Consider the following 144,179-nt stretch of genomic DNA (forward strand, 5'->3'; position numbering starts at 1 on the left):
AAAGTTCTAAATTTTGCCCATAAGTCAGCAACCCTCCCCTGCCCTAACAAGACAGCTATCACCCAATGTTATCATTAGATCTGATTGCACAAGGTGGGTAACTTACGGCTTTGATTCTGGAGTATTATGTCACTCACCTCATGAGTTTGGTGAAACACTACAAGGGCAGTGCCACAAACACACTCAACCCTTCCTTTGATACTTACCCAGATTATTGCAGTGCATACGGGACAGTATGAGATGAGTCTTTCAAGTTGAGCCAGACCACTCAGCCACCCATCAGAAGTGCATCCCCCAGGAGAGGGATGTCCTCATCTTGAATGTTTGGTTTTTAAGCCATCTACAAACTCCCGGAAGATGAGGATGGGACGGTGCCCTTGTCCTTTTTTTTCCACTCGCAAAAGGTAGCTATAAAAGCAACTGGGGTGCAAAACAGTCCTCACTACAGCCCTGTTCATTCACATCTGCCACCTCCTCATGTACGAGAAGGCAATCCTTGCCTAAAAATACCAAAAGCTGCAGTCTCTTATCCCGCCTCAGTGTCTCATAAAATTCTATATGAAAAGCAGTTACTGACTTAAGTATCACCCGTTCAGAGCCATAAATTGTGCAGACTCTTGTGCTTCTTCCCTGCCATGCAATCCAAGACTGGAATAATCCCTCCATGATCCTTGTAAGGATGGTCAGCTGAGCACACCCCACCTCAACTGGCCTCAGAACAAACCTTTGGGTTGGGTGGAAATCTTGAAACGTGAGCCTTATCCATGCTATGAGAAAGGGCACCCTAAATAGATAGCCCTGGTGCAGCTTCCAAACAGGCAAGTCCCACCAACTCATGGTGTCCCTTAATTAAGAGGGGCCTCTCCTCTTTAAAAACATGGTGCAATCGCTGTATCTGTAAAACTAAAATGGCAGACTGGTCCACCCTAAGAGAATACAGGGGGACGAAAGCAACCAATTGTTTGAGAGATCTAGCTACACACCATGCCGTTCTTTAAAGTCAGGTTATCAGTGACTCCCAGAGAGAAGGAGCAAGATAAGGAAGACTAGAAACGCAAGAAAGAAGTTAAGAAACTGGAAGACTGCTCAGAATGTGTGTGCCTTGATTAATCAATATTGGAAGGAAGTAGGGCCTAATATCCAGGAAGTGAGGCTTGTGAATATATGTCCCATTTAATGGGAGGTTTATAAACTATACTTTGGCATTGTGCAGCGTACAGACCGTGTATCCAGGTTGGTATACTCCAGACTATCTTCAATAGGGCTGTCTTAAGATGGTACCCAGCAGGTTAGACTCCTTGGGGCAGATTTACAAGCCCCTTGTGCCACTTTTGCGTCACTTTTCCCATGTTAAATGTGACGCGAAAGTGGCGCAAGGAGCTTGTAAATCTGTCCCCTAATGTTTAAGTGATGTGTATATTCGAACTTGCAAGTTTTACGCTATCAACCCGGATATGGAGAACTATGTATAATGTTTTTCTCCCGGCTTACATCCTCAGATTGCTTTCTACAGCTTACATTGTTTGCTATCTTATAAAGCCATCTTCTGCTATACTCCTAAAACTCTGCTTGAAAAAACTGAAGTTGACTTCATTTCTCTTCATTCCTTTAGGCTTGATTTCTCTCCTTTCTTTGTTCAGAGTGCCCCTCTTCTTACCTTCCATCCTCTGTATACTTTCTATTTCAGAGTATAGCCTTCTCTGTCTCATGTCGGTCTGCCTTATTCTCTTATTGTAATTCTGCAAAAGGCCAATGATTTATTTCATAGAACACAACCTCTACTGCTTTAAAACCCTATCCCTGCAACTGTTATATGGCCGTTAGAGTCATTCTCAAATAGGTAAGTTAGCATGACTGCAGCCATGATGCTGCTTTTGCGCATATTACTACATGACTTTATTTTGCAAGACTCTGTTTGTGCCTTTCACATGAGAACTGTCTGCTTTCTGCCTTCTCTGATGTTCCTGGAGTTTAGTCTGAACACGATGTACAAGGTCGATAAACATGCCCCTTGTTAATCTGTTCAGTCCCTAGCACCTAGCCAAATGATGCTATACACAGCTGCACTGCTGGAGAGCTCGTGCTTTGATATTACAGGGATGCATGTTGCTCACACACACTTGGAGGGAAACCTTTATTTATTTATTTATTTGCGGGTTTGTAACGCGCTTGAATCACTCCTACCGGAGTATCTCTGCGCCCATAACACCAGAAAGCATGATCCGCGGTCAGTGGATAGCAAGTTACTTCTGAAAAAGGAAAGTTTTGAGCTTCTTTCTGAAGCTCAGATGTTCAGAACATTGCCTCAATCCAAGGGGAAGCTTATTCCATAAAACAGGGCCAACTACAGATAAGGCCTTACCACCCTGTCTGGCCTTTCTCACAGCAGGCACTCGCAGGAGAAGCTGGTTGCTGGACCTAAGGGACCGGACCGGGTTGTATGGAATAAATGTATCTCTCCAGTGCGATGGCCCCAGTCCATTTAGACTCTTATGTATTAAACAACAGGTCTTAAATTTTACCCTGTTATGGACTGAGAGCCAATGCAATTTATCCAAGAGAGGTTTAGACGGTGTTCTGGGGGGGGCGTTTAATACCAGCCTGGCGGCAGTATTTTGAATCATCTGGAGTTTAGCTAGTACTCCCTCATTGGCTGACAGCAAAAGGCCGTTACAATAGTAAAAACGACTAAGTATCAGAGCTTGCACCAAGGTTCTCCTGGTGAAGTCCGGTAGCAAGGGAAAGACCTTTCGCAACAGTCCGATAACATGAAAGCAGGAACCCACAGTGATGTTACAGTGCTGCTTAAAAGAGAGTTCACGATCCAGGCGTACTCCTAGATTCTTCACAACCAATTTAGGATCTGGGACCGAGCCACGGTCCTGCGGCCACCAGTACGGTGTCCACAAAATCTTCGCTTCCCCAAAAAGTACATCCTCCGTTTTACCTAAGTTGCACTGTAGGCAATTAGAAGTCATCCAATTTGCTACCGCCTTCATGCCATTGCAGAAAGAAGTTTTCACTTTGTCGGTAAAGATTTTAAAAGGAAACAGGAGCTGGGTATCATCCGCGTATGATACTGGGATGAAACAGAACTCTCTCAAGATTTTAGCCAGGGGGGCCACATAGATGTTGAAAAGAGTTGGGCTCAAACAAGAGCCCTGTGGCACCCCCTTGGTAATCTCAGTTTCCACCAAACGAAATGTACCCATACTAACCGATTGAGTCCGGTTAGATAGGAAACTTCTTAACCAGGCCAGTGCTGTACTCACAAGACCGATCTTAGCAAGTCGTTCGAGCAGAATCTTATGGGAAATAGTGTCGAACGCTGCCGACAGATCTAACAGCACCAGGACCACTGCATGACCCCTGTCCTGGTACATGTGTAGATCATCCGTTACGGACAGTAGTGCCGTCTCAGTATTATGATTCGGCCTAAAGCCAAATTGCGAATGATCTAAACTGCCGGCCTGTTCGATATAGCTCGAAAGATGCTTATTTACATGTCTTTCAGTGAGCTTTCCCAAGAATGGAAGCAGGGATATCGGTCTAAGATTAGACAAATCCGTCCAAGGGATTGTAGTATTCTTCCTGATAGGTCTTACCGATGCCTTTTTCCATGCCATGGGCACTCGGCCTTCAGTCAGTGATAGATTCACCAGGTGCTGAATCCCTGTGTCAAGTGTCTTAATCACCACCGGCATCATTTTAGCTGGAATAGAGTCCAAAGGGCTACCACTCTTGGTTTGACTCACCAGGCATTGCACCTCATGCAATGAAATAGGAGGGAATGCACTGAGAGTGGCTGAGCATATATCTTCATCAGCTAATGGGGATGATATTTCTTCCCTAGAAAGCCGGTGGGTATTGACGATGGTATCATAGATCTTATCTATTTTTGTAGTAAAAAATTGCGATATTTCATCGCATAGCTGTTGTGAGGAAAGTTCAACACTCTCACAAGCCACTGGTTTCACAAAGGATTGAAGAATTTGGTATAGTGCCCTGGGAGCATTTCCTGCGGCTGAAAGAAGGGACGCAATGTGATTCTTGCGAGCGATCCGAATAGCCTTATGATAAAAAGTAAGAGCTGACCAGTAATCTTTTCTGTCATCCACTCTATGTGATGTTCTCCAGACCTTTTCCAGCTTTCTGGCGGCCTTTTTTAAGGAGCGTAGATGTTCCGAAAACCACACTTCCTGCTTATGTGCAGGGCGTGGATGAAACACTCTCACAGGGGCAATGGTGTCTACTGCTGTGCGAATGGCGTGATCGTATTTAGCCAATGCCACTTCAATTCCCTCTGTAGGATTAAGAGAAGGCTCAACAAACTTTTCTTGAAAAGCTTCAGAGGTCACCTTGTGCCATTGTCTCCTTCTATTGGGCAATGCCACAGGTCGAGGGAGAACCTTACCTAGATTTAGTGTGTTAAATTCCACCATAAAATGGTCTGTCCATTTTACCTGGGTGGGAGTGAAGCAGTTGATATTTGAAGTATTCGAAAAAATAAGATCCAGGGTATGCCATGCCTGATGTGTTGGGCCAATGTTTTTCTGTGTAAGACCAAGTAGAGCAAGATCTGTCAATAATGACTCTGCATCACCACACTCCTTCGACTCACTATGGACATTGAAATCCCCAAGGAGTAGGAATTCACTTTCAGGATCTATGTGTGCAGCCAAAGTCTCCAACAGAGTAATGGAGAAATGTGCACAGGGACCAGGGGGGCGATAGACTAAAGCTCCCTTACGAACTGTTTTATTTGACATATTAATCTTAAAAATCATCAGTTCCAGATCAGAAGTGCTACATTCTTCTAGAATTGAGATAGAAAGGTGGCTTTTATAAACAATGGCTATACCTCCCCCCGTTTTAAGTGGGCGGTCCAATCTTAGTATCCTATAGCCATCCGGGATCCCTAGTGTAATTGCTGGGACAGAGTGTGGTTTTAACCAGGTTTCAGTAAGGAAACATAGGTCTGGCTTTCGTGAAGAAATTAGCTCCCAAACTTCAGAATAGTGTTTAGGTAGTGAACGAATGTTACACAATAAGTTCTTACATCCTAATCGCGTATTGGGTACCAAATTTCTAATGGACACATGCTGTAAATCATGGAGAAGAGCTATGCTGTTCCTATGATGTAAAGCTACCATCTAGGCTCTAAGGTATGGGGTCTGCTGACAAAGCCCAGTGATCTTCCTTTATTTTATAATAAACCTCAACTTACCTAGAGGAGTGTGGTTAGGCCTTATAGTCCTTTGTCCACTGTCTGTATATGATGACATCCCCCTTCATATTCTATGGTATTGTAACAATGCTAACTGTTCTAGGTTTATGCATTTTGCTGCCGGTAGTGGCTTGTATACTGCATTATAGAGCACGATAGTTAAAGTAAACATTTTGAAATATCCAGTGACTCTGACAATCCTTATTGTGGACTAGTACGAGTGAGTGAGCGAAAGGGTATGTCTTGCTACCGCGATTCCTGAGAGTCGGAGGGTTGTGTTCTGGGTTGTCTAATCATTTATAGCTTTGTGATTATATAGGAGAACGAATGAGACACTATAGCTAGTCGATTTTGGGATTTTGGATACTAAGGTGGTAGGAAGGGACAACCCCTATGCACAGATGTCCTGTTTTCCTGCACACAGTTCTGTGTATGTGCAGAATCCCCGTGACATGGCGCCGCCAATGTTTGGTCGGGTTCTTACCGGGCACCGCTCAAGGCTTATCTGACTCAATTTGGAGTACCTGATGCTGGTGTAGTGCTAATCTTTGTTGTTGAGGCGGATCCAGCATTTCGCTATGAGGTATTTTATTCTTGGGTCACCTTTCCGGCAGTCAATGGGACAATTTGTTTAACAAGTATACTGCGGGAATATAGATCTTATAGATCTCTTGAGGTTCCGCTAACAGCTTGGTGACACCAAATATAGTTTAATGGCGCCCTTCCACACCCTATAACACAGGTCCGTTTAGGCCCCTTATCAATTGATGAGACCACTTGACCAGTTTTGGCTGGGTACACCCCACACTCAACTTCTCTCACTGCTACAGTCCTTGAGCTTCGCTTATTACAAAAGTCTTTAATAAGTATACATAGAGCTGTTATTCATCCATCCATAGGGCACAAAATCAAACGCAAACTTAAATTCAACAAAAGGACCAGACTGATGAAGATGGGTGCCCATTCGTTCCTAAAAGGAACTGGAGAAATAAAAAACAGGGGGAGCAACAACAGAAGCAGGGTTTGCGTGCTGGTTCACCCATACCCGAGTCTTCTGAGCGTACTTATGACTTGCGCGGCCGGACAAAAATTAAGACTACTGATAGATTTCAACTCCCTGATCAGCGCACTCTTTGTTCTTTACAGAACACATCGGGCTCTCAAATCGGTGGTGGAGAACGCCAGGATTGTAGCAAAGGTCAGCCCACACAACAGGGACGAGAACAACCTCAAGAGATTGACGTTAAAGCCAAACAAGAGGATTTGCCTTCTTTTAGACCCACATATCAGAAGAAGAAAGTTGCAACTTTGACAGCGAAATATGCCTCAGACGGTGAGAACATGACTTCTAGACTGGACATGGGCGGTGACTCTACTCGACAGCGCAGCGGAGGTTACCATAGTGCGAGAGGCCCTGTGTCCCTGTCTGGAGGCAAAAGCAACGGATACATTAATTGCAGCGGAGACAGCAGATACACGAGTTTCCCCCCGATAGACTCTATGAAATAGTCTTCCAAATTGAAGGTGATATACAGCGTACAATCACAGCGGTTTTCTGGGAAAATCTAACCTCTTCATATGACATTTTGCTAGCAGAGGCAGATTGTCCACCTCCATTTGTGCAAGCCGATCCCAAGGGGAAGACGTGATACTTCCGAGTTTTTCGTGTAATGTCCCTGAGGAACATGCAAAGGCTTTTGCAGCTGAGTGGGCTTTGGCCCTTGTCCCATCGGTGTACCGATCAGGTGGCCTGGGATAGAGATTCCCCAGCACATGAGATCCCGTTACGGTCTATGCCACCACCACAGCCACAATAGCCAATCAAACAAGAAGCTAAGGCTCCAGTTTGTGATATTATACTCAGTTGGAGTATCAAGGAGTGATTGAATCCTGCGTATCACCGATGAATAATCCTCTTTTTCTGGTATCAAAACCTGACGGATCGTATCGCATAGTCTTAGATTATCGAAATTTGAATAGTCATTGTCGTACATTTGCGGTACAAAACACACAGCTCTGCGTTAGTGAACACACTAATTCGTAAAAAATACAAAACTACACTGGATATATCCAATGGTTTCTATAGTCACAACATGGCTCCTGAGAGCAGTGACTGGACAGTCTTCACTGCTGTCGGAAATCAGAAAAAATTTACACGTTTGCCTAGGGGGTATAAGAATAGCCCCGGGGCTTTTGCTGCACGTGTTGTGTCTCTGTTTAGCTAGACCCTGATGCGTTCTCGTACGTTGATGACATTTATTTGACGACGATGAAATGATGCCACATCTTGTCCTAGTCGACTGCATTATTTTATCGTTTGTCGACTATGGATACAAATCCAGTTTAGCAAAATCACACATCGCACATTTTGTGGTGCTCTTTTTGGGCTATGAGCTCAACAATGAAGGTAGGGGGTTAGCCCCCCACTTTCTGGAGAAATGTGCACAATTGCGACCTCCTGCTACACTGAAAAAGCTTCAGTCTCTGGTGGGATTGAATTTTTGGGGGGACATACATTCCTGATTATGCCCAGCGTATAAAACCACTATATGTGTTGATACAACCTACATTTTCTCCGGCCAGCTGGCTTCCGGAACAGACCTCAATTCTGCAATCTTTGCAATCAGATTTGCTCGCTACTAACTACTTGTTGACGCGTGACAATACCACAAACCTGGTGATACGTATAGTACCGGGGACGGTTGGTTTCACTTACTTGACGTTCAATGAGGGTGGCACAGTACCTATTGCTTACAAATCACATTTATACACATCGGCTGAAATACGGTTTTCCGATACTGAAAAAGTTTTGACAGTGGTCCAGATGGCAATTCTGAAAGAATGCTCTCTGGCGCAAGGTAAACACAATCTTATGGTCACGCCTCTCCCTGATTTAGAAGCAGTGACTAAGGCATTACATCCCTTTTGGATTCAATGGGCTGCATCTTTGACATCCGCTGATGTCACATTTATGTTTGATCCTGCTCTTCAGACACAGGAGTTCTTACAGTATGAATATGTTCATCATCCTCTTCTGTCCTAGCTACCTTTGGATGAATACAAATTTATCATCTATACCGATGGAATCGGCTCAACGAGCCATCGGTTCTAAACACGCTTATTCAGTGGCTTGCGCTATTGTGGCTGGTACAATTGATAATGGAGAATTTAAGTCTTCCATAGTGCATAGGCAGGCACTTGGGGACTGTACAGCACAATTTGTGGAGCTGCGTGCTCTTGTTCTTGCTCTTGAGTTTGCTGATCCTAATGTGAATACTCTTATTGTATGCTATTCTTACTACTGTGTTCAGTCTTTTAATGACAACGTACTCTTTTGGTCACAAAAGGATTATAGAGACTCCAAAGGCAGCCCAATTAAGCATAAACTGCTTTGGGTTCGATTGGCGGAACTTAAAAACGTCTCCTACTCACACAGGTTATTCATACTCTTGGCCTTCACCTTATGGGAGCACATGCTGTTGGTAATTCTTTGGCAATTGAAGCAGCCAATTCTGCGGTAGCCACGTGTTCCGTAGCAGCAATTACAAGGTCCATGACTAATTCCATTGTGAAGCGAATGAACCCTGACTTAAAGCATTCTTTGACAGCTAGAGACTTAGGTACTTGCAGGAACTGGCTGGCCCACTTGTATGGGGTTCAACGTGCACTTAATAATCTCCCTAGAAGATCTCTGGGTAGACGGACCCCATACGAAATGCCTTTTGGCATTAAAATGTTTGTGCCAGACCTTGTGGCAGCTGCCGCAAGCTTTGACGTAGATAATCATTCTACTATGTTACAGGACCTACAAAAGACCAGGGACAGCTATGCAACTGAACATTTACCATCTTCCAATGATGCAGCACTGCTGATTCTGGTAGCCGGCTGGCTTCCTAAAGTTGGAGATCTGGTACAAGAAAAGCTGGACAACAAAAAAGAATTTGGGGGCACATTACAAAGGAAGGCGAAATTAAATTATCGCCGTTTTTGCGGACGTTTTCGGCCGCAAAGCAGCGATAATTTCATCGCCCTATTAGCAAGCTGTCGCTAACATCAGTTAGCGACAGCTTTTAGGTGATAGCGAGCGGTTTGGGGTCCACTTTGCATGTCAGCGATATTTATCGCTAATGACATGCAAAGTGGGCGTACCCAACCCATTAGCGACTTAAAGCAGCCGCTAACATCGCTATCGCCTATTATCAACGTAGGCGTAGCGATTAAAAAATTCGCGCTAGGCGCGAATATCGCTGAAAACTAACTAATGCTCAGACCACTTCTTAACCTGTATATCCAATGGGAGTTGGATATTCAGGTTAAGACCCTATTGGCATTAATGCCTGAATAATTCACGCATTTCGCCGCTATCGCTGGATATTTTATCGTATTGGAGATAAACGTTGCTAATAGCACGTTATCTCTGCGATAAAATCCGTCGATGCACGGCGATAAAAAAAATGTTGCTAAGCCTATTTAGCAATAAATATCGCTAGTTGTTGATAATATGCCTCTTGGTCCCTCTTATCGTGCACCGGTTCCAGTACTTGGATTGAAGGGTACTCGTACAGTCATTTTGCCACCTTCACCTGGTTGTAAAGACAACAGATACATCTCAGTGGACAAGGTCAAGTTACACCGTCTGGCTGATTCTGAAAAGTGTCACGCCTGCTGTTTCTTGCAACGCCATTACATTGAATCTGCTGACTTCATCCTCTTCCACTGTTACCCATGTGGGTGAGGGAGTGATGGACACTGCTAATGACCTTTCACCAGTCCTGCCTCCATCTTCCAATGCAGACGTCGAATATACTTACCCTACAGATGAGTCTGTGAGGTGCCAATCAGTCTTCGACAACATCACGCTGACCCAGCACTACCACCTCTAATTAACAGAACTGCAAGCGGCTACTTTGGAGATCATGCCAGCTTCTCTTCTGACTCATCCTCTTCCAATCTGACACTTCCACCGACAAAATTGTGTATTTTTATCTCTTGGTTCAAAAAGATTTACATGGTCCAACCTGGACCTACATCTGGTTGGTGCTTATACTGATTTTCCTCTTCATGTCAATTGGATTTGTGATAAGTGTTTTTCTTAATGGTCATTATTTGCCAGAATGCTCTGCTGTGAACTTGGTCAACGGAGTTCTGGCGCCTCATACATCGTCCCATGTCATGAAATGTGATCAAGCTCTTGTTAACATTTCGGCTTTCCCAGTTGCAAATGGCATCGTATGGGACAAAGTAGATTTTGAAGTCCACGGCTAGACGGAGGTCCTTAAGATACTATACGTATTTAACGTCTCCTTAGGAGATGTGGTAACACAGGACATACATTCTGATGATTGGGATGTGCAAGCTGTACATTCAATGTTTTTTGATTTGAAATATTATGCTGCTTTTCATGCTGAAGATTTGTATTTAAATTCTGCCAATTATGCTGATTTATTCTGTTATCAACATTATGGGCATCACTACTTACACAAAACAAGCACATTACGACCTGTCTTTAATTACACTCAATGGTAACATTGTCCAACTCCCATCCAAGGGAGTTCTAAAACACTTCGGGATAAGTTTGCCTATTTTACCAATTATAACACGTCTAATCCAGAATCCTATCATCACAGCCCAAATGTATTCTTACCCATACTAAATTGATCTATTCCACTTCCATTAGAACTAAATTAGCAAAACAGATATGATCACTGGACGGATACAATTGATTTAAGATCAATTTGGGGCACTAAAGCTTGGCAGGTTCAGGGCACTAGAGCTCTGCAATGTGCCTGCCTGATTCCGACAAAAATTTTATTTTTAAATGTTACAGTACACCAGACCACTTGTTTTGGCATGGACGACTACTAAAAATTTGAACATCCCCTCCTTAGCGGAATATGACGATTGGTGAACACAAACTAATTATACGATCGATGTATCACAAGCTTTGTTTCGCAAAGACACTTTTAATGTTTCTGAAATTAACAAATCCAGTCTGGCCAACAAGTGCAAATGCATGCCAACTGCGTTTTTATAATCATACACTTTGTTTCACACAGACTAGACCAGATCCTAGTTTTCCAAATTCAAACACAGTCACCACATTCTCTGTGGGTAAATTGTGCCATCAATGGTTGGAACATTCCACTTTGTCGTCAGTAAAACAACATTTATCACTCTTGTTGAGCGACATTAATTTGGCTGATTTTGTCTTAGGTCCTAAAGCCCTTGGAAATAAGAGATTTCTGTAAGCAGCTTACAATGAAATTTGGAAACTTTCGCAGGCAGAAGCAGCTTTACGTCTGCGTCAAATAGATCAGGCAAATTTAGAAAAACTTCTTGCTTTGGTCGACAATAGCATCAGTACACTGTCTTCACACATTTACACCTTGGATAATATTGTTTCATCTGTTATTGATATTGTGCAGAATGATGTATCTCTGTTGTATCATGGTCAAAATCAATTAAGATCAGTAATGAAGTTTGCATGGACATTACAGACTCTCAAAATGGGAAAAGTCCTGTGGGATTATTTAAATGCTTCTGCTTTGTTTTCACATTTTAATTTGACTGATAAACAGAAATGTATATCCATGAAAGATGCTACATACCCACTATTACACATTGAACAGTTGGAGCCCTTGCCATTCTCTATGGCAGAGACAGACTCTGCTGTTTGGTTAATTCATGGGGTAATATCTCTCCCATTTTTGTTGTTTCAATTTAAACCATGTATGCAACATTTTCTGATAGGTCGCTTTGAGACCCTGGGTAGTTTGTTTCTCCATGAATTATGGCCCCTCCCTTTCACTTACAGATATCAACGGGACGATAAGGAAGTTTTCCTAACAGGGGAGGACTGCGATTCTACAGTAGGGCACTCCCTGGTTTGTAAACACATTAAGTTGCACAGCGCTAGTAATGAATCTGCGCCTAATCTTGCTTGTTTTTTTTAAAAGGAACTCCCGTCCCATCAATAATTCCCCTTTTACATTCCTTACAAACGGCAGTTATCTTTTTCTGAATAACCACAACTGCTATGGTTTACGGGCGGGGATCCAGTATTTAGTAACAGTGTCAGAACGTGTTACTTGTTGTAGTAATATGCTTTTTCCGCCCCCACATGAGAAAGTAGATAGTTCAATTTGGCCTTCCATTCCTACTTTGAAAACAGATTTCAACAAATTGAGCAGGCTCAAAGCGCTATTCTTTCAACAGGAAGTGGCCCTCACTTCAGCTCGAGAGACCTTCGAGTTGCAGGTGGCTAGGACATCTAGCGACATTCAGTTATTTCTGAACACTATTTATTTATTTATTTTAAAGGTTTTATATATAGCGGACAAGACCCTTGCGGGTATCAGAGCGCTTTAGAACAAATAAAGGAGATAGAGGAAGTCAAAATATACATACAAATATTCTTGGTTATAATAGTGAAACAATGGTAACTGTTCCAACATAACAAATATCTACAAGCCAGCATCTAATAAATCAAGTAAATTTGGCCAGGAGAATAGATATCACTTCATTTTTAAAGAGTGCCGCGTGAGGGTTCTGTCTTGTTTTTGGGGGTAAGGCATTCCATATCCATGGGGCCATTCCTGAGAAGAAGCGGTTATAAGTTTTCTTCTTGGTGAATCGTTGTGGTTTCAGTAGAAGGTTATAAGCACTCCCGTTGGTTCTGTTCCCACCAGATGGTATTAATTTCTCTGCAAGTAATTGTGGTGTTTTTTGATGCAAAACCTTGTGTGTCATACAGGCGATTTTGAAATGGATTCTGGCATCAAAGGGTAGCCAGTTATGGGTATGTAAGTCCTGGGAGATGTGAGAGTTTCTTTTGGAGCCTGTGATTAGTCTGGTGGCTGTGTTGATTGATGCTCTTAGTGGGGCTGTTGTTGATTTGGGAAGGCCGCAGAGAGCGACACTCCCATATTCCACTCTGGGGATTACCAGAGTTTGGACTGCCTGATTAAAGTAATTTGCTGGTATGAAGGGCTTCAGTCTTCTTAAGGTGTTCATTTGAAAGTTTGCCCCTTTAGTTGCTGCACTGATGTGCTTCTGCATATTTAGCTTATTATCCAGAGTTATGCCTAGTGATTTGGCAGAAACGATCATGAGCGGTTGGCCGCCGAGTGCTGTTAAGTGCTTCATCTATTCCATTATGGTGGTTGTTTGGCTGGGGGCGCTATTAGGAGGAGTGCTGTCTTTAAGGTGTTTAATTTTAAGGGGTTATTTGCCAGCCAAGACTGTGTTTTTTGGAGCGTTAAGGGTCTTGATGTCCTCAAGTGAGTGTACCTTAATGTAGAGTTGTGTGTCGTCTGCATACATGTGGTATTGGACCTTTGATGAGTTGAGAAGCTCAGTGAGTGGTTCCATAAACAAGTTGAAGAGTGACGGGTAGAGTGAAGATCCTTGGGGTACTCCTAGAGTTACTAGAGTCGGTTTGGATAAAGAAGGATTGGTCTTGAATCTTTGTGTTCTATTTTGAAGGAAGTAAACCAGTTGAGAACCGTTGCCGACAGTCCCATTCTAAGTTTCAGGAGGTCTAATAGATTGTCGTGTTTGACAAGTGTCGAAGGCGGAGGATAGGTCCAACAGGATTACTAGACAGGCTTTGTTTTGGTCCAGAATTTTTAATGCATAGTCAATTATGTGGGCCATGGCAGATTCGGTGCTGTGCCTTGATCGAAAGCCAGATTGGAATTTATCGAGCAGATTGAAGTGATGAATGTGGTCGGTAAGTTGCGTGTGAACACATTTTTTAAATAGTTTGGCCAGTGTAGGGATGTTTGCATATAGAGCGATAGTTATTTAGGTCTGCTGGGTCAGCCGATGGTTTCTTTAATATGGGGGAAACCTGACCAGCTTTGAGGATGTCTGGGATGGTTCCTTGTAGCAGAGAGGTGTTTATAATCCTGGTCCATAGAGGCACTAACTTCGGAATGAAGTCTTTTAGGAGGGATGCTGGGAATGTGTCAGAGAAGTGATTTGAGGGATTTAAGACCGTGAGTGTTTTTTTAATAGATTTCTCGCTGAAGCGGTTGAATGAGGACCATTCTGCGTTGTTTTTGAGGTCAAGCTTTGCAGAGCAACTTAACGGGTTCATGATGGGGGTCCTTGAGGTGATCATGTGAGGGTTGGTGAGGGCTGATAGGTTATTCCGTAGGTCTGTCTTTATGTTTTCAGTTTTTGTTGTGAAATAGGACGCGAATGCCTCGCAATTGGGGAGAGATTCTGGATTAACTTGAGGTGAGTGGGAGACACCCTTAGATTACGCTTTGATTATTTCAGAGTCTTTTGGGGCATTTCTTGGCTTGGTCCAATTGATTGCTAATGAAGTCGATTTTTGAACATCTGATTTTTCTGTAATAGGCATTTCTCGTACTTCTGCATAGTTTTAGGTGAATAGAGACGGTACTGCTCTCCATTGACGTTCAATTGTTCTTAGTGCTCTTCTGTCTTCATTTAGCCTAGCGTCATACCATTGGTTCGAGGCTTTATTGGAGGTACTTTACAATTGTAGCGAAGCTAAATTGTATAATAACACGTTCATAGATTGGAAGTAGTGATTAGTCAGATCGTGTACGTCCTGTAAACTGTCAGGTGGGGGCGTTAGGATAGGGCTAGCAGTTGCCAGTGAGATAGAATTGAGATTTTTTAGGTTTCTCTTCCAGATCTTTGTGCGCTTGGGTTGTACATAGGGTAGTTTAACTGATTCAAAGATATTGAAAGTGATGATGTGGTGGTCAGACCAGTCACATGGGAGGATCGATTCCAGTTGGGTGGAGTCTGCTTTGGAGATTACTAGATCTAGGGTTGAGCCTTTTTCATGAGTGGGGATGTCACAAATTTGGGATAGATTAAGGTCAGTCAAGAAAGCTTTGAGGCTATTGACCTCAGGGTCATCTGGGTCATTCCAGTGGGGGTTGAAGTCCCCTAGCAATATCTGCGAGTTTTGGTGTCCAGCATTTGTGGCTAGGATATCCATTAAGTGTTCAATAAAGGTAAGGTTGTTTCCTGGAAGATAGTCAAATGAGTGAAGTGAGCATATTGTGTTGTTATTATTAGAGATTTCTAGACATAAATATTCACAGGAGCAGAAAACCGGCGAGATGAGACATTTCACGGAGAGGTAGTTCCGATGTATGCGGGCAATACCACCTCCAAGTCTATCAATTCTATCTAGTCTTGTGATGTGATAGTTAGGGGGGACTAGTATGTCTAGGATGGGTGAGGATGAATCGTTAAGCCAAGTTTCTGTTAAGATTATTAGGTCAGGTTCGTTGGTTAGTATGAGGTCAGCTATATCAGCGGCATGACATGCGGCCGACCTACAATTTAGTAGGATATATTTTAGCCGGGTCTTGGTAGGAATAGTGTTGGGCTCTTGTAAGATGGGAACTCTCTTGTGGTTTTTTTCAATAATACCTCTGGTAATGTCTTGTGGCTCTATCAGGATTGGGAGGGATGGGTTGGATAGAGGACAGTGTCAGTGTGTTGTCTGTGAGCTCATAGAGGAAGTGGAGGTGGGTGCTCGTAGGAATGCAGTAGAGAGGTTAGTTCTTGCGGTGATAGGGTTTTTTTCTTCTGCGCTAGTGGGATAAGGCATTGGGGTCAGGTACTGTTTTCCAGCTAGGGAGTTTCTATCTCGTGGAGCTAGCGTGTGATTGTTGGAAGAATTTTGTGTGTGGTTTTGGTTGTCTCAGGATCAGGTCATGAAGAGTTTGGATGTCTACTTTGATTTGTTGTAGAGATAGTAATATCTTCTCGAGTCTAGGGTCAGGAGTCAAAGTAAACGTATTCATCCCCAGTCTGTGGGTAGGTGAGGGAGGGTTACTAATCTGGGTTTCAGTGGCGATACGTGAAGTGGTCCGTTGAATGGCTGCTTTTCAGTGTGGAGGTTCATTGAAAGGAGGGGGAAGAAGAGGGTGTGTGAAGGGGTAATGCTGTGCGCTGTAGGGGGAGAGGCGGTGAGGTTCGATGTGAGGGGGGAGGGGGACTGACCTCCCACTTCACTTTGGGGTGCTTATACACCAAATATTTAATGCGTATGACACCAAAGGCCTTTCTATTTTTTTAAGATGTGGGATCCGGCCTTGTGACTTCTTTTCAGATGATATTTGAAGTAATACCAGCTTTTATTCATTCTAGCATCTTCATAGGGTTTCCTTTGTTACTGGCGTTTGTAGTTGGAATACTGATCCTTCTGCTTCTACTACGCAATGGCTGCTCATCCTGTGGTAATGCACAGACCAGGCCAATTGCAACTGTACCGTGACCAAATGCAACAGCTTTTTGGATGCTTGCCATTAGCGATGTTTAGCGGGAGTTATGGATTGACTTTTCACTTTGCCTACTTCACTTGAGTGCAACCTGTGTTCTACTGTCAGCTGTGCCCTTTCTATTGGGCTTTGGATTTTTGCCATTCCAATACGACATGTACAGTCCCAGTTTTTCACCAGTTAATGGGTCCCTTAGAGGCCCATGAGCGGGCTTGTTCTGGGATGGCAACACGGCACGTGCTGCTGCACTTGGCATCTTGGCTGAACGGGATATCTGCGCGGCTGCGCAGAATTTCTTACAACGAAGTTTCATTGAATATCATGCAAGTTGCCCGGATATACTCTTGGAAGCTTCACAATACGAGAAGCATGTCTGTTCATTCGACAAGCTTAATTGCATGGCATCACTTTTTTAAAATAATGAAAGGGATGACCTATTGGAACGAATTGCATACTAAAGTTCACGTACTTTCATGGATTTTCTACCTCCTTCCTAATCTCGTTTAAATCTGAAGCGACAACATTTTAAACATCCAATAATTTTATTTTTTTTACAAAAAAAAATTTCCTCCTACAATTTGTTTTTTTCAAAGCATTTTTGGACTCTGCTTAACTTTGATCTGTTTTAGTCTTTACTCTATGGACTAGGACCGTACCAGGGGGAGGGCGTTAGATGGCGGTAAGGGTCATTCCGGTACAAAAGGGGGTGGTGATGGACGGAGCATCTGAACCAATCAAACACTCACACCCAGTCAAAAGATCTGGGTTTGATCCATCACCGTTCTTTAGCCCACTCTGCCACCCCAGTTCAGACATGGCTATATGCAAATCAGTCTGACCCTGTGCCTCATGGGAACAGTCCAGCCCGAACTGCCAAGCCATGCCTTCCCTGGTCCGGAAACAAGCTTCCGAGGACCGGTTTCTGGCATTCCAGCCGTCTTCAGCCCGGCTTGCTTGAATCCAGTTGCAAAGTGAGCAAGGGCCTCACGTCTGAGCATACCCTGCCACACTTATGGTGGCCAAAGCGGTACAAAAGGGGGTGGTGATGGACGGAGCATCTGAACCAATCAAACACTCACACCCAGTCAAAAGATCTGGGTTTGATCCATCACCATTTTTTAGCCCACTCTGCCACCCCAGTTCAGACATGGCTATATGCAAATCAGTCTGACCCTGTGCGTCATGGGAACAGTCCAGCCCGAACTGCCAAGCCATGGCCATGCCTTCCCTGGACCGGAAACAAGCTTCCGAGGACCGGTTTCTGGCATTCCAGCCGTCTTCAGCCCGGCTTGCTTGAATCCAGTGGCAAAGTGAGCAAGGGACTCACGTCTGAGCATAACCCTGCCACACTTATGGCGGCCAAAGCGGTACAAAAGGGGGTGGTGATGGTAAGGGTCATTCCGACATTGCTAAGTTAGCATAAGCTCTGCTGCCATGATGCAGCTTTTGTGCATGTTACTACATGACTTTATTTGCCAAGACTCTGTTTGTGCCTTTCACATGAGAACGGCCTGCTTTCTGCGTTCTCTGCTGTTCCTGGAGTTCAGTCTGAACACAATTTGCAAGGTTGATAAACATGCCCCTTGTTATTCTGTTCTGGTCAGATCCTAGCACCTAGACAAAACATGCTACACACAGCTGCACTGCTGGAGAGCTCGTGCTTTGATATTACAGGATGCATGTTGTTCACACACACTTGGAGGGAAACCTTTCCTTGGAGAAGAGCTATGCTGTTCCTATTATGTAAAGCTACCATCTAGGCTCTAAGGTATGGGGTCTGCTGACAAAGCCCAGAGAACTTCCTTTACATAATAAACATCAACTTACCAAGGGGAGGGTGGTTAGGCCTTATAGTCCTTTTTCCACTGTCTGTATATGATGACATGGTATTGTAACAATGTTAACTGTTCTAGGTTTATGCATTTTGCTGCTGGCAGTAGTTCGTATACTGCAATATAGAGCACAATAGTTAAAATAAACATTTTGAAACATACAGTGACCCTGACAATCCTTATTGTGGACAAGTACGAGTGAGTGAGCTAAAGGGTATGTCTTGCTACCGCGATTCCTGAGAGAGTCGGGAGTGTTGTGTTCTGGGTTGTCTAATCAGTAGTAGCTTTGTGATTATATAGGAGAACAAATGAGACACTATAGCTAGTCAGTTTGGGGTACTAAGGTGGTAGGAAGGTACAACCCCTATACACTGAGGTCCTGTTTTCCTGTGCATAGTTGTGTGTGTGTGCAGAATCCCCGCAACACAACCTAACATTACCTAATCAACCCCAGCCTATATATCTCACCAACCATTCACCTGAAACCACATAGCTCCCATTAATGAACACACCTAACTGGTGTTTTTATAATCTATAACAAAGTAACTGGAGTAAATTCATGCAATGTTTTTTCATGGGAGCACATAACTAATCGCAATAACCAATATTTAACCACTGGATTAACCACTATACTTGTGTTCCAGAGTAGCATGCTACTCGCAGTAAAGCGCTTCAGCGCTTCGTTAGGGCTAGTAAACTCTATATAAATGCAATAACACAGGAAAGGAGACTGCAGATTCACATTGCTTGGAGCCCAGCTAAGGAACTTGCTGCGAGAGGATATAAAGTTAAAGCCCAATTGGAAGATCTTCATGAAAGCAATTACCTCTAATTCACATGGATACTTCTTATTAGGGATGCTGCAACACTGTAGATATTTACATTTGTTTACTCTGCCAAATGGTGCAAATGCACAACAAAATTTGCAATGTGCACCATACAAATAAATACATGGAAAAGAAACAGCGAGCTTTAAAAACATGCCTGCAAAGTCCACACACATTTGGAAGCCTTTCCCTGACTTTCGCATATGAAGCAGCAAACATTGCCAGAAGTGTCAACTTCTTACCTAGGTTTCCATCTCATGGATAAAAGGATAAGCATATCAATGCAGCAAAAGGTTCTCTGTGCAGTTCCTTCACCCTAACTATCTCCACAATTTTTATGCCTAGTTTTTTCACCACAATGATGATCGCGCTGCTCAGTTCAGGACTCTCATAACTTTTATTTTGATGCTCTTGGTGGATATCGTATTGGAACGGCCTTCTTCCATGACCAAATGATGTATGGTATACGTCTTTACTTTTGCAGCTTATGTTTCTATCGTCTCCTTTCCTTGAAAACTGCAATACATACTGTTTAAAAGTGCCCTTAATAAAACAATGTTAAAGGAAGATAGCCTGCTCCCCAGAGTGTGTTCCTTTTCATCAGTGTGAACTGGCATTTGTGTGCCATCCAATCTGCCAAAATAACATAGTATGTGTACTTACAGAGTGCACGATTCACCCAGAGGGCATCCTATCGCTAATAAGATGGGGACTGCGCTAGCTGTGCCTGGGGCCTAGGCACAGAGCCATGTCTTCAGTTTTGTAGAATCTTAGCACTGTAGAGGCAGCCCTGATGTGCAGGGGAAGGTAGTTAAAGGCCTTAGGAGCGAGACAGGGAAAAGTGCGACCTCTAGCTTTGCGTATGCAAGGGATGTGTACAAGCCGGAGGCCTGCCCAGCGGAAGTTTCAGGTTGGGGTGTGGAAATTGATGTGGCTGTTGAGGTAGGACAGGCCTACACTGTGAAAGGTGCAAGTGAATGTTTGAGGAGGGCATGGATTTGAATAGGGATCCAGTGCAGTTATTTGAGGTGATGTGTGTTCAGGGTGGCAGCCCAAGTGAGATGTCTGGTTGCCACGTTTTATATAGTCAGTTGTCATCTGGCCAATTGGGTGGTGATGCAGACAGAGTGTCGTTGTAATCCAGTCTGCTGGTGATGAGGGCTTGATCTGGAGCCATTTGAAAATGTTTCTGAGGATCTGGGGATGTAGAAACAGAAGGAGGCAACTGTGTTCACTTGGTATGTCACTGCAAGTCGGCTGTCCACTGCTATTCCTAGGTTCTTGGCTTGATTGGCTAGGCAGTGTGTAGGCCCGAGATGTACTAGCCACAGACTCCATAGCGAGGTGTCCTTGCTGAACAGTACCACATCAGTTCTGTATGTGTTGAGTTTCAGACAGTTGGTCTTCATCTAGCTGCCAACTTCAGACAGGCAGGCGTTGAATGTGGTCCAGGTGATGGATCTTTCATCTAAAAGAATGAACTAGGTGTCATCAGCATAAGAGATGATGTTGATTCTGTGAGTTCGGGTGATGTTAGCTGGAGGTACAATGTAGGCATTGAACAGTACAGGACCGAAGGAAGATCACAGGGAGACTCTGCAGATAAGGGAGGCACTGGTCCAGGTATTGGGGGGAGGGGGGGGGGGGGGTAAACAGGCTAACTGATTGGTGCACCCAGTCAGGAAGGAGCAAATCCATCAGACAACTAGTCCTTGAATGGCAGCCTCATGGAGGTGTAGAATGAGGATTTGGTAGGAGATGTTGGCAAAAGCAGCAGATAATCAGAGTAAGGTAAGGGCATACATGGCATGGACACACACTGGTTTCTATATTAACTATTATTGTAGTTCTTATTTTCCGTTTGCTTGTAAGGAGGAAGATTGAGCCAATACATCAAATGCTGCACAAACTTAATATCTACGTCTGGCATGTGGAGTCTTAAATATTAAGCACACAGAAAAGTTCAGACACTTTTTTACAATGGTGTATTTCTTTATTTGAGGTATTTATTGCATTCCAAAAACTCTGAAGCTCAAGCAAGTCAGACAAGTTGCAAGTCTGTTCTGTTATAGCTACTGGCCAGGTCTATCACGTTCTCAAAACTATGTAGACAGAAGAAAACACCATTGATAAATAAGCAGTTACAGAAGGAATAGTTTCTGCTTCCCCATAATACAACGGATTCAGGTGTGTATAACAGGAAAAGGGATGATCGATTATCACACAAGTTTCTATTGCAATTTGCTGTTGAACCTAGTTATTAATTTCACATGGATAACTAAAATTAAAATGAAATAATAGAACCAGGGCGTTAAAAATTACATAAGGACAGCAAACACCCCTAAAGCTCCGCTCTTCTGTTGTCTAGGGAAAAACAACAATTGTTGTTTGATTCAAAATTAATTTATAGATCAAAAACGCTCTTCCAGAGCACAAGTTGCCATTGCACAGATCATAATTTCTTGGCAAAACACAGTGTGGCAGACTAGGTCATTCGGAGCGGAGTTTTCAATGATCCTCGAAACGCACAGGTGTTTGAACATGTACTCCTCATTGAGCCATTTATCTTGCAACCATTTATATAGTATATGAGCACAGAGAAAGGGCTCATCTATGATCCGCAGCCCCTTTTTTTCCATAGGGGATGAAGATCAACAGACATCTCTCCACTTCTGATGCACATTCCAGGCAGTCTTCAGCCACTGGATACCAGCAGCCAAAAGCCATAAACAATAAGGACCTGCTTTATTACCAATGTTCCTGTTTGCTCTACCACTAACACAAGCGTTCAGGATGTTATCGGAAGCAACGTGCTGCTGACTCTCGTGGCCACGGGTTACTCAGTTATACAAAAGGGCCATGAGGCATCTATATAGTAACTGCTACTGACAGGTCCATCACCTGCTGTAGAACTGCTCTTGCATGCCAGCACACAAGCGTATCTCAAATCCCTATCATCAGTCAGAAAATCGAATGTTGAAAAAAAAAAAGGTAGAATCATATTGGGAGATAACTGTGTATAATCTTGACACACAAAGAAATATCACTGCATGGTTTCCCAAGCATTTCCCGTGGTTGAAAAAATCCTCCAGTTTTCATAGATGCAAAACTTCAGCAAAGTTTCAGCACACTTGGAATAATGAACCACTCTCCAATGTAGCAAAAGGGTATGCCGTCGGGGAGGGTGGGAAAATCTACCCCATTTTACTTCAATAAATGTACAGAGTTGCACACTGCGCTACCAGTGTGGTCAGGAAGAGCTCTGAGGTTTTTCCTTGCTAGGGCCCATGAATTCCAGACCTTCAATTGGGATGTCCTTCTCCTTAATTGCTTTCTGGAACAAAGCAAAAGCATAAATAAGCATGGTCAACATGGATTATTTCCTGAAAACAATGCACAGAAGCAAAATGCAGAAAGTGGGCCCAGCTTTGTATACCTCAGGCAAAATAGCAACCCCCAAATACACACCTTTTCAAACCTCAGGCTATAAATATTAAAATCATCTCTCCAATGTTGCAATTTCCACTTTCGCATCCGGGTTCTCCGGCATTAAATGCCCCCAATACTCCAAATCAAGATATCAGAAGTCAAACACTTGTCAAATGTTGAAGTAATACAAAAAAGGCTGGTCTAGTTTATGGGGCAAACCACATTTTCTAGACATTAAAGGCAAACAAATAACATTTTGTCAGAAAGTCAATAGCCAAGAACCTGTAGCCCTAACTGAAAATCACAGGGTCTCATTGTGTCTCAAATTTACCTATACCATTAGAAAATAATATTTTTTTTGTAAGTTAAATCAGATCATTGTATTACGTACTGAAGTTATCCAATATAAGGGTGGCCATCAGTCTACCCTAAATTAGCACAAATATGAACGAGCAGAACTTTCCTGATTAAGTAAATATATCAGTTCTGCCCAAGGCCTCTGTTGCTCTGTCCACTTCCAGCCTTACTGTTTATATGCACCGGAGTGGTGTCGGGGAACTAGGGAAACTGTGCAAGCTTAAAAAAGAAGAGCAATGTCAGAGCAGAACAAGTCCTCTCATGGAGTGCTAAATCACAAATGGTAGAACAAAAAATAAAAAAGAGAAAACGAGTTCCTTGATATTAGCAGTGGACGGATGCAACTTCACAAATCAAATCCAGAAATGATCCACGGGCAGAAGAAACTCAAGAAAAAAATCCATTGAAAAACTGGCCTGATGGCTAAGGTGAAAATGAGTGACTGAAATAAATTACAATGTATATTATAACAGGCAGAGAAGAAGGGGAAAATTAGAGTGATGGGCGTCTATTTTGGAGAAAACGGTGTCTAATGGAGAAATGTTTGTGATCTGGAAGGGGAAGTGTTTACTAGCATGCACATACAATGAAAATGTGTCACATTTAGCTTAGAGTGCATATTATTTATTGATAGCCTGGCATGTACTTTTAAACTCAGAGAGTCATGAGGAACTGTGTACTTTCTTAAAAGTCTGACAAGCTTCAGCACGGGAGACTGTGAATATCTCAGTATTGCTTACGAAACAGACGTCATGGACACAACCAGTCCGGTGGAGGTAGGATGGGACTGTTGCATGTAGGCGGAATTGGGGTTTGTGGATGTAGTTAACAACCTCAGTGCAAACACTAATGAAGGAGCTGAATTTTCACCTTTTCGTATTAGGACAGTGCCTTATTCGAAACTAACTTCATAGAGTAAGCAGAAGGAACATCAGCAGTAAACAGTAGAATTGGGAAAATAAATTCAAGTGGGTTATAAACATTTTCATTATGTGAAAGTTGGTGAACTTTGGATTAAAGTAAGCATTAAGAGGAATGAAGGCTTCCAAAGCAAATTCATTGATTTCAGTACCAAGGATGGTTGTGAAGGTGCAGAACTAAGTAATATTGGAAAAACGTGTCATCTTGAACAAGTTATTTTGTGCAAGGTGTTTTGGGGTAACGAGGTGCAATGGTACCAAGTCAGAGAAGTGGGGAGAGTAGGGTAGACAAGAATTCACAAGGTGGAAAGTCAGTTGGTGATATTGGTGGAAAGAATGAAGATATTTTACAGGGGAATGAAGAACAGATTGTATGTCAAAGTGGTGCTTCACTTTGTGTTGGTAGTGAGAGTAAAGGTGATGTAAGGGTTGTTGTGGGCAAGTTAAGGGAAGATGGGTACAATAAATAGATGATTGTGTAAAAAAGTCTAGAACGATGTCTTACAAGGAGAAATAATGGTGGAATTGGAGAGGTCTGCTAGCAAACAGAAAAAAAGAGTTGTCTGTTGCTTCGCTAGGCAGAGTGAATTAGTTTGAATTTCATGATTCCATTTTTTGTTTTAGCAAATGGAATGTGTGTAATGTTGTCTCTTACTTCATAAAGAAGGCAAACGTTGTAGGTGATGTACTGCAAACAATCATTTGTTCAGGTTTCCTTATGAACCATCTCTAGAGTATAATAGCTGTATCGGCCAACCCTGGATGTCCAGGGGCTGTACAATTAAAGCACTTTTTTAGGTCGAAGCCTATAGACCGCACAACTGTCTTGTTTGCTAAAGACATCTTGTGGACATTCAGAAAGCTTTCCTGGGAATGCATTTCACCTATTGCTTACCATTGGCTTTGTAGCTCACATTTTCTGGTTATTTGCTAGCTTTATTTGTTTTAGGCTGTCCAGAGTAAGTTTGTACCTCTCAAGGAGCAAACCATTTTTACACTACCTCTCCTTGTATTCTTCTGCGAGTACTCCTTTCTGTAAACAGGCCTGTAAATCTTGTTCTCATCTTGTCACAATTGCTGTGCATTCAAAGACAGAGGTCAAATGTCACTCAGTCTTCCGAGGTAGCTTTGAATTTACTTTTATTTCTCCGACTTCAAAGTGAGAGGATTTATGCGACAATCTTGCTAGATACTTGGGGTAGGTAAGGTTTTTTTCCTTGCACACAACATTTAAATAAACTGTGCAAGTATTGGTAAACTGAATAGTTTTATTATTAAAACTTTATGTTGTACAAATGTAATGCTTATTTCAATTGAAAATATGTTGTCTGTAATGACAGTGTGCTAAAACACCACACATACTCCAATCTACACCACTCCTCAGCACTGTACTCTGTACCACTCCAAGCCACTGCACTCTACTCCACTGCCCTCTACGACACTACTCTGCACTCTATGCCACTCAACTCTGCACTGCTGTATTGTGCCACTACTCTATGCCACTGTACTCTGCATAACTCCACTCATCTACGCCAAGGCACTCTGCCACTGTACTCTATGCCACTCTACACCACTGCATTCTACACTGCTGAATTTTATGCTCCAACACTCTACGCCACTGCACTCCAATCCAATCTATGCCACCACTACATTCTATAACACTGCATTATACGCCGCTGAATTCTATGTCGCTGCACCCTACGCCACTACACTCTGCAACACTCAATGCCAATGCACTGTATAACACTTCACTTCACTCTACTCTACATATTCACCACTCTATGCAGCACTACTCTATGCTACTCCACTCTAAGACACTCTCCACTAACTTTTAGCCATGCCGGTTTACTATATAGCTAAAATACATTGGCAAAGCAAATAGCTCTTGCGTAAGTGAGACCTATTAGCTTTGCCAGTGCCTGTTCAATTTGCTTTAGTGTCTGTAGTCAGAGCAAAAACTACAAAATACAAAGAAAAAGAGGTTATGTAAGCTACAAAAAACACCAGTGATCAGTTTTTAATTAGCAAGGGAAGTCCCTTGTGGCTGGGTGTCAGACCCAGTTTAGAATGCCACACAGCAGACAGGGGCTCTGGCTACTGGGCCCAACCGTAGTGGTTGATGAAGTTTGCCACTGGAGTCTGACCTCATAAGGCTTTGGAATCCAGTCCAGGTATCTCCTTTCCATATGTTACTTTCAGGGTAGTAAGGATAAGAAGGCATAGGCTTCACAGGGAGGCAGTGTGGGGGGCAAGATCTCAGAACTCAGTCAACCAACTGACAGAATTATGATGCCCTGACCCACTGCATATCTTTTAATTAAAACAAAAGTACTTTATTCTCACAGCAACACAAAATACTACACAGTTCAATAGAGGTTTCAAAGGATTCTAATCTCATCTATGATCCTCTGTGAGGTGCTACAACCTCACCAGTGGCATCTCCTGGCTATTGGGGGGTTCACTTATATCTACAGCCCCTACTAGCATGGATTTTGGCATTAATTAGCCACTGATACCGTTCATTTTGGATTCACCCATTGGCTAGATGTGTAAATCAAGTTAATGGCTTTCACCAAGTCGAGTTCAACTGTGCAAAAATCTCCAGTTTGTAGATCAGATTTCTTTGCGTCTTCAGTCTCTGGTTCCGTTCACAAAATTGTAATGCAATCTATCATGCAATCTATTTGGGCCTTTTTTCCAATGTTAACAAAGGGAGTACAGGTAGAAATTGCTACAAAATACTAGCAGTTTCCTCACTAAGGACGCCAAGTCACTAGTGTGGAGATACAAGAGAATTGCATCTGCTTCAGTGAATACATTCTAGCCATGGAACTAGAACATATGACATTTAACCCCAGCTTTCAAACTTAAATATGAAAGAAATAAACACCATTCTCTAAATGTGGGCAGGGCCTACAACACAGTGACATTTTCCTGGAAAAGGTAGTCTCTTGGCCTTGCCATTAGAACCAGAGCTGTGGTAGATTGTTATGATATATGTATTTGTAGAATGCTGCCAATATCCCAAAAAGCATGGTGCAGGAGCGGCGACAGGAGCGGTTTGTGCACACCACCTTTCATCACTGCTCTTTAATAGTTATAAAGGGAACTTAGCAGAGAGGTGCGGCTACTGCGATCCGACGTTGGTTCTTTGTCATTACAGGGTGGTAAGTAGTTTTACCAGCAAATCTTAAAATAGCAGCGGCCATATGGGTTAACCTAAGAGAACTCTTAAAGATCTGACTGTCCTAGGAGTTAGAAGTGGAGAGCCGGATTCAGAGAGTCAAATTCGAGAACTCACTCCAATTCCAGCTCCTCTAAAGTTAATGACCCTCTAAAGCCCCTGTGGGGATTTACTGCCATAAATCGAGTTTTAGATATGTGTATAGTCAGTCCAGAGGAATTGCAGAATGAATGGAACCTTATGTGGAGCGTCTTGATCCCCACTGGGGTTTTCAAAATCTATAGTGTGTCAACTGCATACAATATCGCTGGAATTTGAGTACCCAAAAGCACCGGGGAATCATTGTCAAAGCCCATGAGGAAATCGACACAGCTGTTGATAAAAAAAGAAGGAATAAAGTAGGGGCAAGGACGTAGACTTGTGTGACTCTGCTGCTGACTTCAAAAAGGTCAGTAGTTTCCCAGTTTGCTCCCCAGTGGATTTTTGAGAAGTTATCGCAATGGAGCAGAGTTTACTTTGGGTAATGGATGGGTTCACAGAAATGGGTAATAACCTGTGTATGACATCATGTCAAAGCAGAATGATCATACGATGGAAGCGGAAGAGGTGGCACAATTGTTAACCAGTATGGGGCTCAGTGAAGAGCCCTATGGAACACTACAGAAGAGAGCTGTAGATTTTGAGGTGAAAAGAGAGAGTGTTATAGATTATGTTCTCGAGGATAAGAAAGAACAGAGCCACCTTAGTACATCTTAGCAGGTACTGAGTTTTGAAAGGTTGGAAATGAGGACCAGTGGACTAGCTGAGGACTGGTACCATGAGAAATGCTTTTTATTTCGAGCCTGGGCAGTGCATGTGCTGCTCAGCGAGCCATGCTGTACTGGAGTGTGTGCTTAAAGCCCTGCCCACATTTGTCATTGGCTTGTGTCACTGTCCTTCAAAAATGCTAGCTTCTGACTCATTATTAGGCTGGTTAATCCCTCCTTAGTACCACCTTGTCTTCATTTGTAACCTCCCATGAGGACTGGCCCTTTTACTCTGGTTGTTACACGGTACGTCTTCTTTAGTCTGCAATTACTATTTTCTTTAATGAGTTTCTCTCACTAAAGGAGGGCAGGGTGTGTCTCCTGCGCAGTTGTGACCACCGACGTGTTTATTTAACTCGTAGCAAATGGGGAGCTCTTCAGGGGCCATGAAAGACAGAAGAGGGCAACTCAGCGATGCATTTCCGAGAGCTTTAGCTATTGCCATTGTAAATGACAATGCCTTTTATTTATGTTTTAAAAACCAAAACATAAATAAAAGGCATTGTCATTTAGAAGAACAATAGCTCAAAGTCGCGTAAATGCAAGACATATTGCATTGCAGATGCTTGTTTAATGTTAGTCTCCCTATCTGAACCTACAAAATAAGGTACAGTCTTTGGAGCGAGGTGTGTCTTGCAGTCTTAAATCAACTACTTTAACAAACTTGTCCTTGGGCAAATGTTATCACCTTGTGCCTCAGTCCACTGGTCTGACAACCCCTTGTATTGGACACACCCTTCCACCATGGTCATCCACTGCAGATTCCCAGTTTGCACAAGTACTGAGCAATTCGCTTACAGCAACTCCTGTATTTCTTCTTACCTAAAACTCCTACCCGCCCTTTCGAAATCCTTCCTACATGTCCCCCACTTTCCCCGGAATCCTCACCTGCACGCACTCGCGGTAACCTCTGAAGAGCTCCCCGCACGGATCCGCTCCCCCTTCGCCCCGCAGAAACCTCTCAGAAAACCACCGATTGAAACACTGGTCGTACTCCCGCTTCATTTCCGTGCACTCTTCGCCCACACTGTTCATTGCCCCTTGTTTTTCAGGTCACCACGAATCTGACACCTCTGATTTTCGACACCGTAGAGAAAGCCTTTACTTCCGGTCAGCAGGAGACGTGAAGCATGGTTCCGGGTTCGGAACACCGACCGTGTGACAGCTACCAGAACAAGGTTAACGCGCATGCGTCACAGCGTCCCGCCACTTCCGGGAGCAGGATGCTGGCTCCAGGCCGCTGTCGCTGCGGGATCTCCGGGTCGCTTATCCAGTCATGGGCTCTCCGGGGCTCGCTGCTCTCGGCTCGCCCACCAAGGAGAAGCCTGAGGGTGTCGGCGAAGCAGCCAGAGAGTGGCATAGCTCGGGCCAGCAAGGTATGGATGATCATCGACATAGAAGGGAGACTAAAGCAAGCGAAAGAGAAAAAATACTGGAAGTAGCCTGGCCTTTTCTAGTAACATTTATTGCAGTATTGTGAAGTGGTCTGACACCTTCGGGTAAAGTCCGCGCTATATAAAAACGCATAAATAAAATAAAACATCTCCAAAGAATAAAAGAGAAGAATATTTTTTCTGCGGTGCTGCCCAAGTTAAGTTTTCAGTTCTCTCGTCTGATATTTCAATTTCTTCAGTGTGCTCTAGTATGCCTTTCGTGTAACACCTGAGTGACACTTTATCACGTAGTCAAAAAGAATGTGTAATGTAGTAACCTCAGAGCTGCAAATTTTTCAGTTAGCATAAGTGTGACATTTCCTATTTTCAGGGTGCTTATGTGAGACATTTCAATGTCTTACGAGTGACACATTGAGTAATGCGCCATCTCGAATAGGGAAAAAACATCTATTTACATATAATGAGCAATCTTACGGAAATTACCATTTTCTGCAATAAAATGATCTAGAAACTGCTATTACGTCCATTGGGTAAATGATGATTTATAAACTCCCTTTAAAATGCTCACAATGCGAAGTATGCATGACTGAAAAGCCAAGAAGTGCCAAAAGTGATATACAAAGTAGACACACAAGGCTGCTTCACCTCTATTTAAGGGGGGTGTAACTTGCCCTTGCCTCCCTCCTTATCCCCCCCCCCCTCAGTTGCACACCCAATCTCTCTCACATGGAAGAAATTGCAAATATTGTAATAGTGCTTTTTTTGACTGATGAATAAAAGGCAGAAAAGTCCCTACCAGATTTTGAACCTCCAGTTTATGAGCAAGGGATCAAATTTCTATGTTACCTCATAATAAACGAGGAAAAAAATTTGCTAGCATTCACACCAAGAATTTTCAATTTGATTAAAGGCACGGAGGCAGGGATTATTCTTTCGCCTTCTTTACTGACAATTTCTGCAGCCAATAAAAAACGTTCAACATATTAATAAACAACATTTCCCATGATGCCAAGGTATACATCCACCAATCACAGTCTCACGGCCCATATAACTAGTAACCATTACGAATTGCGAGCCTCTTTCTTTGCATCAAAAACGAGCCATTACACTAACATCTGTAACATTCCAGCGTCTACAGCTCTCCCGGCGACCATCTTCGACTTTAACAATAGTCCAAATGTGAACCAGGACATGAAGTGTAAACTTTGACCAGAAACTTCAAGTAGGATCACACCCTTTTTGTTCTGCACCTGAAATAAAAATGGACTAGTATTGTCAGTGGAAAACCCCCAGTATATAAGGGCGGTAACAAATCATAACTGTTATGACAATGACAGAATGGATGGGATAATCCTCGCCTCCGTGTCCTTAATAGAATTAAAATTCTTGGTGCGAATGCTAGCAATTTTTTTATTCTATTAAAGGATCAGAGGGTTAGGATTATGTTAGTTTAATGCTTATCAAAAACCACAGATGAGATGTCGCCCACAGGTTTGTAATAAAACTGTTTAAAAGTAGATTCAGAAGATCAGTCAGCTGATTTCATTATATCCTGAACATTTGAACCCAACATATATCATTTAGATCCCATTGCGCCTCTACCAGAATGAGTACCAAACAGTTGTGTGTCAATACCAGCCTCTGCCATGATGGATCTCAGCCATCTTGCAATTGTGGCAGATGTAACAGGCTTAAAAGGCTTTTGTAACGCAATTAACACTCTTGTACAACCCTCCGGACTTACTGGTGGAGTGGATTCTTCGTAGACATTGAACTACGCATAATTTCTCATTAGAAGGAAAAGATTATACTTAATGGAACATGAAAATGTTTTAGTTCTAGCAGAAATAGTAAATGAAACCCCTTTTGTGGAGAATACTCTACCCAACAATTCGAGAACTCTCGTCGACCAGCAGATAAGCACAAGAGCATAGCTAATTTGGCCAACAATTATTTTCTTGATAACTGTGAATTGTCTGGCCACTAATCAAACAAGGCCAACACCTTGGAAACATCCCATAACAAGCATTTACAATGCAATGGTTTCGCCTTTGGAAAAGTTAGAGCTATTGGCATTGTAAATGACAACATTTGTATTTATGTTTTGGTTTTGAAAACAGATAAATAAATGGCATTGTCATTTACATTGACATTAGCCTCTGCAGTCACTCTGCAGTCCCTAGCACTCCAACTCTGCACTCCCTAGCCCTCTATAGTCACTCTGCACTCCCTAGCACTCTGCACTCCCTAGTCACTCTGCACTCCCTAGTCACTCTGCACTCCCTAGTCACTCTGCACTCCCTCGTCACTCTGCACTCCCTCGCACTCCCTTGCACTCCTTAGCAGTCCCTAGCAGTCCCTAGTCACTCTGCACTTCCTTGCACTCTGCTCTCCCTAGCACTCCCTTGCACTCTGCACTCCCTAGTCACTCTGCACTCCCTAGCACTCCCTAGCATTCTGCAGTCACTCTTTGAACTATGCGCTTAAATCGCTCCTTGTGTATTTTTTAATGTCATGAATTCTTTCTAGTCCCCCCCTGGACAATAGTTATGACAACCCGCAGTTTTAAATGATGGTTAATAATTAATAAACATGTGCATGGTTTGTTTTACAGAAGAGGGCACGTTTCACAATGGGAAGTTATCGTTGACGCTTCCAAATTTTGCAGTGTTTTTAAATGGGCCAAAAATAATAGAACATTATTGCAATGTATGCCATCCCACATTCCAAGCGAAACAGCACCAATATTGAGGGGTACAGAAATGCTAAGCCCCTTGCCTCTCCTCACTCTGCACTGCGGCCTGTCTCGGTGCAGGAAGCATCACTCTGGAACCCTATTAACTCTTGTAGAAACAAGCGTTAGAACATTTTCTGAAATCCCAGATTGTGCATCCAACCTCTTCTGGTGGGTCCAATCGGCCAGAAAGCTTCGTCACTGTAAAAAAAGACACATGGGCGCCAATGTGGGGACCCCCACAGCGAGCGTTCTGGGATGGTGGACCCCTAGAGCTCCACATACAACTAAACCGAAGCATGCGTGCAATCGTCTCCGCGTTACAAAGTAGCCCTTAGCTGCTTCTGCGTCCGCCAGATTCCGTAGTGCCTTGTTTTCCATCTAGATGTTTTCGCCCGTATAGATAACTTTTTTCTTTTCCTGGCAAAAAGGAGGGCTGCATATCTCGCGTTGTGCAAGAAGGCAAGAGTTCTTGGGAGGGGGTGCCTTGAGGTGCAGGTTCTCCCAAGTCCGGAATGATGCAGCTCGGAAACTTCTGGACAACTAATGCAGGCCCGCCACACTCTGTCGACCCGAAGGACAGGCAGAGGCCTTGATTGTGAACAGCATTTCTAAAACTTTACCTTTAAATTCAAGTTTTCTTTTGCCTTGGGTGGAATCACGCATTGAAATCCAAGGAAACACATAAAACAGCAGATCCGAATACAGGTGGGCCGTGAGATAGTACTGTGCGTGTAGGTTCATGTCCCCGAAGCTGCCTGCAGTCAGGGGGGGTGTTCCCGAACCTCTAAGTTGAAGGGGCACTTCCATGCCCCTGACTCCGGCTTCTAACTCGATAACCGGCCGTGTCTTCACCCGGCCTTAACTTGCCCCCTTCTCACTCCTGTAAGTTCACAGAATACGAACACCCCTCACCTTTGCACAGACTGACCCTTAGGGGCTGCTACCAAAGATTCAAATTGCAGCACGCGGAGAAGCAGCGACTTTTACAAACATAAACAATCCGTTTGCCGCCTCCCCGCTCAGCAGTTTAAATGGCACTTCAAGGCACCGCAGCTGCGGCCCCACGCGAGTAAAACAAAACGAACCTGCACAAAAAGTACATCCACGAATAAGAACTCTCACCCCATGTTCAGCAAGCCTTACCCACTCAGGAAGAAAGTGCCATCCCCCAAAAGACAGTGTGCTCCGGACACGGGGAGGAAGCACAACGTGTGACACGGAAACACAATCCAGCTCTAAGCTCACAGAGCCAGCCTGCACCCCATCACTTCTCCGTGGCCGTGCAGGCTGCATCCCTCCCCGCCCCCATCTCCGGAGCAGCAGAGCTCTCCAGAGATGGATGGGGGGTGATCGGGGGCTCCCCCTCCTCCCGGCAGGGGGAGGACCCAGGCAGCAGCGGCAGGCTTCGCCCCAGCGCCTGCCTGCCTGCACAGCCCCACAGCCCAGCACACACAGAGGAAGGTGAAGAAGGGACCTACCTACCCATAAACCCTGGAGCTGCACAGTCCACTCAGGTGCCGGCTGCCCCCCCTCTCTGGCTTTGTCGGGATATTGCAGGGTGGGGGATAAGGGGTGAACCGTTCTTTGTCTGGGAACTCCGGGGCATGTGATCCCGCATGGGCTCTCTGGTGGGCAGCGGGAGGGAGGGGGCTCGCACACGCTGGCAGGCTGCCAGGGCTGTCTGGCTTGCACAGCCTGCACTTCTGCTCTCGTCCACCCCCTCTCATTTGGAGAGGGAGCTCTTTCGCTTTTGGCCTAGGGTAGGGAGGTTCCATAACTGTGCCCGTCTGTCAGCGAAACTCCCACCCTGATAACGAACCGGAGCGGCAGAGTGCCGGAGCCATACAACTTGAGGCACACGCACCTCAGCGGGGGCTGTGCCCCCCTCGACCCCCCCAAACACACGCAAAAAAGTGCTATTCACAAAAAATGGACATGATGCCACTATCAGCGCCCTGGGCCGCCCATTTTGGACTTGTCGGCGGGCCTCCTTGCCCAGAAATTCTCTGAAAAGTCGTATAATCGGAGATTGGGACAGGGGAGGTTGCACAGGTTTCTTTCCGATGTGAGCCATGGGGTGGGTTTAATTGGAGAGGCGTCCCGGCAGCACTTCTTCTTCCATGTGCAAGAGTCCAATGTAGCTTTGGGGCGCACATTACATTACTGCCAGCAGGGCACCCCAATCGCGGTGTTTATACAAGTCACTGCTCCACAGCCGAGAAGGTTGTGGAAAACGCGGCAATGCAAATCTAGCTATTTAGCTGTTATTGAGAACTTTACACCAAACATGGCTTCGGGGCGCTAGAGTTAGGATGCATTAATTCACCACACTGAACAGCCAGCTGAGCGGCTCACTGACGGGAAAGCGACTGGACGCAGCGCTAGTGGATGGAGTTTCCAAGCTGCAAGAAAGAGGAAAACCCACTAACACCAAAGAGAAGCACTCACACCTGGTTATGATGGAACATTAACATACTTTAAAAGGAAACAAGCACTCACCTGGACTTCCTCAGCCGCGGAATGGCCAAAACAAACCTGGACGCTAAAAAAAAATAAGCCCCGCCCACCGCCGCACTGACGTGACCAAAGGGGCCGGATGAGAAAAACATCCCAGGAACGCCCACGAGTCGCCTCGCAGGATGACGGACGCCTCTGTTTGCCAATGGCTAGCGTCCATTTATGGAGCTAGCCAATGGGAAACAGAGGCGGTGCCGAACATCCATACTGTTGACAAAAGTTTTCGCCCTGTGCGGAGCACTTCGTGCTCTCGCCAGGTCGAAACCTAAAAAGGAATACCTAGCCTTAGGAGGGTTCGCTATCTGAATCCCTACAAGCAGCTTGCATATCAATGGATGCATACCTACCGGTCTGGCCTCTACCTGGGCGTATCCTGCCGAAATGGCAGATCGAAAATTGTTTACCGACCTGTAGGTTTATCCTTCTGATAAGAGATTAGCCTGCCTCCATAGGATCCACATGACTTTCCAAGCACTAACCCATCCAGCCTCGCCATGCTAACGAGTGCCGCTTCCTGGTGGAAGGAGACCAGGCCTGTTGAATGAAGTCTGGAGCTCGTTTCCAAAATTCCTAGCAATGTTGGCTGAACGCCTTCAGGCCATCAGGGATAGTTGCCCCGACAGTACCAATGGATGCAACTCCCCCTGAGGGTCCTGGAGCATCGTTGGAGACCAAGGAAGAAGGAGAGGACAATCGCACGCCAACTCCAACAGCATGGGGAACCAAGGCAGTGCCTTCCAAAGAGGGATGACCTGTGCTTTGCTTTTCAAATAACAGTTTTTTTTTTACCCTGTCCCAGCGTACAAATTGTTATTGGACTATTGCACGTTTAATTAAAATCATTACAATTGAGGATCCCAGAACAGGGGAAAAATACACAGTTAAATAGGAAGTAAAAAATATGAAAACTCTTATAAAAGGCATAAAAACATTATAAATATTGGACTGCTCTTTCCTCTGCAGTCTAAAAGGCTTCCCTTTATCCCCCATCAGCAGCTGTTCGCAGTCCAGATGAGAGCCGGGTTGGTTGACAGGCTTACCCAACCCCAGCATATCAATCATTATAAGAGTGTACGATTCAGTGTGGAGGAGGTTCACGGGTCTGGGATAGCAAAAAGTGTGGTTGCAGATTTCATAAATTACATGGAACTGGCTTCTAGCTGGACTGAATCTCTTCTCAAACAGGCTTCTAAGGAGCCTTGACAGATCCTGGCATTTAAAAATGCACCATACCTGCTGAAGCCAGAACGTCCTTAACGGGAACAACTTGTCACAGATGCAAATTGCATGTGTCAATGATTCCTCTCCCTTTGCTCAAAGGCGAAATTATCATAGTCATCCAGGTTCCTTTGTCCGTACCAGTAGAATTTTAAAGGGATTAATCCAAATCACAAGCCCATTAGCTGACGTCTCATGCTCAAGCGAAAGGGCAGAATAAGATAGGATGGAAGGATTCCTGGCTCGTACAGTATTGAGACCATTCCTCCGTGTGCCAATTTCTTTACGGCTTGTATGTCATATTTAGGGCTCCCGGTTTTATGGTATTTATTTTTTTAACATTTCCGTCTGTATTTATCCATATTTATTTTTTGCCCATTTTATCTGTATTTATCCATCTTTATTTTGTGTTTTACGTAAAAATTAAGTTGTAAAACTGCACATTTGCATATTTATTTAACTGTTGTGCGTGCACTCATACTTCGATGTCTGCCATGTTTTCACTATTTAAGCTACCAAATATTACATACTAATACAATTACTGGTAAATATTAGCATTATACCACAAATGCTTGTTGACAAATGCCATTATTTAAAGAAATGCAGGGCTCGACAAATCTAAAAAATCTTACTTGACCTGCAGGTCGAGTAAGTAGACTTTTCTACTCGACCTAACAGTAATGCACTCGACCCACAAACTGATCGCATATGAATTTTTTTCAAAACATTTGCAGCACCAACAACCCAAGAAAACTTTGGCCAACTAAATTAACAGCAAATGTTATTAATTTATCACCCAGTTACCTCCCTATGTGTGTATGTTATGTTATGTTATGTTATATTTACTTTTGTATAGCGCACGGCTACTCAAAAAGAGTGTCCCGGCGCTTTGAGTAAGGAGGACTACAGTACAATAACATAACACAGTTAAAAAAGAAGGAGACAGCGATATAGAAGGCAAACCAAATATATGCAGCCTACTGGGTAAACAACCAGGTTTTGAGACCTTTTCTAAAAGCAAGTAGGCTGGTGGCTCCCCGAAGTGTGAGCGGCAGAGAGTTCCACAACTGTGGAGCCAGTAGTCCAGAGGAGCGACCTCCCAGGCGAGCTCTCTTCACTCGCGGGACCACCGCCAAGAACAGAAATTCCGATCTCAAAGAACGAGCAGGGTGGTAGAATGCAAGTCTCTTTTGGAGGTACTTTGCTCCAACCGCATGGAGGGCCTTATAGGCCAAGGTCAAAGCCTTGAAGGCGATCCGCTTGCGGATTGGAAGCCAGTGCAAAGTCTGCAGCAAGCCGGCTGCACTGGCACGTCTATTCAAGCCAAAGATAGCTCTCGCAGCAGCGTTTTGCACCACTTGGAGCCGCTGTAGCAAATACTCTGGCAGGCCCAAGTAGAGCGCGTTCGAATAATCTAGCCTAGAGCCGATCAGGGCCTGCACAGTCAGCTTCCTGTGCTCCTCAGACAAAAGAGGAAGAAACCTCTGCAGCATCCTAAGGAGGCCAAAGCACATCCCTGACACCCCGAGGATCTGGGATTTCAACGTAAGCCCCTTATCCATCTTGACCCCCAAGTTCTTCGCAATCTGGGATGAACAAGACGGAGGGAACATATTGATGGGCCACCAAGCCTGCCAGTCTGGCTCCGTGTCGCACCCAAAGAAGAGTACCTCGGACTTATCGGAATTGCACTTGAGGCTGTTCAGTTGGAACCATTTAAAAACAGCCCCAAGGCAATCCCGGATACTCTCCCCATCAAAGTCTCCTCCTCTCTTACACGAGAAGAGGAGCTGGGTGTCGTCTGCGTAGGATACGATCTGGGCCCCGAACGACTCCGCCAACGCCGCCAAAGGGGTCATGAAGATGTTAAAAAGGGTCGGGCTCAAAATAGAGCCCTGAGGGACCCCGACTCCCAAAGGCGGCATCACGGCGGAATCTGGCGAGGCCCAGACCGTTTGCCGGCGGCCAGCTAGAAAGGAAGAAAACCAGCTGAGCACCGTCCCCCGTAGTCCTATCTCATAGAGTCTTGCGAGAAGGCCATCATGGGGGACGTGTCAAAAGCCGCCGACAAATCCAGCAGCACCAGCATGGCTTTGCCTCCCGAGTCCAGAACCCCTTTAATGGTTTCTGATACCTCAAGGAGCGCGGTCTCTGTGCTGAGATTTGGACGGAAGCCAGACTGAGTGGCATGCAGGATCTCATTTGTCTCCAGAAAATTGGAAAGCACCGTCTGAACGTGCTTTTCCACAATTTTCGTGAGAGCCGGCAGCAGAGAGATAGGCCTGTAGTTGACTGGGGCCTTCGGATCCAGGCCAGGCTTCTTAAGCAGCGGGATGACCATTGCCTGCTTCCAGGCCTGCGGAACCACCCCCCGGCTCAGCGAGAGATTCAATAGCGGGTTCGCCAGGGGATTAATCACCTCCGCAATTTTCGCCAGAAACTTAGCGGGGCACGGGTCAAGCGGCGAGCCCGATTTGAGATTGCCCATGAGTGCTAAAGAGGCAGGGGCAGAAATAGGTGGAAACACGCCCAATGTCAAACCTGGCGAGGCCAGAGGGGACCGGTTAGCCTCAGGGTTAATCAGCCCCAAGGGTACACCCGATGGGAAGGAATCCTGTATCAGTTGGATCTTGCTAGTAAAAAAGTTAGCAAGATCCGAAGCCCAGGAATCAGCTGGCCTCTCATCAGAGGAATTGGACCGTGGGGATGTAAATTCTCTCACAATGGAGAAAATCTCCTTACAGGAGTTGGAGGCGGCCTCTATCCTCCCTGCCAAATAGGCTTTTTTTCCCAGGCGGATGTCCCGGTGATAGGCCTTAACCGCCGTCGTATAGGTCAGCTTGGCCACTGTGTCGTATTGTGCCCGCCACGCTCTTTCGGCCACCTTACACTGCTGCCGCGTAGCCGACAGTGCTGCGGTGAACCACGGAGCGGAGACCCGTTTCGGTGTCAAGCGGGGGGTCAGTTCCGGGGCGAGATCATTTAGCCTGACTACAAGCCACGCATGCAAGGACTCCAGATCCTTCTCTAGGTCGCCAGAGAGGGGGCAGGGGTGATCCAGGGCAGCCTGGGCCAGCATCGCAGGGGTAACTCGATGGTAAGCCCTATGGACTCGACCCTGCTGCTGTGACAGAGCAACAGTCGCTTTAACTGTGCCTTTGATTGAAAATTTAGCAAGCAGATGGTCTGACCATAGTACCGGGACGATCTCTATCACCTCAAGAGGGGATGACGAGAAAACCTGGTCAAGCGTATGCCCCTTGTCATGCGTAGGCCCCTGCAAATAAGGGATCAGTCCCAGCGGGGCCATAGCCTCTGAAAGTTTAGTAGCGGCAGGGTCCGACGGATCATCCATCCGGAAGTTGAAATCCCCATCCACAATGCAATGTTCCGCTTTCAGGGCCAGTCCCAGCAGTACGGAGTCAAGATCTTCAAAGAACGTACCCGATGGACCAGGCGGTCTATAGACCAGTAATCCCTTGACTGATTGGTGCGGTGCCAGAGTGATAGAGAAAGCAAGGGTCTCAGAGCCGCGGATGTCGTCCACTGGCAAAATAGCACAAGGCGTGCCTTTCTTCACCACCAGTGCCACTCCACCACCCCTTCCCTTAGCTCTATCCTTCCTGAAGATGTTATAATCAGGCGGGATTGCCATGGCGACATCTGGATTAGAGAATTCACCCCACCACGTCTCGGTGAGCATAAGACAAAGTGGCTTTAACGTATCAAGGAGCTAAAAAATGTCCTGAGCATGTCTACACGCCGATCTCGTGTTTAATAACATGCAGAGATATCCAACGCTAGCGATGTTATTGTTAGGAGACGATGTCAAAGCACGGGAGGGGCACCAGCCACAGGCAGGGCAGGTGGACTTACCTCGGTGGCGACCAGGGAAGACAGTGCAACAGCCACTGGCGGGAGTAAAGAGAGCGCGAAGCTCCCCAGAAGTATATCGCCGCACAGGTTTGGTAGCAGAGCTCAGCCCGCCGCCCCGACCGCCTCCGAGACGCTGACGGGCGCTGACGGGCGCAGACGGGCAGGACTCTGGCTTGACTCCGGCGCGAGTCAGGCGCCACCGCTGCGCGTCTCCGCTGCGCGAAGGAAAGTGAGCTTTAAATGCAGCCTCACCTGGTCTCCCAAACGGAGCACTAGAGCGCTGGATCCGGTGGAGCGCTGGAAGAACATCAAAGTGCCGTGGTGAACGTTTCTGTAAACATAAAAGACTATGCTTGTAGGCATGGTTTGTTGGCCAGTGGGCAGTCAGTGAGCAAGCCCAACCCACCTGGGGGTCTCTGCAAGAAAAACAGTAAAATAATGGGGTCAAATTGTGCATTTGCAGCCCATTATGTCAGCGAAACAAACTAATTTCTGAACATCTGCTACTCATAAGTTGCTTTGTGCAAGCTCACTCCTCTCAGTTAAGTCACGATTATGGAAATTTCCCAGCCCTCACAACAAAACTCACTCAGACTGCCCTCAGAATTTACTTGCACAAATAATACTGGATTTGCTTCTCAGGTGCACTTGTGCCATTTTAACAGTTTGCTCTCTCATATGGGACGACAGCTTTCATTTTGGCACTGGACTAAGGACAAACCAGTTGTTCCGAATTCCCAAGACAGGATCAAGGTGGGCTTACATCACAACAATGCACCAACAAGACCAACAAAAGAAAAGGAGGCAAGGACCAAGCTCATCTTACCCACCACAGACACATGGGATCACCAGCGGCCAGCTGCAACACTGCTAAGCCAGGCAGGCACGCGCATAACAGTTAAAAAGTCTCCGGTCAGGCACAGTACTGTCACATAATGGAAAATCCTGCTCCCTAATAATCAGCACGCAGCAAAAATAAAAGCTACAGATCTCTCTGATCTGGACACAACCTTAATCATTCCCAAAACGTACTCCTGGCATTCAGAAATAGGCACTGACATTCCAATATACTCTAGTTTTAATGTGACATTGGGGGTCTACCCTGTGGATTCTAGCAGCACAGCTGAGGCTGTGTTCCCTGCAATTAAGTGCGCCATCTTTTTACGGAAACAACATCTACGATCATGTCTCTAAAGCTCACTCCCCCCCTCCCAAAACCTAACTCTGGGCCTAAACTTACTTTTTGGGGGGAAACTGGGGGTGTGGTAATTAGCGGTCACACAATCAGTGCACAATCCGCACCTTAGAAGTGACACTTTCTTGCGAGCAAAAATCAAGCAATGAAGGTGAGGGAAACATACAAATATTCACAAATTACTGCATAGTAAATTGACCTCAAAATGTTCTAATGTAACTTGCATATATCTGATGGTTTGTCTGTAAAAACAGATATACAAAACAAAGTCAGACAAATGTTGCAAACTAGGGACTCTATGTTAATTAGATTTCGAACACTGCCTTTGGAGACTGTCTTCTCTGCAATCTTGCTTTTTTTCCTGTCATCTTTGGTAACCCCTGTCCTATTCCCCACTACTTGCAAGTACTTCCCACATTATCAGTTTTACAGTTGTAACAGCATAATGGCTGGAAAGCACAATGCAGTCTGTTGTTACTACGAGAGAATTGTTGCTTCTAGGAACAAAATCCTCTGTACAAATCTCCAAAATAAATACTAACTGATCTACAGAGGAAACTGAGGAGCTGCCTTGGAACGATTTATCTGCAAACCAGGGTGGTAAAATCACTCTTAGAAATAAAATGTTAATATTGGGGTGGTTGCAGTACTTATTCTGAGTCTATGCTTCCAAATCACACAACAGAAGTGCTTAACTAAGTAATTTTTCACATGCCCCCGCTGTTACAACAGGGAGGCAGTCACTCTGCTCCTAAGGGGTGCCTGAAGAGTAACTAAATGGAATTGTACAGCTCTGTGCCTGATAGAGGAATAAGCAACGCAGGGAAGGGAGACGCTGAAAAACTATTTAAAAGACAGACATGCGAGAAGAGCTAATAAGGCCAACATTAAGAGGCCTATTAGGATGGCGGACGGACCTGTGTCCGTCCGCCACCCCCGAGGAGGAGGGACCGTCCGCAGGGGCAGCGGCGGTCCCTCCATTGTAATTAGGATCTGACCGCCACCCTGGCGGTCACATCCCGTATCTTTAACCTTGCGGCGAGTGCTACTTGAAGCAGCACCCGCCGCAAGGTTAAAAATGCATGATTTGCATTTACATGCACAACACGGGAGGCACCGCGCGGTGCCTGCCGCTTTGTGCATGTAAATGCAGGGGAGTACCATAGGTACCCCCCATGTCCCCCTCCCCCACCCCCTTCACCCCCCCAGAAGCAAAGTTCCACATGCTTTTCCACGGCGGAAAAGCAGCAGCGGAAAAGCATGTTTCAACGCACATCCTAATTTGGCTGACGGTGTCTTGCACCGCCACCAAATAGCCCTCAACACCCCGCGGATCAGCGGCGGACGGACCTGCCGTCCGCCGCTGTTCCCACCGCCATCCTAATCTGGCGGTGGGTGTTTTCTGTGACCACGGCGTTGAATCCGCATCCTCCGGGCCGGCGGATTCACCGCCATCATAATCGACCCCTAAGTTTGTGTGTAGTACACTGTGCATGATAAGCGTCCGTCCGCCACCCCGAGGAGGAGGCACACTGTGCATGATAAGCTCTGCAAGACCACGCACAAGCTGATGCAAAGCCTAATCACAGTAAAATTCTATGCAAATGAGGACAGCCCAATACATTACACTGCGTTTGAACACATCAAAAAGGGAATTAAAAAAACTGATTATGGGTACAAATTAAAAGAGCAGTAACAGAGAGTCCTGGAGCGAACGGATATCATGCCTGTGTGTCACCCAATCCAGCACCGTCGAAAACGCCATAGCGAACTATACGTGCAGGCACTTTCTTAGTCAAAGTGTGGAAGGAGGCAGTGTTCATCTGGCAAGAAGCTATGGCGCCACAAAACTAATCAAAGAGCTTTGCATTTTTGAAAATCGCAGGATATTGTAAGTTATAAATTATGTCATATTTCAGAAGCTTAAGAAAATAAAAGGTCAAAAATATCATGCGACCTCACGATAAACTGACAATCTGTGCTGTGTTGAATAATACCAGGATGGGTAGAACAGCATTAGTACTCGAGAGCACGGTGTTCACTGAGCCCTGAACTTGAGTTATGTGACAGGCTAGCGGCAATAAATGAACCTAACAACACACTGAGAGCAACCGGCATCTGGAGTTGCCCAATATTATACTGAAACAATAAGGCAGGTGCGAGTACAAAGGTACAGAAACTAAACATGGCAAGGGAAAATACTGTGAAGTGGGACAGTCAGCTATTGAGATATCCAGGTTTAAGATGTTAAAAATGTTAGCATTTATTTGATGTGCGTACTATTGAATCATTTCTCATTTTGCAGTGTCGGGTCAGTTCTGTGCGGCTTGTGTGACTCAGGGCAACAAGCAGTCCTCATAACAAGTATCGCTGACACCCACCTCCGATACACTGGAACTAGGTGTGCAGTAAGGCTACCTTCACCAAAGGCATTCACTTTCATGGATATTATGAAACAGTTGATGACACCGAGCAGTCATGATTTAAGATAAGGCCTGCAACAAAACAATATATAAAAATCAACTCACCTCCAAATCGCCCTGCACTCCGTCCCGACTCCACCAAAGAGAGCGCGCGTGGTGGGTGCTGCGTCACTGCTGCACTTTAAGCAGCACAGCGCACGGGGGCAGGCCAGGGCCGTCATTGATAGCGCTTTCGCGCGCTACAAGAGTGACGGCCTTGGGACCCACAGAAACAATAGGCAGCGCACCACACCACCACCACTATGTTAGGTGGTGCATGCATGCTGCCCCCTAGAGCCTTCACCGTGCACAGCGTGAACTTGATACTTGAATGCCGTCGTTGCCGCCATTGTGCTACTGCAGTGCCAGATAAGCACTCGCCAGGCCGGTCAAGTAGGCCTTGAAAATGACTCGCCCTTCAGGAAATTCACTCGCATTTGCGAGCGGGCAAGTACATTTTTCAACCCCTGAAATGTCATCCTGTTTTTTAATTTTCCCTGCTGTCCAACGGCTCAGCTGTTGAGCTATAATTCATGAAAGACAGCACGGAGGTTCATTCAACGAAGCACACATTTCTGTATTTGCCTGCCTTTAAAAATAAATGCATTCAGAAAAAAGATTGGTTACTGTCTGTATTTATCTGTAAAAATCCATAAAAACGGAAAACAGGGAACCTTAGTCATATTCCATTGATAATATTCTCGCTTGTTTGATCAGCGGTTTGGCAACCAAGGGCACGCACCAGCAGGCCGCTCTCCCCAATTTCACTTGCCTCCAGTGCCTCTAGGGAGTGATTTATGTACTTGTACCAGTTTGTTGTCGGGTACTTAACACTTCTCATATGATTTTTTTTTAATTGTGTGATTCTTTACCTGCTTGGCTTTAAGGCTGTAGGCTACAAACTTCACTTTTTGTATCCAGTGCAGCAAGGCTGACCAAAACTCTTTTCGAATATGGGCGTGCAATGTACAATTTGGGAGCGAAAATACTCTTCAATAATAGGAGGACTGCGACGTGTCCAGCCAGTTGGCCATTTTGTCTCTGAATAGTAGTTTCCAGTATGCAACCTTGCTTCAGGCCTTTATTTGTACAGATTTTGTTTGTGGTAGTCCATCCAGCACTAACTCTTATCTTTACCCAGTTGTCAGAGTATAGAGCAATAATAGCTTTCTGTAAATTTTGAGGAATGCCCTAGGTATTCAGTTTAGACCAGCGTTTCCATCTTTATACACTGTCGAATGCAGTTGGAAAATTGATAAACCCTGCTTAGAGGGTCTTGCCTGTTGCAGCCACAGTAGCTTCACTCAAGTGGGAGATACAGATGAGGTTATATTCGATGTGACAGCCCTTTTGAAAGCCGGGTTGAGACAGACGGGTTAATTTCTTTCCCTTCATCCAGGCTTGGAGCGCCTGCTTTAAAATGCTATTGAGGCTTCGCAAGAAGCGAAATCAGGGGATAGTTCGCAGGGCATGATTGAGAGCCTTTCTTGTGGACAGTGACTAAGAGTGAACCCCTCCATGATTCTGGAATGATTGCTCCCAATAGATATTCTTGGAATAAGGGAGCCATTACTTAGGCCCATCGAGTCGGGACCCAATATTTCTGAAATAAGGAAGCTAATACTGAGGCCCATCGAGTCAGGGCCCACTTGTATACCGCAGCCAGGATGCCACTTGTTCCTGAGGCACCACTTGCTCTCATCAGCTTGATGGCTGCTTCTACTTGAGCTAGACTTATTGATTGCATGTCTGAGGGGGGCCAGGCTTAGAGATGCAGGTTGCCTGTTGGATCCAATTTCAGGTGTCTTAAGCTAGCTGAAGTTAGCCAGGTGGTTTACTAATAGGCCTTTAATGTAAGAGTCCCATTTCGCGGGGCAGTGTTGGCAACAGACGCCGGACGATTTGAGGAGGAGTCTTTATTAATCCACAGCCAGAATTTCCTCAGATTCTTGGATTTTATTACCTCATGCAATTCGTTCCATCTTTGGGCCTAATTGTTCCTCTTTTGGGCGTAAAGAGCTTCCCTATATTCTAGTCGTATCACAGCCACGTGGGTTCCCAATCTTTTACACCCCCCTGTAACAGCTAAACTGTTTCAAGACTTTGTTTAAGCTTCTTTTTAGGGCTACTATTTGGTTTTTTAGGTCTCGCCTACGCAGCTCGCATGCTTTTCATAGGAGGACCTTTAGCCTCTTTTTGGAAGCACATACTCATGCTTGCGGCGGCATCCACCTTACGGGAGCGAGCAGGGGCGTGCCACAAGCATGAGTATGTGCTTCCAAAAAGAGCAGACTGCGCGCGCACGCGCGCCCTAACAACTCCCGGGCTTGTTTGTGCCTGTAGCCCAGCAGATTGCCGTAATCTCCACAGGCCTCCATTATGAATTTATTTGACATTTGTTCTTGCTTCTTTTCAGCCCATTACTCTCCAGACTCAAGTGGCGCATTGCCTTTTGAGACTCCAGAGCATGTGATTTTTTTCGTCCACGTTAACTTGCAGGACCCAGGTCGGTGAATACCTGCCCTTAGCCCCTGCACAGTAAATATTTGTAATATCTTTAGCGCTTTTTTGTTTTTTTAAAGTTTTTGGAGACTACTCATGGTAGAAGAGAATCTGGAGTCTCTTGTATTTGAACTTCTCTTTTGTTGCCTTCATGCCTCTAGCATCAAGTACCTATGTTTGAGTTCATGTGCGCTGAAGACTAAGGTTACCACAATTCATTCAAACATTCACCGTTTATCCATCTCCTTTTAACACAGATATGCTGACATTCTTGATCAATACAAAATGATTACAGTAAAAACAAGCATTTGCAATGCAATAGGCCTCGCTTTCACACGAGTTTGACATAGCAAAAAACAATGCGTTTTATTTTTGTTTTCGTTTTAAAAACATAAGTAGAAGGCATTGTCATTTACAATGCCAATAGCTTAAACTTGCGTAAATGCAAGACCTATTGCATTGTAAATGCTTGTGCTATTTGCTGCTGTTTTGGAATGCCCAATAGCCTCACCTTTTTTAAGCATTCCCAAGTTTCTAAGGTGTTTACTTAGATGGTCAGCCAGAAGACCCCAGAGGTTTGGATTGGTGGTTTTGCAGCTTGCTAGCTGAGTCATGTCCAGAAATCAGTCCACAATTGCCCCTTGCCCGTTGTGATTTGTCACAGACCACTTTATTGTGTTAATGGGCTCAGGGTCTTCATGGTTCCCTAAAAGTCTTGTTTTAGGGGGGTAGGGCATGAAACCTGCGCTTTGCATATAAGGATTGCATGGTCGCTGGCCAGGGTTGGAGTGGCTTCAAACTTGCTTATGCATTAAAAGTGATACAACCAAGAGTAGCCATACTAAAGTACCAGAATGCATGTAGGCTGCAGGCTAGTCTGACGTGAATCTACCATTTAATATTCTCAGACCTAACTGGTTCAGGAAGGGAGCTAGGGCATTGCCTTGTTTATCGCACAGTTGGAACTGCTTTTCGATTGGGGGAATGGCCCATGTTTGGTAATCAAGGTCCACAAATGTGCTGTTCAATTTTCCGCACATTAGATTTGCATTGAAGTCTCCCATCATGACCCACATGTCATCTGAATATAAAACTGATAGGTCTTTCAGAATTGTGGGCAACGAGGCCAGGGTTGCCGCCCGTCTTTTTTTAGCAGGTGGAGATTAACGCACCCAAGGAAATCTTGAGAAAGATGTAGTCGTTGTTCCCTGTGCGGAGCACCGTGGCAGTTGCTGCCAGTTTGTATTTTCACATAAATAGACACACCGGCAGAGGCCCCTCCCTGTGAAGCTGTTGTTGAAGCTTTGCAAACTGTGAAGTCTGACCAAGGAGACGAGTTGAGTGCCCAGGTTTCCTGCATGACAATGATGTCACTTTTCTTCAGCTTGTTGATAGCTTCCTTCTTGGCTTTAGAATCCATTAAACCTCTTATGTCCATTAAACCTCTTATGTCCTATGAACTAATTTTCAGATGAGACCTTATTACATGGTTAAACTGTTCAGGTGGCTGCGTGCTACGATTGATAGCTAAGAGTATTTGAGAGCCATGCTCAGCCCGTGGGTATTAAAAGCTGTGTAACGCACTTGCGTTGCTGTTATTGTTAGTTCCCCCTCCGCGATTGGTGGAGGCTGAATTCCCTTTTTGATACCCCTTAATGCAGAGCTGTTGGTTTATCATGACTTATCGTTGCTTTTCATCCCTTGGCCTAATGGTTTGCTGGTGACAACATTTTTCCTTATGAGGTAGGTGGGGTATTCAGGCACTGTGAGGATTATTACTTCTATTCCTCATTTTTCCTGCTGCATATTGTTCCTCTTCAGTACATTTACACATGCACAGGGCTGGTAAAGGTAATATCAGTGCGTTCATTTGACTCTTCAGTTTCTGGGGGAAGGAAGGCCACTTCGTCGATGTAAGCAGAATTGATTTTGTCCAGTCTTGGTGTGTTGGCACAAAGTTTCCCAAAGTTCCCTCTGTTGAGCCTCTTAGGGTCCTGGACTGGTGCCTTTGGAGGGAAACGGTGTATATAACGCAGACAGAACTATGCAGTGCCATTACAACGCAGGCAGTACAACAAATGTGTTGTAACTAAGCGTTCCATTACAACGTAAGTCGTTCAAACTGGAGTTGAAGTAGTAAAATATACTATTCTAAAGTCCAGTGCTTCCCAAATGCAAGTCGTTGTAACAACTTGCGTTGTAATGGAACGCGAGGTAACAATGCGTTTGTTGTATTGTCCGCGTTGTAAAGGCTTGCATTGTAAAAGCATGCATGAAAACGTCATACATTCGCCTTTGGAGGGCTGCCTTGCGGTGTTGGCACCATAAGGTTGCCCATGTTCCCTGTTGCAATGCTGGGCCTTTCTGTTTTTTCCCTTGTTCTGTATAGTGCCTGTGTGTGATAGCTGCCCCTTCTGGTTCCGTTAGGATTGCTGTTGTGTGCGTTCACACCAAGTAACTGTCGGGAGCTATTGCTGTATTTTCGCTTGATAGAGTTAAACTTACAGTGGCATATTCCTTTGGCGGCGAGCCATCCATTGTTGAGCGTGGCCTTAATTCTTAATTCTAAAAGGCAGCTATACCAGTGGGTGTCACCCTTCCAAACATGAACACACTGGAATGGTCTTTTTGACAGCAACGAAAAAATGCTTCTTTTTTAAAACAAAGCATCAGACACTAAACAAGGTACAGAATACAATATTGACAATTCCTAACTTCTGGCAAATAAATCTTGTGCTAGGTAAAAATGGAAATGCACCCACCAAGCAATGCTTTGACCTCTGTGCAGCTCTTCTGTCCTGAACTCCTGGATGTGCACTATGTGACTTCTGCTGTGCTCACTGACTAAGAAAGGAGAAGTGAGGGAAAGCCACTTAATGCGATATCGGCGTACCTTCCCCCAGCCCTGGGCAAGGAGGCGCTGGCAGAACTTGGAAAAATATTCGTAGACCTCCCGACGGGAACACTAATTGTAGGGGGACATTTCAATATGACTATGAATGACCAGACAGACAGATATCCTCAACGCCCCCTAACTCGCCCAACAACACAAATGGAGGACTTCACTCCGGCAATGGGCCTGACAGACGTGTGGCGCTCCCTACAGCCCGACGCAACGCACTATACACTTTACTCCAATGCACACAAGAGTATGTCCTGTATCAACTATTTTCTCACTCACCTGACAGACATCGGGCACTTTAAGTACCCACGGTCCTTGCCAAGAGGCATATCGGACCACTCCCCAGTGTGGGTTGAGCTCATTAACTTTCAGCGTGAACATCGTCCTAACATAGTCCTTAATCCATGGTTGCTTAGGGTCCCAGACATCAGGGAGAGCCTGATCACCCAGACTGAACACTACTTCACTAAAAACGTTGGTTCCCTAAACTCAGCGCAGATAGTTTAGGAGGCCTATAAGGCAGTGATGAAAGGGCATGTACTGGCGTCCAAAGTGGGATATGTCCGAAAGCAGAACCAGCAGTTGCTTAATTTAGAGACCGAGCTTCATCAGTTAGAAACACAAAATACTCGCTTATCTAGTGAAGCCACCGCACATTAATTAGCCCTCAAACAGCTGGAATACAAAACCCTGGCCAGGGAGAAGACAAGGGCCCGGCTGTTACAAACACAACATATAGTTTATGAGGTGGGTGACAGGGCGGGGAAGATGTTAGCCTTTTTAGAGAAACGAGAACAAGGGGAGCGCTGGGTACCCAAACTGATTTTACCTACAACTGGACTTATCACTGACCCACAGGGCATTGTTGACGCCTTTGCAGACCCCCTCAAGAAGGTATATACCTCCTCCTCCACATATACGTCAGAAGACTCACGTCAATTGTTAGCAGATAAACCCTTATCTACCTTATCCGAGGTAGATCGGGAGGCCCTTGAAGCAGACATCACAGAAGAAGAAATTTGCCGGACATTTACTACTACCGGATCGGGGAATACGATGGGACCCAACAGTATCCCTATTGAATTCCTCAAGACCGTGGCCTCGCGAGTTACCCCGCACCTTAAAAATATGTTTAATGAGAGCTTTGACAAAGGCATTCTACCGGACGATCAGAGCATGGCATCTATCGTTGTCATTCGGAAACCTGGTAAGCCTGCAAACAGTTGCAGCTCTCATCGATCTTTTTGATCAATGTCGAGGCAAAGGTCTTGGCCAAACTCCTGGCTAACCGGCTTACCCCGATAATCTCATCGTTAGTCCATGCCGACCAATCCGGCTTCATGCCGGAATGGAACACAGCACTGAATATCCGCAGTCTCCACAGTGTTTCTGAGGAGGCAACAATATGTGAATGAAGATGCCATGGGGCTCTCTCTCGACGCCGCCATGTCGTTTGACTCCATTGAATGGCCCTATCTCTTTCAAGTGCTGGGGCGTCTGGGGTTTGGACTGAACTTTCAGGGCTGAATTAAACTGCTTTACACGGAACTGCGTGGCCAAGTCAAAGTCAATAGTCGCATATTCCGGACGTTTGCACTGAGTAAGGGCGTCAGGCAGGCTGCTCACTATCTCCCCTCATCGTCTCTTTAATCCTGGAACCATTAGCATCCTGGGTGCAAGGTGACGTGCTACTTCGAGGACTGAAATGGAAGGAGGGGTGTGAAGACAGAATATAACTCTATGCAGATGATATTCTGTTGTATTCAGCGTCCCCCGTGCGTCCCTATATCGACTCCTAAATATTTTCACCAACTTCGGCAAATACTTCGGGTATGCCATTAATTGGGCTAAGTCAGTCTTATTTCTTCTCAAGGGCTCCGCTGCTCGGCTCCCTCCGGGATGCGAACTGGAGGTGGTCACTGATGGTTTTCGCTACCTTGGGATCCACAACTTTTCCATGAAAGGAACTTAGCTGCCCCACTAGCTAGACTTAGGAATGATGTCGCTCACTGGCGGTCCCTGCCACTTACGTTGCTAGGTCGGACGACCCTGTTTAAGATGCTCGCTCTCCCACGGGTCTTTTATTGAAGGCCCGTACAAGATTTTAGACTCAAATTTTAACAGTATTGACAATGAGGTCAGAACACTGCTGTGGGACGGGAGGGTGCCCCGTATAGACCTGAATAAACTAACTAAGGGGTGGGATGATGGGGGGATTGCCCTTCCGGATATGCGACTTTATTATTGGGCGTCGCAGTTGGTGGTGGTTAACCACTGACTGTATCGTTCTCCGTTGGACTCTGCCTATATGCTTGATTGGTATCAGATGAGGAGGGAGGGTTGCCTCGGTGCCCTATATGCAAAGGTCCAAAAAGGGAGATATCTGGGCCCCATGGCCCGCACGGTGGAAATCTGGCACCAGGCTGCTAAATGTCTAGGCTCGGCTGGCATACTGACCAAGTCCACTCCGCTGTGGTGCACTCAGAAGTTAGGACTTCTGTGCCACTAACCAGGGTTCAACAAGTGGGATGCGATTGGACTTTCCAACATAGGCCACCTTGTCCACAAAGGTAAAATCCTAATGTTCCAGGAACTACAGGAGAAATATCAAATGGCTCAAGGGGAGTCATTCTGGTATTTACAGATCCAACATGCCCTAACAACCGCTATTCCAGATGTGGGTGATCTCCCGCAGTCATCCCCACTGGAGGACCGACTGCTCTCTGAACCAGTCCCAAGCAAAGCTATTTCTCTAACGTATCGCAAGCTATGCAATAACTTGACGGACCCTTTTCAGACTCTCCGGAATCGGTGGCAAGTCAACATCGGAGATATAGATGATGAAGACTGGCAAACTGCACTAACGTCACCGAGAGAGGCGGCCATCTCCCTTCGCTTCCGTCTGATCCAACTACAAATCTTGCACAGATCATACCTCACTGGGGCCATACTGGCAACAATAGGGACTAGGCAAGATGCATTTGTCTTGAGGGGGTGTCATCAAGAAGCCACCTTTTATCATAGTATGTGGGATTGTCCATCCCTGCGATCCATATGGGAGGGGCAACTGTACACTTGCAAGACGCACTGGGGAAAGAGATCGACCTCACTCCACCACTGGGGCTCCTCAACATCTGGGAGGCGACTGATCTCACAGAAGAGGAACAGCTATTGGTCACATTAGGGTATACATTGGTAAAAAGAGCAATAGCAACGAAGTGGGGGGTGTTGGAGCGACCATCGACAAATGCCTGCCGAACTGGACAAATGCATGATTGCAGAAAAGAAAGTGTTTAAATCTAGGGGATGTCCCAAGAAATGGGATAAAAAGTGGAGTGGGTGGAATCTATACCTAAGAAATCTATGTATATCTCCGACTGTGGAAATGGAAATGTCTTGAAATACTCATTGTACCTTTGATCCGATTGTATGAGGTTATAGCTGTTTACAATAATCTCCAATTGATGCTCTTCAGTCAAATGTCTGTAAATTAATACATGCAATGATTGGAAGTTTTTATTTAATAAAAAAAGAAAGGAGAAGTAAACCACTGCTCTCATCGCTGCAGTCAGTCAGGACCATGCTGCACATGGACAGAATTCCATTTTTCATAAAGGGGACCTAATGACAAAAATCATAAGGGCACCTCTCACAATTTTTTACAATTATTTTATTAAAAGTGACAATCTTTAAATATGTCTAGACTAATTTAAACATTGCAGGTACGTTTTTTAACATTTTGAAAATGTAATTAAATACATGATTGCTAAACATCCTATTTTTCTCAGGCAGGCCTTTCTAATGTGTAAAAGTATCCACAGTGTGATTATCAGAAAAGGGAGTGGGGGTAAGAAGCATATTTGGAGTTCCTTCCTTTTGCCACATACTTCCAGCTTCTTTAATATAACAAGGGAACCCAAACAGTTGGCTGAGAACCGTGGGGAGTTATGCTTTAGAAGACAAGGGTCCTTAGCTTACCAAGATTTAAAAACAAGAGTGAAATATAGGCCATAATAGGAAGCTATATTTATCTTCTGTCCAGCCGGACAGGGTATTTATTGAATGCAATGAATAAACATTTGTATAAATGATTTTTAGGCACAGTCCTGTACCTTTCGCATGGAGGACACACGATACATGAAAGAAATTAAGGGAAAAGGAAAGAATGAGTAAGAATTTTACAGGCAAAGAAAGAGCAATACCGGCCACTTTTAAATGTTAAATTAAGGTATGTACCGGACAGCGCTAGACACAACTAAGATAAAACTGAATCGTTAGGTTATGGAAGCACTATGTTAGTCGACGTTTCGATCCCTTATGCTCTAATTATACAGGATCATCATCAGGACAAAAATGACAACAATTTCCTGTCCGAAATTGTGATACAACCGCCTGTTTGTGGAGGAAGAAGAAAAAAGAAAAGAAAAGGGTAGCCAGTGGCTGAATTAAAAAGTGATACTTCAACAAGTTAGACTGTCCAATTACTTTGTACATTAATTCGGAATCGACTTAGCGTGTTCTATATAGTGTTTGGAAACAGAGTGAGGATACTTGGCTGTCGTGACCATGTGCACTAGTGACTGGTGTCAATTCAATCATTAGAGACTAAACATTAATAATTCTTAAAATTTTTGGGAAATTATTATAATTCCATTGTAATTAGATAGTGTCTATGAAATTCGATTACCGCTATTACATTTGGTTTAAATTCAACGCCCATGAAGTGACAATGCATCCGTGTACATTCATACAGTGTCCTGGGACAGAGAGCCCTGGGCGATATCTGACCCCTCAAAGGGATTGGTTGCCTTACCCGGGTTGGAGCTCGTTCTAGCTAAAGCGGTTGTCGCGCCCGCCTTTGGATTGTGGCTGACGACGTGGTATTTTTCCAGGGGAAGAAAGGGGTTGCCCGTTAGGTGCCCGCACTCGTAGGGAATGATCTTGCAGGGTACCGGTAACGATTATTACCTGGATTTTGTGAACTTCCAGAGCTGCGGATCTGCACTGTTGTGCTGGGATTCCAAGGTCCGTGCAAAGGTCTCCAGAAGTTTTCTAGCGGGCGGCAGATATTGATTACTGATATTTATGTTGGCGTTAACCATGAGCATGCCAGTAGCTTGGAACTAGGAATTATTAATAATTACCTTGGTACGGTGTCCTATGTTGGGCAGTATATATGGAACAGCAGGGTCCGATTGTAATTCGGCGCCTTGGTAGTACGGGGACTACTTTATAGCGGGATTGATGAACCGTGGATGGCGGTCAGTGGAGCGTCTAAACCGGAAAAGACAAGAGGCAAGGGGGCGAATCACGAATAATAATAATGGCTACCCTTTTCTTTTCTTTTTTCTTCTTCCTCCACAAACAGGCGGTTGTATCACAATTTCGGACAGGCAATTGTTGTCATTTTTGTCCTGATGATGATCCTGTATAATTAGAGCATAGGGGATCGAAACCTCGACTAACATAGTGCTTCCATAACCTAACGATTCAGTTTTATCTTAGTTGTGTCTAGCGCTGTCCGGTACATACCTTAATTTAACATTTAAAAGTGGCCGGTATTGCTCTTTCTTTGCCTGTAAAATTCTTACTCATTCTTTCCTTTTCCCTTAATTTCTTTCATGTATCGTGTGTCCTCCATGCGAAAGGTACAGGACTGTGCCTAAAAATCATTTATACAAATGTTTATTCATTGCATTCAATAAATACCCTGTCCGGCTGGACAGAACATACTTCCAGCTGGCATGTAAATGAGAAAATATGTTAGTGGCACATAACAGAGCGGGCCACTCTGTAATGGGCCACTAACATTAGGGGGGTGGGGGCGCATCATAAAAAAGTTTGAAGACCAGTGCTATGGAGCCTTGTCAGGAGTTGAACTTGCCTTGGGACTGGACACCGGAGGAGTGCTCTGTATTGTGTAGATGCTCATCTGCTACTTAAAGGTGGTCAGAGGGAGAGAGGCTGCCTGCGCTAACTAGCGCTTACTGGCGCTTGTTACTTACCGTGAGGGGAACAGCCTGAGAGACCACTGCTCCGCCGTGAGGAGAACGACTCCTCACCTACATCCATTGCCGTGAGGGGAACAGCCTACAATTCCCAGCAGCCCCTGCCTGGCGCGGGTAAGCAGCTTCACAACAGCGCCTCCAGCCCCATCAAAAGCGCTGCTGCTTTCCCGCCCTGCGGGACACGCTCACTGGCGGTTGTTACTTGCCGTGAGTCGAACGGCCTGAGAGACCACTGCACCGCCGTGAGGGGAACGGCCTGGGCGGCACTTCTAAACGCAGTGAGGGGAATGGCTCCTCACCTACATCCATTGCCTTGAGGGGAATGGCCTACAATTCTATTTCAGGACAGGAGGCTCCGATTATGCTAGTCTCATTTCTTTATTTAGAAATGCCCAGCAGCCATGTAAAAACTACATTACCCAGAAACACTTGGGTAATAACCATAGAGTCCGTACTATAAATGGCCATGTAGACAATCCCACTTCCTCTTTCTTTGCTGCTCCGCAGCGTTAAGTGCTTACATTCTTTATTTCTTGCTTACTTGTTGAATTTTACATTGCTTTTGTTAGCGCTTTGCTCGCGCTGTCTGCCGCGTTGTTGAGCGCTTCTCTCGCGCTGTTATTGCCCTTCGTCGCGTCTTTTCAGTTCGGACGGCGTTCGCGGCAGGGAGCGTGTGTCACCTCCCAGGGTCAGGGCGCCTGTGTCCCGTTTGTCTTGTGGAGTGGAGTGTTAGGGGACGAATTGCCACGCGCGCGTCTTGCGCGAGCTGTTCCTGGGCTGTGGGGCACGCCAGTCACCGCGCATGCGCGGCTCGCATTCCTCTCGCTTCTGGAATTTGTTTCCAGTGCAGCGCAGGCATTGAGGGTTCGTCTGACGAACGAACACGCCCACGGCCTCACAGCTGTCCCCTTTGACACCGGAGCTTAGGATAGAGTTCCGGTTGACTACTTTCATAGGCTTTGCCGAGAGTGTGCATTTTTGTGTTGATAGCAGGCCCTCCCTCCACCCTCTAACAGTTTTCAAGCAGTTTTTTCTGCCTTGACTTGCCTGCTGCGCGGTTTTTTCACTCCCTCAGACTGTGCCACTGGCATTCAGGATATTTTAGTCACCAAGTGGGCATTTGGATTACACACTACCAGTGTGCCATGAGTGATTCCTATTATTATGGGGAGGAAGGTGACTATGACGAAGAGGGGACAGAGTTCCTGGAGCAAGACCTGGTTGCGGCCCTGGACAAAGGGGTTCAACATTCCATGAATAAAGCGCTTGTACGAGCCATTACGCCCCTTAAGCGCCATCTGACACAATATGCGCAGCAACAGGGTTGGGTGCCTTCGTCGAAGAAATCCACTTCATCTCCTAGTAATCCCCATACCTCTGACTTTCGCAGGCTGGCGCAGTCCTTATCCTCTTCCAAGTCGAAGGCTCTTCCAGTTGACGTGGACAGTGATGACCAGCACTCCTCGTCATCTTCTGAGGTTCTTCCTCTGCCGCCTAAGAAGAAAAAATGTAAGGAACATTTTGTAGATGCTCCTAGTCATCCTCCAGTTTTGACTTTCGAGCCTGCAGACATTGTGCATCCTCATTCCACTGCGTGGCTTCCTTCCCCGGCTGTGGCGGAGTATGTTCAACAACATATCCGTCAACCATTTGATAGAGAGGTTTGTGCGCATCTCCGCTCGGAGTGTCCTAGGCCTGATTTGGCGGATAACCTAGCGGACACGCCTGAGGTCGACCCGACCATGGTGACCTATTTGAAGAAATTTGCAAAGGACCCTAAGAAGGGTTTGGATCGGTCCTGGCGGGCTTGTCAGGACAAGGTCTTGGATCTCCTGGGCCCTCTTACTAAAATCTTAGATCTAGGTTTCATGGCCAAGGAATCCTCATCCACAGTTGACCCCGATGAGTTGATTGAGTGGGCGCAGCGGGCGATTTGTCAGCTGGGAAACGCCAGCTGCTCGCTCTCTAGTGAGCGTCGACGGTCCATTCTACTCAAGTTGGATCCAAAATTGGCAGAGCTTTCGGCTTCAGAGGCAGGGGCTGCGGCTCAGGGCCTGCTTTTCGGGCAACCTTTTTTGAAGGAGCTCACTCAATTTGTCAGTACTTTTAGCAGCATTGATAAAACGCAAGCATCTTTGAAACGGGCCATGCGTCCGGTTTTCAGCAGGGCCGGACGATACAGGGGACGCTCGTCCGGCCGTGGTCAACAACCACCCAATCAGCGAGGGTATCAGTCCCATAGAGGAGGCCAGCAGGATTCGGGCTACGGCCAACGTTGCAATTTCTACCCTTCCAGAAAAGGACGTGGCCAATATAAGAAGGGACGCTCCGGTGGCGCTTCAGGCGGATATCAGGATTCCGCCACTTCAGGTGAGGCTTCTTCCTGCATGCAGTGTTGTTCTGGGGGGCAGGATTCGCCTTTTCCTAGACAATTGGCGCTTGATCTCCAGCGATGCATGGGTGCTGGAGACAGTTCAGGGGTACAAAATCGAGTTCTATCAACCCTTGCGTCAGTCCCATCCTCCTTTTCCCCTTCGTTTCTCAAAGCAAAATCAAGAGTTCATCACAGAGGAACTCAAGTCTCTGGTGTTGAAGGGGGCGATTGTGCCGACCGTGCGTCACCCTCAGGGTTTTGCCAGCTCAGTCTTCCGGGTGGAGAAGAAGGGAGGGGGATCGAGACTAGTTCTAAATCTGAAGGAATTCAATGCGGGAGTGGTTTACCGTCACTTCAAGATGGAGGGCATCCATCTGTTGAGGGATCTCCTGCGGGAACGGGATTGGATGGTTCGTCTGGACCTCAAAGACGCTTACCTCTCGGTTCCGATCTTCCGTCCCCATCGCCGCTTTCTGCAGTTTCAGTGGCTGGGGACTTGGTATCAGTATCAGGTTCTACCCTTCGGCCTATCGTCAGCACCTTGGTGCTTCACGAAGCTGTTGCGTCCGGTTGTGGAGTCTCTCTGCAGTCACGGGGTTCGCTTGATCATTTATTTGGACGACATCCTCCTTCTGGCGGATTGTCCTGTTAAGCTGATGTCCCATCTGGAGTGGACTGTCGACCTTATTCAGTCCCTCGGTTTTCTGGTGAATGCTCCCAAGTCTGTGCTACATCCTACTCAAGTAATAGATTTCTTGGGGTTCAGGGTCAACTCCCTCACTTGTCAGCTTCTTTTGCCCCATCAGAAGATTCGTTACATCAAACGGGAATTGACTTCCGTTATCTCGAGTCCGACTGTGTCATTGAGATCGTTAGCACGAGTTGTCGGTCTCTTAGCGTCTTCCCTGCAAGCGATCTTCCCGGCTCCATTGCACTACCGTGCGTTGCAGCGTCTGAAGATTCAGCATCTTCAACGGGGCCTCCGATATTCCGATCAGATTCCTCTTTCGGAGGAGGCGAGGTCGGAAATGCAATGGTGGCTGGATCATATGGAAGCTTGGAACGGCCGAGCTCTTTTCGGATCCTCTCCGGAGATTGTGATCGAATCAGATGCCAGTCGTTGGGGCTGGGGGGCCCGCTGCGGTCCGATCTCGACGGGGGGACGGTGGTCTCCCCAGGAACTTTCACTCCACATAAACTGTTTGGAATTGCTGGCGGGGTCGTTCGCGATCAAGTGCCTGTCGCCTCTTCAGTCCCACTGCTGCATACTTCTCCGGATGGACAATGTATCGGCAGTGCGGTACATCAACAAACTGGGAGGGACTCGGTCGAGGTTGTTGGCGGAGATTGCCAAGGAGTTTTGGCATTATTGTCTTCAGCACAAGATCACAGTTATTGCGGAGTACCTACCTGGTTGTCGCAATCTTGTGGCGGATTGGAATTCCAGGTATCTGAAGGACTTCAGCGACTGGAGACTCCATCCTCGTGTGTTCCGCCAGCTCATTCGGGTTTGGGGCCCTTGTCTGATCGATCTCTTTGCCTCCCGTCTCAACACTCAACTTCCTCAGTTCTTCAGTTGGAGGCCGGATCCGGAGGCTCTTGCCACAGATGCTTTCCTTCAGCCATGGCCGAAGTCCCTGTGTTATGCGTTTCCCCCATTCATGATGATCATGATGATCCCCAGGGTTCTGGCTTATGCGACACGATTTCGGGCGGAGTTGATTCTGATTGCTCCTCTGTGGAGGGCTCAGCCGTGGTTCCCAGTTCTCCTGGAAATGGCCTCTGCAGTGCTGTTCCTTCTTCCTCAGAAGTGGAATCTCCTGTTAGATCCGCTTCAGAATCCGCATCCCCTGGTTCAGTCAGGCTCTCTCCTTCTTCTGGCGTGGCGGATTTTGGGGAACGATGGGTGATCCCAGGCCTTTCTGCGGACGCTACCAGATTCCTCAGCAACGCCTGGGCCCCGGGTACTCACAAACGTTACAGAAGCTCATGGAAACATTGGAGTGATTGGTGTGCTCAACGGCAAGTTGATCCAACATCAGCTGATGTCTCTTTGATGGTCAATTTTTTGGCTTCTCTATCCTCTTCTGGTTTGGCGTACCGCACGGTAAACAATTTCCGTTCCGCTATTTCTGCGGGTCATCTCCCAGTGGATGGGAAGCCTGTCGGAGAACATCCCCTAGTGGCTAAGGTTCTTAAAGGTATTCGTCTGGCTACTCCTCCACGTCCCAAGTATGTTTCTTTGTGGGACGTCTCGGTTGTCTTATGTTTTTTGGACGCCTGACCGATCAATTCTCTGTTGTCTCGGAAACAACTTTCGGCCAAACTGACTATGTTGTGTTTGCTTTCTTGCAAACGGGTATCGGATGTCCGAGCTTTAGATTTAGCTGGACGTAGTTTCACTCCTTTAGGTGTTACGTTTCGTCTCTCCAGACGCACCAAGACCAATACTGAGGTCATTTCTTACCCGTCTTTTCCTGCTCATCCTAACCTTATGTGTGGTCCAATGCCTTAAGGATTATGAGGTGAGTACTTCTCTTCTTCGCTCTGATATGCAAGGTCAATTATTGATTGCGTTGCAGAAGCCCTTTCGCCCCGTTACCCCGGCTACATTGGCTCGTTGGGTACGGTGGCTTATGGCGGAAGCTGGCATTGATGTGTCTGTGTTTGGGGCTCATTCTGCACGAGGGGCCATGGCTTCTAAGGCCTTCTCTTTGGGAGTCACCTTGTTTGATATTATGAAGGCTGCTGACTGGTCATCGGATTCTGTTTTCAAAACCTTTTACTTTAAACCTATTGCTAATGTTGCTTCTGTTGTGGTGGAGGAGCTTTAAACAAGCATAATCGGAGCCTCCTGTCCTGAAATAGAATTCAAAATTTGCAAACATTCGTGACAAGAATTTTCAATTCTATTAAGGACTAGGAGGCAAGGATTATCCCACCCATTGTTTGTACATTATTCTTACTGATGAATGTTCATGAATCGCTTCATGTTTAAATGTTACCATTGACTTCTTTTCTACCCACCCTTCTTTGACATGTTCCTGTGTATACTGGACATGTATTACGGCGTTGTGTCTCTTTTCAGGATCTGATCCCAAGTGACGTCCCTACGGTGCGGCGTGGATGTTCCTGCCTTCTTCTTTGAAGATTGTTTCCTGTTCTTCCTTCGGCCGTTGCTGTGCTGAACTTTCCTTCGTTGCCCTGGACTGGGGTTTGCTGTTTTGCATTGACTTTCATGTACTTTTTTCTGATCTTCTGGAATAACTTCTCACCAAAGAAAGAGGAAGTGGGATTGTCTACATGGCCATTTATAGTACGGACTCTATGGTTATGACCCAAGTGTTTCTGGGTAATGTAGTTTTTACATGGCTGCTGGGCATTTCTAAATAAAGAAATGAGACTAGCATAATCCTCGCCTCCTAGTCCTTAATAGAATTGAAAATTCTTGTCACGAATGTTTGCAAATTTTGAATTCCCTGCAGCCCTGGCCTGGCACGGGGAAGCAGCATCACAACAGCGCCTCCAGCCCCATCAAAAGCGCTGCTGCCCTCCCGCAGCGCGGGCAGCGCCCGGACGAAGCCCGGGCCAACGGCGGGCCCATCATTGCCAGGAAGAGGCAGGGCAGGGCTATCCCCCTTTCATCTGCGGCTGTGGGCTCTTGTGTAGGACTTGGAGTCTGCTTGCAGGTACTGTTGGCTTCCTGATGTTACCATCATTCTAGCTGGCTAGCAGCACCGGTGTTCCATTGTTATTTGTATATGCACTAACGTACTATGCTCTAATGGACAAGATGTGACTAAATTCCTTATTTTAAAGTCGGCCCAATTAGATACATGGGCCTAGACTTTGTCCTATGATTCAGGATCCTGTACCGCACGTTGCACTTTAGTGTTATTATACTGATTAAATGTTTTTATTAGGGCTCGGCTGAACGCGCGGAAGCGCGTCTCCGCCGAAGCTCTTGTGTCGGCGTGTGTGCTTCCCAGGAGACAATCCTGGCCGCGCGCATCGCCTTTGAGGCGATTTGAAAGTGGCACGCGCCGACTGGCCCGCGCCGCGCTCGGCCAGGCTGTCTCCTGGGAAGCACAAACATACCCAGGCACACCTCCCCCTGCACGCAATGCGGCCACACAAACACGAGCGCAGACAGACATGCAGACACGCATACAGAGACACTCCCCCCAGTGTCTGCCCCTACCGTTCTCAGTCCTCTACTCTGATCAAGGGGCCCGCTGGGTATGGCCGCTTCCTAATCCAGGCGGCAAGCATCGTTACCTGTAGCCGTGAGTTGGAGCTACAGTTCGTGATGAGGGCCAGGATCCTCGGCAGCGGCGTCAGGCTAATCGGTGCCGCATCAGTCTGCGGACCACCGGGGGTGCGACAATGTCCCATGCCTCCCAGTGCTGCAGCGGAGGAGCACCTCCGATGCTGGTCCTCTCAGGCGCAGGAGACGTGGTCTGCTGGCGAGGTGTTGGTGCACTGCCCGCTCGTCACCCGGGCCGCGTAGCGCGGGCCTTCCCAGTTGTAGCCAGCCTCGACGACCTCGAGCCGGGGCCGCCCTTTACGTGAGGCCGCTGCCGCAGCGCGGCGCACGACTGGCAGGCCGCGCCCTCCACTGTCCGTCGCCCCCCGGGCAATCCGCAATTCTCTGCCACCAGAGTGTGAGCATGCAAATTCAGGAGCTCCTCGAAGCCATGAGGTGTCGGTCAGGCCCCCGTGGAAGCTAGCTGCGGCTGTGTTTGGTGCACGGCGACGAGGAGCCCGGATCTAAGTGTCCCTCCTCGCCGCCATCTTGGCCACGCCCCCTTGTGTTTTTTTGAAGGTTGAGAATGCATGTGATAGTTTCGATCTGTCGGGTTTGCACACAAACAACAAATAATTCTGCCTTGTTCTTTCTAAGTTTCCCTGTGTTCCCGGTGTGCCCGTGTCCTGTGAGCTGTGGTACGAACTTGAGACTTGCAAGCGTTTTAAAATCTCAGTTATCTTGTTATTGACATGTCTTAGAGACAGCTCAGAGGATTGTGCACTAGCTGCAGATGTCTGCATGTGTGTTTGATGACCTACAACTCACAAGTTTTTATCTCAACAGGCTGACCCGACCTCTCACCTTTGAAGGTCAACACAATTTACACTCACCCCTAAGAGGCTTCATAATTATTAAATACGTACCTCACACGCCCCCTCAGTATATGGTGCGAGCAGGGCAGCCACTTAACCCCTGAAGTGACTTCACCGTCATGGCTAAGTGAACTCTAAAGGGTCCGTCGACCTCCTGTGAGGATGAGAAAAATCAGGCAGGGTGAGGTAGCACCACAGTGGGCGAAGTGCTACCAGTGGAGGTCTTTGGGGACCCGTCACGTGACTGGTCAGGTGATTCCAAGGAGGGTGAGGTAGTACCATTTAAGTCCATGGGTCACCTCTCTCGGTGGGTCAGTGACGTACGTGATTCCAAGGAGGGTAAGGAAGCCCATTTCAGGTCTACGGGACACCTGCTTCGTTGGGTGATTGAGGAAGCCCTATGGAGCGTGAGGTGGTCCCATTGAAAGTTATGTGGCGTTTAGCTTCTTGGCACTGGTCCAGCCAAAGGACCAAACTGGGCAAACAGTTTTACTCTCCTGTCAATCCATGTCAGTAACCCCCTCAAGCCCCCCCCCCATCGTTCTATTATATAACAGCTCGATGAGGGATTTACACAACAGCCACGTTGAACTCCACGCGCGAATCTCAGTTCGCACCGGAACCGGTGCACTGAGATCCCGGAGTTGTGATGTGTGTGCAACGTGTGCAGTGCTCGCGCTCGTGTAACGATGCCGTGTTTATGTCAGAAAGTAACTCTCGGTTTAAAAACGTTTCGGTTTATTTCTGAGGTGGTCCGAATTTCAGCAGGGAGAGTGGTGGGTGATGTATTACTATTTAGCCCAGGGCCACACGGTGTGTTCAATTGGAGCTGCATGGATTCTTAACTAGGGTGTCTGACTTCCTTACTACAAAACGTAAGCATCCAACCGCATGGGCTGTTTTTTTTCTTCATATGTGGGCACTGTAGCCTATAGCGCCTCAGCCGGCGCTTCGGAGTGCCTGTGTGTGACTTACACTCCCTCGCAACCATTCTCTTGACCCCGGGCCCAACTCGCAGCACTCGAGGCAGGGTATTACATGCTGCTGCACTACTACAGAGCTCGCGCATGGGGGTGTTGCATTGTAATGTGTGCTCCTCTGCATACTGAGCACTTGACAGCACATATTTGCCGGCAATGACTCCGGGTGTGCGTTCTGATCGGGAGTGCTTTCACCCCAATGGAGGTACTGAGAACCAGTATTGTTTCCAACACAGCATTGCAGGTCCGTAATGTTGTAAATGACTTAATAAAATGATACCGTCTCAGTCGACCCCTGAAGCATGAAGGGCCGAACTGTCCGTGTCCGCATCTCATCTATGAATTGAGCACCACTCTCTTCCCCCACACCACTCTCTCACTTTACTACTCGATCACTAACTCTATAACTCACTATTCAACTATCTCTCACAGCAACACAATATAACTATAACAGTAATTATCTCTCACTCTAACACAATACTCAAAATTCAATCTCTATCTCACTCTCACTCAATCTATCAGTACATCACTATGTATTTCGGTATCACTCCCTCACTATATCACCACACACTCTCAAAAAATAACTACATCACTCTCACTAACTCACAAATTCACTCTCTTTCTAAATTACTAATTTACTCACTCACTACATCACTCTCAAATACACTAAGTCACTAACACGCTCTCTTTCACTACCTCACTATCTAACAAAGTTTCCTAGTAGGTTTGTCCCATCAAATGACCATGCCATTTATTTATGATTTAAAGAAATGTAATGAGCAATGCCAATAACTCTACCTTTAATGCTGCCGAGACCATTGCATTGTAAATGCTTGTTATTATTGCTGCTAAATAATGTATAAGCCTAAGCATTTTTTAGCGTAAAAATAAGGTCTTGATGAGTTTTTACATCTGGTATTTTATTAGTTTCTGTCTTAGTACTGTATTGTATTTTACACATTGTACATTGCACTAGGCATTTTGCCTTTAAAAGTGGTTTAGCACTTTATTAGGGACCTGTGTAAATAACTCTGTGTGTACAGAGGTAGTCAACATGAATAAGCGGATGCTAAATCTGGGGAAAAGTGTGGCTGGAACTTTAGATGCCTTCATATTGAGGACAGAATCTGCCCTCATTAATTAAATAAAATTAACTGAACGTAGGCTATCTCTTGAGCCCCACCCCTCGCAAGGTAGACTCTTCATAACCCCCGCACCCCATATGTAGTGGTGTTGGGGAGTGTTCCCTCCCTCCCCAATGGGGCGAATGAAGATTACGGGCAGCTGATAAATAAATTAACTCATTGGTTCACATACAATACTACCCTGGGTTCCTGTGTATCTAAAACATCCTCATGGCACGCAGGGTTAGCTGGTTTGAGAGCTCACGTAAACTGGGCTCTGGTGATTGTGTTATTGTAAATTTTGATAACCCCTACACTGCGGGCCGTATTTTATCTGGGGACATCAGTCTCACCCCCTAAGTAGGATCTGTAATTAGGGCTTTACCTCTGAAATACTTCTACAAGCCAGTCCCTTATAGGAATATGCCTGAAAATGGCCCCAGGGTACCTCACCGAGGAGGGTGGTCAAATAGACTTGTACCTAGGCAACAGCCTATTCCTATGGTCTACCCACCTCCAGAATCAGATAGGCAGTTTGACACCGTCCCCACATTGGCGCTAAACAACAGATTTGCTGCTCTAACTGGTATGGAGGATTGTGATTGACTGAGGGTCCTCATACCCCCTGAGCCAGAGCCAGTTGCACCTTTTCAGTCTCCAGGGGAGGTAGCTGTGAGGCACCCAACAATTTTCTATCTTGGATTATTGCAGGGCTGGCCAACAAGCTCCAAGATCCACTGTGGGTGCGTTATGTCAAGCAATTCACGGCAATTAGCCTCCAAGAAACTTGGTCAGTGGATTGCGATCTATTTCTGGAAGGTTACAAGGCCTTTTTTGCTCCGGCCACTCCATCTGTGAGTGGAAGACCAAAGGGTGGTCTAGTTGTATATATTTCTGTGGCTGTTGATTGTAAGTTACAGGTGATGCCAACTACACACCCAGGAATCCTGGCATTGTCAGCCAAAGGGGTGGGGGGGGGGGGGTACCAGATGGGGAATTGTTAATTTTTACTTGTAACATTACTACCTTGGTAACAATTATAAAACAATTCTTGGGCCTTAGTTTACATAACCTTTTGGTTTCTGGTGATTTTAATATACACCCCTGTGGTAATCCAACAACATCTTGCATCTCAGAGTTGGGCTGCCCCCGCATGAGGGGTTTTCACTTTGAACATCATGCTCCGGGGGAACTGTTGAACAACATGTTAAATGAACTGGATATGGTGGCCATGATGTCTTTAAATGACCCGCACACTAAGTTTCCTGTACCAACTTTTAAAAGGCACGATAGGGGGTCATTTATTGACTTCATTTTAATTTCTTCTTCTTTGCAATCTTTCAAACGTTTTAATATTGTGGAGAGTGAATTCAGTGACCATAATCCATTAACAGTTTACATGATGGGCTCACTATCAGTAAAGATTGGTGATGCTCCAAACAGGGGTGCACTGAGAATGACGGATGGAAAGCATAGACTAACATGGTCCCAGGTATCCCCAGATAGATTTTATAACAAGGTAAAAATATCCTGTGCCCATGAATTAACATTATGTATAACTGAGGGGTCTCCTCCTAATGAGATTCTTGGTGCATATGAGTCAATAGCGAGAAATGTTATGTGCTCCAGCCAGAGGAAACGCCTCACATGGTCCCAGATGGTTTGATTCCCATTGCTCCAAAGCAGCTAAGAGGTTGAGGGAAGCTCTGTCAGCTAAACCAAGAATTCAATCTGAGGTTTGTGCCTGTCGAAAGGAATACAAGTTAGCCCTGTCCAAGGAAGTGTGCCCTGAAGGAAGAAGCCTGGAGGGAGCTGATTGATTCTAGCACTCTTAGGAACAGCTCGAGGTTCTGGAGTGTTGTGAACAGGCCCCTTTTTGACCAGGAAGGGGGGGGCTAGATTCACACATCACAGAGGAGGAGTAGGTACTTCACTTTAAATCTATGTTTGACTGCCCTCTTGAGCTTAATCTCAGCGAAAGCCGGGACATGAAGAACTCTGTAATAATTTTTGAAAGGGGTGAGATCCTGGAAGGTATTATACGACTATCTATTAACAAAGCTCCAGATCCAGATGGGATCCCCCCAGACCTATTCAAGTCGGACCCCTCGTTCTGGGCCCCGATACTAGAGTCAGTATTTAATGCAGCGGCAAAGAATGACTGTCCCCAGTCTTGGGCCTCTTCTACCATAGTTCCTGTTTTCAAGAAGGGCAATAGAAATAGTACCCATTTTTACAGACCAATCTCGCTTATTGATTCAGTGGTTAAAGTGGTAGGGCACTACAGAGATTATCATCATGGGCAGAGGAGCATAAGATCTTGTCGGACGTCCAGTATGGGTTCCGGACGAGACTCTCTACCATTGCTCAGTGTCTTAATCTATCCATGATACTGAGTAAATATACTGTTGCTCGCCCCGGTACCATCCATCTTGCCTTCATGGACTTGTCATCCGCGTTTGACTGTCTAAACAGGGACAAACTGTGGCAGTCCATGAGGGCAATGGGGGTGGAGAACAGTATTGTCAATTTTCTCGAGGACCTGCATATATCAACTAAAGCCAATGTCAGGTTTTCAAAGGATTTGCAGGTCACTAGGGACTTTGAGATCAAGAAGGGAGTCCGGCAAAGCTGCATTCTGGCGCCTTTTTTATATAAATGAACTTGATAGTGCATTAAGGGCAACTGGAGTCGATTATCCCTGTGTAGGACGGCGTGGTATCCCCGTCCTGCTCTACGCAGACGCCGCCGTCTTCATATCCAGGATCGAATTGGGTTTGAAATCTCTTTTAACCACTTTCTCTAGATTCATGACTGATCAGGACTTGGCAATTAATAATTCTAAGTCCTACGTCATGAAAGTGGGGCAACAATCGAAAAAGTGTTTTCATTTTAGTGTAGGCCCCGCCAAGATCCCCCGCACAAATGTATTTTCCTACTTAGGGGTTCTTTTTGATGACCAACTTAAATAGGGCCCCCTAATATTGAGGAAAAGAGCACAGCAATCTTCAATTTTGCCTCTAAAATAGGGAAGAAACCAACAGGAGCTATGCTGCAAGTTTATCAAGCCAAAAGCTTGGCCATAGCTACCTATGGTAGTGAAATCTGGGGACATACTGCCGTAGATTCCCTCCAGTTAGCAGAGAATTACTTTTTAAAACGCTTATTATGTGTGCCTCGTGGAACCTCTAAAGTAGCGATCCACGAGGAACTAGGGGTCCCCCATCTAAGTGATGCTCTTGCTTTGCGACCCCTGATCTTCTGGCTAAAGTGTTGGCTGAACAAAGATTTAACTCTCAACCATCTGATTCTAAGAGAGTGTATGTCCCTTGAAAGCTCGGCCCGTATCCCCTGGCTTAGATATATTAAAAGAAGTTTTGGAGGGGTAGGGCGGGGTGATCTATTTTCCAAACCTGATGTCATCACCAAGAAGGATGTGGAATTAACTAAGATAGCCTTTTTGACTTTAAAGAAAATGGACAGGGAAGCTAAGGAGGTGCTGAAACCTAGTGTTTGGATGTATTTAATGCTTAAGACAACTCCGATGACGGAACCTTATCTTATGGGGTCTCTGTCAACACATAGGAAGTTTTTGTTAACCAGGTTTCGGATGAACCTCTTCCACCTCTTGCTCGCCAGACCTAATGGTTTTAACAGAGGTCAAGTGCTTGCTCGCAGCGACGTACAGTCTCCGCAGGATCTGCTGCACTTCCTGTTTGTATGCAGACAATACGAAATTCCCAGTAAGCACTTTCTGGTTCCTATTTTAAAAAGAATGAATTTTAGAAAGGTTTGTCCGGCTCTTGTGTATCTTCAACTGCTGAAAGAGGACTGTATCTTTTTTATAGTAGGGTTTTTAAAAGCTTCTGTGAAATCTAGGATCTGTATGGGTGTGTAAAGTTTGTTTACTTAGGCATATATATTTATTTAGCTGATTCATCTTGCTGTACAGGATATCTTTTTAAATTATGTATTATCACTTAACTGTTTTTATGTATTTGTATCTGTGTAACTTTTATGTTTTTTTTAACAAAAACAGAATAAAGTTTTTCTGATTTATTGATTGACTCCCTGCTGCCTCAGTCTGTGCTGCTTGCTGCTAAGTGCTGATCACAGAGTCTGATGTCCTAGTGAGTCTTCCTTCTTTAAAGCTAGCAGTAGAACAATGCTCTGCGTGAAGTGTGCACAGTCCCTGCTTGTGAATGCATGTGAGTCACATGACCGGAGGAGTCTGGGGGCTGCTTTTCCATGAGAAGAGTCTAAAATACATAATCACCAGCTACAATTAGGGAAGGCCTAGAAAGCCTGGCTCCCTTCTCAAAGGCAACTCTATGATCAGAGGGACAAAGCCAGCAGACTACTGTACTCGCTCAGTTGAAGAGGGAGCCCGCAGAGATCAGTGGTCAGTATTAAGACAGTTAAAGGATAGGAGGTTAAAGATCCTGTGGTGATAGGGGGAATTCCCCAGATCCTATCAAGAACTGTCCGCCCTGCCAAGTACCACTCATCAGGGTTTAGGCTATTGCATTTTAGTGCTGGTGTCTTCATCACTGCACTAAAATACTTAGTCACACATATTAAGCTAGCTCCCAGGAGCACGACTAGGTGCTGCAGGATGCTGACTGTGGAGGTTTCTCAGCAGCCAGTGCTCTTGCCGTGCGCAGCTGCCCTAGGCAATTATGAGCAGGGCTGTAATTGAGGAGTGGGGACTCTATCTCATAGAGGAGTCCTGGAGCCAATGTCCTAAACTGCTCTTGAAGTGCTTCAGATTCAACCCTTGCCATTTCTGCTCACCTGTCTTTTCCCAGCTTTGCATTGTAACTGATGGCCTTGCTTCTTACCACTGGCTCAAAAGTTTCCTAAGCTGTCATCGGTGGGTCCTTTTATCCCACATAAAACTGAAAATAGTGTTTCATTGCCTACCTCAGAACATCCTTAAGCTCGGCATTCAGTAGCCATCAAACATTGAGCCTCCACAGACAAGGGTGCAGGGCCATAACATCGTTTACTACCATCACACTTACTGGTGCGGGCTCCAAGAGCCCTCTCATACGTATATACTCCCCTATTCTGTGCACGTCAGTCAATGGGCCAGAAAATAGTTGATACAAGAGAATTACTTTTGTTCCCCAGAGAAGAATGTAAATCCCTTTAATTGTGGGTGGTGCCGGCCCAGCACCATACATCACAAAGACTGTATGCTGTTGTGAAGGTCTCCGTGGCGGTTGGAGCCTCGGCACCTGTGCCCACCTGGCCATTCCTGTTCTGTTTCCTTGTCCATCACCCCATCGAAGTCCACTTGAATTATAAGTCCTGGTCAGGCCTTCATCATTATCAATCTTAATTGCTGCAGGAAAGTGTTGAACAGTTTGGGTGGTACATAAACATTTAGGTATACTACTTTGGAATCTCTGACAGACCCCTTAACCATAATGTATCTTCCTGGTCTGTCCTGACAACAGGGCTGTTTTAGTTTTTTAGGTTTTAGTCCCTTAGAAAGGGAATTGTTTCCTACATAGTATCACTACTCCCTTCGCCCCCTCCCCCTGGAAAAAAGCCTACATACTTGACCTTCCCAAACCAATATCTGACTAAAAAGTCACATACATTGTCCAGTAAGTGGCTTTCTTGAAACATTACAATATCTGGACCATAGAACCTTCTGGTCTGCAGCACCACCCACCTTTTCATTTTGTTTAAGAGCACATTTATATTATGTGTCAGGAAATAAATTCTTTCCCTATCTCTGTTTTGATTTAAAGAAGTCATGTTTGTGTTCCTGCTTAAAATCTGAGTCTCCCATTAAGGGACTGACCACTGTATTGAATAACATAGCAACTAACATAACAGTGAATAAAAACAAAAAACAACCCAAGAATCTCAATGAGTGTGGCCTCGCTTATCCACGGGACTCTTGGGGCAAGATCTTCATCCGAGTGTACTCCGTTATTCCTTACAATGAGCCCCACGTTAGTGTCCTTGGTGAGCCTCTACTTTCTCTGTCCCTCATTGCTTATGGAGGTCCTTCATTTCCGTCTGCCAGTCCCTTGCAAGCGTGACTTCAAGCTTTTCAGGGTAGAGGAGCATGTATCTCAGACCCATGGCTCGGAGCTTTGCATATATTTAAACAATTTGTACTGTTGCTGTACTAGTTTATTACAGTCTGTTTTTAGGCTCACGTTTCAGTCTTTAGTGTTCAGGATACGGGCTATAAGCACCTGTGCTGAGGCACCGGATGGAGGTCTAAGGCCAACCGCCTGATGATTTGTTTCAACCAGGAAGCATGAAGAGAGTCTTCCCTCTGGTATAATCCACCTCAGCCAGTGTAACAAGAACATCTCTGGGCCATTGCCCTCCACACCCTTGGGAAAGCCTACAAAACATAGATTATTGAGGTGGTCCCCACATTCCGATTCTTTAACCCAGTTGCTTTAAGATGGCAGCCAGTTGATATACCCTGTTTTTCAGTTTTTTGACCATGTCCTCAGTTCAGATATTCGATCTTCTGACTCCGTTACCCTCTCAATTGTATTTCTGAGGTCCTGCTGCAAGAGGACAGCGTCCATCCCCACGTTCCCTATTTTGGTTTTTAGGGCAGTACAAATTAACTGAATCACCTGAAGGATGAGATCACTCGTGGAGACGGGTCATGATGACCAGTATCTGAGTTATTTGAATGTGATGCTGCTCCCTGGGGGCTGGGACTATGCTATTGTTGTAGAATTCTTGTCTGTCATACACTGATGCGAGATAAGGGTTGGTTTATCATTAGCCATATGTGCCAATTGAGCAGCGTCTGTCCACTTTGAGGCTTCCTTAGCAATCTGTAGGAGTTGCACTTCCCTTGAGGCACGTTATTTCTCAGCCCCCTCCCATAGACTAACTTGCCTTCCTGGCATGGCACAGTTGTTGGGCCTCTCCAGGGTAGCACACTAAATCGTATTGACCTCCCACTCTTCTGGATATTGGCTTTATACTAAATTAGGGAGAATCTATGGTGAGTTGCTCTATAAGTAACAAGGCTGATCATCGTACCATTCTGTGATGTCCCTCTCACAAAATAGCTTTACATGCCTCTGTTCAGTTCCCAAATCATTAGGTAATGACCACATGTGCTAATTGACGCTACACACACTTCACGCTTTCAGATGTTATGCTCCTCACATCTGTACCAGGCAGCAGTCCTCATTCCACCATTCGTGGCTTTAGATCCCCAGCAGACACCCAGAAAATTTGATGAGTGACACCTTCTTAGCAGTGTTGGGCTTTACTGAGGTGCTAATCCACTCTTCTCAGGGCCAGAGCTTTTGCCGTTCTAGGTGTCTGCTTCTCTCCGCATGCACACAGCCTCAGGTGTAGGTTAGTTATATTGCTTGGCGTTCTATCACCACACGTTCTATTACCTGCTATCTCCGCTCCAGACCCCGTTCCGCACCGGCTGAGTGCCGTTTGCGCGGAGGGTCGAACTGGTGAGCGCCATTCCCCGCCTTCTTTGCTCCACTTCCGCACTGACGCATTCAGCGCAGGTTAGCGGTCTAGTGGTTTTGGACCTCGAGTATTTATTGGGGCCAAACGCGGGACACAGTTGACAGACGCGGCGAATCAGGCTGCCAATGTGTTGCTATCTACTTACTGTGTACCTAGCTGATTACTAGCTTTTAAAGCGGCTCCTCCGCAATTATTCCTGTGCATGTGTTTTTAACCCCTTCAGCGCTAATGACAAGGGTAACTCGTCATGGACTTTCCATTGATTTCAATGGAAAGTCAATGGAGCTCATCGAACACCCTTAGCAGCCAAGTGGTTAAACTTGTGTTTATTTTTTTTTGTATTTTTTTTATTTTTTTAAAACCTTTATTGTACAGAGAGTGCTCACAAATACGGGCCTACAACCCAACGGGCTGGCCACCACATAGCAAAGCATAATTAGCAATACAAAAGTGTCCACAGGATATGACGGCAAAGAAACAGGAGAAACACCAAAAACCATAGAGCAAGCGCAGGAACAGGAAATTAGAAGGGCAATTTTCTTTTTTTTAAGGGGACGGGGAGTACAGGATCATGACGGGCAGTGAAGCAAACAAACAGGGAGGGGCCGTGGTGAGCCGCGATCCGGCGATCAGAAAAATACAGGATAAAAACATCATGAAGGAAACACATCAATAAACACAAGCCCAATCGGAGGACCACAAGGAGAGGCAATGGCGCACGCCATCCAACGCCCACCCACCACAGCAACCACCCGACTTACCAAACATTAATAAAAAAAAGACCCAATCATAAAAAGCAATACGAAACGCACCCCAACAAAAGGAAGGAAACCCCCCATAAAGGGGGAGGGGAAGGAAGAAAAAGGAAAAAGAAGGGACTCCTACCCAATCACGCGCCCCCCGGCGACAAAGCAGGAAAACAAAATCCGGTACAGAGCAGACATTAAAGGTCGATGATAGAACACATAGCGAAACATAATCACAGTACGACCGGAAGGTATATGCATCAGAAACACGCCAGGGGGACACATGACGAGACAGAGTCCCGAAAAAGGAAATACTCAAGAGCCATAGAACAAAAAAAGGGAGAAAAAAAGGGGGAGGAAAAAGACCCCCCAAAATTACAGACCCCCCCACCCACCCCAAAAGCCCACCCTGCACCCCTGCAGAAGGCTATGGCCTACCCCCCCGCAGCGTGCCTGTCGCCCTAATTAGAACCCGAAATATAGAAGAGCAAGGACAAGACAGAAACAAAGGACAAAAACGGGAGAGGGGAAGGGAAAAAGGGAAAGTATCACACACGGGAGAGGGCCAAGGGACAGTATTATCTGCACCCACCCACCCGCCTGAGAAGAAGGGGGCCGGGCCCACGGGAAGTCAAAAATTATCAGGATACATTTCAGGAGCCCCGTAAGGTCACACATAATCATACCAGTACATGCCGATCATCAAACCAATACAAGACTACCGCACACAGAGGCAAATTCGTATCAGCCCTGTCCTCGTCTGTCCAAAGTTGTAGCCGTCCGATCCAACAGGAACCAGACAGCGAAGAACCGAAGGCATAGAACAGGGAGATCTGGCGGCAGTCCGGAGAAGAAACGTGGAGGAAAACACGGGAGATCCAGGAAAGTCATGGTATATCGCACACATCGCAGGCACAGGTCCAGGGACAGTTCAAGAGAGGCCGACCCAGCTGGGCAGGTACAGGAGCCATGGCCGGTCAGTCGAGACGAGAAGGAGCAGGAAGAGTCATCGAGGCCAGGCCAGACGGAATCCGGCCCCCGGACAAGCGGCAAAGGAGACAGCACATGACAATGAAGGGCAACGGTACTTCGCACACCCACAGACGCGGCTGTCGCCGGGGCCATAATCCCTAGGATAATTCCAGCCGCACCCTGCAACGGTGAGGCCACACCCGATGTTAGGGGCCCAAACGGCCCGAAGAGAGGATCCGCCTCCAGAGCGAGGACGGGTGCAGCCAGAGAGGTTCGCCAGGAGTGCAGGGCATCCAGGATATCTCGAAGTGTAGGAAAACCTTTACAATATCCGGCACCCGGGCCATGCGGCGGGCCTCCAGCGCTCGTCCAGGCCCGGCTGAGACATTCAGGGTCGGCCGCCATCTTGGAAGCCCGGCAAGGCCGCTGCGGCCGTCAACCCCCGTCGGGGCAGCAGCAAGGCAAATGAAGACCAGCCGACCGGCGGCAGGGCACCCCGGGGCAGGAAGGAGGCCCACCAGAAGAAGGGTAATCGCCGGCCCCCCAGTGCCGCCGGCCCCGTTCTCCGAGTCCGGGCGGAAGAAATCAAAATGGCCGGACCGGAGAACAAAGGGGGGAACAAGCCGGATATACGAGTAGCCCCGTCAATGGAAGGCAGCGCCTCCACCCAAGGCCTCCGGCCCACCGGAGTCGGCCAGCAAGCACAGCCGGCCTACACGCACAACGGCCTCCACGACCACCTCCACTGCGCCATCAAGGGCCGATCATCGTGCTCCGTCCCGTCCGGGCGCCGCCGAGAGGTCCAGGCCGGCCCGCCCCGGAGGCTCCGAAGCGAGCGGGAGCGCCGCACAGGATCCACGGCACCCAGGACCACCGGAGCAAAGGGTGAGTGCCTGCAAGGCGTCTTAGTACTACAGCACAGCAAAGAGGGCTTCCCGGGGCAGGATAACGTCAGGATAGACGAGGAAAACAGGCAGGCGGACGGAGCCGAGCTAAAACACGGCCATCTCGGACGCGAGCTAGGCTCCTCCCCCCTTGTGTTTATTTTTAATCGCTATTTGCAATTGCTTGGCTCCTTTGAGCAACCTTACCTGCTATCTCCGCTCCAGACCCCGTTCCGCCCCGGCTGAGTGCCGTTTGCGCGGAGGGTCGAACTGGTGAGCGCCATTCCCCGCCTTCTTTGCTCCACTTCCGCCCTGACGCATTCAGCGCAGGTTAGCGGTCTAGTGGTTTTACGTCCCTTATACATATTATGACGTTATGGCGGAAGCGCAGCGGACGAGCGCAGCGGGAGCGCCGTTGTCGCGCCGAAGTCAAGCCAAAGTCCTGCCCGTCTGCGCCCGTCAGCGGCCAACCGCGCCCAGCGGCCTTACACTCTGCCGAGAAATTTTCATATTCATCTCAGGACCTACATTCTTTCAGCCATAATGTCCCCTTGCCGCCTGAGGCCATTAGGAGGGCCCAGGCATGCGGCATTGCTCGTTCTTCGCGCATGTCCCTTGCCCCTCTGTCCAGCCCTACCCCACCATCCGTATCCCCCTTTCCCTCCCCTCCTATCCCTGCGTCTTGCACTCTAGCCATTCGTTATTTAAATACACGCTCCTTGGTGAGGCACCAATTGGACATTTATCGTCTATTGGATGATACCGATACAGATATTCTTTTTCTGTCTGAGACTTGGCTGACCGAGGACTCAGTGCCTGACATTTTAGCCGCTATCCCTAACGGGTATTATATTTTACATGTTAACCGTCCCAGGGGGCAAGCCGGTGGCGGAGTTGCAGCCATTATTCGCAAGGAATATGTTTTTTCAATCTTAGATTGCACTCCCATTCCTGATACTCAAATGCTTGTTATACAGCTTCGCTCTGTTACCACTTCCCTTACCTGTGCGCTCATGTACAGACCCCCCTCCTACATGCCTTCTTTTCCTCAGTCAGTCGGGGAGATGGTTTCCCAGCTCCTCATTAATCACTCTAGGATCCTTATCCTGGGTGATTTTAATTACGGGCCTAATGATCCTCAAGAAAGTCGACTGTCTGAACGGTTCTCAGAAACCCTCGTCAGTCTGAACTGCCAACAACTGATTTCTAATCCCACCCATTGTAAGGGTCACATACTTGATCAGGTTTGGTCGGTCAATCTTGACATCGACCCTCCTCTGATCACTCCATGTACCTGGTCAGACCACTATATTATTTCTTTCTCAGTTGACCTTCCCAGCTTTTACCGCCCCCCCCCCGCCCAGCGAACATTAGGGCCCGCAACTGGAAAAATGCTAACCTGCCAAAACTTCACTCTCTCTTGGCAGCTTCAGTCCCTCCAGATTCTGAATTAGTATCCCACCAAGCCTCTTCTCTTGAGTACTGGTTGAAGGAAGCAGCTGATTCTGTAGCTCCCCTAAAGACCATAAAAGTCCAGCGCCCCCACGATGCCCAGCGCTGGTTTAATGACCAGCTTAAATCTGACAAACTCGCTCTTCGCCAAGCTGAACGCCGCTGGCGCCACAAGTACGACCCTTCACTCAAGATAGAGTTTACCACTCTACTGAACAAATATAAATCGTCGAAACTTGAGGCAAAAACTTCCTATTTCTCCAGGAAAATCTTGGAGTTGGCTTCAAAAGCCAAAGACATTTTTTCAATTGTCAATGAGCTCTCCCTCCCCGATCGCATCACTCTTCCCCTGGTGCCTACCCAGGCTCTGTGTGATGAGCTCAATGCCTTCTTCCAAGACAAAATTTCCATCATTAAAACTAATATTTCTCCACCTTCTCCTTCCAAATCCTTTCCCCTTCCTCCTGTAAACCCTCAGGAATTTTCTACTTTTCCTCTTATTTCTACTTCTGAGTTCCACAGCCTCCTTCATAAAGTCTGCTCCGGCTCTCCCAGGGATTGTTGCCCCCCCCACATCCTGAAGGAAATTTTCATGGCCTGTCCCGGTCCAGCCTTGGCCCTTCTCAACTCCTCCCTAACATCAGGAGTTGTCCCAGAGGCCTTCAAGCAGGCCGTGGTACTACCCATTTTAAAGAAACCCGGCGCAGACCCACTTGTGCTGAGTAACTACAGGCCCATTTCTCTTCTCCCTTTTTTGGGAAAGATCCTAGAAACCTATGTCACCAGGTGCCTGAGCTCGTTTGTGGAGACTTCCCTTTTCTTGGATCCCCAGCAGGCTGGTTTTCGCCCTCTCCATTCCACCGAGATGGTGATTGCGGCTGTCATGGACACCCTCAGAGCTGGTGCTGATAATAATCTCTCCCAAGCCCTGGTATTGTTGGATCTCTCGGCGGCATTTGACACGGTCGATCATGCTATTCTGATCGGCCGTGTCAGAAACGCCGGCATCCAGGGCATTGCTCTGGACTGGGTGCGGTCCTTTTTGCAAGGCCGCTCGCAGGCAGTTCACCTGTCTACCTTTGCTGCTCCCTTCTCCCCCCTCACTTGTGGTGTCCCTCAGGGCTCTGCCCTTTCTCCCCTTCTTTTTAATTTGTATATGCAACCACTTATGGTTTCCCTTCGTCACTCCCCTGCTACTATTTATAACTATGCAGATGACCTTCAGTTGGTCTTTCCCTTGGACACTTCACCTTCCTCCCGATCTAATTTTCAAACCACATTGTTGTTTATTTCTGACTGGATGGCTCACAGCCAGCTCAAGTTGAATCCGTCTAAGACAGAACTTGTCCTGGTAGGTGGCCCTACTAACTCTTGGGATGACAACTACTGGCCCCCTTCTCTTGGCACCCCTCCTCGCCCGGTCAGCACTGTGAAAAGCCTTGAAGTGGTCATCTCTGAGGATTTATCCATGAAACCCCAGATCTCGGCTGTGACATCATCCTGTTTTTTCCAACTGCGCAGGATCCGTAAGATCTGTCGCTTTCTTACCAGAGAGGCACTCATTCTAGTTCTACTGGCTCTGGTCATCTCCGGGATTGACTTTGCCAATCTTCTGTATGTGGGGATTCCTGCCTATCAACTTCAAAAACTCCAGTTAATTCAAAATCAGGCAGCCCGTCTGGTGTTTCACCAACCTAAACACCAGCATGTTTCTCCTCTTTTGAGGAGCCTTCATTGGCTCCCAGTGGCCCAACGGTGCTCCTTTAAACTTGGATGCACTGTCTTTAAATCTCTTCACATCCGCGCCCCTGAATTTGTGTCCTCCAAACTAAAGAGATACCTTCCCACCCGCAATCTTAGATCGTCTGCTGATAATCTTCTCTGCATTCCATCTAATCGCCGAAAAAAGCACGGTGGCCTGCACTTTTCTTCTCTCGGCCCCATCTTTTGGAACTCCCTCCCCTCTTCTTTTCGCCACTGTCCTACTTATGAGTCATTTAGGAAAACCTTGAAAACTTTTCTTTTCAAAGCAGCTGCAGTATGATATCCTGGCCCCGGCTTGCTATGTCTGTTATGAGCGCCATGAAACCGTTTCGGTGTACGTGCGCGGTATAAAATTTTTAACATAACATAACAGAGAGTAGAATAATCAAGTAGCCCTGCGATGTTAGTCAGATTTTGGACGCTAAATGAAGCAGGTTGATGCTATGAGGCAGAAACCCCAGAAAATCATGTCCACCACATTGGCTGCCAAAGTCATGTCCACCATGTTTTTTAGTATATCACAGTTTTACTAGTTTTATTTACTTATAAGTTAATTAAGTTACTTTCCCTTTTTTAAATAAGACATTGACTTGACTTTAGTTACTGTGTGTTGTTTACTTTGTCATAATAAATGTTCCTGCTCCTGGAGTAATCATGTACTGCTCACCCTGTATACCCTAAGAGAGTCAAGTACCTCAAGGCAGTACTATGGCTATCCTATTTGGTATGCACCAGCAAGTGGTAAACATTGGTAGCCACATAAGTTACGCTCCACTAGAAGTAGTACATTCCACTGTGACCATTTCAAAGTGTTTAAAAGAAAAAATCCAGGTCACTGTGAGAGGATATACATTTGTTTTTCACTTTGTGCCTGAATGTTTTATGTAATTTGTTTTTGTATCCAATAAATTTGGTGTGATATATGTACGTTTTATACGTTACAAAACACACACGCAGAGGGCAGACGCTACTTAGAACAGCACACAACAAATTGAATTGTGTCTTAAAGTAACAAAAAGGTGCACGAAACCAGGGAATACTTCCCTCTATACTCCCCACAACGTGGGACCAAGTCCCACAACAAATTACACTGCAAAAGGTTTCAGCACTGTTGTACATACATATTACTTTATCATATTACAGTCCACAAGTTATCAGCATAATAAAGAAGAATTGTCCAACTCCTGTGGTATGTATTTTCAAATGCAGTTTTCACTTTATTTTTTCATCAATGGATTCACTCCACAATTCCATAAAGCATAGCCAACGCGTTTCGTCTACTGAGAGACTTCTTCAGGGCTTGAATGTATTTCGAACATTACACTGTAACGTGAGTGACGGGCGGTTATCAGGCCGCTAAGGAATTGTGAAACAATAAAGAAACCATCTTTTCGGGGATAGAAACACTACGAAATGTGATGCAACACTTTTGTTGCCATACATTCAAGCCCTGAACAAGTATCTCAGTAGATGAAACGCGTTGGCTATGCTTTATGGAATTGTGGAGTGAATCCATTGATAAAAAAATAAAGTGAAAACTGCGTTTGAAAACACATACCACAGGAGGTGGACAATTCTTCTTTATTGTGCTGATAACTTGTGGACTGTAATATGATAAAGTTATATGTATGTACAAGAGTTCTGAAACCTTTTGCAGTGCACGTTTTATACGTTACCTTATCCTTTGCCTCACATCCCTCACTAGATATTAGTGTGTGTAGCACTTGTTTTCATGATTAATGATTATTTTTGACTAAAATAAATCATTGTAAGTCCTAATTAATTTGTGCTCTGTTATTCGTATCATGTGTTTAGATATTTTTCATTCGAATCATTAATTGATATCCCGATGAAATTAAGGGAAAATCAGTCTGAAAGTTATTTGTCTTTATAAAGTAAAAACTGTGGCAGAACCACTGTTTGTTTATAATTTCCCTGCATTGAAAGTTTGACGGAGCCGTATGTCAAACTTTCAAGTTTTTCTATTTTCTCAAATTAAACATCAAAGTGCGATTTTGTTTTTGGAAAACCAAAATGCCCCCCCTACCTATGGGAGATATCTCCCATGGCAAATAGGGCATTTTGAAGCTTTCCCTACAACTTACAACCAGGATTTTCCTGTTGGTGACGGGCAGTGAAAACTGACCTGTATGTTCTCCCATCTAAATTAGGTGGGTGGACATACAGATCAACCAATGACAGCCCTTAATTATTTGGGCCAACGAAGAGGTGTAACCACGGTGGAGACATAATAGTCTCTGAAACTGTTACACCAAAGCTCTGCCTGTATTTAAATCAGGCAGGCTGACCATTATGTTGGCGAAATGTTTATTCCAGCACGGTTGCAATGGAGTACCCTTTCCACCAACATATAAATTAGGCCCCGTGTCTGTAGTACAATCAGAACTGTTCAACATAACCTTCATATCCATTAACACTCTGCAAACTTGATCAATATAATTACAATCTTCTTCATCGCCATACTGTAACTTTTTCAAGTCCACTCTTGTACGAGAGGAAGGATGTATATACATAATAATGGTAAACCTAATAAGGCACAACCATCTTTGCTTAGTTTTACTGAAATATTTCAGTTTGCTCATGTTAACATGCTATTTTTTTGTCCATTGCAGATTCCCCAGAACCCAACATGGCAAATGAATGAAAAAATGCAGCCTCTCGAGGTACATAAATAAGAGCTTAATGTGTCTTTGCAAACTAGAGCCATTGCCAAGAGCTAATGTGTAGGTCTTCAAAATGGAATCTTTCCTGTACCTAGGTTCAAAAAGTGCTGCATGCACATTGGCATGTCCTATTACATAGAAAGTACATGCTGTAGGGGAGGGCCTACCCAGCAGTGTATAGCCCATTCCTCTGTCTTGCAACAGAACCAATACCCAGTCCCACCTGTACTTCGTAAGTTATCAAATCTGCTGTGGATAGGCTATCCACCTCTTGGCCAGACTTAAAACAGTCATCCCTGTACAGAATGTAAACCAGCACACACGGGTTCGCATTATACTGTATTGATTTACATTTATATAGCGCTTACTACCTCTGAGCTTCAAGGTGTTGAAACACTTTGTCTGGCAGCATGCTGCTCCTAAACCCAAGGGTTGTGGTTAATTCAGTGGGTACTAGTTATAGGGATTAATCTTGTGCTCTGTAGGAAACCGTTCCATGCCTTTGCTTCAGTTTCTTTGTGACAGATTAAAGGGGCTTGGATTAGATGTGATCATTATACGGGCTGTTCGAGTTCACGCAAATGATTGGTGGGATCACGGTAGAAACAAACAAGATTATTTGAAATAGTGCTATGTTAGGTACTTTGAATAAGCACAAGCACCTTGTGAATGGTCTGCCCACTGCTAGGCTATTTCCAGACCACCGCTTCCGCAAGGACAGCTGATCAGCTCAGGGTTGGAAGTGTAAAGATATGGTTGAACACATATATGGGAACATATCGAGAACTTTTTCTCAAACAGCGTGATCTCATGGGAGAGTACTTTCCCTGTCCTGGGTGTTTCATGTAACGCTTTGATGACTGTATACCATGTTTCATAAATCTGTTTTGTGACCAGACCTGTTTCTCTGTGTCTGACCTTTTTCACTTTGTCAGCGAGAGCATGGTCTACTCGCCCCTCTCTTGTAAAGTTCCGCTGATATGTAAAATAAGGAAACTGGCTCTGATATCCTGTGTGCACTTAGAGTGCGTGTACAGTGAGAATGTAACATATGGTAGTGTGCGTAAGTCTGTGTACTGAAGTTAGTGGGATCCTTTTGGGTTAAGCCTGGCCATCGATGGATGGAGCTTCCCACAAACAATGAGCACAGTCCTGTACCTGGAGGGTAGAGATTCAGGCACTGGATGGGGGAGGATGGTTTTTTAATAATATTTGATTTCAGTAGTAGGCATGGGGTTGTCTTACTTTCTAGAATTCATACACACAAATTCATTTACTTCCCTATAGATTATCATATAACATTTCAGACTTTCCATTTTTCTTATCAGTTAAGAAGAATTCATAATTTTTTTAGACACATTGGCCATTATTACCAGTGGTTGGAGCGATATTCCTAGAAGGTATACTGCACCTGGCAATTCCGAGTAGCATCATGTTTCCAAGCCTAGAATTTCAAAATCTCAAATCGCACACCCTGCAATTCCGGTCCTGGAAACGTCAGGCCTGTTTCACCAGGTGTAGATGTACACCTGGCGATGGCTATGGCCAGGAGGACCACCTGTACTCGGCCCATCACATACAGCACCACAGTGCTCCTCTTAGGCTGACCCTACCTTGCCCTGTCTGACTTGACCCCCAACCGTGTGACTGCCACCCACGACCCCCATTGCCCATCCTGCTGAACAGGTGGGAGATGTCAGTGGATTTGTTAACAGAATCTTGGGGAAACCACTGAAAAAGTACCCAATGTACTCGGACCTATGTGGATATATTCCATTCCAGGGACAGTTTCCTAACTGCTGAATTTTTAGGCAGCTTCAGAAACTTCATCCTACTCATAAACCCGTGGAAAATCCAGCAAATTTATAATGGGGCTATTGTGTCATGCCAGGTATTTGCATAGGTTTGTATATTTTAGTAATGTCATGTTCCTCTATTGCCAATTAATCGTTGGCCATATGTAAGACAGGGTATTGACACGTCATTTTGATCCATCGGGCGTGTTGACGATTGTGGAGGCAGGCTGACACAGACCATTCATTAATATCAGCTGCTCTCAACATCAGTACAATGATGGTAGGTCTTGCCTCTCATGTATGTATGTGTATTTTTCACCAGACACCACAGGTAACCGTTGAGCTGATAGAGCACTTGGAACGTCTGGCCTTGGTTGATTTTCGAAACCAGGAGGGTGTTGAGCGCTTGGCAAAGGCCATTCAGTTTGCTGATCTGCTTCAGGAGGTCGATACGGAAGGAGTGGAACCAATGGACTCTGTACTAGAAGACAGGTAACTAACTATCCTCCATAGGGTTAGGGAGCACATATCCTGTCTGTGTAGGGCACAAATAGCCATATTTTTAGAAAACATAGGGCCTAATGTATTATTCTTAGATCGCAAACAGTCATTGTGCGAACACAGCGACTGGTTTGTAACCTGAGAATACGTTTGCAGTGTGTAAATGTACAACATCTGTCAAAGCACAAAAATGAAACCATTAATGTTAATAAGGCAGGATTCTGTTTTGCAAATCTTACCTATAGTATTGCGAATGCAAGGATGGAGGCTACAAGGCACAATAGACCTCCAGTCTAATCAAAAATTGCTGTTTTTTAGGTCTCGCTGAGCCAGCGCATGCGCTGCTCGGAGAGACATTTAGTAGGTGAGTTTTCAAAGTGATACAGGCTGACCTAACGCTTGCCTTCACGCGAGCGTGCACGCGCGCAGACGCCATCTATCACCTCAGTCACATGGCTCATTAAGACTTGCTGCATGCTCCTCCACCCCCTTGCTCTCTGCCCTCACTACCCCCTCCCACGCAGCCCTCCTCCTCTGTAGCAACCCTCTTCCCTGCCTAGCCTTTCCTCACGACCAACGCATAAATACACAACCACACTCCCCCACAACCACATACACCCACAACCACATACACCCACAACCACATCCCCACACCCACAATCTTAAGCAACCACACACAACCACACACACAACCATACACACACACACAACCACACCCACACACAACCACACACACACACACAACCACATACACAACCACACCCACAACCACACACAACCACACGCACAACCACATACAACCACACACAACCACACACACACAACCACACATACACAACCACACACACAACCACACAAAAACAACCAAACCCACAACCACACACACACCCACAACCACACACATCCACAACCACACACATCCACACCCATACACACACCCACAACCACACAACCACACACACAACGACACACACACACAACATAAACGTACACACAACCCAACCACACACACAACCACACACAAACACAACCACACACAACCACAGACACAACACAACCACACACAACTACACGCACAACCACACACAACCACACCCACACACACACACACAACCACACTCACAACCACACACAACAACCACACACAACAACCACACACACAACCACACACAACCACACACAACACACAACCACACCCACACACACAACCACACACACACAATCACAACCACACCCACACACACAAACACACACAACCACACCCACACACACCCACAACCACACACACACACACAACCACACACATACACACACACAACCACACACACAACCACACACACATCCACACACACAACCACACACACAACCCCATCCACACACAACTACACACACAACCACGACACACACAACCACACACAACCACAACCACACACACAACCACACACGACGACACACACATCCACACACACAAACACAGACAACCACACACAATCCCCACACACACCCCCACACCCACAACCACACACAGCCACACACAACACACACACACTACACACACAACCACACACACAACCACACATACAACCACACACAACCCCACAACACACAAAACCACACACACACACAGCCACAACTACACACACACACAGATACAACCATACACAACTACACCCACACACACAGCCGCACACACAGAACTACACACAACCACAACTACACACACAACCACACCCAACCCCACAACCACACCCACACACAACCACAACTACACACACATATACACACACACACAACCAACCACACACACACACACACAGCCACAACCACATCCCCACACAACCACACACAACCTTACACAACTACAAAAGCACACACAACTACACAACCACACACACACAACTACACACACACACAACCACACACAACCACATACAACCACACACAACCACAACCACACACACAACCACACACACAACCACACACACAACCACACACAACCAAATACACACACAACCACACACACAACCACACACAACCAAACACACACAACCACACCCACATACAACCACACACACAACCACACACACACAACCACACACACACAACCACACACACACAACCACACACACACAACCACACACACAAACACCCACACACAACACCCACAACCACACACATACACAACCACACATACACAACCACACACACAACCACAACCACACACACAACCACACACACACAACCACATACAACCACACACACACACAACCACACACACACAACCACACACACACACCACCACACACACACAACCACGCACACAACCACACACTCACACAAACCACACACACAACCACATCCACACACAACCATACACAACTACAAAAGCACACAACCACACACACACAACCACACCCACACACAAGCACACACATACACAACCACACATACACAACCACACATACACAACCACACATACACAACCACACCCACACACAGCCACACACAACCACCCACAACCACACACACAACCACACACACAACCACACCACATCCACAACCACACCCACAACTACACAACCACACACACAACCACACACACACAACCACACACACAACCACACCCACAACCCCACACAACCACACACAACTACACAAGCACACACAACTACACAACCACACACCCACAACCACACACACACAAATCACACACACACACAACCACACACATACACACAACCACACACACACCACAACCACACAACCACACACACAACCACACACAACCACACATACACAACCACACATACACAACCACACAAACACAACCACACACACCCACACACACACACACCCACCCCCACCCCGCGGCCACTCACTGCCTATCAGCCTCCTCTCAGCCAGGTAGGGCGATCACGATCTGTTTCACTTTCACGCAATCAGTTTCACTTTCACGGCCGTGTTCGCCGTGAAAGTGTTTGCGTTTCTAGTTTTATTCAGCATTCACTCTTGTTTCCTAGTGCTTGACAATCCAATCGCTACAATATTTAAGCAGCCTGCACGTCTCCTGTCAACTATACAACTCCAAGCATTTACTCCGATCCACATAGATATCAGTGGTACAGACAAAGGTAATCAGGTTTCTTATCCTTCCTTCAAGTAATGACCAGAATGCTAAACTGCATTCGTGCCCCACTTCGTTTTAAACAGCAAACAGTTATTCTAATCGGTTTGTTTCACAGAGGTTGTGTCTTAGGAGAAGGGCAGTGGCACTCGCATGGCACTAAACGCTAGTGTGTCCAAAAGAGTTGTTTAAAGAAAAAAGTTTTATGAAAAATTGACTCTTTTAAAAATTCTGATTCCATCAGAATCCGAGTCCTCTACAACACCCTGTTTTTTGGGCTGTCGGCTGTGAAAAGGAGACCAATATTGCACCCATTTTTATTATTCTGTATCCTCGGTTCAAAACTGGGGTGCTTTTTTAACTTGTCTGTAATTCATTGCAAATCTCACCGTTACTAATTCACATTGTGTTAGCTTTGGCTTATATGCAATGCAAACTTTATCTCAATACGTTGCTGTAACAAGCTTCAAGTCCGCTAAGGAAGCCCATTCATTTGGTAATTATTTTCCACATAAGGTTGCAAGACCATAAAGTGGAGTTTCCACGATTTTGAATAGTTTCTTGTTTGAAGATGTTACTCTCTCCTGCGCACCCCACTCCTGTACTAAGGTTACGAGTGACCTTGCACCTGCCTTTCAGAGGTTCTTGCATCCACCCAAGTCTGGCCTGGCACTGGTGCTTACCAGCCTGGCACACACCCGGGGATGATGTCCGCACCTCCTCGCACCTGGCACTCACCCTTCTTCCTCTCTTGCACTCAGCATTGACTCTCTGTGACACTCAACTGTCACCTCCCTGACACTCACCCTCGACCCTCCTGGTACTCATACTTCCCCTCCCTGGCACATATCCTTCACCTCCCTGACACTCACCCATGTCCCTCCTGGCATTTACTACTCGCCCTCTTGGCATTCACCCTTCACCTCCATGGCACTAGCCCTTCATCCCCCTGGCCTGGCGGCTACCCTTCACCCCTTGCACTCACCCTTCCCCTCCCTGGCACTTACCCTTGACCCTCCTGACTCTTATGTCTCACCTCCATGGCACTCAACCTTCAGCTCCCTGGCACTCATCCTTCATCCCCCTGACCTGGCCCTCAACCTTCACCTCCGTGGCACTAGCCCTTCACCCCCTGGCCGGGCAGCTACCCCTCACCCCTGGCACTCATATTTCTCCTTCTCGGCACTCACCCTTCCCCTCCCTGGCACTCACCCTTAACTCTCCTGACTCTTACGTCTCATCTCCCTGGCACTCACTCCTCACCTCTCTGGCACTCACCCTTCACCCCATGGCCTGACAGTCACACTTGTCCCTCCTGGCATTCACTCCTCACTTCCCTGCCACTCACCCTTGACCCTCCTGGCACTAGCCCGGTTTCCCCCAAGAACAACAAATAAAAAGCGTTGGCATAGCCAATAGGTCTCGACTTTGGGACCTTATAAGTGTTAAGCCACGCAACATTTGATGTTGTTGCACCAAGGATATTGCTGCATAACTAGTCCCAAAAGCCAGACCTATTGTCTATGCCAATGCTTGTTTTCTTTTTGATTCCAGCCCTCTTTCCATAAAAGTAATAGGGGCTGCAATACAAAAAATACAGGCAAGAGGTGAAGGGCATGGGGGAGTGGCAGTATGCTCCACCTCCAGTGTGTGAGCCCACATTTGCATAATGGAAGCTCCCACTGATTAAAGCTTGGCAACCAGTCTTGGGGTAGAAAAGTATTGATGCATACACCTTACCTACCGAAGAAGTCACAATGTGTGCATGAGTAGCAATGTGTACATGGTGTCTTCCAATGGCATTTTTGAATCTCATTGTACCTTTTGTACATTGGGATTTGGGGCAACGATTTTACAAATTGCATGCTTAGCAACTGCAAAATATTTTAACACATCGGGTCCATAATACATTAGTTTATTTGGCATTGTATTTTTCAGTCTGTTGATCACTCCTGCATTTTGTGGCCTGCCCTGCCCCCACCCTCCAGCCCATTTACAAGTGCTGGACAAGATAAGAGCCAGTCACTTACTTATAAAGCTCTATTTCGGAAACTCTGTAAGACAATCTGAAGTCTAATCATGTTTAACGCAATTTCATGGCCACCCTACTCCCACCACTAAAGTTTTTGCTATAGGAGTAAGGCATATGACCATGTGGCAAACGTCCCAAGGTGCATAGATGATGGTTTACATACTCTAACCTCTGTCTTACTTCAGGTGTCTGTACCTCCAGGAAGATACAACGCTGGAAGGAAACTGTGCTGAGGAGCTGTTGAAGAATGCCAAACATACTGTAGAAGAGTATTTTGTAGCACCTCCAGGTATGGTATCAGCAGGTGTCTCCTGAATCTTGGCATATTATATATCGTTGAAAAGTTCCTCATTAGCTATGAACTCTACATTTACACCCATACTGAACGCAATTGAAATGACCATGCCCTAAAATGTCTCATTGAAACCTGTACTTTTGGACAATGATGGTGAGTGTCAGATGATAGACCAAGACCCGGTTTGGTAAGTGGGTTTGGAATCCAACCTTTTTTTCTTTAACTTAACTGTTTGTGCCAATGCTAGCTTTGAGTAAATATAGATCTGCCCTATCGGGGAGTCTAAGTCTCTAGAAACTCTTTGCATTCCTTCCAAAAGATGCACAAGGCTACCCTAGTGCGAGTCATTATATTCTCTGTTACTTCAGAATTGCATGTTATATTATGTATTTTGTTGTTAGATTATGTTGCTTGTTTGCATACCACTGCATGCCACCTTAAGGTGCTAAGAGGCGGTAGACGAGATAAAAATAATTAGGAAAGAAAAGAAAGATGAGAACAGGAGGAGACTGAAGGACAAGCCTTACAAATGGAGTGATCTTTACCAAAAAAGATTGTACCTCATTAGCTGGTTGTGAAGAAAAAGCAGGAGAAGCAAAGAGTAAATCGGAGAGTTAAGGAAGGAACAGGAGAGGAAAGGTAAAAGCGGGATGAAAAGCAATAGAAGTTAAGGGGGCAGAAATACAAGTGAGAGGAATCGGGTTCCGATGTAGAGTTAGAAATTATACTAGAGTGCTGTTGAGACAAGCCCGATATAAGATCCTTGGACATCCAGGAATAGTAGTCTCCTCCATTGCGGCAAATTGTATTCAGTCAGACCTTTCATGCTGTTTCTCTGTTACCTGTGAACTCACAGCTTCGGAGGGAGGTGGAGGAAGAGAAATCTAGGGCTACTAGGCACATTAATTTTCTTTTCTCTATGTGCACTATTTTAGGAGGGCTTGAGACGTTAGGTTCGAAGAGGATCCCTGAAGGACAGAACCTGGAACTCAGCTATAGAAGACTAACCAGAGCTAAGCTTACAGTAGATTGTCTTGATGGCTGCCCCAGAAATGCCCCTGTGCTCTTGACCCTACCTTGTGTCCAGTAAGGATCCAATAAAGACATAGAAAGTAAACTGGCTGGGCACTAGGCACAGAACCCTCCCTGCTTCACCATAGAATATCTGGAGCCACAGTGTTGCGACAGATGTGGGGCTAGAAGGGAAATTGCATGATAGTGGAGATACAGGAAAATAATATTAATAGATGACTGAAGCTCTGCATAGTACAGTGAATTCCTGGCACCATGAAACGCATGCTACACACACAACTCTACGTGGCTGCAGCCACATCCTCACTTGCAGTAGACCTCCGTTCACCAGGCGCATGAGCAGCTCAGTGGTGAGCATGCATTCTGGCCACCAATTCACTGATCTCTTTCTCGGTTGCTGGGCCTCTAGGGATAAACAGCGGAATAGAAAGTGAATGACAGAATGGTAAAGAGGCAGGGTACTGATAGTTAAGGACCTTTGGGAGGTCCAGGTCAGGAGTTTGATGTATGCTGCTGCATTTCTCTTCATAGGAGTGCTTGATTATCACTATGGACCGCTAGCTGCACATGGTGGAAGGGAGTGGCCCGCTCAAATGTTATAGAACAAGTATATGAAGATTGCACATACAGGAAAAGGAGGCAGCTCATTCATGCCAGGCAAGTCTATGAAAGGGTGAAAAAAAGGTTTGGACTGAGTAGTTTTGTAAGCTCTGTTTCTGTGGGAGAGTGTAAGAATGCTGTTTTGGGGATAGTTTAAGAGTACAGGAGGTAGTCAAAGAACATGGACCTTAGTATAGACAGAACATTATACAGCAGTGTTTCTGTTGTAAAGTGCTATTATCATTTCTTTCCATTGCCCTTCTTTCCAGTATAAGCAATATTTTTTGATTTATATATTACATTTTTTTTGTATAGCACTGTAGCACCCATGGGCATTTAACTACTTTACATTTAACCAGAAGAATACACAGAATATAATAAGTAAAGGTAACCAGAACCAGAATAACAATGCAAAAGTAAATATGAAGCAGAGGAGAGAAGAAGGGAGGATGAGGTGGGCGAAAAAGACGTGATGCATCAATAAGAGGTAGGTCGATGTTTAGCGTGCATTGATATGGTAGGGGTTCCATGGAGTCCACCAAAGAAGAGGCGGAATCAGTGGGTTTTTAGATGTTTCCTAAATTAGATAAGTAGGTTGCATTATGACAATTGAAGGTAAAGAGTTCCATGCAGAAATTTCAGCTCCAGAAGAGAAGCTGTTTTGTGCAAAGGAAGTTCGAAGACAGAATTCTCCACCCATGAACACAACAGCAAAGAACTCTTCAACATCATCAAGGAATTCGCCCAACCTACCAGTGAGTCCACCGACATCCCACCCTCACAAGACCTCTGCGACAAACTCAGCACCTTTTTCCACCACAAAATCAAAAGCATCTACGACAATTTCGACGAAGACAACCAACACACTGAACCCTCACCTACCACCCCTGACACCATGAAGCCAACGATCAACAACTGGACAGCCCTCATCACCGAAGACACACAGAAGACGATAAACCTAATCCACTCCGGGGCCCCCACAGACCCCTGCCCCCACCACATTTTCAACAGAGCTGTCGACACCATCGCACCCATGCTCCGCCATACCATCAACCGCTCCCTGGCAACCACATCGTTCTCCGACGACTGGAAACACGCCAAGATCAACCCCCTCCTCAAGAAACCCTAGGCGGACCTCCCTCCCTCCCCCCCCGACCTCAAAACTACAGACCCATCTCCCTGCTCCCGTTCCCAGCGAAAGTCATCGAGAAAGCCATCAACAGCCAACTCGCCATATTCAGACAAGGACCTCGACTGGATCCTCTCCTTCCTCTCCGGCAGAACGCAGAGTGTCAGACTCCCCCCCACCCCCCTTTCCTCCCGGACCCTACACCAACCACCTGCGGAGTCCCGCAGGTGTCATCCCTCAGCCCTACGCTCTTCAACGTCTACATGGCTCCGCTCGCCACCATCGTCAGAACTTACAGACTCAACATTGTGTCATACGCAGATGACACCCAACTCATCCTCTCCCTATCCAACGAACCCAACACCGCCAGACACAATTTTTCGAGAAGGCATGGAAGCTGTCACCAAATGGATGAAAAATAGCTGCCTTCAACTAAACACCAACAAAACAGAAGTACTCATCATGGGCCCACACCCCGATGCCTGGAAGCCCGCTCACCCCCACGGACATCTCACGCAGCCTGGGAATCATCCTGGACTCCTAACTCAAAATGGACCGCCAGATCAACGCCGTCTTGTCCTCCTGCTTCCACACCCTCCGCCTCCTACGCAAGAACTTCAAATGGATCTCCCTCAAACACAGAAAAACCATCACTCACGCCATGGTCACCAGCAGACTCGACTACGACAACAGACTCTACGCCGGAATAAACAAAAATCTCACACGCAAGCTACAGAACATCCAGAACGCCGTCGCAAGACTGGTCCTCAACTTGCCAGGACACTGCCACATCTCCCAGCACCTGCGCACACTCCACTGGCTCCCCATCGAAGTCGCCTTCAAGATGCTCACAAGGCCCTCCACGACACCGGACCAGCATAACTGAACAGCAGACTCAAATTCCACGCACCCCAAAGGACCCTACGATTAGCCCAGCTCTCCCATGCTATGGTCCCCTGCACCAGAAAGACCAGATAAGGTGGCCGCTCCTTCTCCTTCCTCGCGGACAGAGCCTGGTTCGATCGCCCTCCCTCCCCACCTCAGACAGACAACATCTCTCCCCATCTTCACAAGAAACCTCAAAACCTGGCTCTTCGACAGACCCCCTCCTTGATGGACTGGAACCTGCAAAGCTCCCCCTTCCCCCAGCGCCTTGAGACCCTCACGGGTGAGTAGTAGCACTTAACAAACGCGTGATTGATTGAATGTGATTTGAGATGTCAGCAGTGATGTCACTAACCATGTTATGAGTGATGTAACATGTGAGGTCATAAGCAGTGCTTTGCAGGGAGACATAAGTTATAGTTATGTCAGCGAACTATATTTGCTGAATTTCACTAGTTTTGTACGAGTGAAATCTGAGCCTAACTATATCAACCCTGTAACCTTTGTTTTTTTCAGTGAATATATATATATATATATATTCATGTCATGAGTGATGTCACTGACCATGTGATGAGTGATGTAATATGTGACATCATCAGCAGCGCATTGCACGCGCAAGTTATAGTGAGTCCAACTAACTATAACGTGGGAATTTCAATGGTTTTATGCGAGTAAAATTTCCAGCTAACTATAACTGGTGTGAAACCTATGTTTTTTTTCAGTGAATTTAATGGGTTTTTTAAATGCTAATTCCTAACTATAACTGGTGTGAAACCTATGGTTTTTTCAGTGAATTTAATAGGTTTTTTAAATGCTAATTCCTAACTATAACTGGTGTGAAACCTATGGTTTTTTCAGTGAATTTCATAGGTTTTTTAAATGCTAATTCCTAACTATAACTGGTGTGAAACCTATGGTTTTTTCAGTGAATTTCATAGGTTTTGTAAATGCTAATTCCTAACTATATATAGGGCCTCAAACCTATGTTTTTTTTCAGTGAATTTCATAGGTTTTTTAATAGCTAATTTATATAGCTATGAAAAATAATATTTTTTATAATAAATCCTATAGTGTATATTTATGTAAGACTAATTTTTTTATGTATATTTTTCCCTTTTTTTGGTATTTTTTTGCCTTGGTGCGCTCCCGGTGCGCGTACCGGTGAACGCACGGGTAAGCACAGTGTTACGGCGCGCCCCGGTGCGCGTACCGGTGAGCGTCCCGTTAGCACAATTGCCGCGAACGAAAACATCATCGTGACGTATCGCGTAGCCGCGTGATGCGTCTTATGACGCACGGCGTAAGCGCACCCGGAAGCGCCCGAGCGCATACCATCGCGCAACGTAAGCGCCGCCGGGCGCGCACCGGGGCGCGTAGCGTAAGCGCGTCGGGTCATGTGACCTGAAAATAACACTTTTCATTGGTTGCTAACAGTTTTTTTTAGAAAGAATGAAATCCCCACCCATTTCCTTCACTTCTTCTTTCACTTTTGTGACTGCAAGACCTCTCTTTTTGCTGTCGGCTCTTTGCTGAATTAATATCTTGCATTACCATGGCTGCCAGAGCATCCAGCAGTGAAGATGAGTCAGGGATTTCTGGATGAAGAGGTTCCTCAGCCGAAAATAAAAGAACACTTCATATGGAAGTTTTTTTCCATTCCACCTGATCAGAAAAAAGTAAATGCTCCAAAGGTGGAGTGCAGGATTTGTAAAACTGTCCTGTCACGAGGTGACCCCAGAAAGAAATATTCATTTGGAAACTAGACGATGATTCGACATGTCGAGAGGAGGCACCCCCAGAACTTTGCCCGGGAGAGTGTCAGGGCTCTGGCACGAAAGGCTCCCAGTGATGGGGCCTCTACTTCAACCGGAGGACAAACTGCATCAGGGAGGGAGCAGTCACAAGAACAGATTCCCAACATCCAGCCTGCTTTTAATAAAGGCGTTATTAAATGCAGATATTGCGATAAGTTACTTTGCTATGGGGAACAAAGTGTTCTGCTCATGGTTCGAGCATTGGATAACCATCGCTGCCGTTCCCAGCCCTAATTTTGTTTTGTTTTTTTGCTCCTGTTGAGCCGTTTCCCATTCACTGTTTTTGTTTTTGTTCTAAAAAAAGAAAAAAAGAAGAAAAAAAAGTTCTTTTCAGAACTACTTCCAATTCTCATCAAAGAGCTGTGTTCTTAAAAAAATGAAAAAGTGTAAGTGAAGTGGAGTGCATTGATAAACGAGAAGAAAATGAGTGAGAAAGCACAGAAAGGGACGAGAGGAGAAGGGAAGTGAACTAGGGGGACTGAAAGAAGGTGAGTGTGGGGGAAGGAGAGTGAACATGCGGAATGTGGATATGCGAAGAAAATGTAGTAAAGGAACGGGGGTGTGGAAGGGTAAGAAAAGAGCAGTGGCTTAAATTATTATTTTACTGTTTCACTGGGTTTTCCCTATGGTACGCTCCCTATGGAAATTAACATGGGGAAAACACGTTTTGGGACCCCCCTTTTATCTCGGCCCCCGCTTGACGAATCCCCCCAAACTTTCAGGGAAGGAGCAGAGCGGAGCGGGCCATCTTCTTTGAGAAATTCGCGAAGATTCGTCCACCGGCGCCAAAGTTATTCCCAATAGAATGTTGCGGATTTCCTATGGAAAGTAGATCCTAACTATAACTACCTACTGGCGACCGCCAGTAGGTAATATATATATATATATAAAATAAAATATGTATTCAGCTCTTTGGGATCGGAGCAGTATTTCCACTAATTATATTAACCTGAACTAGTATATCTTGATAGATAGTAAGAAAATCCTAAAAACTGAGGAAGAATCTGTTGATATGAGTTGCAAAAGGCTCTCGGGCATCTCCATATAATTTCAATTGCAATTAATGTGAAAATAATCCAGCCTTTTCTCTTTCTACGGTTAGCCTTAATAGAATGGGTGGAAACGCCTCTCTCACTTGTACTCATTGTAATTCGGCTAAAGGCATGTATGCTATGGGGCTTTACCAATTTAGTTCTATTCTGGTGACAGGTGTTTTAGCAACTTAGCTTTATTTTCCAGAGAGTGGGTGATCACTCTACCTCCAGATAACTGGACTGTATTGATAGGGGACAGAGTAGGATTGCCATGGGAGACCATAATTCTGACATTCTAATTTTTCCGGATGTTATTTGATCGATCTTTAATCACACAGTTGCAATCGAATGATTGTCCAAGTGTGGATAGCTCGTGTGTGGAAACAAAGTATATCATTCTTATAGAGGAATGAGTTACAAGTGTCCGCTCCTCTTCACAGAATTTCAGATAAATGGGGGCTGTTTGTATGAATTAAGTATAATGGACTCAAGAAGTTCCTGATAAGGACAATGTATTGGTTTAATCGGAAAGTGTTGTTTTCAATTGTTTACATTGTTTTCATGGTTTGATTTTCCTTTTAGATCATAAAGTTGGCCTTATCGCCCGCCGGACGCTTGGTTTAATAAACAAGAAGTCCCTAAAACATGTTAATAATTAGGGCCATATTTATCTTATATCTACTTAGGCTATAATGCTCTGATTTATTAAAGCATTGATCAGATTGGATCAGGAAAGATTTTATTTTATTTCTGTAGCTCATAGTAATCCATGATGGAAGTATCTCTTCTCACGCTGATTACATTATGCTTTATTGATTGCTCCTTGGATATATTCAGACATTTATTGATGATATTTTTGTAAAGAAGGTTAACTGGAGATAATGTGAACTATTTTATCTCTGCTTGCAAAAAAAGCAAATCGGATATATATGGCTTCAATTTTCATACGGTTACTAATTAATTGAGATACACAAACATCTTAAAGGCTGCTCACCAAAAACGGCCGAAATTGCATATTTTTCTGTGTACACTTAACCACAGATGGTGTAGGTCAGAACCTTATTATCATAGCTTTTTATGTTTTGCCCCACCACCACAAGGATAATATTTTTCATGTGGGCAAATTCCTTAAAAAATAGGGCTTTTTCTTAATATTTTGCACTAAATTTTCTCAATTATGTCATCATTTTTTGTCAGTAATGGCCTCATTCTGAGTTCCTCAGGATTTTCAAAATTGTTTGCACCTTAAACAACAGATCCCCGCAAATCTGGCTCAGTCCAGATTGTTTTTGCTTGCACAGATTTCTTTAGCTAAGACCTATGTGGAATTTGTGTATCAAAAACAGTCCAGAAAGGAGACTACTGTGTGGTGGTATTGGTTTCAAAGACTGTTATTTCACATATCTTCCACTGTAAATGGGAACGTTTCAAATTGGTTTTAAAAACTGCTTGCAGTGAATCTGTAACAGTGTGTTTTTTGCACACGAGTTGCCCATGTTTTTCAGAGTGAGGCAGTATGTGTATTTCAGGTATGGAACATCATGTGGAATGTTTGCGAAGACCTAAATAGATACCTGGTTGTGGGTAGTCACTACTCTCCCGATGGCTAACCTGACCACTTTTACTGGGAACTCCCTTGTTCATCATCATAGATTAACCCTGAACCTATGACTGCGGAAAATATTCCAACCATGCTCATGGACTTCCGATACTGGTAAGTTACGTCCACATAATAGTTTTGCAAATCAATCTCTGGCAGTTTTGATTCCACCTGGTAATAAGTGCACAACTAAGTGAATCTTGGGAACATAAAAAGTTCAGTGAATCAGAGTTCAACTGCTTTTACAGATAACATTGTGTTTGTAGGCAGGGTTCCAATATTCAGGTAGAGTTCACATTCTTTTTTCATCATAACCAGGTTTCTCTGCATCTTATTGTCTGTGTTCTTCTTGCAGGAAATATTCCTCTACCAGGGCGCGAGGAACAAGAGTTACTGTGAATGATTCAAGCTTCCATGGAGCTTAGACAACTGGGTTAAACGAAGATGGAATCCTCAGCAGTGAAAGACTGATATCCAATTTATGTTTTTTACTTCGATGTGAACTTTCAATATGTACAAAAATAAATAAAATCCTGCATAAAGTGAAACAAGGACTATATTGTGATGGCTGGGCTTTAATTAATCATTATAGGTTCTTGTAAGTGTTTTCTCTTGGTGCTAGGTTTGATAATCTCTACTTCCCGTTCGATGTGATTTGCTTCACTACCTTGATGTCTGGTGGAACTTCAGACCATTTGAGAATGAGGCAGCGACCAATGGGATTCTCCATAAAACAGCAGCCTGGTTTCTCAACAATCATTTCGTACCAGTTCCTTCTTTAGTCACCATCAGAAACTAACTTGAAGAACTTTGTGCTGCTGTTCTTTGAACTTCTCTTTTGCAACTGCTGACAGATTTATTATGAACCCTCATGAGCGTTTTTTCTACTCTGTTTCATTCTTGCTGCTGCTGTTCTTTGACTTTTAAAATTTCCAGAGAGCAGTCTCCCATTGCTCACCTTCTGCCAGCACGCCGTGTCCTCCTGAGAAACAATTGTTCCTTAAAACGTGTGATCTTTGGCCACATGCAATCAAAACAAAAATACCTCTGTTCTTCTACTTGTTTGAATTGTTGAAGTCTGAGCCACAACCCTAAGTGATTGAGAGTCGGCCCCTCCTCTAAACAGAAACAAGGAAGATTGTGTCCAACTTCTTGGCATTGCAACCCCAGCTGTGGCTCTGTTTGTTTGTTGATTCTTTTGTTTCTTAGATCTTTTGTGAGCACTCCTTTGCTTCTTGCACCATTTACAGAGTAGTGCAAGGAGAGTGACCTAGCTGTGCAGTCAGAAGTGTAGCTATCACTGGTCTAGCATGTGTAGTGGCACCGTCACATAGGGACGTAAGAGGTCGGCTTCACATAACTATGACTGGTTTTTCCTACCCACTAAAGGATGGCGTGGCAAGTCGGCCTATTTTCCTTGCTTGCAGAGGGACCCAGTCCACCTTTGCTACACTACCATGTACGATTGAACCAGACCAGCTCAAATATCTCAAAGTTCAACGCCAACCAGTTCATATGTATTTCTTGTATGGTAGGTATGGCTTGTCATTAAGAGGAGGCCTGATAATTCTGTTGCAGTCGAGGTTGAACAGCTGGTTTGAACTTCGTAGAAGTTTAAGAAAGGCATCTTTAGCTTTACAGTAAACAACTGTGGCTTAGTCGTACATACAGTAAGATTGTCCAAGCGGAACAGTGAACCTATGGGGAGAATGTTGTTTTGTTTGCCTGTTGCCACTAAAATCTTCCAGGCTAGAAGTAATTGTTCTCTAAATGAATAATTCATCAGTCAAGACATGTTACCACAGCAAATGTGCGAAATGTAAGTTTTGTTTTCTTGCTTTGCACTTTCTAATCACAAAACCAAGTACAGATAATGTAAGGAAAACGCTTAAAACACACTGATTGCTAAATCTGACCTGTGTTAAAACTATTAATAGTAAGCAACAACAAAACAAAATCTAGATTTCCCCTGTAAAGATTGGTGCCCGTAAAATGACCAGACACAATCCAGTCATTTGGCACCAAATCAGTTTATAATTCACGGATCACTACGTAAACCTAGATCTGAAAGAGACAGGTTTCTGATAGAGTCCTTACCTTGGAATTACCCCCAGGCGTCAGACTGGATCTGGAAAGTTTTCGTCAGCAGAACCCCTGTGCGTCGGAAGGTGGTGGTGTGCGGCTCCGCGCCCGTCGTAGGCGCCATGATCGCCGGGATGACGTCACGGCTGCTACTTGGACGCTGCCCTCATGCGCTGACGTCAGTTCTTTGTTTTTCTGTGCCAGCAAGCGCAGATCCGGAGAAGGCGCTACCCCCAGTAAATTTTTGACTGACGTTTTTGGGACTTTAGTCTCTCTTCTTTTGAGTCTTTGACTCCTGGTGTATAGGGATGCCCGGTTTCAAGTCTTGCGAGGCTTGTCCCCGCATGATGTCGGTGACAGACCTGCACCGCGAGTGTCTCTACTGCCTGGGGCGCGATCATGACCCCGCGTCGTGCCCCGACTGCCAGGCCATGGCTCCGAAAACTTTGCGGGAGCGGTTCCGAAAGTTACTTGAAGCCCGGTAGTCGGCTCCATGCCGTTAAGGTCCCGGGCCTGTGGGATGTTGAGGGACTGGTTGCGGAGCCGCCATCATCGTTCTCACTCGGGGTCAGGTAAGACGAAGCACAAGAAGTCGAAGCGACGCCGCTCTTCGCCTTCCCCTAGCCCGGCTGAGGGTCTGGGTGGTGCCACCCCCGTAGCTCTAGCAGAGCCTACGCAGTTGCTGACTGCCTACCAGCCCTTCCCGGGTCCGTCGGCGACTCCGGCCCAGCTTCAGGAATTTCTGTCAGCCATGGCTCGCCTCTTTGGCTTGTAGGGCCCAACCGGCGCACCTGGGGGCCCTCTCCCTTCTTTGTCGACGGCTCCTGCCTTGGCACCGCAAGAGACCCCCATAGATCCTTGCATGGATCTGAACCGATGTTGGTTGGCCTAGTACGACCTCCACCGACGTCTACGGCACTGCCGCCGGCCGGCTCCCCGGCCTTTGTTGCCCCCAGCTTCCACCCCGACATGGAGACGGTGCCGGACCAGTGTCGTCCGACGCCGATTCCAACGCCGATGGGGAATTTCTATCCCTTTCTCCATCCTCCTCCTTCTTGTCCGCCTGCACAGCAGGTTAGGGAGGACTGGGAGGGGTCTGAAGACCCTCTCGCAGTTCAATGCGAGTTATACCCGGACTGGAAAGAGGATTTGGAGGACGCAGAGGGACTGGATTTTTCTCCTGAACCTGGCACACTGTCTCTCCTTCTACTGTGGCTACGGAGGAGGGTGGTACTTATTCAGTGGTGTTGCGTAGGGCAGCCGAGGCTCTCCACCTCGAGCTCCCTACAGTGGCCATCATGGCAAGCCTCCTGAAGTGCTTCGGCCGGCGGCTTCCTGGTCCAGGCCCAACACAGGGGTGCCTGTGGACAGGAACGTGGCCCGACACCATCGCCCAGCTCCGGGCGACCCCATTTTCCTCTCCCAACACCCTACCCCTGAGAGCTTGGTTGTCCAACCTTCTGCATCCCCGAGCGCATTCCCTTCTGCATCTGCGGACAGGGAGTCCAAGAAACTGGAGCAGTTTGGGAAGAAGATTTTCTCTTCCACCAGGTCAGGGTTGCGGTCTGTGAACACTGAATGCCTCTTGGGCCATTATTCCCACTGTGTAGGATACGGTGCCGCAGGTGCTGCCTCAGTGTCCGGAGGAGGCCCGAACGGTACTCTCCCAAGCTATTGCTGAGGGGAGAGATACAGCCAAGTTCACAATTTGTTGTCGTTGTGACACCACCGACTCGCTGTACAGAGCGATTTGCACGACAGTGGCGTTACGCCGTCACGCCTGGCTGAGGACAACTGGCTTTTCAGGGGATGTCTAGAACACTCTGATGGACATGCCTTTTGATGGCACTCGCCTTTTTTAGGACAAGGCAGATAGTGCGTTGGAGCGCTTTAAGGACTCGTGGGCTATGGCCAAGTCCCTGGACTTTTCGGGCACGCACACTCCTTCAGCTTCTGCTTTTTGCTCCTTTCATGTCCAAGGAAGGGGCGCCCAAACACGTTCGTTTCAAAGCCACAGGCCTGCACAGCAACAGTCTCAGCGCAGCCGTGGAAGTGGGACCGGCCGAGGTGGGTCACGGGGCCAGCGGGCGGGTCAGTCCACCACCTCCCCTGCCACCACTGCTTCCAAACCTTCCTAGTTCGGTGTATCAGGCTCATCAAACGCCAGTGGGCGGCAGGATTCAACATCACCTCCCCCAATGTCGCACAATCACTACGGACAGGTGGGTTTTGCAGATAGTCTGAAGGGGCTGCTCCCTCTCCTTTGAGACTACCCCTCCAGCCATGCCGCCTCAGTACCACCGCATGTCAGAGGATCACTTGGTACTTCTCCAGCAGGAAGTTGCGGCCCTCTTGGCCAAGGGGGCCATCGAGCGTGTTCCAAAGAAGGACAAGGGCCTGCGTCCTATCTTAGACCTTCAGAACGTCAATCGCTTCCTCCAGAAGGAGAAGTTCAAGATGCTCACACTTGCTCAGGTCTTGTCTGCCCTAGACCGGCAAGAATGGTTGGTAGCGTTAGACTTGCAGGGCGCTTACTTTCATGTCCACGTCCTGCTGGCCCACCGACTTTACCTGCGGTTCACGGTAGGCCACGAGCACTTTCAGTTCACTGGGCTTCCTTTTGGCCTTACCAGCGCCCCTCGGGTATTCACAAAAGTGATGGCGGTGGTCACAGCCCATCTGCGCAGACCTGGGATTTCAGTCTTCTCCTATCTCGACGACTGGTTGTTGAAGGCGGGCTCGCCCCAGGCAGTCATCTTCCACCTCCAGAATACAGCCAATCTCCTGCATTTGCTAAGGTTCTTCTTCAATGTGCCGAAGTCACACCTGATCCCCTCTCAGAAGCTCCTCTTCATCGGAGCGGTTCTGGACACGGCACAGTTTTGGGTCTATCCTCCCGAGCAGCAAGTCCGGGACATACGGGCTATGATTCTGATCTTTCAGCCCTTGTCCTGGGTTTCGATCAGGATGGCCTTTAGGCTGCTGGGCCTCATGGCCTTCTGCATCCTGCTGATCCATCATTCCAGGTGGCATAAGCAGGCTCTGCAGTGGGACTTGAAGTTCGACTTGGTGCAGCATCAGGACAACCTGTCCGGCTACTTCCAGATCTCGGAGGGCACTGCACGACAATTGCAGTGGTGGCTCACGAACCAGCATTGGGTCAACGGCAGATCCCTCTTCCTTCCCCAACCGAAGCACACAGTGGTGATGGATGCATCCCTTCTGGAATGGGGCAGCCACATGGGAGAGGCGGAAATCAGAGGCCTCTGGTCTCCGGCGGAGTCCAGCCTCCATATCAACCTTCTGGAGCTTCGAGCGATCCTACTTGCACTGAAGGCATTCCTTCCCTGTCTCAAGGGGAAGGTAGTGCAGGTGTTCACAGACAACACCACTGCGATGCGGTACTGCAACAATCAAGGCGGGGTGGGATCGTGGACCCTATGTCGGGAGGCTCTGCGTCTCCGGACATGGCTGAAACATCAAGGAATTTCCTTGGTGCTTCAACACGTGGCAGGTTCTTTGAACGCCAGGGCGGACAAACTCACCCGCAGGTGCATGCTGGATCACGAATGGTGTCTTCACTTGGAGGTGGCGCACGGTCTTTTTCAACAGTGGGGAGAGCCTTGGTTAGATCTATTCGCCAATGAAGAGAACGCGCAATGTCATCAGTTCTGCGCGTCGGAATTTCCAAGGCGGCGCTCACTCTGCGACGCTTATCATTCCGAGTGGAGTTGCGATCTATTGTACGCCTTTCCGCCTATACCACTTCTACCTAGAGTGCTGAAGAAGATCAGGTGCGACCGAGCCCAAGTCATTCTTGTGGCTCCGGACTGGGCTCGAAGAGTTTGGTATCCCAAGCTAATCAGTATGAGTGTGGATCTCCAGATCCGATTGCCTCTTCAGGAGGATCTTCTGTCGCAGCAGATGGGGATGGTCCTCCACCCGAACCTGCTCAGCCTCCACCTCCTTGCGTGGAGATTGAGCGGCGCTGTTGATTCCTTTTAACTTGCCTCCTGAAGTCTGTGATGTCATTCTGGCAGCCAGGCGTCCCTCCACTAAATCGGTATAAGCTTGCAGGTGGAACGAATTTGTGGCATGGTGCACAGCAAAGGCTGTGGTCCCCTTACTGCCCCTCTTTCATAAGTTCTTTTGTTCCTTCTCTCTTTGGCCCAGCAGTGCCCTGTTCTGGGCACTATTAGGGGCTACCTTTTTGCAATTTCAGCCTTTCTCAGGCTCCCTGATCAGCCTTCTCTTTTCAAGTCCCGTTGTAAATAGATTTCTCAAAGGTATTACTCACCTTTTCCCTCCTATTCCTTTTGTGATGCCACAGTGGGGCTTGAATCTGGTTCTTACCTATTTGATGTGCACTCCCTTTGAACCGCTGCACAACTGTCCTCTTCGTTTATTAACTTTGAAAACTGCTTTCCTAGCTGCCATCACCTCCGCTAGGCGCGTAAGTGAGCTCCAGGCTCTTTCCTGTAAACCGCCTTTTCTGTCTGTTCATCCGGACAAGTTTTTGCTTCGTACTTGTCCTTCCTTCTTGTCAAAGGTTGTTACTGCCTTCCACATTGGGCAACTTATCACCTTGCCCACTTTCTTTCAGTCTCCGCACCCTTCTAGAGAGGAAGAGAGGCTCCACCGTCTGGACCCAAAACGTGCGCTCTCATTTTACCTGAATCGCACACAACAGTTCCGGGTGGATGACCATCTCTTTATTGGCTACGTAGGAGCCAAGAAAGGCCGAGCTGTACACAAGAGGACTATCTACCGCTTGGTTGTCTTGTGTATAAAAGTCTGTTATTCTCTGGCTAAAAAGGAACCTCCGGTGGGGTTGCGCACCCATTCTACCAGGGCAACAGCAGCTACTACTGTATTGGGACTTGGTGTCCCCCTGCAAGACATCTGTCAGGCAGCCACGTGGGCCTCGCTGCACACTTTTACTAAGCATTATTGCCTAGACAGTCAAGTCTGGAGAGACAGCTTCTTTGGCCGCTCTGTTCTCTCTGACTTTTTGGTGTGATCTTGGTTCGCAGAACCATCACCGGGGTTGGTATTGCTGGGGTATCTATTCTAAGGTAAGGAATCTATCACTAACTAACGTCTCTTACAGATATATCGTTACCGAAGGTAAGTAACTTGTGCGGCATGAAGAGTGGGTTGTTTTCTATCTTGTTTAAATAAAAAAATGTACCATATCATAAACTTAAATTATATGTGGCCCAATCCTACATGTAAGCTAGAACACAAAAGAAAATGCTAACAATTGTACTTGCATTAAGAATGGAAAAAAGGTGAGACATAGAAAAAATACGGTCTACAAACTAGTCTCTTTTCCATAAAATGAATTACAAAACACAGTTAACAGCAAAACATGAGGGCATACTTATCAAGGTAATGCATCATCCTTGCGCCATGCTAGGGTGACGCAAAACCTAAATGAGATTTATCAAGTCAATCAGGCCACCTTACGTGGCCCTGCAAGGCTTGATAAATCTAGAGCAACACAAGGCAGTGCAAATCGCTACCTTGCGTTACTCTGCGACAGGGAGCTGGTCAATGGGTGAAGTGTGGGTGTTCTCACGCATCCACTCATGAATTCTGACACATTCCCTGATTTACCAAAATTGGTAGACCTGGGAATGAGTCAGAATTGTACACCTCTCCACCAGAGGCACAATAAGGAGAAATATCTTTATTTCTCCTCATTGTTTCCTCTTTCTAAGAGTGTTGCATTCTGCAGCACACGTAGATAGAGGAAAATACCACTAAAGATTGTTTTTGTGCAGAAAGGTGTTCCAATGCAACATGACGCAAGGGTGTCTGTGTTGGCGCTAGGCAACCAAAAGTGCCCCAGCGCTATGAAAGGATAGGAACGCTCCGTATAATGGTAAGTGCGGTGCATTTGGCACTTTCACGCAGCAAGGTCACTTGCTGCGTTGCAAGGATTTTTGATAAATATGGCCTGTGGTGTCTGAGTCTGAGCAAATACATAAAAGTCCCACCCAAGGGGGCTCCATTAAGTTCAAATTCATTCTTAGATTAAAATTCAGAGTCCAACATTCATATGTCATCGTAATCCCTAAGGAAGACTAGATATGCAATGACTTCAAAATATAAACGGATAAATACAACACTGTGTTTTAGCATCTTCAAAATCCTACAGAGACAAAAGAGAGTCTAGACAGAACTTACCAGAATGTATTGGTGTTGATGTTCGGTCAGTTTATCTGTCTTACTGAGGTCAAGGGGTGCACAGGTCTCCAATTCAGTGTTCTATTCTGCTTCTAATTTGGCTAAGTCCATCTGTGTGCTGCCCCCCTCTTGTGCCACAGCTCAAATGTTTTTTGGAGTATAAGTTTTTTTTACACTGGCAACATAGTGCTTCCTGTGTATCTCTTCGGTCATGAGTTTTTCAGCACATATACAGTAAAGTCAGACTACATGTGATACATTTCTTCATCTTACATTTGGTTCTTAACGCTGCATAATGGGGAATTGAGATTTTTGGAAAACACAGTTGTATACAAGACCCTATTTTTGTATTTGTATTTGTGTTTGTTTTTGTATCGCGCATAGCTCACCCATTAGGTCTCGTAGCGCTGACAGATGGATAAAAACAGAAACAGTATGTATGGAAGGTGGATGACTAAGGTTTGAAGAGCAGAGTTTTTAGGTTCTTACGGAACATAATCAGATTGGGTTCTGCTCTCAGATCTAGGGGAAGTGAGTTCCAGAAAGAAGGACCGATTTTTGAGAAACATCTGTCCCCGTTCTTCACTGTACGGACTCTAGGCGTCTTTAGCAGTAGTTGGTTGGAGGAGCGAGGATTTCTCGCTGGGCTGTATCGGTGCAATTTGTCTCTGATATATGCCGGTCCTTGTCCGTTTAAAGATTTGTGGACTAGGCAGCAGACCTTGAACTTTATGCGTCTGTTAACTGGTAACCAGTGTAGTTGATTCAGACAGGGGGCAGACGGGGTTCTTGGTGGAAGGTCCAGTGCTAGCCTAGCCGCGCTGTTCTGAATGGTCTGTAATTTAGCTATATTAGAAGCATTTGTGTCCGCAAACAATGCATTGCCATAATCCAGCCGGCTGGTTATTAAGCTTTGGATTAGTGGTCTTCTGCTAGTTAAAGGAAGCCATTTGAATATTTTTCTAAGGCTTCTCATAAGGCCTATACAGGTGTGTACCACTTTGTTAACGTGTGGTTGCATTCTGAGTTGGTCATCCATTGTAATTCCTAGGTTTCGGACTGTACTTTTAGGGGGGGGGCATTGACCAAGTTCAATGGGCCACCAGTCCTGTTCCCATATTTGGTGTGCCTTTCCGAACAGCATTATTTCGGATTTTTCTGCATTAAGCATCAAAAAATTCTCGGTCATCCATTTTTTGATGGCCACCATGCAGGACCGGAATCTGATTTTGGTGTCGCCTGGGTCGGGGCCCATGGTGACCAGGATCTGTGTATCGTCAGCGTATGAGACTGTTTGGAAGCCATGTTCCCTGATTATCTTGGCTAGGGGGGACATATAAACGTTAAACAACGTTGGGCTCAGGATTGAGCCCTGGGGGACGCCAATGTTGTTATCTGTGGTATCAGACAGGAAGGGACCGGTTTTAACTCTAGATTTCCTGTCTGTCAGGTAGCTTTGTAGCCAGCCCAGCGCCTTGCCCCCGACACCAACCCCCACCAGTCTCTGTATTAGTACTGTGTGGGAGATGGTGTCGAACGCTGCAGAGAGATCCAACAGAATCAGAATTGCTGATTTCTTTGAATCAATGGCAAGGCGGATGTTATCTACTATTTCGAGTAGAGCTGTTTCCGTACTGTGGTGGGCTCTAAAGCCTGATTGAGTGGCGTCCAGTATCTTGTTGTCTTCTAGATGTTTCATTAGTTGGGAGTTTATAGTTGCCTCCATCATTTTGCCAAACAGGGGGAGGAGGGCTATTGGGCGATAATTAGAGGGAGTTGTGTGGTCAGCATTGGTTTTTTTGATAATGGGCCTGATCGTTGCTTCCTTCCAGCTGCTTGGAGATGTACTTTGTGCGAGAGAGGTATTAAAAAGAGTGGTAAGTTCAGTCGCTATAGCTGGTCCTATTTTGGCTAGAATTTGTGATGATGCTGAGTCTTTTGGGGATCCTGATTTAATCTTCCCTAGATTCTTTATTACCATGTCTATAGTAAAGGGGTTGAATTCTAGTAGTTGCATGGTGGGTATCGGATTCTCCATATGTGGAGGATACAGGGAATGTGGAGCATCAGTGTTGGGGGTGGAATTAGGGAAGGTCATATATATATTATTTATTTTGTCCTTAAAATATACGGATAGCTGGTTTGCCCATTCCTGGGATTCAAGTGCGTTTGCATGGCAAGGTAAGGGGTTCGTGAAGTCTTTCACTATTTTATATAGTGTTTTTTGGCAGCTCCCTGCTTGATTTATTTTGTCGGCAAGATAGGTTTTTTTTGCTGTTGCTATATTCGCCATATATTCATGGTGTGAGGTTTTGTATTTGGCTTTGTCGTCTGAGTTTTTGGTTTTTCTCCAGCGCCTTTCTAGAGCCCTAGTAGCTACTTTTAATCTCTTCAGTTCTGGGGTAAACCAGGGACTGCTTTTTGTGGGGCGTTTAGTTGGGCGCTTGGGAGCTATTATGTCGAGAGTTTTTACAATGGCTTTGTCTAAGTCCACTGCCATCTGATCCGCCGATTGGGTGGCAGGGGGAGGAATGAAATGCCTCTGGAAAGTCTCTATCTGTATTTTTGTCCATGATCTGGTCAGACTCGATTGTTTAGGGGGTCTGGGGTGCTGTGAGTTTAGCTTGATAGAGAATTTTATAAGTGAGTGATCGGTCCATAGTACAGGAATGAGATCATTAATGGATACTTGTTGCGAGTTAGAGCAGATGATATCGAGGCAGTGTCCCGCAATGTGCGTCGGGCCTGTCTCTAGTATTTTCAGATCTAATGCATGTATACTGTTGCTCAACTCAGCAGTATGGTGATCAGTTTGACATTCTAGGTGGTAGTTTATGTCTCCCAATAGCAAGAAATTTTTACATGCAAGGACATGGGGTGTAAGAATATCTAGCATTTGGGCGGCGAAATTCGCTTTAGTGGTGGGAGGTCTATAGACCAGAGCACCCTTCCAGGATTCAGTGTTATTGAGTAGTAAGGAAAAAAGTAAGAATTCGCCCCAGGGCGCCAGATGAGTCTCTATGGTAGTGATTTGTATGTGCTCTTTAAATATGATGGCGGTTCCACCACCTCTTTTAGATTTTCTATCCAGTCTAATGATCTTATAGCCCTCAGGTAAAGCTGTGGCTATGTCTGGGGTGGAATGGTCTTGAATCCATGTCTCTGTCATGAAGAACAGATCAGGAGCTTCTTGATCGAGCACTGCCCAGATTTGTAAGGCGTGCTTTGGGAGGGAACGCACATTGCCATAAATGCAAGTTAGAGCAGGGGGTGTGGTTATTTGGGGAGGTTTTGGGGGGCTGGTGTTTAGAGCTAGTATCTGGTCCTTCGTATAGGTAATCATTTTATAGTATTGGCTATAGTACCTGGGGGACGGACGAACGAGGCGTCGTGCGTCGGTTCTCAGGCGGTGACAGGCGAGGACAGGCCTTGACTTAGACGCGCCGCACGCGCGCCGCTGCGCGTGTCCGCTCTGCGCACTCACTTTTGAAGTGTGGTGGGCGGGACCTCGCGCCGATCAAGCTAGACCGCTAACCGGTGGTAGCCGGGAGTGTACAGGCGAGCAAAAACACAATTTGGCTTCTCACAATGCTATGCCCCCAATGCAGTGTACAATTACAATTAACCCGTTTTCCTAGCGGTTTCCGTTGCGACGCTGTCGTCGATCATGAAATGCTCTCAGCAGTTTAAAAACAGATGGTGCGAGTAAAATATTTCGGTGCAATTTTTAAAAGTTGTCTCTGAGGCTTAGCAGCGCCTCCTTCCTTTCCTGATTCAGTTTTGTTAGTGTCCTATATCATAGGAAACCATGAATTGTGGAAAATAGTTCAATGTTACCTGTGAAATACGGATTTTGTCATCATAATCATAGCCCCCTAACCACTCTGCAGAGCACGAACACTGTAGGAGCTACTAGGATTATGAGGCCTGAACGACCAAATTATGTGTAAAAATGTAAACTTATATGGCACATTGTCTGACAGTATTATTTGCGTAGCAAACACAAGGAGCTGCTGGACGGAGCGCAGAAACTTTTCAGACACTCACCCCCATTCACAGATCTGGGTTGAATTCATCATCGTTCTTTAGCTCACTTCGCCACCCCAGTTCAGACGCAGCCATATGCAAATCAGTCTTGACCCTGTGCCTCATGGGAACAGTCCAGCCTGAACTTCCATGCCAGGTCTTCCCTAGACCGGAAAGAAGCATCCTGGGACCGGTTTCGGGGCAACACCCCTCATCAGCCAGGCTAGCTTGAATCCTGTGGCAAAAAGTTTCACCGCTCCATCCATCATCTCTTTGGGGCAGATTTACAAGCTCCTTGCGACACTTTTGCGCCGCCGTTGCGTCACTTTTGTGATACAGTGGCGGCATAAACAATGCGGCCAATTTACAACGTGATGCATCTAGGGAGATGCATCACCTTGTAAAGCCCTGCGCCACATTATACCTGCGTCAGGTATAATGTATTCAGGGTGGGTGTTCCCACATGAGAAAGCCTCGCAGAACTGAGGTAGTTAAAGTTTATTGTAAAGCTGCCCCTTTGTGTTTGCTTCAGTATTATTTGCATACCATTTGCGCTATAAACCTCACTTTTGGTGATCTCTGCACATTTTGCTAATTATGTGCCACGTTATATGGAAAATACTATAAATCCATTATCATGCAGTAATGCTGCACTAACATAATCACTTAAATCCACTTATCTTACCATGGTTTATTATTTTACCCACAATTTATTTGTGAATTGTGAATATTCTAATTGCAATCAGTGCACATTGTTAGCTGCATTTTGGGGAAAACAGACTTTTCCAACTAACCACCCCGACAATACACATACATCAACCGATATCATGTTAATATGCTATATATTGCCATCTAATGATTCTGATGACATTTCCACATTACTTGGCCTTAGGCCTCATGGTCTGTTGTGAACCTCAATGGCATTACATATTAAAGATGCACTGTTTTTTTTATGTATAAATATATATATATATATATTTTTTTTTTAAATATATATATAAGTATATTATTCACCAAAGCGCTCCTGCGCATTTCGAGAAGGCTCGCCCCGGCGTTCCTCAGCTAACAGCTGATATTCGAGTGCCCGAGCAGTAGTGCAACCGCGCCTCTCACACTGATACCTTTACAAAGTCCGACGCGTTTCAGGGCTTAAACGCCCCTTCCTCATGGACATAGAATGGAGGCACACTAAACTCTTTTTCTTAATTCAAGTGCATTTTATTTGAATGTACCTTCCCTCAGTGGGCGTGGCTTGTAGTCCGATCTGGCCAGGGTTGCTGGTCACTGTAGTTCTGAAAAAGAGTACAATTATTCTCCTTTAGTAGGCTGTGTGCCCCCTTCTGTAGTAAATGTCATTTGTATTTTCCTTGTAGTAAGGGGTGGAGGGTAGGTTGCCACTTTGCTTCTTCTTTGAAACGACGAGTTGACAACGCAGAATGTAGTCATCTTGCAGCAATCTTCCTTAGCACGCCAGGATTGCGCGCCAGTTAGGGAAGCGGAGCTCTTCTCTCGACCCGAGCCGGCCGATAAACATATTATTCACCAAAGCGCTCCTGCGCATTTCGAGAAGGCTCGCCCCGGCGTTCCTCAGCTAACAGCTGATATTCGAGTGCCCGAGCAGTAGTGCAGCCGCGCCTCTCACACTGATACCTTTACAAAGTCCGACGCGTTTCAGGGCTTAAACGCCCCTTCCTCATGGACATAGAATGGAGGCACACTAAACTCTTTTTCTTCATTCAAGTGCATTTTATTTGAATGTACCTTCCCTCAGTGGGCGTGGCTTGTAGTCCGATCTGGCCAGGGTTGCTGGTCACTGTAGTTCTGAAAAAGAGTACAATTATTCTCCTTTAGTAGGCTGTGTGCCCCCTTCTGTAGTAAATGTCATTTGTATTTTCCTTGTAGTAAGGGGTGGAGGGTAGGTTGCCACTTTGCTTCTTCTTTGAAACGACGAGTTGACAACGCAGAATGTAGTCATCTTGCAGCATTCTTCCTTAGCACGCCAGGATTGCGCGCCAGTTAGGGAAGCGGAGCTCTTCTCTCGACCCGAGCCGGCCGATAAACATATTATGCCCTGAAACGCGTCGGACTTTGTAAAGGTATCAGTGTGAGAGGCGCGGCTGCACTACTGCTCGGGCACTCGAATATCAGCTGTTAGCTGAGGAACGCCGGGGCGAGCCTTCTCGAAATGCGCAGGAGCGCTTTGGTGAATAATATGTTTATCGGCCGGCTCGGGTCGAGAGAAGAGCTCAGCTTCCCTAACTGGCGCGCAATCCTGGCGTGCTAAGGAAGATTGCTGCAAGATGACTACATTCTGCGTTGTCAACTCGTCGTTTCAAAGAAGAAGCAAAGTGGCAACCTACCCTCCACCCCTTACTACAAGGAAAATACAAATGACATTTACTACAGAAGGGGGCACACAGCCTACTAAAGGAGAATAATTGTACTCTTTTTCAGAACTACAGTGACCAGCAACCCTGGCCAGATCGGACTACAAGCCACGCCCACTGAGGGAAGGTACATTCAAATAAAATGCACTTGAATGAAGAAAAAGAGTTTAGTGTGCCTCCATTCTATGTCCATGAGGAAGGGGCGTTTAAGCCCTGAAACGTGTCGGACTTTGTAAAGGTATCAGTGTGAGAGGCGCGGCTGCACTACTGCTCGGGCACTCGAATATCAGCTGTTAGCTGAGGAACGCCGGGGCGAGCCTTCTCGAAATGCGCAGGAGCGCTTTGGTGAATAATATATAAGTATATATATATATATGTGTTTATATGTGGTGCATGTCCAATTTTTGCAGTTGTCACAGAGTTCTATATTTAGATCAGTTTAAGACAAGTTTTCAGTTCTATGGCATTTCTAGAAGCACATTGGGGGCATATTTACAAGAAATGGCAGAGCACTACAGCAGATTTTGCAGCGCTCTGCCATTTACAAAACTCATGGATGCACTGTATTAACAACAATACGGCGCACCCCTGTGTTTTCCCTGGCGCTGGTATTAAAATTAGCTGCCTAGCACCAACACAGACACCCTTGCGCCATAGTGCAAAGGTGTCCGTTGCAGGGAATGATTATTTATGTGCAGGAAGGTGTCCCTTCCTGCACATAAACAATAATGGCGATTTGTTACTTCTATGTGTAGCAAATTGTCATTATTTAATGATTGTTTAAGTGCAGGAAGGGACACCTTCCTGCACATAAACAATCATTAATGGTGTTTTGCTCTTTCTATGTGTTCCGCAGAATGAAGCACATATGGCAAAAGCAAAAACGAGAAGCAAAAAAGGTATTTCTCCTCATTGCGCCATTCTAACGCCTGCAGATCCTTGTAAATCTGAGGCAGCGTCAAAAAGCAATGAGTGTTGTGCTGATACCCCCACAGCAACACCCATTGCACTCCCCTTTCACGCAGATACCTATTTACAAAGTAGGGCTAAGCCATAAAAAGTGGCTTAACGTCACGTTGTAAATATGGTACAGGGCACTGCGCCTCCGGAACACCTGTAAAAGTGACGTTCCTGTAGCGCAATACCCTTGTAAATATGCCCCATTGTTGGGTCATTAGTCCTCCTTTCTCCTGTCTGTATGTTACTGCTTAGCCTGGCAGGTGGTTCTGCATTTAAAACGTTAGTGGGTCATACAGTGCTGGGGAAGATGATTACTTCTGTTGCTGGAAGACACTGTGCATGAACTTGCTTAGCTCTTGTCCAGGCATCAACTGTACGATATTAACCCCTCCCATGTTTGTGACGGAACCGTTCCGTCACGAGCCTCGGGTGGGCTGTGCTGGTGACGGAACGGTTCCGTCGCGGCCCGCTCGCCGCGCCTGCACGGCGCGAATTCCGCACCTGCGCTGACGTTCTAATGGGCGGGCGGGTCCGTGACGGAACCGTTCCGTCACAAGCACAGCTCACCCGAGGGCCGTGACGGAGCGGTTCCGTCACGAGCACGGGACCGAGGCGCAGCCCCGCCTCCCCCTTAGCGCTGCGGCGGAATTGCCGCCACAGCGAAGGGGTTAATGAATATTAGAATATTAAGAATTTGGGTGCTCCATTGAAGACAGTGGTGTGGCTCAGGGCTTATAATGGCTGGTACAGACCTTCTGCTCCAACATTCAAACGTTGATCTTCCAATTTCGCCCTTTTTAATTTACAACATTCTACAGTCAGTGGGTGTAATATTGTAAATAGACTTATATCCCTTCTGCCTTGGGCTACAGTGGTTGTTAACAGTCCTCTTGCTGATTTTTGGCCCTTGCCTGCGACTCCGGCCTGTAACTCTGGTTCAGGGCTTTTAACAACCACTATAGCCCTCAGCAACGGTACAATACTAAATGCACATTAAAGTCTGCATATCGCGACACCGGCAACAAACGCCAAACGGAAAATAAGAAAACAAACAGCAGTAAATGAAAGGAGAATTGGATGTCTCACTGGGGTCTTGAGTGGTCAGACAGCCAGCCCTTAAAAATGTTACTGCCTTAATGATCAGAGACAACTGGCGCTGTTACAGAAAGGTCAAAGGCACAGGAGACTCTAGAGATTGTGGACCATCAAGAGATCTCAAGAAGTAGTCTTAGTTTGCTGATAGAGAAGGCTGCCTCAAAAGAAACAGAGGGAACAGATTCTCATGTAGTGTCCTGCAGCCAGCTGCAAAACAGCAGAAAGAGCACTGTGTCCTATCGTCTGATAAAGATAAGTCTCTGGCAGAGTGGGATTTGGAGAACTGAGATCTATAGTGTTACTGCTCATGGCATTGAATGCTTTTAGGGATCGACTTTGCACTTTGACATGCTAAGAGAGTCATCAAGGAGACAGAAGACTTGGAAGAAGAGATCCTGAAGAACAAAGCTTTATTAACACAATTAAAGCATTAACTCGTCTAGACAAATCCATAGCTGAGTTTCAAAATATTACACAAAACAAGACGTTGGCTAAACTACAGAAGGACAACACCAAATATAATAAAAGCAAAACCTGCTCTTAACTACCCAAATCTTCACCCAGTCACTAGTGCAAACTCATTAATGACTGGTGCCGCTACCATTAATACCGATCAAACCCCATTATTTTAGGGCAAGTACGCGGATGAGGCTGTGGGAGTAGCTGCCATTGGGAGGCTTAGTCGGAAAAATGACATACGTCAATTATATTTATGGTGTCACCCCTATCTAATGGTTAGCCCCATGTTTAGCCTATCCATTTATTACTTGAACCCCTTCCCAGATCTCTGTCTTGAGTAGGGCATTGTCTTCAGTACTGACTACTAAGCCTGATTTTTGCAATAGCAAAATGGAATTGTATAAACTCCTAAGAAAACAACAATAGCTTCAACTCTTCAAGCTTAAAGAAAAGTACATTTCCCAGCTCGACACAAGTGCTTGGAGTCCCTCTATTTTCTGTACTGTCCTGGCAGAATTGTTTTTGGGCAGGAAGGTAGACTTTCCTGAACAAAAACAATCATTAGAGGCATGTTTTCCTTTTTACTCATGGAAAGAGGAAGTAACAAGGAGAAAGGAAGATATTTCTCTTTGTTACTCCTCTCTCGGGTAGGCACACCAGTCTGACATACACCCAGGTTCACTGCCCTTTAGTAAATCTAGACTTGTGTCAAAATGCATGGGTAGTTGCATGGGAAAGTCCACGATCCACCCAGGTAACGCCTACATGACGCAGTGTAACGCAACACAAAGCAAGGCGCTGCTTGCATTACTTTTTTTTTTTTTTACAAAGCCATTCATGGCAATGCAAATTTGCCCTAGTGTGGCATTGCAAATCTCAACTAGCATTTTGTGTCATGGCTGCACCCAAAAAATGGCAGAACCCAACAGAAAATGTTAGTAAATCTGGGACTTTATTTCTATATTGATGTCTGAGATTCCCATGGCTTTAACAAATGCTTATCATGATGAATATGCGAGGCTTACAGCCTTTGTCGTACCTTAAAATAATAAAGAGGCGGAGCCTATAGCTTTTGACATTGGTTTCACACCAGAATACTGCTGCATTGAGCATAAGCTTTCCCACAATAGAAAAAGTGCAACACTGTAGTATCTTGGAATTGGAAATAAATAAGTAACACAATTGAATTAGAAGTAGTTTATTCCATATAAAAGAGCACGTCCTAGTAGATCAGCTGTCTGCATGAACTGATCCCCAGTGTAACACACGAACACACTAGAACATAGCCATTCAAATGAGTACAACTAGTGTGCTTAAAGGGAAACACACACTACTTAATAAGATTCTACCATAACAAGATAAATGAATACAACTAAAGTAATAAAGCACATACTACATATCTTCCCTTTTTCTTTACATTTCATAGGTTTCTTAACAGTTCTACCAAACGAAGATTTCTGATTAACAAATGTATCATTGGCTTCATCATTGTTAATACAACAATCTTCTGCAATAACATTCTTTTCTAATGAATTAGATTGTACATCTTGAGTAAAATGATTTTCAAAACTGTTCGAATCTCCTTCATCATTCTCATGCTTGTCATAACACCAAAAATGTCCACGAGAATTGTTTCTACCATCAATAGGATGACTGACCACTAAAGGTTGTGTTAGAGCTAATCGACTAAGATGCCATTTTTCATCATTTTCCAAAGTAACAGAATTCTGATGAACTTTAACAATTTTCTTTGGAGAACTAAACTTACTCTGACCTTTACAAACTCTCCTAGGATTTTTAACAGAAACCCATTGCCCAACATGCAATTGAACAGGTTTAGATCCATGTTTGGTATTCTAATAAATCCTATTTTTAGTTTGGGACACAGCAAGATTAGATTTTACTTCATCAACATCATAGAAACACATTTCATTCTTCTTCATCCAACTAGGATTAGTTTTAGAAAGCGGTTTCCTACATCTCATAAGAGAAAATGGACTCATACCTAAAGATGGATGAGGTGTCACACGATAAGCCCATAGCATTTTCAACAACTCACTGTTCCATTCAAGTTTAGATTTAACACACAACTGTAAAGTACTTTTAATAATCCGGTTAAGTCTCTCCACAACTCCATTGCAAGAAGGATGATACAACGGGGACAGTTTATGTTTAATACCTTTAGAAACAAAGAACGACTGCATATCGTTAGACTTAAATTGTGTGCCATTGTCTGTAAGAATAGATGCAGGATAGCCTTCTTGAACAAAACATTTTTCTAAAAATTCAATAACACAAACAGCATTGACTTTATCAACCACTTTTAATTCAAACCACCTTGAAAACAAATCTACCACAACAACGATAAATGTTACTGTTTGATCAAACCAAGAAATAGGACCCATAACGTCCATTGCCAAATCCTCCCAAGGAAGATTAGGAGAAGTTACTTCCCCCAATGGTGGATTAAAAGTCTTTTTAGATTTGTCAGAAGTCTCACAACTGACACACTCCCTAACGAATTTCTCTATTTTACCATCCATCCCAGGCCACCAATACTGATCTCTCACCCTAAATTTAGTACGAGAAATCCCTGGATGACCTTCATGAGACAACTGTACAATTCTGTCCCTTAAAGATTCTGGAGGAATTATTTTATTTCCTCTGCTAAGAAAATGATCACAAACAGAAAGCTCATCTCTGACTTCCCAAAAACCTCTCAAAATATCATCTAATTTCTTTTTAGAAAAATCATTCCAACCAGAAATAACTTTAGACTTTACAATACCCAAAACACTGTCTTCAGAATCAGCCTTGATCCACTGCTCCAGAGAAATAGAGTTAAAAACGTTATCATTAGCAATTACACTAGCAACTGAAAAATCGTTCCAAGAGTTCCTATCAGCCTCAAAAATTGGTTAGGAAAACCTACTCAAAAAATCCGCAATAAAATTTTTAGCCCCTGGAACATACTTAACTTCAAATAAGAAATCTTGTAGGGAACTGGGTGCGGCTTCGCCGTTGCCGGGTGCGGCTGGAACTATCCTGGGAAGCGTGGGCCCGGCGGCTGCCGCTGCAGTGGGTGTGCGGAGTTCCGCTGCCCTTCATCGTCCTGTGCTATCTCCTGCGCCACTGATCCGGGGGCCGGGTCCCGTCCGGACTGGACTCGATGATTCTTTTTGCCTCCCTTCGCCTCGAATGACCGACCCTGGCTCCTGTGCCGGCCCCGCTGGGTCGGCTTTCCTCGAACTGTCCCTGAAACTGTGCCTGCATTGCTTGCGATGTTCTCTGACTTTTCCGGATCATCCGGGTTCTACTCCACGTATCTTATCTGGACTGCCGTTTGATCTCCCTGTTCTTTGCCTTCTGTTCCTCGCGGTCTGGTTCTTGGTGAATCGGACGACTACAACTTTGGACAAACAAGGACAGGGCTGAGACGAACTTGCCTCTGTGTACGGTAGTCTTGTAATGGTTGGATGATCGGCATGTAACGATATGACTGTGTGTGAATTTGTGGTGCTCCTGGAGGGTATCCTTATACTTCTTTGACTTCCCGAGGGCTCTGCCCTTTCTTCAGGCGGGTGGGTGGGGGCTGATGATCCTGTTCTATGGCCCTCTCCCGTGCGTTTTCTTTCCCCCTTTTCCCTTTCCCCCCCTCCTTTTTGTCTTATGTTTCCGTCTCGCCTTTGCTCTTCTATATTTCGGGTTCTAATTAGGGCGACAGGCACGCTGCTGGGGGGTAGGCCATAGCCTTCTGCAGGGGTGCAGGGTGGGCTTGCGGGGTGGGTGGGGGGGTCTGTCACTTTGGGGGGTCTTTTTCCCCCCTTTTTTTCCCCTTATTTTGTTCTATGGCTCTTAAGTCTTCTCTTTTTCGGGACTCCCTCTTGTCATGTGTTCCCCTGGGGTGTTTCGGTTGCACTGGCCTTCCGGTCTTATTGTGATTCCGGCTCACTCTGTGCTCCTGTCACTGTTTTCTAATGGATGCTGTGTGCCGGCTGATGTTTTCCTGTTTCGTTCGCCAGGGGGCACGTGTTTGAGGAGGAGTCCCTTCCTTTCTCCTTTTTCCTTCCCCTCCCTCTTTCGTGAGGGATTTCTTTCCTTTTATTGGGGTGTGTAACGTATTGATTTATACGAGGGGCTCTTTTTGCGTCTGTTTGTTAAGTTGGGTTGTAGCTGTGGTGGGTGGGCGCTGGACGGCGAGCGCAATTGCCTCTCCTAGTGGTGCTTCCGTTGGAATTGTTTTTCCCAATATGTTTAGTCCTTGTCGGATTTATCCTGTACTCTTTATGATCGCCTGTTCGCGGCTCACCACGGCCCCCCCCTTTTTGCTTGACTTACTGCCCGTCATGATCCTGTACTTCCCGTTCCCTTAATATAAAATCAACCTTCACGTATCCTGTCCATGCTGGTTGCTCTATGGCTTTCGGCCTATGTCTCCTGTGTTCGTGTTGTCATATCCTGTGGGTACTTTTGTACTGCTAATTATGCTTCTGATATGTTGTGGCCAGCCCGCTGGGTTGTAGGCCCGTATTTGTGAGCACTTTCTGTACAATAAAGGTTTTTAAAAAAAAAAAAATAAGAAATCTTGTAGGCGCATAGACGACCTTGCTATACAAGCAGTAGCTTTAAAAAGACCATCAGTAGTTAGTAACTTTGTAAGTGGTTTGTGATCAGATCTAACATAGAAAAATTTCCCCCACACAAATTTTCTAAAATGTTCTAATGCCCACACAACAGCTAAAGTTTCTCGCTCAATCACGGAATACTTTTCTTCCGTGGGAGTCAAAGATCTAGAAGCGAAAGCAATTATCACTTCTTGACTGTATTCAGAAATTCGACTCAAAACTGCGCCCAAGCCTTTTGAACTGGCATCTGTGGTAATAAATGTGGTGGCAGCTGGATCGAAACCTTGAAGATTAGGAGCACTACATACAGCTTTCTTTATGAGATCAAAAGCTTGCTGACACTCTTCAGACCACACAAAGGAGACCTTATTCTTTACTAAACTCCTCATATGAAATGTCTTTTCAGAAAAGTTAGATACGAACTTAAAATAAAATTCTGCTAAGCCCAAGAATGATCTTAAATCATCCTTGGACTTAGGAGACGGAGCATCCAAAATAGCCCTAATTAATTTAGTCTTTGGTCTAATACCCTGCTCTCCTATTTCATGCCCTAAATACACCACTTTATTTTCTGAGAATTTACATTTAGAAACTTCAGCAGTGAGACATCTTTCATCAAGAATACTTAAAACGTTCCTTAATCTTGAGTCATGTTGAGAAGAATTCTTACCCATGATGAGTATATCATCTTGAAAAAAGATGACGCCATGCAATTCTCCAAAAAGCTGTGACATAAGCCTTTGAAAAACCGCAGCAGCGAAAGCTAAACCAAATGGCATTCTGCGAAAACGAAAACATCCAAAAGGAGTACAAAATGCTGTCAGGTATCTACAAGAATTGTGCAAGGAAATTTGGTGATACGCTGAAGATAAATCCAACGTAGAAAAGAATTTCGCACGACGAGTTAGTGACAACATTTCATCGATCCTAGGCAAAGGATACTGATCAACGATTTGATTTTGGTTCAAATTGCGAAGATCAACGCATAAGCGAATCTTTCCATTGGCACGTCTCGCAACGACCAATGGAGAAATCCACTCAGCGGCTTCGATGGGTTGAATAATACCATTTTCTTGTAACTTTAGCAGTTCATTTCTGACTTCATCTTTGACAATCAAAGGGATATTCCGAACTTTATGAATTTTTGGAATTGCATCACTTTTCAATCTAATAAAATGTGTAAATACCTTGGATTTACCAATCTTACCTGAAAACACATTGGGTAATTCCCTTAAACCCCAATTTTTTGTGTCCACTCCCACACCAGTAACAAGAACTTGTTCAGGACTGTTTGGATCCAGAATAATATGAAGCGATTTTTGATCCCTCCAACCTAAAACAGAAGGACCATAAATAGCAATGTACAATTTACAAAAAGCAGTGCGAGTTTTAAACTCGAACATTAAAGGACGAAATCCCAACATTTCAATTTTGATACCAGTGAAGCTCTCAGGTGAAATATCAGTAGGCTCAAGATGAGGACCCAAATCGCTAACTAATTCCTTCTCCCATACATCCTTGTTAGCAATAGTAAAAGGTGAGCCTGAATCTGCTTCTACCTGAACTGGAATTCCACCAAACTTAACGATGCATAAAGGTTTACTTTTAACACATTCATCAACACTTAAAACAATATTACATTGAATTTTCCCTGCAATCGAAGATGAAGAATTATTAAAGTCAGAATCGTAGTCAGAAGAATCAGTGTCATTAATACAGGAAACTTTGGGCCGTTGGAATGAACTCCTGTTGCAAACTTTAGCATAATGTCCTAAGACTCCACAATTAGAGCATTTCACAGATCTCGCAGGACATTTATCAAATCCAGCGTTGTGATTCTTATCCCCACAACGATAACAAGCAAAAGAAGTATTATTCTTATCGTACGTCTGCTTAAAAAATGGTTTCTGCTTGAAAGATCCTTTTTGAAATCCCTTATTCGTCTGAAAATTTTTGTAAATCTTTTTTTTAGACACATCTTTACTGTTTTTATTGACAGAAACCTTGTTGACACCTGAAGTAGAAGTAGAAGAAGATTCAGTTTGTTCTGAAAGAGCCTTAGAACTCCTGTCTGAAAGCTCTGCTTTTTTTTAATAATGTAATTACATCTTTCAAACTGGACTCTCCTTCAATCCAAAGTCTATCTTGAATACTCTTATTTCTTGAACACACAACAACTTGTTCACGAATAAGTTCGTCATGCAACACATCAAATTTGCAATGCATAGCCAGCAATTTTAATTGCGAAACATACTCCTCTACAGACTCATTCTCCAACTGTTTTCTTTTGAAGAATGCTCGTCTAGGGGGGAGGAGCCAAGATGGCGACCTGAACGGACGTGTGGTCGCTCGGCTCCGCCGGCCCTGAAGACCCGCGCTCATATCCTGCCTGTAATCCTGGGGTTTCTTTCGCCCGACATGCGCGGGACACGAAGTCGATCCTGACGGTGTCCCTCTGGCCTCTCAGCCCTCCCGGAGTCGCGAGCTCTGGGGAGATCGTTTCTGCCCCGGACCTCCGCCCGCTCCCTGCAGCCTGCCGGACCTCGCAAATCTCAAGGGGAGGCTCTGTTGCTGTGGCTGCCTGTGCTGGGGGAGTGCTTCCGCCCGTCTACAGTCTTGCCTATGCCCTGTGCTCATTGACCTGCCGAGCTCACACGGAGCAGCTCCGGCACGGATATGTGAGGGCTTGCATGGGTTCCTTTGTTTGTGGCCGCCATGATGCCGGTCGGCTTTCTTCCTAGCTGCGCTGATGGCCGGTAAGATCGAGCTGCCCTGACTGCCCGCCGCACCATCGGATGCCCCTCGCTTATGCAGCGCACAGGAGGGGACGTAAAGTGTTGTGGGGCAAACATCCACTTCCCTGTCGGAAACTGTGAACCCCGTTTTCCCCCCCTCCCAGCACTCCGTGGACTGCTGCTAAGATGGCGATGCCTGATCACCAACGGGGTGGAAATGGCGCTGGGACCTCTTCCTGGGGTGGCATGTGTTCATTGGTACGGGGGACCGTGTTTGAGCCCTCCACTGAGATTGGAGAGCCTCGAGTATCACGGCCGGACTGCACCTACAGGGAGGTGTTGAATATCCTGGATGAGGTGCGGTCGGAGATACTGCGTGCCTCGGCGGTGCTGTTTGAGAAACTTGATGCGTGTCTCCCTGCTGTGAGCCGAACGCGAGGGGTTCACTCTCAACAGGACTCAGGTCTGACTTGGTTACAACTTGCCAGCCCCTCGCTACCTCCTGTTGCTACTGTATCACCCGATATAACCGCTACTGGAGCTTCTGCAGACTTGTTGCCGCTCATTCACGCTGCTGTTGCTACAGTGTTTCCCCTTTGTTCTTCGATTGGCTGTCTGCCTCGTGAACCAGCCTGGCTGTGCAGTGCATCGCTAGCTTGTTCTCCTGCCCTTGCCCCTGCTCCCTCCTTGACTAGTTCCATCTCGTCGTTCAGCGACTTTTGCCATTTATGCGCTCTGGGAGTACATTTTGTTGTTGGACTACTATCTGCGGGGGACGACCGGAGTTCCCTCGGCGATGGTGCGCTTTCCTTATCCTCGAGGCGGCCATGTTTCCTCGTCAAGACGGATTGCAGCGGACTGCCAAGATGGTTGGGTGACAAAGTGCCTCCTAGATCGGGCCAAGGCTAGCCGATCCTCTTATTGCATTCCTGTACGGACTGGTGGAGGCCAGGACAGACTTGATATGTGTGTGGTACACAGGGTATTACTTACTATCTTTCCCCAATGAGGATGTCTCGGGTGCAGTTCTCTGGTAATTGATGCTGGGGTGTGGGATGCTTAATGAGCCGGGGGTGTCCGAGCGTGTACATTTGATGCGGGAGGGGCGGGTTCCTGGTTGTGTCACCGTCTTACCGGGTGGGGATCGGGGCTAGATTGTGATACGTATTGGCTACATGATTTGTATTTACGATGTAGATTGTTTCCCCCCGTCTGTCTCTATTATAGCTAGTGGTTGTTTTGCTCTCCAATTAAGGCATCCTTTGGGTGTTGCGACCTTTGTCATTGACACAAGCTGCATTATACACTGGCTACCCTGATTAATTGCTCGCTATCGGCTCCGCCACGTTTTTCTTTGTTTCCTGTTTACTGGTCCTGGAAACTTATGGTGACGTGGGGGTTATTTGTACAGGGTAGCGTCCATCTTGCTCTCCTCTGTCTGCACTCTCATTACGGCGGCCATTTTGTCCCTTTGTCCTGACTGGGGAGGGCGTTTGCTGGGCCTCATAGTATAGTGGTCGCTCGCGACCGGATTAGAGATCGTGGTCTTCGGGGCTTCACTCTGGTTGTCCTGGCTGTTCTGTTTCTGACTGTGCCACCTCTCTGGTGAATGTAGAGGTCGTAGCTCCCCATATCTGTTCTGCTACTGTTGTTCATCCTGGTGAATTCGCACGTGGGGTGGAACTGGGATTATCCTGTTACCGCCCATATGGACGGGGTGATCATTTCAGTACTGACTCGGGGTCCGGGGCACATCTGTTTCAATATTTCATTTGCTGGTGTATTTTTCGATTTTATTGCTTCAATTGGGGCAGGGGGCTATACATGGCTGGGGGACCGGGAGTTTGTTAATATTAGGGCTCCACCTCCCTCGTTTCCTTTCCTTTTCGGGAGTGATAGACTGGCTTGTTCTTCTCTTCCTCCCGATGCTTCAAGTGTGATGGTTTTCTTTTCTTATCTTTTCTTCTTTCTTTTCTATTCTTCCTCTGTATTTCGGGTTTCTTTACTGGGCGACAGGCACTTTGCCGGGGGGGGGGTAGGCCGTAGCCTCCGGATTGTTGTAGGGTGGGGGGGTAGATTTAATTTCTCTTTTAGTTTCTATGGGCCTTATTTTTCTAATTTCTGCGCTTTCTTGTTCTGGTTTCAGTTCTGGGTCTGCCCTGAAGGTTAGTAGGTAGTGGGTGGCGCTGAGGGTAGTGCGTAACTGTGGACTGCAACTCCTATTGTTGGGTGTGTTACTGCCATCTCGACGTGGTGTTCTTCATATTGTTGTTCTAATTAATGCTGCCTGCTCATGTTTGTGTACTTACTGTCTGGACTCAGTTCTCCTTGATTTCATTCTTCATTGTTATATTTCTTTATAATTTTAAAATTTAACCTTCAATTCTCCTTTTCCTTGGCGACATGACTCCATTTTGTGTCACGGCTACTAATTGTTGCTATCATACCTGATGCCGTTGTGGAATAACGTTGCTCGCACCTGTGCTTAAAGTTTTGTGGCCGGCCTGATGGTTGTAGGCCCGTATTTGTTCTTTTTTGTGCACAATAAAGGTTTAAAAAAAAAAAAAAAAAAAAAAAAGAATGCTCGTCTAGTGACACCAATACAAACTGTAGGTGAATAATGTTCAGTCAAATCAGATAGAGCTGCACCAAAAGTGTCAATATCGCCTGATCTATCTGGTTTCTGCATTTGGTTGTAAACTCTTAGTCCTTCTGGACCGAGACTATGCAAAAGCATTCTCATTTTACGTTCAGGTGTTAAGATTCCGACATTGTCCTCCAAAGTGGCTATATAATTAAGGAAATAATCTTTCCATTCAGACCACTTAATGATTGGTTCACCAGGAGATGTTAAAAATTCTTTAGTACTGATATTGATGTTAATACAAGAAGAAGATAACGAGCTGTTTGTAGTAGAACCAGAAGCAGAAGCAGAATTACCACTTGAATTGTCATTATTCATGTTCTTCAATAAAATTTTGGGGAAAAACCCACAATTTGTAAATACAAAACAAAATAAATCGAATAAACTCACACTGTAGGTGATAATGTAAGAATGTTGCTCCAATCCGTCGAATAGTTGAAGAATTGACGTGCTCGATTATGGAAAAACGCTTCGAAGACTTTTTTTTTTTTTTTTTTAAATCCAAGATGGAGGCACGCACAACGTATTAGACGCGGCGCGACCTCAGACGTGCGCTACCTCTTTAGCATGCAAGGTCGCTAAGCAACGAAAACGAAAACAAAGAGTGCTCGTGGGGAACACAACTTACGTTGCTAGGCGTCGGAGCGTTGAGGAGCTCGAGGGTGCGCGCAACAACAACGAAGAAATTTTGAAGAAACACAAAGCGTTTTGAACGTAAACAAAGCCTTTCGACGATGCACAAAGTCTTAATAAAAAAAAAATGCCTTTGAGAAATTGTTGAAGAAAATTTTTTTAAACAGAAGGCAGTCTGTTTGTTTCTTTAAATAAGAAATTAAATCCAACGGTGTACTCACGGTTTCGAGTAGTCATGAATGTAGTTGACGGATAATTGAACCTTTCATAACAATAAGAAGTAATCAGAGTAGAATGAAGATTTATACTTCTTAAAATTAAAAAGCAGATAAAAAAATTTTTTAAAGGTTCAATGTCAAACAAAGTAATAATGAAGAAGAAGTAATCCAAATTCCAATTCTTCATACGGTTCTTTGATGATCCCGATCGTCGCCAGTTTTTGTAGTATCTTGGAATTGGAAATAAATAACTAATCCAATTGAATTAGAAGTAGTTTATTCCATATAAAAGAGCACGTCTTAGTAGATCAGCTGTCTGCATGAACTGATCCCCAGTGTAACACAAGAACACACTAGAACATAGAACATAGCCATTCAAATGAGTACAACTAGTGTGCTTAAAGGGAAACACACAATACTTAATAAGATTCGACCATAACAAGATAAACGAATAAAACTAAAGTAATAAAGCACATACTACAATCACAAACACTATTTTTCAGTGAAATCACACAACTTCTGCCCACCCAATTAAATGCTTTACTCATGGGAATCAATGTGTAGATGTAGCCAACTCCCTCTTTGATTCTGAAAGCTATTTTTTCTGTTGATCAGATAAGGTCTGGCAACAGCTGTGTTGCACCCTACATAAAATGAAATGGGGCCACATTATTGTTTGCAGGCTATATGTTGGACTTTTTTTCGTTTCAGAATTATTATTGTGGAATATACTTCACCAGTAAGAACAACTTCCAACAGTCCTTGTCCGTTATTTGGTGCCGACTAGGTTGTACAGTTGAGGTAGGTACATAAGTATAACAATCAGTTAAGCTTAATCCCTAAACAGATAATGCATCAATCTTAGTAGATGCTGCTTAGTGTTAAAAGTCCACATTTGTAAAGCGCACAATCACCCGTAAGGGTTTCTAGGCGCTGGGGGCCGTCGGGAAGATTAAGCGAGCTATTGCCCAGAGTCACATGGTGCTGGGCTAACCTGCCGCCGGAGCCGGGGATCGAACCGTGGTCCCCAGATTCCAGCGTCAGTCGCTGTAGGAAGGTAGAACCCTGACTATGGTTGCCCCCAACTTTTTGCCTGGTGTTTTGCTGGTTTTCTGACTTGGTTGACCTGAGGCCCTGCTATTCAGGACCTCAGGCCCACTGCTCTCTCTGTAAAATGGATTCCATGTACCTTAGGTACATATCTAAATTGGATACTGAGCCACCTTATCAGTCCCTGTACAGTGTACCTTAGGTACCCAGGGCATAGGTGTACCCAGGGCCTACCAGGGGCTGCAGCATGTATTATGCCACCCCTGGCTGGCCATCCAAATCTGACACAACTGGCTGCACGACAGCTGGGGCAAGGTGGTGTAATCACCCTTTGCTTTAGATATAGTATACCTATATCTAACCCTAAAATGGACACACAGATCTCCTATCAGTCACTCCTATGGCAGGCCTTAACAATCCTGGAGGCAGGGTGCTTGGAATCGTGTGAGATGGTGCTCTGGCATGAGCTGAGCCTGTCTGCGGCTTTCGGGATCCATCCCTTAGCCGTTTCCATGATATCGCATACCATATACTCTTAAGTGCATTATAATCCTCGCGGTTATATGCCAACTCTGGTATCGCTTTATCAAAACATGTCGAGTAAGGTGTCATACGAATTGGAATACTAACCCCTCGCCAATTCTGGCGACGGGGTTAGCATTCCACCCTTCTAGAGGGACACGACATGTAAGTAACCCCTAACCCCGGTTAAAGTCAGACAGAGCCTTAGCATCCACAAAATGGATGCTGCCACCGAGACACAAGTCTGCCCTCCTGCTGCTGGGAGTCCTCCCAGAGCAGGAGATAAGGACAAAGGGTTTCCTGCCAGGGGCGGTGCCAGCACCGTCCCAGACAGGATTTTGTGTATTGTAAGTAGGCAGGGCTTTAGAGGAAGGTGACTGCACGTGGCACCCCGGTGCTCACTGTGCATAGGCTGGCTGGAACCAGTTCCAGGGTCACTCCAGACCCTGTGCTGGGGAAAAGCCCGCCAAGGAAGTGGGTGTAACCACCCCCCTCCTAGTCCCACCCATAGGGCAGGACTTAGTCGCGTGCCAGCCCCTTTTTACAGGATAAAGGTAGAGACTGGCCCCCTTCCAAATCAGATCATCTTTGAATCCTGAAACTACTTTCTGCGAAAGGAACTCAAGACTTCTTCCTAAGATTTCTCCCTTGTGACTAAGGAGTAGTCACCCTGCATCCGCAGGCACCATCTAAAGAACACTGCGGTCTGCTGCAAGTCCTTCCTCCGGAATCCGACTGCCCAGCTCGACGAGAACCGGCTTCCCTGGCACCTCTGACCTCTACCCACCTCTACAGCCCAGCTGAGAACCGTGGGTGCGACGAGACCTCAAGGGACCGGCCATCTGCAAGACTGCACGACTTCTTTCCAGCAAGCCCGCCGAGTGAATTCCTGGTGAGTGCTTTGGGGTCCGAGAAGCCCCCACCCTGAGCAGCTCCAGCACCGAAGAGCAGCCCCCCAGCATCTCCACGATCGGCGTGGGGCCCTTCTGCTTTTTGCTGCTCACCGCGTTGTTTGGCTACTAGCCCGCTGGCTTGTGGCCTTCCTGACGACGCCCGACGACATTTCTGCTGCTGGTCTGGTTGCTCCAGACTGGCCCTTGCTTCCCTCCATCGGAGAAGTACCCTGGACCCTCCTGGTCCACTCAAGACGCCATTTTAGGTCCACCGCGTGGGCCTTGCATTTGCCAAGACTTGTTGCCCAATCCTGGGTCCAGCGACGTCGACAGCAAGAACCTTCGTGGGACAGCTCGCACCTCCATCCTGGTCGCCGACAACGCCTCCTGGTCCGAGAGACTGCAGAGCCCGGCAGCGCCCACTCACCTGACTGCGGTGACTTCGCCCGGTGCCATCCTGGTGCCCACTTAATCACTGGCTAGTGATTCAAGAACTTGGTCCCCTCTGCTTTCAGGTTTTCTTCTTCCTTGATCCAGGCTTGGATCCATCGAACTTTTCTTCACTGGTCGCCTGCCAGCAACTTCTTCCTTCCAGGCTCCTGGTCCGGCAACGAGATCCCCGACGTCTTTTCAGACCTATGCAGCTGCAGCCCCTGGGCTAGGTAACTTCGGCACTTCGGTGTCCCAGCATAGCCTCACTATCCTAGGGTCAGGATCCACTGTCGTTTTCTTCCTACCAGGTCGGGTTCGCCCGTGAACACTAACTTTGCCTTTACTAGCCTCCATAGACTTTGTCCCGCATCCCGCGTGAGAGTGCACACTCTGCACCCGAGTCCCCTGGGTCTCCTAGTAGTAATCTAACGATTCCCTAGTCAAGTCCTAGCGATTCCAAAGCCTATTAGAACTGTTACTTACCTGCTAGTAATTCGCATTCCACTTTTAAAGTATATGGTTTTTCGTGCCCCTCGGGCATTAGTGTATAACGTGCTAACTTAAGTATTTTCGTAAGAGTTTTGTTGTGTGCCTAGCACCCTGTCCTCATAAAGAGTACAGGGTTGTTGTGATTCTAATAAATACACTGTTTATTTTCATAACACTTGTGTGGTGTCCTTTCACTGGGTGTTCAAGGGGTAATGTGATGGTAAAACAGCTGGCTTAACACGCCCTCTAGAGTCTTAGCCTTAGACTGCTCGTATCCATGCTACTAGGATAGCTGGTCTATAAGGTTGACTTACAACCAATCATCAATAAGGGTTGTTTGGACTGATATATAGTGATCACTAGAATAGTGAACACTGCACATCAGGCCAACTTCTCACATTGGTGAGCAGCGGTTGGGATTTGAGCTTGCTGTTGTTTTACCACACATGCCCTAAGAATATCTTGTGAAAGATCACATAAGTACTAAAGGTACATATAACTTAGCTTAGAATACTCTGAGTTCTACTGAACCAGCTGTTGTAGCTCCTAGGGCCTAGCACACCCTAAACTACAACTCTAGCAAGGGATCAGTAGGCAAACATATAGTGTAGGTAAGTGCACCACTTACACCTCACTAGAAAAGCATGTCGACTCAGGGGGACTCTACTGAGACTCCCCTGGTCAGTGTTGACCCTCCACAGGTCACTTCAAGATATGCAGCTCTCAGTTTCCAGGAGATGAGACAAATCTGTGTCTCCAGGAAACTGAAGCAGGGGTCTAACCCCACCACTCCCTTTCTGATAGGTCTCTTAGAGACATATGATGCCAGAAAGCTTTCTCAGTTACATGAGAACATGCCATCCTTAGAGGGAACCTCTGGGGATCCAGATCTCCCCAACACTGATTCAGCAGTTGAGGAGGAGGATCAAGAGGAACTCTCTGGGGATGAGGTAGACAAAGGTCTTGAGGTAGTCAGAAGGCTAACCAGGGCCAACTTAGACTTGCTTGGGCTAGGATCTGGGGGACCCCCAGTACTGACCCTAAGTAGGCCTAACCTTGGAGTTAGGAGAGATAGATCTCTTTCTAGGGACTCCATTAGATCTCTGCACTCTAATGCCTCTTCTCAGGGGAGAAGGAACTCTCCCCAGAGGAGATTGACTTCCCCTCAGAGAAGAGAGCATGAAGCAAGGATGAGACAAGCTAAACTGAGGATTGAAAGGGAAGAACTTGCCCTGGCCAAAGAGAAGCTTGCCTTTGCTAGAGAGCAGCAGATGTGTGGGTTAGCTCCCACTGGTGGCAGCAATCTCCCAAGAGATAGAGAGAAGGGTTTAGATACTAAACACCTGACTAAAATAGTGCCCCCCTTTAAGCAAGGGGATGACATCCAGAAATGGATGGCTGCTTTGGAGAGGGCCTGCACTGTGCAGGGCATTCCCCAGAGTCAGTGGGCAGCTATACTGTGGCTCTCCTTTGATGGTAAAGGTAGAGATAAGCTCCTCACTACAAGAGTGGAGGATGCTAATGATTACCAGGTCCTGAAAAATGCACTGGTTGATGGGTTTGGTTTAACCACGGAGCAGTACAGGTTGCTGTTCAGAGACACCCAGAAAACTCAGTCTCAGGACTGGTCTGACTTTGTTGATTGTGCCACTAAGGCTTTGGAAGGCTGGCTACTGGGTAGTAAGGTTACTGATTTCAAGGGATTGTATAATCTAATTATGAGAGAGCAAGTCTTAAATAGTTGTCAGAACCAGTTATTACACCAGCACCTGGTAGACTCTGATCTGACCTCTCCACAAGAATTGGGTAAGAGGGCAGACAAATGGGTCAGAACCAGGATTAGGCCCAAGAACCAAGGTGGTGACCAGAAAAAGGAATCAACCAAGCCTCAAGAGAAGGGTGGGAATAAATCTACAGATCAAACCACATCAGGGCCCCAAAAATCCTCTGAGGGGGGTGGGTCCCAGAATCCTTCCAACAACCAGAAGAAACCTTATTGTTATCCCTGTAAACAGGTGGGTCATTTAAAAACTGACAGCAGTTGCCCAAAGAATAACAATAAGGAAAACATACCCCCAAGTAACATTCCCAAACCTCCTGTTACTACTAGTAGTAATCCCCCAGGTGGTGGGAGTGCCCCCAAGAATTTGGGTGCATTTACTTTGGGAGTTCCTGGGGACTCTGGCCTAACCAGGTCCCCAAACTTAGATACTCTTGTCTGTGAGACTGGCATGGGGTTTGCCAACTTCACAACTTGTCCCAACACTTTGGGCAAGTACAGACAGGAGCCCCTCATCAATGGTATAAAAGTTGAGGCCTATAGAGATACAGGGGCTAGCATCACTATGGTGACTGAGAGTCTAGTCCCCTCAAGGCAACTTTTACCTGGTGCCACATACCAGGTGACCAATATTGATGGAGTACAGAGAGATCATCCCATGGCAGTGGTCAATCTCAGCTGGGGAGGTGTCACTGGCCACAAGAGAGTGGCAGTGTCACCAAACTTGCCTGTAGATTGCCTACTGGGGAATGATTTAGAGCTCTCAGCCTGGGCTGAAGTAGAGCAAGAAACCCATTCTAAAATGGTAAACATCCATGGTAAGGTTAGTGGGGCAGTGATAGCCACAGCCCCAGTCCAAGATATCCTCCCTGAACAGGTCAGGAGGGCTGTGCCAGTCACAGCCCAATCTCAGACAACTTCCTTCCCAGAACAGGTTGTCAAGGCTGTGATGGTCACAGCCCACACCCAAACTGAGCCCCCTCCTGAAAGGGTTGGGAGAGTTGTGATGGCCACAGCTCAAACTCAGACAGATGATAGTGTTGTGAAGCCTGAAACTATGGATCACTCCACTCAGACAGAGAGTATTGAGGAGGAAGAGAAATCTCCCTCCCACCAGACTTTAGGAAAGGGTCAGCCTCCTCAGGGAACTGATCTGACCCCTTGTGAAGAAACTGCCACAGAGGTAGTCAGGCCTAGCCTGGCAGAACCCCTGATGTCAGTGGACCCTTCCAAGGTGGGACCCAGTCTGGAGCAGGTAACCTGCCCCTCTCTACCCTGCCTCAGTCAGCCCAGGGCTGTAGAGGTCAGGGAGGCCAGTGTTGGACCCCAAGGGGCCCCCTGTCCAAAAGAATTTCCCAATCAGCAGATTAAGGGCACTGAAGCTAGTAGTCCTAGCCCAGTGAAAATAAAACATACTCCTGAGGGATCCCCCTTAAAATTAGTTAGGGACCTCCCACAGATGGACACTGTTGGGCACAGCCAAACTTGGGACCTGAGGGCCCCAGACCTGACCTGTCCCTCCAGTAAGCCAAACAGAGGGACCCAACCTCCAGCTGTAGGTAGCCAGAGGTTGACCCTGAGAGCCCAAAACAACTCAGTCTTGGAAAGAAAGGCCTCTATGGTGGATAATGATTGGAGGAAGCTGAGCCCAAAGTTAGTGGAGCCTCACTTCAGTACTCCATTTCAGCACCAGCCTTTTTCTTTGACAAAACACACCACAGGTAGAGATTCCCTATGGTGGAGACCCTCAGACACCCTTAGGGTGAGGGATTGCTTAGTGGACCATGACATAGGGGGTAACCATGCCAGTGCTGGTACTTCCTTAAATGGCCACTTAGGCAATATAGGCTTACCTGGACAAGGATAGCCTTATCTCCTTTCGTTTGGGGGGGGGTTATGTAGGAAGGTAGAACCCTGACTATGGTTGCCCCCAACTTTTTGCCTGGTGTTTTGCTGGTTTTCTGACTTGGTTGACCTGAGGCCCTGCTATTCAGGACCTCAGGCCCACTGCTCTCTCTGTAAAATGGATTCCATGTACCTTAGGTACATATCTAAATTGGATACTGAGCCACCTTATCAGTCCCTGTACAGTGTACCTTAGGTACCCAGGGCATAGGTGTACCCAGGGCCTACCAGGGGCTGCAGCATGTATTATGCCACCCCTGGCTGGCCATCCAAATCTGACACAACTGGCTGCACGACAGCTGGGGCAAGGTGGTGTAATCACCCTTTGCTTTAGATATAGTATACCTATATCTAACCCTAAAATGGACACACAGATCTCCTATCAGTCACTCCTATGGCAGGCCTTAACAATCCTGGAAGCAGGGTGCTTGGAATCGTGTGAGATGGTGCTCTGGCATGAGCTGAGCCTGTCTGCGGCTTTCGGGATCCATCCCTTAGCCGTTTCCATGATATCGCATACCATATACTCTTAAGTGCATTATAATCCTCGCGGTTATATGCCAACTCTGGTATCGCTTTATCAAAACATGTCGAGTAAGGTGTCATACGAATTGGAATACTAACCCCTCGCCAATTCTGGCGACGGGGTTAGCATTCCACCCTTCTAGAGGGACACGACATGTAAGTAACCCCTAACCCCGGTTAAAGTCAGACAGAGCCTTAGCATCCACAAAATGGATGCTGCCACCGAGACACAAGTCTGCCCTCCTGCTGCTGGGAGTCCTCCCAGAGCAGGAGATAAGGACAAAGGGTTTCCTGCCAGGGGCGGTGCCAGCACCGTCCCAGACAGGATTTTGTGTATTGTAAGTAGGCAGGGCTTTAGAGGAAGGTGACTGCACGTGGCACCCCGGTGCTCACTGTGCATAGGCTGGCTGGAACCAGTTCCAGGGTCACTCCAGACCCTGTGCTGGGGAAAAGCCCGCCAAGGAAGTGGGTGTAACCACCCCCCTCCTAGTCCCACCCATAGGGCAGGACTTAGTCGCGTGCCAGCCCCTTTTTACAGGATAAAGGTAGAGACTGGCCCCCTTCCAAATCAGATCATCTTTGAATCCTGAAACTACTTTCTGCGAAAGGAACTCAAGACTTCTTCCTAAGATTTCTCCCTTGTGACTAAGGAGTAGTCACCCTGCATCCGCAGGCACCATCTAAAGAACACTGCGGTCTGCTGCAAGTCCTTCCTCCGGAATCCGACTGCCCAGCTCGACGAGAACCGGCTTCCCTGGCACCTCTGACCTCTACCCACCTCTACAGCCCAGCTGAGAACCGTGGGTGCGACGAGACCTCAAGGGACCGGCCATCTGCAAGACTGCACGACTTCTTTCCAGCAAGCCCGCCGAGTGAATTCCTGGTGAGTGCTTTGGGGTCCGAGAAGCCCCCACCCTGAGCAGCTCCAGCACCGAAGAGCAGCCCCCCAGCATCTCCACGATCGGCGTGGGGCCCTTCTGCTTTTTGCTGCTCACCGCGTTGTTTGGCTACTAGCCCGCTGGCTTGTGGCCTTCCTGACGACGCCCGACGACATTTCTGCTGCTGGTCTGGTTGCTCCAGACTGGCCCTTGCTTCCCTCCATCGGAGAAGTACCCTGGACCCTCCTGGTCCACTCAAGACGCCATTTTAGGTCCACCGCGTGGGCCTTGCATTTGCCAAGACTTGTTGCCCAATCCTGGGTCCAGCGACGTCGACAGCAAGAACCTTCGTGGGACAGCTCGCACCTCCATCCTGGTCGCCGACAACGCCTCCTGGTCCGAGAGACTGCAGAGCCCGGCAGCGCCCACTCACCTGACTGCGGTGACTTCGCCCGGTGCCATCCTGGTGCCCACTTAATCACTGGCTAGTGATTCAAGAACTTGGTCCCCTCTGCTTTCAGGTTTTCTTCTTCCTTGATCCAGGCTTGGATCCATCGAACTTTTCTTCACTGGTCGCCTGCCAGCAACTTCTTCCTTCCAGGCTCCTGGTCCGGCAACGAGATCCCCGACGTCTTTTCAGACCTATGCAGCTGCAGCCCCTGGGCTAGGTAACTTCGGCACTTCGGTGTCCCAGCATAGCCTCACTATCCTAGGGTCAGGATCCACTGTCGTTTTCTTCCTACCAGGTCGGGTTCGCCCGTGAACACTAACTTTGCCTTTACTAGCCTCCATAGACTTTGTCCCGCATCCCGCGTGAGAGTGCACACTCTGCACCCGAGTCCCCTGGGTCTCCTAGTAGTAATCTAACGATTCCCTAGTCAAGTCCTAGCGATTCCAAAGCCTATTAGAACTGTTACTTACCTGCTAGTAATTCGCATTCCACTTTTAAAGTATATGGTTTTTCGTGCCCCTCGGGCATTAGTGTATAACGTGCTAACTTAAGTATTTTCGTAAGAGTTTTGTTGTGTGCCTAGCACCCTGTCCTCATAAAGAGTACAGGGTTGTTGTGATTCTAATAAATACACTGTTTATTTTCATAACACTTGTGTGGTGTCCTTTCACTGGGTGTTCAAGGGGTAATGTGATGGTAAAACAGCTGGCTTAACACGCCCTCTAGAGTCTTAGCCTTAGACTGCTCGTATCCATGCTACTAGGATAGCTGGTCTATAAGGTTGACTTACAACCAATCATCAATAAGGGTTGTTTGGACTGATATATAGTGATCACTAGAATAGTGAACACTGCACATCAGGCCAACTTCTCACAGTCGCCCTGGCCGCGGCGCCACACCTCTCCCAAGCTTCCTTCCTTCCATGCTGTGTGATGTGGTCTTGCAAAAGTGTGTTTTGTATTACAAATGAGCGCTAAACCAGGATAAATGACAGAAATAAAGAGTGAGGAGGGAGAGAGAGAGTAAAGGGCAAAGAAAGGCTTAGAAGGGAGTGGAGGTTTAGAAAAGAGTGATGTGCGCCAGTCAGACCTACCAGTTGATGGAGAAATACTGCCACCCTCCCTGGAGCATATGAATGAAACTCACCAGACATAGCAGGTTTGCTCAGAAACAGAGTGGAATTTATTTAATGGTACCAAAAGCATGCATCATTGCTAATTAGCAAGGAAGAAGTCAGATCTGCCACCTTAGGGGCTCTCAGACCACTTCTTCCCAGAGTGACAGATTTATAGGTGTTATATACCTTGAGTACTGCCATGTCAGTGGAACTAGAATAAGGCACCAAGCCAAATATGGCTGACATGGGTGTGCAATGTCTGCACCATGCAAAACAGCCAGATATGGGCAGACCAAAAAAGGCAGGCTCTGCACTGTGTAACACTTGCATATCATGTAGTCAAAGACAAGCAAGGTAGCCTGAAAGGGGGCATAGAATAGCTTGTTGAAGCTTGTCCAGTCAAGGTCAGATAGGAACCCCTTTTGAGCTCCAGGCCTCATGTTAATGTGATCTTATATAATCATGAAATCTTTGGAAGTACATGTAAATGAATTTATATGGATATTCATAAATATTTTGTAACACCAGTACTGACAGAATTTTTACTCCTTATTCTACGGATGAGGGATTATGGTCTGTTGTAAGTGTGTGTTGTCACTGTATAATAATCAATAGGGGTTTGTTTTTCTGTAGTATATATCAGAAATATCCCAAAGTTGTATTGAAGCATTTAATGAGAGGTATTTCCAGTAGATTAAATTGCTGGCACTCCTGTTGAAACAAAGCCGGGCCTGCCACTTGTGGAACAATAGATTTGCTGTGATATTTCACGAAAGCAAGTTGAATTTAGCACCCAGTGTCAAGAGAAGGTCAATTAGGCGCAGTTCTGCAGGTTTAAAAGTAATGGTAGAATTAAATGCAAAGATCCTTAAAACTACCATGGTACATTCCAGGGCCATTCGAGTATTGAATGTTTTTTTATGAATTCTTGTATTTTTATCCATAGTGTTTTGACATATCTGCAGCTATATAGCATATGTTCTAGGTCACCTATTCCTTCTTTGCAAGTCCAACATTTATTAGAATTGAGAAGGCCTACTTTATGTAGCATGTCTGGTGTCCACAGTGCTTTATGAATTGTCCATCATCTTGTTTGGGCTATAACCGATAAGGAGCAGTGTATGTTAAGTAGGAGTACCTCCATTTTCTCTTTATTAAGAGAGTAGACGGATACAGATGTATAGCGGTGATCTCTTATTGTGGGTACGGCTTCTTCAGATTTTTCTGTGAATACTAACACTTCATTTGCTTAGGCAGCGGGGAAGGGCATCCCTTTAATTTGTTATTGACTCTTAATGGGAACAGGGGTGGTTCAATTATTAGTAGGGATAGTAGGAGTGAGAGTGAACACCTCCTAATGTGTTCCTTGGGAGAGGCTTTTATTGACTTATGTGTGCCTGGGACTTGGAATATAAAGCACGGGTCAGGTGAATAAAATCTCCTAAATTTAATGTGTCCAGACCAGCCTGCAGAAAGGTTCACAATACCTCGTCAAATGCATTTTCCGCACCTAATATGAAGGTGGCCACAGGGGTTTCTAGACGTTATGCTTTTTCCTACACATGACAAGAGTTTACTGTCACATGATTGCCTACCTTTTAAAAGCGGTGTTTGAGCCAGGTGTTTTAGAGTGTGTAATACCGTTTCCAGTTTAATAGCTGCTATTTTTTGTAAATCTTGCAATTCATATTTACTAGTGAAATCGGACATAATATTCTTTTTCCTTCTATCTGATCTTTGGAGGGGACAACAAATGCTGGATAGTTAAGGCCGATGGTTAATAATAAAACCAAGGAAAGACAATACCCAAGCTTTAGAGAACCTGAGAATTCCCTGGTTATCACTTGTTCAGTACATTCAGCTACTTGGCTGCCAACGCTTGGAATACTCTTCCACATACCCTTAAGGGGATAAAGGACATCTTCTCTTTAAAAACGTTAAAAACAAACTTATTTGGGTGATCCGCAGGGGGTAGGGAGGTGTTTTTCAGAATGTATTTTGTGCTAGGACCCCAGTGGAGGTCAACACTTGCAGTGGCGGCTCCTTATCAGGGGCTTCAGAGTGTAGCCCTACCTCCTGAGAGGCCCCAAATGTTGCCCCTTGCCTCTTCAGACAGTGTGCATTATTTATTTTAGCAGTGTTCATATAAACACGACTAGTGTTTTCATGAATATTGCCAGTGTGCAGGCCACTCTTCTCTGCCCCTCCTCCAGGTTCCTGATGAAAGGAAGAGGAGGGGGCTGAAAGACAATACTTCTAAAGAGTGTTGATTAAAAACATAGCACTCTGTAGGTGAAAGTCTGGATTGTCCATGTGAGAGGCAGTGTTCAAATAGGATCCCTTCACACAGACATATTCCATTTTATTTAGCAGATATCCTGCATATGGCAGCACAGTATATTGTCTCAAATGTGGCTGTCAGGAAACGCATCAGTGCCTCTCTGAAGCCAATGAGAAGCCACACTGAGCAGCAAAGGCAGAATTCCCTGCACTGTCCCAGCTTCTCTTAGGGCTGTACTTCCTGTCCTATCAGGAACCTTGGAGAGGGTTTGAGGTGGGTCTTTCCTTTTACAAACCTGACCCTGCTGCTCTGTTTGGCTCCTCTTTGAGATCCATGGCTTTCTGGTTTCAATGTCTAGTGGGAGATTCCTGCTCTGCTGCTGCCATGGACCCTCTGGGTAGCCAGCAAAGGAAGTAAAAAATAGTTGTTTCTCTGTGCATATGTGTATGTGGTTGTGAGTGTGTTTGGGAGTGATTGACAGAGAACAAGATTGAGTGAAAGTGTGTGCGAAGGTTGAGTGTCAATGAGAGTGGAAGTGAGTGAGAATTTGAGTTTGGGACTATTAATTAGTGAAAGTAAGTGAAGGAGTGTGTGTGTTAGAAGGCGTGAGCGATTGGAGATTGTGAGAGGGAGTGGAAGTGAGTCAGGGGTGTGGCACTATGAGTGGTGCTGCAGGTGCAGTTGCAACAGGGCCCATATTAAATGAGCTGAAAGGGTAGGTTACCCTTCATGCACAAAAACAATCCTACATGCAACCGAGGCACCTTGCAACATGGTGCAAGGGTGCCTACATTGGCGCTAGGCAGCAAATTGTGCACTAGCATAGGGGGAAAGGGCAGGAATGCACCGTATTGCAGAAATAAAGTGCATTCCTGCGCTTTCACATTTGAGTAGGCCAACGCAGCAAGAAGACTTGCAACGCTGCCCCATGCGAATTCCTCGTAAATTAGGCCCCTAGTTTCTTCTGGTACGTGGTCCCAGATTTCTGGTGCTTCGCAAGAATAAGGATGTTTCAATGTCTTGGATTTTTTCATTACTGGAATTTCAAGAAGCATGTGAGATTCACTTTTAGTCTCTCTTTAATGTTCGATCGAGTGTAGTTTGTCCTTCATATAGCGGAGGAGGACAAGATGGAAGGCTTTTGTACATAACACACTATATTTAAGAGAGCCCCAGCTTTAGTAGAAAGCCAGTGCAGGTCATTTAGGATTAGTGTCACATGATCTGATTTTTGGCACCTTGGACAAGACAAGCTTCGTTATGAAGGGTGGCTTTGAGAGGAGCTAAAGTTGCAGATCAGATAATACAGCATTGCCACTGCCTATGTAGGTAAGTACACGGGTTGTTGTAAAGTCTAAAGTTCGAAAGATGTTAGTAGGAGTTGGAAGGCTGTGATTTTGGAGTTAGGAAGAGCCATAGTTACTTATTTTGATAAATGAAGAATCTTTGTGGCATATTTACAAGCCCTCACCGCCACAGGAGTGTCACTTTTTTTGATGCTCCAGTGGCGCTGTGCCATATTGTATATTTACAAGATGGCGCAAAGCCACTTTGCATGGCTTAATGCCACCTTGTAAATATGCCCCTTTCTGCCTCAGTCCTCTGCGGCAATGGGACATGCAATTGATGTTGCTGTGGGCATTCCACTGCAAAACCCATTTTGTTTTGACGCTGCCCCAGATTTACAAGGCTGGGGCAGCGTCAAAAAAGAATGCCATAGAATACCAGGAATTAGTATAGTGATACGAGGAGAAATTATTAATTTCTCTTTGTTGTTTGCTCTTTCGATGTGTGCTGCATTCTGCAGCACACATAGAAGGTGCAAATCACCATTATTGATTTATTATGTGCATGAAAGTGTCCCTTCCTGCACATAACAATCGTCCTTGCAGCGCAGGCACCCTTGTATTCATTTCTCCTTCCTTTTCCGACTTTGTATGTGTGCTGCACTGTACAGCACACATACAAAGTGGAATTTTTTTTAAAGTTAGTCTGAGCGCAGTATTGTACTAGAAGGCTATCCTTTAAGTACAAAACCTATGCTAGACTCATGCAGACACCCTTGCATAATAATGTAAAGGTGTGTGCATGGCGCACAACAGCTAATTTCAGCACCAGCATTAGAGAGAGTGGGGGAGAGTGCCATATTTCTGTAATAAATGGCGAACTCCTGCTCTCTTCTTCTCAAGCAATGCAGCTGAGTCTTTTTGTCTGCTGCGCTGCGTTGCAAGAGATTTTAGTAAATCTGCCCCAATATTTTGTCCCTTAATATTTTTGTTTCCGATATTCTGTCTAAACACCGACCAAACTGCAAAGAGTTATTGTTGTTATTGAAGTCTGTTTTGTCTTTACATGTGGATATCTCATCCAAGAAATCCATGGTTATGTAGAACTTAGTGACCAAAAAAAGGTAAACCTGCCATTCAGCCGGGTCTTCTAACTACATCTTTCTCTTTCTCCCAATGATATTGCAAGCTATGTCTGTTTCCACCAGAACTATGTCCCCATTTAGCTTGATAACTCTTGTTTCTTTGTCCTTGTTGCCACAATGATTTTGGCTAGCTTCAAGATATTACTGAGCAACTGTCCCTTAACTTGAGCAACCAACCAGTGGTCATGTGAGCCATCTAAATTGGGATCAGCCAAGGGTCACTCATAAACCAGTTACATGAACAGGAGAGGCATTTTTCTTCCATTCCCACTGGCCATCCCATCTCCCAGGCATCTACTGTGGAACGGCATCTGAGATAAACAGCAACTCCCGGTGGTGACACGCCAGTTTAGGTCTATTGGGGCCAGGGGCTCACAACACATCTCCCAGCAAGAAGCTCACACTTCTTTCAATAACGGTGATCTAGAAACTGAGTAACTCTATGCATTCCTGATAAATTGCATCTAGATGGACCTAATAAACTCAGTAGCGACTGGTGACCGCGCTGAGTGGCGGGGCTGGGGAGGACATAGAGAGGGGCTAACGACTATAACAAAAAATAAAATAAATGAACATACCTGTCCGTCCTGCCGCATTGCCGCTCTTCTCCTCACCAGCACAGACTCCCAGAATCCCCTGCAGCCAATCCTGATGCTGTTCTCTTTCATGAGGGCAGCATCAGGATTGGCCTGAGCGTCGAGGATTTGCGCTCCCAGGGAGACTGGGAGCCTGTGACTGATGTACCCAACCAAGCAATGCAGCTGGGGTTGGAGAGAGCTCCGGTGCGCATGACGTTTTGACCGGGTTGAGACGGCCAGCCAAATCGTCATGATCACAGTGCACACCAATCTTTCTCCGTGACTGCCTCCCCCCCAGCGATGGCCCCGCCCCCAAGAGTCAACCGGAAGACAAAAATACAATGATAATAAACCTGATTTATTATCATTTTATTTTTCATTTTTTTCTTCTGCTCGTGGGAGGCGGGGGAGGCGTAGGCTTATGACACATTCCCAGGATTATAAAATTACGTAAATCTGGGAATGTATCAAATGTCATGGGTTTTACGTGGGAACACCCACCATAACGTCCGTAGCACGCCTTCCTATTGCAGGGTAAAGCAATGCAGCGACTTGAGCTGCATTGCCTAAGTCCATATCTACAAGGCCATGAAAAGCCACGTAGGATGGCTTTACATGGCCTTGTAGATATGGCCTTGCAGTGTGCGTCACCAGACCGTCACTAAAAGTGGTATTCCAGTGGCGCAGGGGCCTTGTAAACGAGGCCCTGAGTAACTACCCAGATTGCCTGCAAATTGCTTCAAAATGGACCTCACTACTACTATTCTTAGGATGAGAGGGACTCCGTACATTCCCGATCACCTCTGGGTAGACTTTAAGAATAAATATCCATGTTCTTTGGATCTCACATTGGGTGTGTCCAGCCGTGGCCGGCACGGGTAAACGCGGTAGGGCAGGTGGGGGTGGGAGCGGGGGAAGTCGACAGAAGACGTAATAGGTATAATTAAATAAATAAATAACATCTATTCCGTCGTCCGTCAGCTTACCCCCCTGTCACGCCCTGCCCAGCTTCACCATGCTTACCGGTGCCGGCCGCTGCTGGGTGAGTCTCAAATCTACTTTGCTTAGCATCGATTATCCCTCTACACTCAAGAAAAAAAAAGAAATCTGTGCAAGATCTGCTTTTAAATCTCCTAGGACTTTATTGCCTGGTTTGGATCTTGGTGGACGAGTTACTCCATCACAACGGTAATGGATATCCTGTCTGCCGAAATATAAATCCCGCAGGATACAATGGAATTTATATTTCAGCGGACGGGATATCGGTCACCGTTGTGATGGAGTAACCCGTCCACGAAGACCTAAATCAGGCCGTTAGTGTCACTTTATTTTCCTTTTAAATCACATTAGGTCGGTTTTTGCAGTACATCCCTATGGTCTGAATAACTTCCTATGCTCCTGGTATCTCGCTTTAGGGCCAAGCTTACTAACACTGGACCGTGTGGGTGAAATTCATAAACTTGTTTCCAAGAACTTTGGGGCATATCAGCAACAGCCAGCGATAATTATCGCTAAGCGCACTTAGCGCGAGTATAATTATTGTCGGCTTTTGCTGGATTATATAGCAGAGATTGCGCGTTATCATCAACGCTTATCTCCCATGCGATAACAAATCCAGCGATAGTGGAAAAATGTGCGATTATCGCTGGAAATCCAGCAATAAAAGCACAGCGGTAGGCAAATCCTTGTAGATAGGGGAGGGCAGGCTTATCCTTACAATCCACCTCCCATAGGATATAATGGCTAAGTAAGATTCAAAGCAGGCGTAATGAAACCTGCGATAAGAGCGGTTAGCACTACTTTTCTCATCACTACGCGGGTTAGCGGCCAGATTGATAATAGGAAAAAGTTTTGTTAGTGAAATTTTCCACGTTATTTTAGTAAGGTACGCCCACTTTGCATATCATTAGTGTTGCAAAGCTGGGCATTAAGAAAAAGGGCGCTGAGGCATGGGATTACGTGCTAGAGTGTCCTTGCTGATAGTGCGATAAAATTATCACCGCTTTTCGCCAGAAAACGGACGCTAAAGTGGCGATAATTTAATCGTGGGCCCTTGATGATATGCCCTTAAGTAACTCGATGGTCTCTAGACATCTCTTCGGATAGATGTACAAAACACATTCCTAAAATCTAAGTAGCACTCTACCTTCCCTGTAACGTAACACAATGAAGGACTCCCAAAACAGCATTCGCCTTGAAACTTAGGAATTCCAATTTCACTCCTTATATTTATAATTTACAAAGGCCCTTTTTGGATAAATAACCTGCCTTAATTAGAGTATATTAATGGATGTCTTCCTGATGCTCTCATATGGATGAAAAGAGTGTTAAAATCCCTCAGTTCACAATCACTGTGCCATGTACCCTATTCCACATCCCACTCTACAGAGGGCACATAATCTATTTCTCCATCACTCAAGTATGCGGGATGTAAGCAACACAGTTAGATTATTGCTTTTGGGTATTTTTTACGAGAAACCCAATCATCAACCCAACAAACTCTGGGACAGTAACACTCCCTACTGAACAAGATGATAGTCAATGTATTGTTTTTCTTATTATTTCATGGGATTTGGACAAAAATAAGTAACTTCACTGAAGAAAAAGGAAGAGGACAAAGTTAGACATTGAGGAACATTCTGAGCAGATGTGTCTTTACGTTTTTCCGGTATTAAAGTAAGTCGAGATTGAGTCTCAGTTAAGTGGTAAGTGGTTCCAAAATCTATTTGCTTGAGTGGAGAATAACTGACTCACTTTAATTTGTGTTTTGGATTTCCACTAGAAGGTGGCTATTTTTAATGGATCTCCGGTAATGACCTTGTTATCAGTCAACACTCTCTGTAACCAAGCTGTGCTATGTAATGTAGCAATGTAATGTAATGTGGAAACACGGCCATTTGATGTCGCTACTAATGTACTGTTCTCACTCCATGATCAACAAAAAACCCCTTATGGGAGACCTCGAGGAGTCCAGAAGACTGTTTTGGATGAATGATATTATTAAAGATCAACATACATGCTAACGGGTTGAACGTTGGTGGATTAAGAGAGGAATTCAGAGTGAAACCAACATATTTTCCAGAAGAGGAAAGAGGGATGACACCCAGTCTAACAAAAGAGTAGAGCCAAGGAGCAAGCAAGGGAGTAAGAAGATGTAGTCGAAGGAGAAGAAAAGAGAAGAAAATTAATTTAAGAAGGATTAGGCTTGAGAAAGTAATAATGCATCCATTTACAGATGCCTCTGAGGTGATGTAAATGAGCTAGCAACATCACCCAGAGGTTTGATTGGATTTCGCTGTGTGAAAGGCAGCGAGTCTTTTAAGACCCTTAATGCTGCCCGGTGCAGGGTTTCACCTCTAATTCACTTTGGGTTCGCTATCAAAATAATGAGGCAAGCGCTGGAAACTGGAAGACAGGAAAAAGGTTTATTTCTCATGAGGAGATCACGTCGACTGCAGACACCGGGATATCTGAGGGAGGTGTTCTGCTGAGGACTCTTTGGCTCTTCCTTTTATACAGGTTTTAGTCAATGCATTTGTTTCATCAACATGGTTACACAAGCTTGGAGTCCCCGCCCAATGCAGGTTGCCCCACAAGCCCAACAGTAATTCTCTTCCCACCCAGGTCAAACAGACAATCTTATCTTGCAGCTGGACCTTGATTCAAGGTCTAAAACATGTGATCTAAAAGTCCGTTCTGTTGATAAAAACAGGTCCCATTGTTGGCAAAAACAAGTCTTGCTGTTTGCTGTGCAATAAACCATGTTTACAAAGGCCTTTGGGGTATTTGGAACCTGTTTGTGTACCTAGGTGCAGTGAGAGGTAGAGTGTCCAAGGGTTTGCCTGTAAACAGAGATGAGAGGAAAAACGAGTGTGTGGCAGCAAGTGGTGCTGAGGTTTGTCGTGGCAATAGAGTTTATAGCCCCCAGCACACATACCAGGTCGGTCAGAGGGATGCTAGTAAGGGCAGGGTGAAACAAAGGTGACCAACAGAGTACAAAATGGCTGCAATAGATTAAAATGACTGCAGCTTATGTGCACATAGAAATTTCCACCAGATAAGATGGCGCAGGTAATGCTCACGATTGTCATTTTGCTTTTAACAGTGGCCCCATTGAACATAACTAGCCAGCTTGTCAGTCTATTTCGATCTCCATAATGTCCTGTATCTCTTGATCATACATTACTCTCATTTTTGTTAGCTGCGTGTCCATAGTTTTAGGGTGCAATGTAGTTATGCAAAGAGAACACAAAGGTGGTATACAGTGTATACCCAAACAACAACCACATATTGTCAATACTGGGAACAAGAGAATCATTGATATTTTCCAACCCCACTCCTTCAAGATGCCCCAAAGCCAACTTCCCATTGTCCAAGTCTCTGATCCTTGATGAATTTCTGAAAACAGTCTATGGAGATGTTTGATTGCTTCATAGACAGAAGGTGAATTATCAGAAATGTATACACAGCAGCTGGCACTGATGATGCGGCAATGCTCCTCCATGGTCTGCTTGTACCGCATCCAAGACCATTCGATTTTGCAGGGCAACCAGACGGACCGCTTGGAGCTCAGCAGTATTGTTGGTGAGGATGCCAGCAGTGACGTTCAGGGCGGTCTCTACCGCTTGAGACAGATGTCTGATGGCTCGGCTGTTTGACATCGGACCCCATAGCGGGACAAGCCCTTTTGC

The 144,179-nt window shown here is 46.0% G+C and overlaps 2 protein-coding genes across 3 annotated transcripts; one reads left to right on the forward strand and one right to left on the reverse strand.

Annotated features, from left to right (window-relative positions):
• Nucleotides 1–22,271: 22,271 nt before the first annotated feature.
• TRIAP1 (TP53 regulated inhibitor of apoptosis 1) lies at nt 22,272–28,904 on the reverse strand. The gene is made up of 2 exons (XM_078667689.1): nt 28,747–28,904; nt 22,272–22,496 (listed from the first exon to the last, which is right to left on the reverse strand). Exons 1-2 carry the CDS (start codon nt 28,891–28,893, stop codon nt 22,413–22,415), a joined length of 231 nt encoding a protein of 76 aa, XP_078523815.1. The 5' UTR covers nt 28,894–28,904; the 3' UTR covers nt 22,272–22,412.
• An 84-nt stretch (nt 28,905–28,988) lies between these two features.
• GATC (glutamyl-tRNA amidotransferase subunit C) lies at nt 28,989–96,654 on the forward strand. 2 transcript variants are annotated; one of them, XR_013602583.1, is made up of 6 exons: nt 28,989–29,234; nt 80,208–80,258; nt 82,377–82,546; nt 87,897–88,000; nt 89,570–89,695; nt 96,456–96,654. XR_013602583.1 is itself a non-coding variant. In XM_078667688.1 (5 exons), the coding sequence occupies exons 1-5, from the start codon at nt 28,989–28,991 to the stop codon at nt 96,497–96,499; spliced, it is 615 nt and encodes a 204-aa protein (XP_078523814.1). In that variant the 3' UTR covers nt 96,500–96,654. The 2 variants fall into 2 exon arrangements, 1 of the variants encoding a protein (XP_078523814.1); XM_078667688.1 differs by lacking the exon at nt 89,570–89,695.
• Nucleotides 96,655–144,179: the final 47,525 nt, after the last annotated feature.

Source organism: Lissotriton helveticus, chromosome 11 (assembly GCF_964261635.1).
Source record: "Lissotriton helveticus chromosome 11, aLisHel1.1, whole genome shotgun sequence".
In the NCBI taxonomy this organism is placed as follows: domain Eukaryota; kingdom Metazoa; phylum Chordata; class Amphibia; order Caudata; family Salamandridae; genus Lissotriton; species Lissotriton helveticus.

What these genes read in the sequence shown, in the direction of transcription:
- TRIAP1 (XM_078667689.1), bottom strand. Translation starts at nt 28,893, where the DNA reads ATGAACAGTGTGGGCGAAGAGTGCACGGAAATGAAGCGGGAGTACGAC. An exon ending in GTTACCGCGAGTGCGTGCAG is followed by an intron (nt 22,497 to 28,746) that starts GTGAGGATTCCG and finishes GCTTTGTTCCAG; the next exon opens with AAAGCAATTAAGGAGAAGGA.
- GATC (XM_078667688.1), top strand. Translation starts at nt 28,989, where the DNA reads ATGGTTCCGGGTTCGGAACACCGACCGTGTGACAGCTACCAGAACAAG. An exon ending in AAAAAATGCAGCCTCTCGAG is followed by an intron (nt 80,259 to 82,376) that starts GTACATAAATAA and finishes ATTTTTCACCAG; the next exon opens with ACACCACAGGTAACCGTTGA. An exon ending in GTATTTTGTAGCACCTCCAG is followed by an intron (nt 88,001 to 96,455) that starts GTATGGTATCAG and finishes TTCTTCTTGCAG; the next exon opens with GAAATATTCCTCTACCAGGG.